The sequence below is a fragment of the Micromys minutus genome (assembly GCF_963924665.1).
Source record: "Micromys minutus genome assembly, chromosome: X".
Lineage (NCBI taxonomy): Eukaryota > Metazoa > Chordata > Mammalia > Rodentia > Muridae > Micromys > Micromys minutus.
This window is the reverse complement of record NC_137970.1, coordinates 86,477,515-86,621,693: the sequence shown is the minus strand read 5'-3', so window position 1 is coordinate 86,621,693 and position 144,179 is coordinate 86,477,515. Positions and strand designations below refer to the sequence as shown.

General features: G+C 43.5%; 1 protein-coding gene and 1 pseudogene across 6 annotated transcripts; both read right to left on the bottom strand.

The window, feature by feature from the left end:
- Positions 1 to 35,445: 35,445 nt before the first annotated feature.
- Positions 35,446 to 120,981, bottom strand: PLS3 (plastin 3). Of its 5 annotated transcripts, none has more exons than XM_080910835.1 (16): positions 120,876 to 120,981; positions 69,744 to 69,824; positions 59,025 to 59,188; positions 50,988 to 51,117; positions 50,455 to 50,587; positions 48,152 to 48,233; positions 47,259 to 47,424; positions 46,822 to 46,964; positions 45,511 to 45,606; positions 43,397 to 43,592; positions 42,360 to 42,438; positions 41,050 to 41,164; positions 40,484 to 40,617; positions 38,918 to 39,041; positions 38,595 to 38,719; positions 35,446 to 36,651 (listed from the first exon to the last, which is right to left on the bottom strand). In XM_080910835.1, the coding sequence occupies exons 2-16, from the start codon at positions 69,814 to 69,816 to the stop codon at positions 36,519 to 36,521; spliced, it is 1,893 nt and encodes a 630-aa protein (XP_080766961.1). In that variant the 5' UTR covers positions 69,817 to 69,824; positions 120,876 to 120,981; the 3' UTR covers positions 35,446 to 36,518. The 5 variants fall into 5 exon arrangements, with proteins under 5 accessions (XP_080766961.1, XP_080766963.1, XP_080766960.1 ...); XM_080910837.1 differs by lacking the exon at positions 120,876 to 120,981 and adding an exon at positions 83,032 to 83,075; XM_080910834.1 differs by lacking the exon at positions 120,876 to 120,981 and adding an exon at positions 82,849 to 82,940.
- Positions 120,982 to 124,588: 3,607 nt separating this feature from the next.
- Positions 124,589 to 125,773, bottom strand: LOC308416027 (heterogeneous nuclear ribonucleoprotein F-like; annotated as a pseudogene). The gene has a single exon. The product of its transcript is annotated as a heterogeneous nuclear ribonucleoprotein F-like (transcript).
- Between the last annotated feature and the right edge of the window lie 18,406 nt (positions 125,774 to 144,179).

Here is a 144,179-nt window from a genome sequence, read left to right as displayed (position 1 = left end):
CTGGGTACCAGATGATGTAAACCACGATCCTTTGGAAACTGTCACTATCCAGGGGAATCCTTCATTCAGGGGCACTGAGAGTCTGCAGAGGTCCACCACCTCCCCTACCCCATGCACTGCCTAGGTCTTAAGTCACAGCTGTTGAAGGAAGACCCCTCTAAGAGCCTCCAAGACACAAGCCCACCAGTGCCTTCCAATTATCCATCCCGACCAAGCTGCCTGGAGGCATCTGCTCTGATGCAACCAAGAGAGCTCTACCCAGGCAGGCCTGCTCTGAGGTCTCAGAGGTGCAAGGCCCGGAACCCCAAAACAGGACCTATCCTGCCACCTTGCATATTGGTAAGCAATTGTCTCATCTTTGGAGACAGAAGGCCATGAGGGAAGGATTCCCCTGCAAGCCACCTGGGACCTTTGTACACCCTTACTCAGCCTAGCTACTCCCTGGGGATATAGCCTTAAGGGTTGCCGCTACATCCAAACCTGTCCTTCCCAGACAACGCTGACCTCAAGGAAATAAGGACTGCTACACTCTGAGCCCTTGCTGTATCTGCTTCTAGGCCCTCGGGGCCTAGGTTCCTAACCAGGGGTCAGACACAGAGCAAAGAGACTAACAGACACAAAAAGTGGCCTGGGGGGGTGGGGGGGTAAGAGATAAGGCAAGGGATGGACAGAGAGGTACAATGGTCTTCCGGTCCTCTAAGATCCTAGACTGCGCATCTGCTAATTCGATAAGCATCTGTGTTCCTCCAGCAAATCCCTGGACAGGGCAGAGACCAGACGGCCAGGTGTCTTTTGACCTTTCACCCTGGCTGATCTCCCAGGATGTTAGGGAATGTGAGCTAGTCAGGAGAAGCCAGGAGGAGTATGCTGCCTGCTTGGGTGTCGGGAATGACAGCCAGGAGGCCATCAAGGCACCAGTCCTGGGTGGTAGCCTGCCAGCCCAACCTGTTTTGAACCCCTTTGGGGATTATGTCACACTCAGGCTGTGTGTACTCAGATTCACCCAGAGCCACATCTCGGTTTAGGCCCCTCGCCCACTTGGTTCGCACATTGAGGTGGCTTGAATCTGATGATGGTGGACCACCACCCCCCATCCACCCCCAGACCACTGTGTGGTTCCTGAGACTTGGGAGTGTTCCTCACAGGTCTGGGTCCCTACTCTTCGGCTAGAGATAACCCTGAACATAGAAAGGGGTTGAGGTGGGATTTAGGTCGGCAGGGCCATATCTGTCCAGGAGAGCTAGCTGCCTGGCCCTGAGATATTGAGACAGCCCAGAAGCTGGGTAGCCTGTCCCCATCCCTGTCTTTCTGTGTTTAAGACTGGGAGGTGGGGGTTGGGAGGGCTGTCTGGAATGGTGAATGCTCCGGAGCCTCAAAGGAAAACACAGGGGCCCGAGAACGGTCTGGTGTACAGGGACAGGGTGGACAAGTTCCCCAAGAGCACCCAGAGGCAGGCCTGGGTACAGATCCCAGTGTAGAGAGATCTCAGTGGTGACCCTGTCCAACCTAAGATGTCTGCCAGCCAGTGTTTCCGCACTCAGGACCTGGGAGGCCGGGCTCCCGAGTCCAGGGAGCCAAAGCCTGTGTCGCCTGCCCTGTCCTCAGGTCAGCTGGATCCTGCAGGCTCACCGGCCTCTCCCGGGGCCAGGAAGCCCTCAGGAGCCCCTAATCCTTCCTGTGCAGCCAAGAAAAGAACTGCTCCGGAGCAGGCGAGCAGGCCTGCCGCCATGTTCCTAGATGCGCAGGGACCTGCGTGCGGAAGCCTCAAAATGATTCCGCTTGATGGCAGTAGTGCACCGCCAATGCCAACTGTTGGTCGGCATGGGCGCTCTCCCTCCGCCCTTCGTGTGGCAAAAAACGCCAACGGGCTACCAGAAGCCGCCAACATGGCTGCCTGGCATGCCTAGGGCTTCCTCTGCAGAGATGGGGCTCTATGCAGGTCACTGGGGATCCCTTAGGGATGTTCTGTGTCTTGTGTGTCTGCGCCGCGGACACGCTTTCACGTAGGCGAGCGCGCACCTCTGCCTGTGGGTGCACAGGGACACACTAGAGCAAGCTGGGTGGGGACTGTCTTAACAGAATATGGAGAATCAAAGGTGCTGAAGGGTGCAGGGACCATGGGAACACACTGCAGACAGGCAGAGAGAGAGAGAGAGAGAGAGAGAGAGAGAGAGAGAGAGAGAGAGAGAGAGAGAGAGAGAGAGAGAGAGAGAGAGAGAGAGAGAGAGAGAAGGACTGGATGGCAGGAGCCCCTTAAGCTCAGGACACCAGCCAGTCCCTGAAGGGGCCCCCATGGGCCTGAGCAGCTGCTTGCAGGGCAGCCTAGGAGAGCCATTTGGAACCCCCAGACCAATCTGGACCACAGGGGCGGAGCCTCAGAAAGAAACAAATGCCTGGACTTTAAGACCAAGGGCTGACACCCCCCCCCCACCCACAAACTTGGTGCCCAGCCAGGCCAGCACAACTGGGACCCGCCCAGTGATCCAGCCTTTGCCTGCCTGAACCTGCCCCCAAGGGTGCCCACTAAAGCTCACAGCCCCTACTCTTCTTGAGGGTGCTGACTCTGCAGTCTCTGGGCACACTCTAGGTTCTAGGTCAAAGCTGACTACCAAGAAGGCCCTCCCAGGATGACCCTGGACTGGTAAGGCATCAGGGAGGTGAGATCAGTCATGGCACAGCTCAGGGCAGAGGGGAATTGGACCACCACGTGGGGATAGGGAAAAACTCCCTCAGTCAGTAGTAGGAACTAGGCCCAACTCTGGCTTCCCACCTGGCAGCAGGAGGATCTGCAGGGGACCCAGGGCAATGGGTGGGCTGCTTGCTGTGTGTGCCTGTGAGGTCCCAGGTTTCCCTGGCCTGAGCCCCAACTCCCATTGGAGAGGACAAGAAGGGTCCCGAAAACCTTCGTCTTCTTACCCGGGAAACACAGGTCGGTATCTCAGGTAGCCCTCAATATGACTTCTGGCGGAAGTTGCCCCACAAAGTCATCTGGTCATCCTTCGATCTCTGATGCCACAGAGGCTTCGGGCCTCACACATGCACAACCTCCACGGCAGGCAGCCTGCTACCCTGAGCTGAAGAGAAGGACACGTCCGAAGAAGGAAGGAATATTCCACCCCAACCTGCCCCCTTGATTACCAGGCCCTGGCCTCTGGGCCCCAATTCTAAGAACCTACTAAGCATCCCCAGGCAGTGAGCAGCCAGGCAAAAATTAGAAGCTAATTCCAGCTCCCTCACAATCTCTCTCCTCTCACTAACCCTCCACGCCTCCCCCACCTCACCCCACACCTTCAGCAACCACCAGGCAGCATTCTGGGGAAACTTTGCCCTCTGTCCCTCTCCCAAAATCCCCAAGTCACCATCACAGGTGGATCCTTCTTTCTGTTTCCCCCCAATCTCCACAAACACACACACACACACACACACACACACACACACACACACACCCAAACACACACACATACACAAACCTATCTACCTACCTACCTTCCTACCTACCTACCTACCTACCTACCTACCTACCTACCTACCTACCTATTTTCCTCCTCTTACTGCCTCTAGCTCACCAATATATACAGCAACTGCCACAGTTTCCAGGGAGGATGGCAATCTCTGGGTACCAGATGATGTAAACCACGATCCTTTGGAAACTGTCACTATCCAGGGGAATCCTTCATTCAGGGGCACTGAGAGTCTGCAGAGGTCCACCACCTCCCCTACCCCATGCACTGCCTAGGTCTTAAGTCACAGCTGTTGAAGGAAGACCCCTCTAAGAGCCTCCAAGACACAAGCCCACCAGTGCCTTCCAATTATCCATCCCGACCAAGCTGCCTGGAGGCATCTGCTCTGATGCAACCAAGAGAGCTCTACCCAGGCAGGCCTGCTCTGAGGTCTCAGAGGTGCAAGGCCCGGAACCCCAAAACAGGACCTATCCTGCCACCTTGCATATTGGTAAGCAATTGTCTCATCTTTGGAGACAGAAGGCCATGAGGGAAGGATTCCCCTGCAAGCCACCTGGGACCTTTGTACACCCTTACTCAGCCTAGCTACTCCCTGGGGATATAGCCTTAAGGGTTGCCGCTACATCCAAACCTGTCCTTCCCAGACAACGCTGACCTCAAGGAAATAAGGACTGCTACACTCTGAGCCCTTGCTGTATCTGCTTCTAGGCCCTCGGGGCCTAGGTTCCTAACCAGGGGTCAGACACAGAGCAAAGAGACTAACAGACACAAAAAGTGGCCTGGGGGGGTGGGGGGGTAAGAGATAAGGCAAGGGATGGACAGAGAGGTACAATGGTCTTCCGGTCCTCTAAGATCCTAGACTGCGCATCTGCTAATTCGATAAGCATCTGTGTTCCTCCAGCAAATCCCTGGACAGGGCAGAGACCAGACGGCCAGGTGTCTTTTGACCTTTCACCCTGGCTGATCTCCCAGGATGTTAGGGAATGTGAGCTAGTCAGGAGAAGCCAGGAGGAGTATGCTGCCTGCTTGGGTGTCGGGAATGACAGCCAGGAGGCCATCAAGGCACCAGTCCTGGGTGGTAGCCTGCCAGCCCAACCTGTTTTGAACCCCTTTGGGGATTATGTCACTCTCAGGCTGTGTGTACTCAGATTCACCCAGAGCCACATCTCGGTTTAGGCCCCTCGCCCACTTGGTTCGCACATTGAGGTGGCTTGAATCTGATGATGGTGGACCACCACCCCCCATGCACCCTCAGACCACTGTGTGGTTCCTGAGACTTGGGAGTGTTCCTCACAGGTCTGGGTCCCTACTCTTCGGCTAGAGATAACCCTGAACATAGAAAGGGGTTGAGGTGGGATTTATAGGTCGGCAGGGCCATATCTGTCCAGGAGAGCTAGCTGCCTGGCTCTGAGATATTGAGACAGCCCAGAAGCTGGGTAGCCTGTCCCCATCCCTGTCCTTCTGTGTTTAAAACTGGGAGGTGGGGGTTGGGAGGGCTGTCTGGAATGGTGAATGCTCCGGAGCCTCAAAGGAAAACACAGGGGCCCGAGAACGGTCTGGTATACAAGGACAGGCTGGACAAGCTCCCCAAGAGCACCCAGAGGCAGGCCTGGGTACAGATCCCAGTGTAGAGAGATCTCAGTGGTGACCCTGTCCAACCTAAGATGTCTGCCAGCCAGTGTTTCCGCACTCAGGACCTGGGAGGCCGGGCTCCCGAGTCCAGGGAGCCAAAGCCTGTGTCGCCTGCCCTGTCCTCAGGTCAGCTGGATCCTGCAGGCTCACCGGCCTCTCCCGGGGCCAGGAAGCCCTCAGGAGCCCCTAATCCTTCCTGTGCAGCCAAGAAAAGAACTGCTCCGGAGCAGGCGAGCAGGCCTGCCGCCATGTTCCTAGATGCGAAGGGACCTGCGTGCGGAAGCCTCAAAATGATTCCGCTTGATGGCAGTAGTGCACCGCCAATGCCAACTGTTGGTCGGCATGGGCGCTCTCCCTCCGCCCTTCGTGTGGCAAAAAACGCCAACGGGCTACCAGAAGCCGCCAACATGGCTGCCTGGCATGCCTAGGGCTTCCTCTGCAGAGATGGGGCTCTATGCAGGTCACTGGGGATCCCTTAGGGATGTTCTGTGTCTTGTGTGTCTGCGCCGCGGACACGCTTTCACGTAGGCGAGCGCGCACCTCTGCCTGTGGGTGCACAGGGACACACTAGAGCAAGCTGGGTGGGGACTGTCTTAACAGAATATGGAGAATCAAAGGTGCTGAAGGGTGCAGGGACCATGGGAACACACTGCAGACAGGCAGAGAGAGAGAGAGAGAGAGAGAGAGAGAGAGAGAGAGAGAGAGAGAGAGAGAGAGAGAGAGAGAGAGAGAGAGAGAGAAGGACTGGATCGCAGGAGCTCCTTAAGCTCAGGACACCAGCCAGTCCCTGAAGGGGCCCCCATGGGCCTGAGCAGCTGCTTGCAGGGCAGCCTAGGAGAGCCATTTGGAACCCCCAGACCAATCTGGACCACAGGGGCGGAGCCTCAGAAAGAAACAAATGCCTGGACTTTAAGACCAAGGGCTGACACCCCCCCCCCACCCACAAACTTGGTGCCCAGCCAGGCCAGCACAACTGGGACCCGCCCAGTGATCCAGCCTTTGCCTGCCTGAACCTGCCCCCAAGGGTGCCCACTAAAGCTCACAGCCCCTACTCTTCTTGAGGGTGCTGACTCTGCAGTCTCTGGGCACACTCTAGGTTCTAGGTCAAAGCTGACTACCAAGAAGGCCCTCCCAGGATGACCCTGGACTGGTAAGGCATCAGGGAGGTGAGATCAGTCATGGCACAGCTCAGGGCAGAGGGGAATTGGACCACCACGTGGGGATAGGGAAAAACTCCCTCAGTCAGTAGTAGGAACTAGGCCCAACTCTGGCTTCCCACCTGGCAGCAGGAGGATCTGCAGGGGACCCAGGGCAATGGGTGGGCTGCTTGCTGTGTGTGCCTGTGAGGTCCCAGGTTTCCCTGGCCTGAGCCCCAACTCCCATTGGAGAGGACAAGAAGGGTCCCGAAAACCTTCGTCTTCTTACCCGGGAAACACAGGTCGGTATCTCAGGTAGCCCTCAATATGACTTCTGGCGGAAGTTGCCCCACAAAGTCATCTGGTCATCCTTCGATCTCTGATGCCACAGAGGCTTCGGGCCTCACACATGCACAACCTCCACGGCAGGCAGCCTGCTACCCTGAGCTGAAGAGAAGGACACGTCCGAAGAAGGAAGGAATATTCCACCCCAACCTGCCCCCTTGATTACCAGGCCCTGGCCTCTGGGCCCCAATTCTAAGAACCTACTAAGCATCCCCAGGCAGTGAGCAGCCAGGCAAAAATTAGAAGCTAATTCCAGCTCCCTCACAATCTCTCTCCTCTCACTAACCCTCCACGCCTCCCCCACCTCACCCCACACCTTCAGCAACCACCAGGCAGCATTCTGGGGAAACTTTGCCCTCTGTCCCTCTCCCAAAATCCCCAAGTCACCATCACAGGTGGATCCTTCTTTCTGTTTCCCCCCAATCTCCACAAACACACACACACACACACACACACACACACACACACACACACACACACCCAAACACACACACATACACAAACCTATCTACCTACCTACCTTCCTACCTACCTACCTACCTACCTACCTACCTACCTACCTACCTACCTATTTTCCTCCTCTTACTGCCTCTAGCTCACCAATATATACAGCAACTGCCACAGTTTCCAGGGAGGATGGCAATCTCTGGGTACCAGATGATGTAAACCACGATCCTTTGGAAACTGTCACTATCCAGGGGAATCCTTCATTCAGGGGCACTGAGAGTCTGCAGAGGTCCACCACCTCCCCTACCCCATGCACTGCCTAGGTCTTAAGTCACAGCTGTTGAAGGAAGACCCCTCTAAGAGCCTCCAAGACACAAGCCCACCAGTGCCTTCCAATTATCCATCCCGACCAAGCTGCCTGGAGGCATCTGCTCTGATGCAACCAAGAGAGCTCTACCCAGGCAGGCCTGCTCTGAGGTCTCAGAGGTGCAAGGCCCGGAACCCCAAAACAGGACCTATCCTGCCACCTTGCATATTGGTAAGCAATTGTCTCATCTTTGGAGACAGAAGGCCATGAGGGAAGGATTCCCCTGCAAGCCACCTGGGACCTTTGTACACCCTTACTCAGCCTAGCTACTCCCTGGGGATATAGCCTTAAGGGTTGCCGCTACATCCAAACCTGTCCTTCCCAGACAACGCTGACCTCAAGGAAATAAGGACTGCTACACTCTGAGCCCTTGCTGTATCTGCTTCTAGGCCCTCGGGGCCTAGGTTCCTAACCAGGGGTCAGACACAGAGCAAAGAGACTAACAGACACAAAAAGTGGCCTGGGGGGGTGGGGGGGTAAGAGATAAGGCAAGGGATGGACAGAGAGGTACAATGGTCTTCCGGTCCTCTAAGATCCTAGACTGCGCATCTGCTAATTCGATAAGCATCTGTGTTCCTCCAGCAAATCCCTGGACAGGGCAGAGACCAGACGGCCAGGTGTCTTTTGACCTTTCACCCTGGCTGATCTCCCAGGATGTTAGGGAATGTGAGCTAGTCAGGAGAAGCCAGGAGGAGTATGCTGCCTGCTTGGGTGTCGGGAATGACAGCCAGGAGGCCATCAAGGCACCAGTCCTGGGTGATAGCCTGCCAGCCCAACCTGTTTTGAACCCCTTTGGGGATTATGTCACATTCAGGCTGTGTGTACTCAGATTCACCCAGAGCCACATCTCGGTTTAGGCCCCTCGCCCACTTGGTTCGCACATTGAGGTGGCTTGAATCTGATGATGGTGGACCACCACCCCCCATCCACCCCCAGACCACTGTGTGGTTCCTGAGACTTGGGAGTGTTCCTCACAGGTCTGGGTCCCTACTCTTCGGCTAGAGATAACCCTGAACATAGAAAGGGGTTGAGGTGGGATTTAGGTCGGCAGGGCCATATCTGTCCAGGAGAGCTAGCTGCCTGGCCCTGAGATATTGAGACAGCCCAGAAGCTGGGTAGCCTGTCCCCATCCCTGTCTTTCTGTGTTTAAGACTGGGAGGTGGGGGTTGGGAGGGCTGTCTGGAATGGTGAATGCTCCGGAGCCTCAAAGGAAAACACAGGGGCCCGAGAACGGTCTGGTGTACAGGGACAGGCTGGACAAGTTCCCCAAGAGCACCCAGAGGCAGGCCTGGGTACAGATCCCAGTGTAGAGAGATCTCAGTGGTGACCCTGTCCAACCTAAGATGTCTGCCAGCCAGTGTTTCCGCACTCAGGACCTGGGAGGCCGGGCTCCCGAGTCCAGGGAGCCAAAGCCTGTGTCGCCTGCCCTGTCCTCAGGTCAGCTGGATCCTGCAGGCTCACCGGCCTCTCCCGGGGCCAGGAAGCCCTCAGGAGCCCCTAATCCTTCCTGTGCAGCCAAGAAAAGAACTGCTCCGGAGCAGGCGAGCAGGCCTGCCGCCATGTTCCTAGATGCGCAGGGACCTGCGTGCGGAAGCCTCAAAATGATTCCGCTTGATGGCAGTAGTGCACCGCCAATGCCAACTGTTGGTCGGCATGGGCGCTCTCCCTCCGCCCTTCGTGTGGCAAAAAACGCCAACGGGCTACCAGAAGCCGCCAACATGGCTGCCTGGCATGCCTAGGGCTTCCTCTGCAGAGATGGGGCTCTATGCAGGTCACTGGGGATCCCTTAGGGATGTTCTGTGTCTTGTGTGTCTGCGCCGCGGACACGCTTTCACGTAGGCGAGCGCGCACCTCTGCCTGTGGGTGCACAGGGACACACTAGAGCAAGCTGGGTGGGGACTGTCTTAACAGAATATGGAGAATCAAAGGTGCTGAAGGGTGCAGGGACCATGGGAACACACTGCAGACAGGCAGAGAGAGAGAGAGAGAGAGAGAGAGAGAGAGAGAGAGAGAGAGAAGGACTGGATCGCAGGAGCTCCTTAAGCTCAGGACACCAGCCAGTCCCTGAAGGGGCCCCCATGGGCCTGAGCAGCTGCTTGCAGGGCAGCCTAGGAGAGCCATTTGGAACCCCCAGACCAATCTGGACCACAGGGGCGGAGCCTCAGAAAGAAAGGAATGCCTGGACTTTAAGACCAAGGGCTGACACCCCCCACCCGGAAACGTGGTGCCCAGCCAGGCCAGCACAATCGGGACCCGCCCAGTGATTCAGCCTTTGCCTGCCTGAACCTGCCCCCAAGGGTGCCCACTAAAGCTCACAGCCCCTACTCTTCTTGAGGGTGCTGACTCTGCAGTCTCTGGGCACACTCTAGGTTCTAGGTCAAAGCTGACTACCAAGAAGGCCCTCCCAGGATGACCCTGGACTGGTAAGGCATCAGGGAGGTGAGATCAGTCATGGCACAGCTCAGGGCAGAGGGGAATTGGACCACCACGTGGGGATAGGGAAAAACTCCTTCAGTCAGTAGTAGGAACTAGGCCCAACTCTGGCTTCCCACCTGGCAGCAGGAGGATCTGCAGGGGACCCAGGGCAATGGGTGGGCTGCTTGCTGTGTGTGCCTGTGAGGTCCCAGGTTTCCCTGGCCTGAGCCCCAACTCCCATTGGAGAGGACAAGAAGGGTCCCGAAAACCTTCGTCTTCTTACCCGGGAAACACAGGTCGGTATCTCAGGTAGCCCTCAATATGACTTCTGGCGGAAGTTGCCCCACAAAGTCATCTGGTCATCCTTCGATCTCTGATGCCACAGAGGCTTCGGGCCTCACACATGCACAACCTCCACGGCAGGCAGCCTGCTACCCTGAGCTGAAGAGAAGGACACGTCCAAAGAAGGAAGGAATATTCCACCCCAACCTGCCCCCTTGATTACCAGGCCCTGGCCTCTGGGCCCCAATTCTAAGAACCTACTAAGCATCCCCAGGCAGTGAGCAGCCAGGCAAAAATTAGAAGCTAATTCCAGCTCCCTCACAATCTCTCTCCTCTCACTAACCCTCCACGCCTCCCCCACCTCACCCCACACCTTCAGCAACCACCAGGCAGCATTCTGGGGAAACTTTGCCCTCTGTCCCTCTCCCAAAATCCCCAAGTCACCATCACAGGTGGATCCTTCTTTCTGTTTCCCCCCAATCTCCACAAACACACACACACACACACACACACACACACACCCAAACACACACACATACACAAACCTATCTACCTACCTACCTTCCTACCTACCTACCTACCTACCTACCTACCTACCTACCTACCTACCTACCTATTTTCCTCCTCTTACTGCCTCTAGCTCACCAATATATACAGCAACTGCCACAGTTTCCAGGGAGGATGGCAATCTCTGGGTACCAGATGATGTAAACCACGATCCTTTGGAAACTGTCACTATCCAGGGGAATCCTTCATTCAGGGGCACTGAGAGTCTGCAGAGGTCCACCACCTCCCCTACCCCATGCACTGCCTAGGTCTTAAGTCACAGCTGTTGAAGGAAGACCCCTCTAAGAGCCTCCAAGACACAAGCCCACCAGTGCCTTCCAATTATCCATCCCGACCAAGCTGCCTGGAGGCATCTGCTCTGATGCAACCAAGAGAGCTCTACCCAGGCAGGCCTGCTCTGAGGTCTCAGAGGTGCAAGGCCCGGAACCCCAAAACAGGACCTATCCTGCCACCTTGCATATTGGTAAGCAATTGTCTCATCTTTGGAGACAGAAGGCCATGAGGGAAGGATTCCCCTGCAAGCCACCTGGGACCTTTGTACACCCTTACTCAGCCTAGCTACTCCCTGGGGATATAGCCTTAAGGGTTGCCGCTACATCCAAACCTGTCCTTCCCAGACAACGCTGACCTCAAGGAAATAAGGACTGCTACACTCTGAGCCCTTGCTGTATCTGCTTCTAGGCCCTCGGGGCCTAGGTTCCTAACCAGGGGTCAGACACAGAGCAAAGAGACTAACAGACACAAAAAGTGGCCTGGGGGGGTGGGGGGGTAAGAGATAAGGCAAGGGATGGACAGAGAGGTACAATGGTCTTCCGGTCCTCTAAGATCCTAGACTGCGCATCTGCTAATTCGATAAGCATCTGTGTTCCTCCAGCAAATCCCTGGACAGGGCAGAGACCAGACGGCCAGGTGTCTTTTGACCTTTCACCCTGGCTGATCTCCCAGGATGTTAGGGAATGTGAGCTAGTCAGGAGAAGCCAGGAGGAGTATGCTGCCTGCTTGGGTGTCGGGAATGACAGCCAGGAGGCCATCAAGGCACCAGTCCTGGGTGGTAGCCTGCCAGCCCAACCTGTTTTGAACCCCTTTGGGGATTATGTCACTCTCAGGCTGTGTGTACTCAGATTCACCCAGAGCCACATCTCGGTTTAGGCCCCTCGCCCACTTGGTTCGCACATTGAGGTGGCTTGAATCTGATGATGGTGGACCACCACCCCCCATGCACCCTCAGACCACTGTGTGGTTCCTGAGACTTGGGAGTGTTCCTCACAGGTCTGGGTCCCTACTCTTCGGCTAGAGATAACCCTGAACATAGAAAGGGGTTGAGGTGGGATTTATAGGTCGGCAGGGCCATATCTGTCCAGGAGAGCTAGCTGCCTGGCTCTGAGATATTGAGACAGCCCAGAAGCTGGGTAGCCTGTCCCCATCCCTGTCCTTCTGTGTTTAAAACTGGGAGGTGGGGGTTGGGAGGGCTGTCTGGAATGGTGAATGCTCCGGAGCCTCAAAGGAAAACACAGGGGCCCGAGAACGGTCTGGTATACAAGGACAGGCTGGACAAGCTCCCCAAGAGCACCCAGAGGCAGGCCTGGGTACAGATCCCAGTGTAGAGAGATCTCAGTGGTGACCCTGTCCAACCTAAGATGTCTGCCAGCCAGTGTTTCCGCACTCAGGACCTGGGAGGCCGGGCTCCCGAGTCCAGGGAGCCAAAGCCTGTGTCGCCTGCCCTGTCCTCAGGTCAGCTGGATCCTGCAGGCTCACCGGCCTCTCCCGGGGCCAGGAAGCCCTCAGGAGCCCCTAATCCTTCCTGTGCAGCCAAGAAAAGAACTGCTCCGGAGCAGGCGAGCAGGCCTGCCGCCATGTTCCTAGATGCGCAGGGACCTGCGTGCGGAAGCCTCAAAATGATTCCGCTTGATGGCAGTAGTGCACCGCCAATGCCAACTGTTGGTCGGCATGGGCGCTCTCCCTCCGCCCTTCGTGTGGCAAAAAACGCCAACGGGCTACCAGAAGCCGCCAACATGGCTGCCTGGCATGCCTAGGGCTTCCTCTGCAGAGATGGGGCTCTATGCAGGTCACTGGGGATCCCTTAGGGATGTTCTGTGTCTTGTGTGTCTGCGCCGCGGACACGCTTTCACGTAGGCGAGCGCGCACCTCTGCCTGTGGGTGCACAGGGACACACTAGAGCAAGCTGGGTGGGGACTGTCTTAACAGAATATGGAGAATCAAAGGTGCTGAAGGGTGCAGGGACCATGGGAACACACTGCAGACAGGCAGAGAGAGAGAGAGAGAGAGAGAGAGAGAGAGAGAGAGAGAGAGAGAGAGAGAGAGAGAGAGAGAGAGAGAGAGAGAGAGAGAAGGACTGAATCGCAGGAGCCCCTTAAGCTCAGGACACCAGCCAGTCCCTGAAGGGGCCCCCATGGGCCTGAGCAGCTGCTTGCAGGGCAGCCTAGGAGAGCCATTTGGAACCCCCAGACCAATCTGGACCACAGGGGCGGAGCCTCAGAAAGAAAGGAATGCCTGGACTTTAAGACCAAGGGCTGACACCCCCCCACCCGGAAACGTGGTGCCCAGCCAGGCCAGCACAACTGGGACCCGCCCAGTGATCCAGCCTTTGCCTGCCTGAACCTGCCCCCAAGGGTGCCCACTAAAGCTCACAGCCCCTACTCTTCTTGAGGGTGCTGACTCTGCAGTCTCTGGGCACACTCTAGGTTCTAGGTCAAAGCTGACTACCAAGAAGGCCCTCCCAGGATGACCCTGGACTGGTAAGGCATCAGGGAGGTGAGATCAGTCATGGCACAGCTCAGGGCAGAGGGGAATTGGACCACCACGTGGGGATAGGGAAAAACTCCCTCAGTCAGTAGTAGGAACTAGGCCCAACTCTGGCTTCCCACCTGGCAGCAGGAGGATCTGCAGGGGACCCAGGGCAATGGGTGGGCTGCTTGCTGTGTGTGCCTGTGAGGTCCCAGGTTTCCCTGGCCTGAGCCCCAACTCCCATTGGAGAGGACAAGAAGGGTCCCGAAAACCTTCGTCTTCTTACCCGGGAAACACAGGTCGGTATCTCAGGTAGCCCTCAATATGACTTCTGGCGGAAGTTGCCCCACAAAGTCATCTGGTCATCCTTCGATCTCTGATGCCACAGAGGCTTCGGGCCTCACACATGCACAACCTCCACGGCAGGCAGCCTGCTACCCTGAGCTGAAGAGAAGGACACGTCCAAAGAAGGAAGGAATATTCCACCCCAACCTGCCCCCTTGATTACCAGGCCCTGGCCTCTGGGCCCCAATTCTAAGAACCTACTAAGCATCCCCAGGCAGTGAGCAGCCAGGCAAAAATTAGAAGCTAATTCCAGCTCCCTCACAATCTCTCTCCTCTCACTAACCCTCCACGCCTCCCCCACCTCACCCCACACCTTCAGCAACCACCAGGCAGCATTCTGGGGAAACTTTGCCCTCTGTCCCTCTCCCAAAATCCCCAAGTCACCATCACAGGTGGATCCTTCTTTCTGTTTCCCCCCAATCTCCACAAACACACACACACACACACACACACACACACACCCAAACACACACACATACACAAACCTATCTACCTACCTACCTTCCTACCTACCTACCTACCTACCTACCTACCTACCTACCTACCTACCTACCTATTTTCCTCCTCTTACTGCCTCTAGCTCACCAATATATACAGCAACTGCCACAGTTTCCAGGGAGGATGGCAATCTCTGGGTACCAGATGATGTAAACCACGATCCTTTGGAAACTGTCACTATCCAGGGGAATCCTTCATTCAGGGGCACTGAGAGTCTGCAGAGGTCCACCACCTCCCCTACCCCATGCACTGCCTAGGTCTTAAGTCACAGCTGTTGAAGGAAGACCCCTCTAAGAGCCTCCAAGACACAAGCCCACCAGTGCCTTCCAATTATCCATCCCGACCAAGCTGCCTGGAGGCATCTGCTCTGATGCAACCAAGAGAGCTCTACCCAGGCAGGCCTGCTCTGAGGTCTCAGAGGTGCAAGGCCCGGAACCCCAAAACAGGACCTATCCTGCCACCTTGCATATTGGTAAGCAATTGTCTCATCTTTGGAGACAGAAGGCCATGAGGGAAGGATTCCCCTGCAAGCCACCTGGGACCTTTGTACACCCTTACTCAGCCTAGCTACTCCCTGGGGATATAGCCTTAAGGGTTGCCGCTACATCCAAACCTGTCCTTCCCAGACAACGCTGACCTCAAGGAAATAAGGACTGCTACACTCTGAGCCCTTGCTGTATCTGCTTCTAGGCCCTCGGGGCCTAGGTTCCTAACCAGGGGTCAGACACAGAGCAAAGAGACTAACAGACACAAAAAGTGGCCTGGGGGGGTGGGGGGGTAAGAGATAAGGCAAGGGATGGACAGAGAGGTACAATGGTCTTCCGGTCCTCTAAGATCCTAGACTGCGCATCTGCTAATTCGATAAGCATCTGTGTTCCTCCAGCAAATCCCTGGACAGGGCAGAGACCAGACGGCCAGGTGTCTTTTGACCTTTCACCCTGGCTGATCTCCCAGGATGTTAGGGAATGTGAGCTAGTCAGGAGAAGCCAGGAGGAGTATGCTGCCTGCTTGGGTGTCGGGAATGACAGCCAGGAGGCCATCAAGGCACCAGTCCTGGGTGGTAGCCTGCCAGCCCAACCTGTTTTGAACCCCTTTGGGGATTATGTCACTCTCAGGCTGTGTGTACTCAGATTCACCCAGAGCCACATCTCGGTTTAGGCCCCTCGCCCACTTGGTTCGCACATTGAGGTGGCTTGAATCTGATGATGGTGGACCACCACCCCCCATGCACCCTCAGACCACTGTGTGGTTCCTGAGACTTGGGAGTGTTCCTCACAGGTCTGGGTCCCTACTCTTCGGCTAGAGATAACCCTGAACATAGAAAGGGGTTGAGGTGGGATTTATAGGTCGGCAGGGCCATATCTGTCCAGGAGAGCTAGCTGCCTGGCTCTGAGATATTGAGACAGCCCAGAAGCTGGGTAGCCTGTCCCCATCCCTGTCCTTCTGTGTTTAAAACTGGGAGGTGGGGGTTGGGAGGGCTGTCTGGAATGGTGAATGCTCCGGAGCCTCAAAGGAAAACACAGGGGCCCGAGAACGGTCTGGTATACAAGGACAGGCTGGACAAGCTCCCCAAGAGCACCCAGAGGCAGGCCTGGGTACAGATCCCAGTGTAGAGAGATCTCAGTGGTGACCCTGTCCAACCTAAGATGTCTGCCAGCCAGTGTTTCCGCACTCAGGACCTGGGAGGCCGGGCTCCCGAGTCCAGGGAGCCAAAGCCTGTGTCGCCTGCCCTGTCCTCAGGTCAGCTGGATCCTGCAGGCTCACCGGCCTCTCCCGGGGCCAGGAAGCCCTCAGGAGCCCCTAATCCTTCCTGTGCAGCCAAGAAAAGAACTGCTCCGGAGCAGGCGAGCAGGCCTGCCGCCATGTTCCTAGATGCGCAGGGACCTGCGTGCGGAAGCCTCAAAATGATTCCGCTTGATGGCAGTAGTGCACCGCCAATGCCAACTGTTGGTCGGCATGGGCGCTCTCCCTCCGCCCTTCGTGTGGCAAAAAACGCCAACGGGCTACCAGAAGCCGCCAACATGGCTGCCTGGCATGCCTAGGGCTTCCTCTGCAGAGATGGGGCTCTATGCAGGTCACTGGGGATCCCTTAGGGATGTTCTGTGTCTTGTGTGTCTGCGCCGCGGACACGCTTTCACGTAGGCGAGCGCGCACCTCTGCCTGTGGGTGCACAGGGACACACTAGAGCAAGCTGGGTGGGGACTGTCTTAACAGAATATGGAGAATCAAAGGTGCTGAAGGGTGCAGGGACCATGGGAACACACTGCAGACAGGCAGAGAGAGAGAGAGAGAGAGAGAGAGAGAGAGAGAGAGAGAGAGAGAGAGAGAGAGAGAGAGAGAGAGAGAGAGAGAAGGACTGGATCGCAGGAGCCCCTTAAGCTCAGGACACCAGCCAGTCCCTGAAGGGGCCCCCATGGGCCTGAGCAGCTGCTTGCAGGGCAGCCTAGGAGAGCCATTTGGAACCCCCAGACCAATCTGGACCACAGGGGCGGAGCCTCAGAAAGAAAGGAATGCCTGGACTTTAAGACCAAGGGCTGACACCCCCCACCCGGAAACGTGGTGCCCAGCCAGGCCAGCACAATCGGGACCCGCCCAGTGATTCAGCCTTTGCCTGCCTGAACCTGCCCCCAAGGGTGCCCACTAAAGCTCACAGCCCCTACTCTTCTTGAGGGTGCTGACTCTGCAGTCTCTGGGCACACTCTAGGTTCTAGGTCAAAGCTGACTACCAAGAAGGCCCTCCCAGGATGACCCTGGACTGGTAAGGCATCAGGGAGGTGAGATCAGTCATGGCACAGCTCAGGGCAGAGGGGAATTGGACCACCACGTGGGGATAGGGAAAAACTCCTTCAGTCAGTAGTAGGAACTAGGCCCAACTCTGGCTTCCCACCTGGCAGCAGGAGGATCTGCAGGGGACCCAGGGCAATGGGTGGGCTGCTTGCTGTGTGTGCCTGTGAGGTCCCAGGTTTCCCTGGCCTGAGCCCCAACTCCCATTGGAGAGGACAAGAAGGGTCCCGAAAACCTTCGTCTTCTTACCCGGGAAACACAGGTCGGTATCTCAGGTAGCCCTCAATATGACTTCTGGCGGAAGTTGCCCCACAAAGTCATCTGGTCATCCTTCGATCTCTGATGCCACAGAGGCTTCGGGCCTCACACATGCACAACCTCCACGGCAGGCAGCCTGCTACCCTGAGCTGAAGAGAAGGACACGTCCAAAGAAGGAAGGAATATTCCACCCCAACCTGCCCCCTTGATTACCAGGCCCTGGCCTCTGGGCCCCAATTCTAAGAACCTACTAAGCATCCCCAGGCAGTGAGCAGCCAGGCAAAAATTAGAAGCTAATTCCAGCTCCCTCACAATCTCTCTCCTCTCACTAACCCTCCACGCCTCCCCCACCTCACCCCACACCTTCAGCAACCACCAGGCAGCATTCTGGGGAAACTTTGCCCTCTGTCCCTCTCCCAAAATCCCCAAGTCACCATCACAGGTGGATCCTTCTTTCTGTTTCCCCCCAATCTCCACAAACACACACACACACACACACACACACACACACACACACACACACACACACCCAAACACACACACATACACAAACCTATCTACCTACCTACCTTCCTACCTACCTACCTACCTACCTACCTACCTACCTACCTATTTTCCTCCTCTTACTGCCTCTAGCTCACCAATATATACAGCAACTGCCACAGTTTCCAGGGAGGATGGCAATCTCTGGGTACCAGATGATGTAAACCACGATCCTTTGGAAACTGTCACTATCCAGGGGAATCCTTCATTCAGGGGCACTGAGAGTCTGCAGAGGTCCACCACCTCCCCTACCCCATGCACTGCCTAGGTCTTAAGTCACAGCTGTTGAAGGAAGACCCCTCTAAGAGCCTCCAAGACACAAGCCCACCAGTGCCTTCCAATTATCCATCCCGACCAAGCTGCCTGGAGGCATCTGCTCTGATGCAACCAAGAGAGCTCTACCCAGGCAGGCCTGCTCTGAGGTCTCAGAGGTGCAAGGCCCGGAACCCCAAAACAGGACCTATCCTGCCACCTTGCATATTGGTAAGCAATTGTCTCATCTTTGGAGACAGAAGGCCATGAGGGAAGGATTCCCCTGCAAGCCACCTGGGACCTTTGTACACCCTTACTCAGCCTAGCTACTCCCTGGGGATATAGCCTTAAGGGTTGCCACTACATCCAAACCTGTCCTTTCCAGACAACGCTGACCTCAAGGAAATAAGGACTGCTACACTCTGAGCCCTTGCTGTATCTGCTTCTAGGCCCTCGGGGCCTAGGTTCCTAACCAGGGGTCAGACACAGAGCAAAGAGACTAACAGACACAAAAAGTGGCCTGGGGGGGTGGGGGGGTAAGAGATAAGGCAAGGGATGGACAGAGAGGTACAATGGTCTTCCGGTCCTCTAAGATCCTAGACTGCGCATCTGCTAATTCGATAAGCATCTGTGTTCCTCCAGCAAATCCCTGGACAGGGCAGAGACCAGACGGCCAGGTGTCTTTTGACCTTTCACCCTGGCTGATCTCCCAGGATGTTAGGGAATGTGAGCTAGTCAGGAGAAGCCAGGAGGAGTATGCTGCCTGCTTGGGTGTCGGGAATGACAGCCAGGAGGCCATCAAGGCACCAGTCCTGGGTGGTAGCCTGCCAGCCCAACCTGTTTTGAACCCCTTTGGGGATTATGTCACTCTCAGGCTGTGTGTACTCAGATTCACCCAGAGCCACATCTCGGTTTAGGCCCCTCGCCCACTTGGTTCGCACATTGAGGTGGCTTGAATCTGATGATGGTGGACCACCACCCCCCATGCACCCTCAGACCACTGTGTGGTTCCTGAGACTTGGGAGTGTTCCTCACAGGTCTGGGTCCCTACTCTTCGGCTAGAGATAACCCTGAACATAGAAAGGGGTTGAGGTGGGATTTATAGGTCGGCAGGGCCATATCTGTCCAGGAGAGCTAGCTGCCTGGCTCTGAGATATTGAGACAGCCCAGAAGCTGGGTAGCCTGTCCCCATCCCTGTCCTTCTGTGTTTAAAACTGGGAGGTGGGGGTTGGGAGGGCTGTCTGGAATGGTGAATGCTCCGGAGCCTCAAAGGAAAACACAGGGGCCCGAGAACGGTCTGGTATACAAGGACAGGCTGGACAAGCTCCCCAAGAGCACCCAGAGGCAGGCCTGGGTACAGATCCCAGTGTAGAGAGATCTCAGTGGTGACCCTGTCCAACCTAAGATGTCTGCCAGCCAGTGTTTCCGCACTCAGGACCTGGGAGGCCGGGCTCCCGAGTCCAGGGAGCCAAAGCCTGTGTCGCCTGCCCTGTCCTCAGGTCAGCTGGATCCTGCAGGCTCACCGGCCTCTCCCGGGGCCAGGAAGCCCTCAGGAGCCCCTAATCCTTCCTGTGCAGCCAAGAAAAGAACTGCTCCGGAGCAGGCGAGCAGGCCTGCCGCCATGTTCCTAGATGCGCAGGGACCTGCGTGCGGAAGCCTCAAAATGATTCCGCTTGATGGCAGTAGTGCACCGCCAATGCCAACTGTTGGTCGGCATGGGCGCTCTCCCTCCGCCCTTCGTGTGGCAAAAAACGCCAACGGGCTACCAGAAGCCGCCAACATGGCTGCCTGGCATGCCTAGGGCTTCCTCTGCAGAGATGGGGCTCTATGCAGGTCACTGGGGATCCCTTAGGGATGTTCTGTGTCTTGTGTGTCTGCGCCGCGGACACGCTTTCACGTAGGCGAGCGCGCACCTCTGCCTGTGGGTGCACAGGGACACACTAGAGCAAGCTGGGTGGGGACTGTCTTAACAGAATATGGAGAATCAAAGGTGCTGAAGGGTGCAGGGACCATGGGAACACACTGCAGACAGGCAGAGAGAGAGAGAGAGAGAGAGAGAGAGAGAGAGAGAGAGAGAGAGAGAGAGAGAGAGAGAGAGAGAGAGAGAGAGAAGGACTGGATCGCAGGAGCCCCTTAAGCTCAGGACACCAGCCAGTCCCTGAAGGGGCCCCCATGGGCCTGAGCAGCTGCTTGCAGGGCAGCCTAGGAGAGCCATTTGGAACCCCCAGACCAATCTGGACCACAGGGGCGGAGCCTCAGAAAGAAAGGAATGCCTGGACTTTAAGACCAAGGGCTGACACCCCCCACCCGGAAACGTGGTGCCCAGCCAGGCCAGCACAATCGGGACCCGCCCAGTGATTCAGCCTTTGCCTGCCTGAACCTGCCCCCAAGGGTGCCCACTAAAGCTCACAGCCCCTACTCTTCTTGAGGGTGCTGACTCTGCAGTCTCTGGGCACACTCTAGGTTCTAGGTCAAAGCTGACTACCAAGAAGGCCCTCCCAGGATGACCCTGGACTGGTAAGGCATCAGGGAGGTGAGATCAGTCATGGCACAGCTCAGGGCAGAGGGGAATTGGACCACCACGTGGGGATAGGGAAAAACTCCTTCAGTCAGTAGTAGGAACTAGGCCCAACTCTGGCTTCCCACCTGGCAGCAGGAGGATCTGCAGGGGACCCAGGGCAATGGGTGGGCTGCTTGCTGTGTGTGCCTGTGAGGTCCCAGGTTTCCCTGGCCTGAGCCCCAACTCCCATTGGAGAGGACAAGAAGGGTCCCGAAAACCTTCGTCTTCTTACCCGGGAAACACAGGTCGGTATCTCAGGTAGCCCTCAATATGACTTCTGGCGGAAGTTGCCCCACAAAGTCATCTGGTCATCCTTCGATCTCTGATGCCACAGAGGCTTCGGGCCTCACACATGCACAACCTCCACGGCAGGCAGCCTGCTACCCTGAGCTGAAGAGAAGGACACGTCCAAAGAAGGAAGGAATATTCCACCCCAACCTGCCCCCTTGATTACCAGGCCCTGGCCTCTGGGCCCCAATTCTAAGAACCTACTAAGCATCCCCAGGCAGTGAGCAGCCAGGCAAAAATTAGAAGCTAATTCCAGCTCCCTCACAATCTCTCTCCTCTCACTAACCCTCCACGCCTCCCCCACCTCACCCCACACCTTCAGCAACCACCAGGCAGCATTCTGGGGAAACTTTGCCCTCTGTCCCTCTCCCAAAATCCCCAAGTCACCATCACAGGTGGATCCTTCTTTCTGTTTCCCCCCAATCTCCACAAACACACACACACACACACACACACACACACACACACACACACCCAAACACACACACATACACAAACCTATCTACCTACCTACCTTCCTACCTACCTACCTACCTACCTACCTACCTACCTACCTATTTTCCTCCTCTTACTGCCTCTAGCTCACCAATATATACAGCAACTGCCACAGTTTCCAGGGAGGATGGCAATCTCTGGGTACCAGATGATGTAAACCACGATCCTTTGGAAACTGTCACTATCCAGGGGAATCCTTCATTCAGGGGCACTGAGAGTCTGCAGAGGTCCACCACCTCCCCTACCCCATGCACTGCCTAGGTCTTAAGTCACAGCTGTTGAAGGAAGACCCCTCTAAGAGCCTCCAAGACACAAGCCCACCAGTGCCTTCCAATTATCCATCCCGACCAAGCTGCCTGGAGGCATCTGCTCTGATGCAACCAAGAGAGCTCTACCCAGGCAGGCCTGCTCTGAGGTCTCAGAGGTGCAAGGCCCGGAACCCCAAAACAGGACCTATCCTGCCACCTTGCATATTGGTAAGCAATTGTCTCATCTTTGGAGACAGAAGGCCATGAGGGAAGGATTCCCCTGCAAGCCACCTGGGACCTTTGTACACCCTTACTCAGCCTAGCTACTCCCTGGGGATATAGCCTTAAGGGTTGCCGCTACATCCAAACCTGTCCTTCCCAGACAACGCTGACCTCAAGGAAATAAGGACTGCTACACTCTGAGCCCTTGCTGTATCTGCTTCTAGGCCCTCGGGGCCTAGGTTCCTAACCAGGGGTCAGACACAGAGCAAAGAGACTAACAGACACAAAAAGTGGCCTGGGGGGGTGGGGGGGTAAGAGATAAGGCAAGGGATGGACAGAGAGGTACAATGGTCTTCCGGTCCTCTAAGATCCTAGACTGCGCATCTGCTAATTCGATAAGCATCTGTGTTCCTCCAGCAAATCCCTGGACAGGGCAGAGACCAGACGGCCAGGTGTCTTTTGACCTTTCACCCTGGCTGATCTCCCAGGATGTTAGGGAATGTGAGCTAGTCAGGAGAAGCCAGGAGGAGTATGCTGCCTGCTTGGGTGTCGGGAATGACAGCCAGGAGGCCATCAAGGCACCAGTCCTGGGTGGTAGCCTGCCAGCCCAACCTGTTTTGAACCCCTTTGGGGATTATGTCACTCTCAGGCTGTGTGTACTCAGATTCACCCAGAGCCACATCTCGGTTTAGGCCCCTCGCCCACTTGGTTCGCACATTGAGGTGGCTTGAATCTGATGATGGTGGACCACCACCCCCCATGCACCCTCAGACCACTGTGTGGTTCCTGAGACTTGGGAGTGTTCCTCACAGGTCTGGGTCCCTACTCTTCGGCTAGAGATAACCCTGAACATAGAAAGGGGTTGAGGTGGGATTTATAGGTCGGCAGGGCCATATCTGTCCAGGAGAGCTAGCTGCCTGGCTCTGAGATATTGAGACAGCCCAGAAGCTGGGTAGCCTGTCCCCATCCCTGTCCTTCTGTGTTTAAAACTGGGAGGTGGGGGTTGGGAGGGCTGTCTGGAATGGTGAATGCTCCGGAGCCTCAAAGGAAAACACAGGGGCCCGAGAACGGTCTGGTATACAAGGACAGGCTGGACAAGCTCCCCAAGAGCACCCAGAGGCAGGCCTGGGTACAGATCCCAGTGTAGAGAGATCTCAGTGGTGACCCTGTCCAACCTAAGATGTCTGCCAGCCAGTGTTTCCGCACTCAGGACCTGGGAGGCCGGGCTCCCGAGTCCAGGGAGCCAAAGCCTGTGTCGCCTGCCCTGTCCTCAGGTCAGCTGGATCCTGCAGGCTCACCGGCCTCTCCCGGGGCCAGGAAGCCCTCAGGAGCCCCTAATCCTTCCTGTGCAGCCAAGAAAAGAACTGCTCCGGAGCAGGCGAGCAGGCCTGCCGCCATGTTCCTAGATGCGCAGGGACCTGCGTGCGGAAGCCTCAAAATGATTCCGCTTGATGGCAGTAGTGCACCGCCAATGCCAACTGTTGGTCGGCATGGGCGCTCTCCCTCCGCCCTTCGTGTGGCAAAAAACGCCAACGGGCTACCAGAAGCCGCCAACATGGCTGCCTGGCATGCCTAGGGCTTCCTCTGCAGAGATGGGGCTCTATGCAGGTCACTGGGGATCCCTTAGGGATGTTCTGTGTCTTGTGTGTCTGCGCCGCGGACACGCTTTCACGTAGGCGAGCGCGCACCTCTGCCTGTGGGTGCACAGGGACACACTAGAGCAAGCTGGGTGGGGACTGTCTTAACAGAATATGGAGAATCAAAGGTGCTGAAGGGTGCAGGGACCATGGGAACACACTGCAGACAGGCAGAGAGAGAGAGAGAGAGAGAGAGAGAGAGAGAGAGAGAGAGAGAGAGAGAGAGAGAGAGAGAGAGAGAGAGAGAGAGAAGGACTGAATCGCAGGAGCCCCTTAAGCTCAGGACACCAGCCAGTCCCTGAAGGGGCCCCCATGGGCCTGAGCAGCTGCTTGCAGGGCAGCCTAGGAGAGCCATTTGGAACCCCCAGACCAATCTGGACCACAGGGGCGGAGCCTCAGAAAGAAAGGAATGCCTGGACTTTAAGACCAAGGGCTGACACCCCCCCACCCGGAAACGTGGTGCCCAGCCAGGCCAGCACAACTGGGACCCGCCCAGTGATCCAGCCTTTGCCTGCCTGAACCTGCCCCCAAGGGTGCCCACTAAAGCTCACAGCCCCTACTCTTCTTGAGGGTGCTGACTCTGCAGTCTCTGGGCACACTCTAGGTTCTAGGTCAAAGCTGACTACCAAGAAGGCCCTCCCAGGATGACCCTGGACTGGTAAGGCATCAGGGAGGTGAGATCAGTCATGGCACAGCTCAGGGCAGAGGGGAATTGGACCACCACGTGGGGATAGGGAAAAACTCCCTCAGTCAGTAGTAGGAACTAGGCCCAACTCTGGCTTCCCACCTGGCAGCAGGAGGATCTGCAGGGGACCCAGGGCAATGGGTGGGCTGCTTGCTGTGTGTGCCTGTGAGGTCCCAGGTTTCCCTGGCCTGAGCCCCAACTCCCATTGGAGAGGACAAGAAGGGTCCCGAAAACCTTCGTCTTCTTACCCGGGAAACACAGGTCGGTATCTCAGGTAGCCCTCAATATGACTTCTGGCGGAAGTTGCCCCACAAAGTCATCTGGTCATCCTTCGATCTCTGATGCCACAGAGGCTTCGGGCCTCACACATGCACAACCTCCACGGCAGGCAGCCTGCTACCCTGAGCTGAAGAGAAGGACACGTCCAAAGAAGGAAGGAATATTCCACCCCAACCTGCCCCCTTGATTACCAGGCCCTGGCCTCTGGGCCCCAATTCTAAGAACCTACTAAGCATCCCCAGGCAGTGAGCAGCCAGGCAAAAATTAGAAGCTAATTCCAGCTCCCTCACAATCTCTCTCCTCTCACTAACCCTCCACGCCTCCCCCACCTCACCCCACACCTTCAGCAACCACCAGGCAGCATTCTGGGGAAACTTTGCCCTCTGTCCCTCTCCCAAAATCCCCAAGTCACCATCACAGGTGGATCCTTCTTTCTGTTTCCCCCCAATCTCCACAAACACACACACACACACACACACACACACACACACACACACACACCCAAACACACACACATACACAAACCTATCTACCTACCTACCTTCCTACCTACCTACCTACCTACCTACCTACCTACCTACCTACCTACCTACCTATTTTCCTCCTCTTACTGCCTCTAGCTCACCAATATATACAGCAACTGCCACAGTTTCCAGGGAGGATGGCAATCTCTGGGTACCAGATGATGTAAACCACGATCCTTTGGAAACTGTCACTATCCAGGGGAATCCTTCATTCAGGGGCACTGAGAGTCTGCAGAGGTCCACCACCTCCCCTACCCCATGCACTGCCTAGGTCTTAAGTCACAGCTGTTGAAGGAAGACCCCTCTAAGAGCCTCCAAGACACAAGCCCACCAGTGCCTTCCAATTATCCATCCCGACCAAGCTGCCTGGAGGCATCTGCTCTGATGCAACCAAGAGAGCTCTACCCAGGCAGGCCTGCTCTGAGGTCTCAGAGGTGCAAGGCCCGGAACCCCAAAACAGGACCTATCCTGCCACCTTGCATATTGGTAAGCAATTGTCTCATCTTTGGAGACAGGAGGCCTAAATGGAAGGATTCCCTTGCAAGCCACCGGGGACCTTTGTACACCCTTACTCAGCCTAGCTACTCCCTGGGGATATAGCCTCAAGAGTTGCCTCTACATCCAAACCTGTCCTTCCCAGACAACACTGACCTCAAGGAAATAAGGACTGCTACACTCTGAGTCCTTGCTGTATCTGCTTCTAGGCCCTCGGGGCCTAGGTTCCTCACCATGGGTCAGAGACAGAGCAAAGAAACTAACAGACAGACAGAGCGGCCGGCAGTGGGGGGGGGTTAAGAGATAAGGCAATGGATAGACAGAGAGATACAATGGTCTTCCGGTCCTCTAAGATCCTAGACTGTGCATCTGTTAATTTGATAAGCATCTGTGTTCCTCCAGCAAATCCCTGGACAGGGCCGAGACCAGACAGCCAGGTGTCTTTTGTCCCTTCACCCTGGCTGATCTCCAGGGATGTTAGGGAATGTGAGCTAGTCAGGAGAAGTCAGGAAGACAATGCTGCCTGCTTGGGTGTCAGGAATCACAGCCACGAGGCTGTCAAGGCACCAGTCCTTGGTGGTAGGTACCCTGCCAACCCATTGTGATTTGAACCCCTTTGGGATTATCGCAGAATCAGGCTGTGTCTACTCAGATACACCCTGAGCCCTTGGTGGATCTGCAATATCCATGAGTTTTTTATTACCTTGGTTTACAAAGTGTGTTCCAGTACAGCCAGATCTACACACTGAGACCATACCTTGGAGTAATATACAAAAATAGAATAAGAAAACAAAATAAGAGGAAGAAATTTCTGAAATTAAGTTTGCACTTGCCAATTCACACTCAAAAATTCACCAGTTTTGGGGCTTTCCTTTGTCAGACAGTAACATTTGTAATAGTAATTGTTCTTACTTATTACTTTTCGGGAGCCCAACAAGCCATCCACAGGGCAGGCCATCCTTTACCAGCTCAAACCAGCACAGCACCTGCACCTCCTTAGCCTAGGGTAGGTGAGCCCTGCTTCAGGTGAATTTCCTGAAACCTCTCAGAATTCTCAGACCCCTGTTCCAGGGAAGTGCTTCTGAGTCCCCCAAGAGGTGCTTCCACCAAGGCTGTCCTGGTACTGGCCAGAGCAGAAACCCACAGGCCAAACCAAGTGGTGTTCCCTTCTCTGACCAGAGGGGTCCCTGAGCTAGCCAAAGCCCAAGGCTCCTAGGTCAGAGTTACAGTCTGCAGAGAAGAGCTCTCACACAAAGACCTCTCTAGCCACCAACTCCTCCAGCATCTTAGAAGGAGTCAGAGGGTGGGGGGGGGGGTAAACTTACTTGGTCCAGGCCGGGTTGTCCAGGGATCGAATATCAGAACTCTGGAGGGTTGGGATGGCCAGCAGCATTCTCTCAGGGCCATTCCCCTGACTCTGCATTCTCAGTTGGGAGCAAAGTAGAAAAGGAAGAGCAATCCTTTCCCACTGAGTGCTGGCTCCGCCCTGCGGATATAAGACAACCCAGTATCTCAAAGGGGCGGGGAGTGATGGTCCTGGGAAAGCCACATGGGGTTTAAAAGAGCTTATGTTGCTGGTCTCTGCTGTTTTGTGCCATTAAGAAACTGAATGAACCTTATAACAAGAAAATAGCCATCCAAGATTCTCAAAAGTATTTAATGGAAAAAAAAACCGCTTAAATAATGTTTAATAAGGATTAGATTCTGTGCCTGCACACTGTTATGGTTCTTTTACCTGCCTGTCTGTGTACCACGTGTATTTATATGCCCACAATGTCCAGAATAGGGCCAGAGTGTATAGTGGAGCCCTCAGAACTGGAGTTATAGAATCAGACAGGTGTGAACTACTATGTAAGTGCTGGGCATTGTAAACAGGTCCTCTGGAAGCACTGTGGGACATCTTAACTGCTGAATCTTTTCTCCTACCAAGTACTAGGGACATATCCTCTAGTTCTGGAAGGCAACCAGACCAATGGCAATATCCTGAATTGTTTGGGGGAATCTCTTTGGAACCCACAAACACCATGAATCCACAAAATTCAGGGAGAGGTTTTATACACTTAGCACCCGATTTTATTTTTCTGATTTCATTGGATATATTTTATTGACATTTCAAATGTTATCCCCTTCCTGGATTCCCTTCCATATCCCCTATTCCATCGCCCCTCCCACTGCTCCAATGAGGGTGTTCACCTACACACCACCTCCTCCTGCCTCCCCGCCCTGACATTCACCTACACTGGGGCATGGAGCCTTGTCAGGACCACAGGCTTCTCTTTCCACTGAAGCCCCACAAGGCCATTCTCTGCTATGTGAGCAGCTGGAGCCATGGGTCCATCCATGTGTACTCTTTGGATAGTGCTTTAGTCCCTAGGAGCTCTGGTTGATTGAGCTTGTTGTGCTCACGGGGCTACAAGTCCCTTCAGTTCCTTCAGTCCTTTCTCTAACTCCTCCATTAAGGACCCAGTTCTCAGTTGTATGGTTGGCTGTGGGAATCTGGATTTGTCAGGCTCTGGCAGAGCCTCTCAGGAGATGGCTATATCAGGCTCCTGTAAGTGTGTACTTCTTTGCATCAGAAATATTGTCTTGGTTTGTTGGCTGATCATGGCCTTGATTTCCAAGTGGGACAGTCTCTGGATGGCCTTTCATTCAGTCTCTGCTCTAAACTTTGTCTCCATATGTTCTTCTGGGAATATTTTTGTTCCCCCTTCTACGAAGGACTGGAGCATCCACATTTTGTCATTATTCTTCTTGAGGTTCATGTCGTCTGAATTGTATCTTGGGTATTCTGAGCTTTTGGGCTAATGTCCACTTATCAGTGAGTGCATACCATGGTAATTATTTTGTGATTGGGTTACCTCACTCAGGTTATTTTGTAGATACACCCATTTGCTAAAGAATTTCATGAGCTCGTGGTTTTTAATAGCTGAGTAGAACTCCATTGTGTAAATGGACCACAATTTCTGTATCCATTCCTCTGTTGATGGACATCTGTGTTCTTTCCAGGTTTTGGCTATATTATAATTAAGGCTGCTGGAGTATTTTTCCTTATTATAAGTGGGAGCATCATTGGGGTATATGCCCAGAAGTGGAATAGCTGTATCTTAAGGTAGTACTATGTCCAATTTTCTGAGGAACCACCAGACTGATTTCCAGAGTGGTTGTACCAGTTTACAACCCTACTAATGGTGGGGGCGTGGGGTGGAAAAGTGTTCCTCTTTCTTGGCATTCTTACCAGTATCAGCTGTCACCTGAGTTTTTGATTTTAGCCATTTTGACTGATGTGAGGTGAAAAATAAGGGTTGTTTTGATTTGCATCTCCCTGACAACTAAAGATGATGAACATTTCTTTAAAGGCTTCTTAACCATTTGATAATCCTCAATTGAGAATTCTTTGATTAGCACTGTCCCCCATTTGTAAATAAGCTAATTTGCTTCTCTGCAATCTAACTTCTTGAGCTTCTTATTCTCCCTCTAGCCAGAAGAGTGCTGTCTGTCTATGTCCTGGGCTCCTGACTTGGATTTTGTGTTGTTTGTAGTGGACTTTAGTTAAGTTTTTCCAGTGGTTTGACTCAGTTGTCCACATAGCCCTCTTTTGTTTATTTGTCATATAAGTAACTGACTAGGTGTTTGAACCATTGATGTCCTTCTAGAGAATAGGATAGGTTTTGGAACGTGGCAGTATGGTGATGTGGGAGGGGGTGTCTTTGTGGGACCATGCTGAGGCAGCCTTTCCTCCCCCTCCCCCACTGGGCCCCAAGGTACCAGCAGAAATGAAATTTATTTGGGGCATTGGAGGGGGATGAGAAGGGAGTGGAGACAGAGTAAGAACTGGCAGAAAGAAACAGGAAAGAGAAAGAAGGGAAGAGGCTCTCTGGGAACATGTGGAGAGAGAGGTGGGAGAACAGAGAGGGAGGGATAGAAGTGGGAGGGAGATAGTCCGTTTCTAGCAAGCTGGACTAGGAAACTGTTGGGCAGAGCCTAGAAAAAATGCTATCAAACTCAATGTGTAGGGAGATTTGGTGACCACATCTGTGACCCTGCTCTCAGAAGGCAGAGGCAGCCAAAGCCTGCCAATTTGATATATTCGGATGTCATCTCAAAACAAAAGATAACAAACAAAAAATCCTCCAGGGACACATGGGGTAATCTGCATAGTTAGAGAATACTGGCTTAGCATGCAGGAGGCCCTGGATTCCATCCCAACATTGCCAATCAAAAGTAAATAAATGATACCAGGATTTCTATGCTAGGTCTGGATGCATGATTTCAAGGAATGACCATGATGTAAAAAACATTAAAACTTCCTCCTTCTGGCTGGAAGTGCAGAAGTATGCAGACTTAATGCTTGTCTTTTGCCTCATGAGAGTTTGAATTAAATATAACCAGCCAGCATAGAAAGAATTCTTAGCATGTGCAAGGCCTTGGTTCTAGTCTAAGCCCACTAGCCCCTTCTAAAGACATTTTTGTTTGTTTGTTTGTGGTTTTCTCCCTGAGAAATGATATCCTATATTTCAAGATGGCCTGGAACTCACCATCAAATCTAGATTGAATTCAAAACTTTCATCTTCCTGCCTCAACTTTAAGCTGCTAGAATTAGAGGCGCACTTTCTGCCTTGAGGTAGGCTGTTCTCTTGGGGGTAAGGTAAGACCAATAGTTCAGGGTATGACCATTTTTTGAGAATAAAACTTGTGCTTCAAAGACCCTAAGAAAGAAGCTACCACACTAGGAAGAGCTGGGGTAGGGGGCTGGGTATAAAGAAAGAATAGGTTAGGGGGTTTTAGAAACAGGCTTGCTGTGATTTCTACTGGTAGGAAAGGAACAAGGCCATGTATGCAGGCTGAAGATTGGGTAATCTGAAAGATTCCCAGGAGTGAGTCCTGATTTATCTAGTAACTAGCCCTGGGGAAGCATAGGGCTGGAAAGTAGTAATGAGAGGGTGGGGGAGGGGTGGGGGAGTTGGATGCTAGTTTTCGGGTGAAAGACAATAGCCCAAGCAGTTGTTTACTATCTCTTGGCTTTAGGTAGGGCTTCCTCTCTGGGATCAGCCAAACCACAAGAGGTCAAATCATCAGAATTACAACAGAGAAATAGCCCTGATTAATATAGGCTTCTGTATTCCTCCATTCCTTAATTCTTAAATTCCTTGTAAAGTGTTTTCCTAATTTGTTTTCCTTCCTGATTTCTGATTTCAAAATGTCTTTTGAAACCAGATGCACCATAGAAAATAAAAGAGTAAAGGAACTTAAATCCCAGAGCCTCAGACAAGCCTAGCTAGCATGAGGTGATCTATTTATCCAGTTGAATCAGGAGTCTTTGCATTTCAGGTCTCAGGACCTCTCATACAATCTCCATTGCATTCCTAAAATCTCCATTGCAGAAGAACCCTAGAGGGAAAGAAAAGGCTAGGGCCACAGTTACACCTCCTTGCAGGTGGGAAGATTAAGGAGACTCACAAATGAAATTTCTCCTGGAGGACTGCTGGGCTGGGATTTCAGCTCTTCCCAGCACCTGTGAAGCCCTTTCCTGATTCCTCTTTGTTTTTCTGCTCTTTCACTGTAGGGTGTAATGGGCATTCAAAAGTCAAAAGTCTATTTTCTTTTGGGGGGTTGGTTTGGGAGAGGTTGTAATTAGCCTTCAATGTTCTCAGCAGTATTCAACACCTCCAGACACCTTAGAGAGACTGACATAAACTAAATGATTTTGCCAAAGTGAATGTTTAAAATGCATCCACTGTGGTATTAGTCTGGCCCTGCCTCAGCAAAACTAAAAAACAAAACTAAACTAAAAAGTTAAGTTTTTCTCTATCAGTGCATCCAACCAGGTGGAAGAATTCCCTCTGAATGTTGCCAAATTCTGTATAACTGTAAGTCTCAAAATGTGGAAAAGGCAAAACCACTGAAGCAGCTGCCGGCATCAGTGGGAGGCAAACACACAGAGCTCAGAGGACTTCACAATACTGACTCTACTCTGTCCTATGAAATAATACTGAGCATTTCATGATGTGTTTGTCTAAACCTGTAGACTGTACTTCTATAGAGTGAGGCCTGTGGGTTGTGTTCAGTGATAAAGCTTTGACCAGCATGCCTGTGGGGGTGGAGTGGCTCTGGCATCCATCTTTGGTCAGAGAGGGCAGGTTTTCCCAATGTATGGGAATGCCAGTGCAATGGGGTGGAGAGGGTGATTAGGAGGGAGTGCACCTTTGTGAAGACAAGTGGAGGGGGAGGAGAGATACAAGCAGGTTGGGGGAAGGGCGTTACATTTCAAATGTAACTTCAGACAGTATCTAATAAAACATTAATGATAAAACAGATTAGCCATCCCACAAGGTTCATCCTTCAATAAGATATTTTTCCATCCTTATGGTTATCTCTAGGCTGATCATTGAATGGGGGAGTTTTATGGTCTAATTTCCTGGAACTAATGGCTTAGGAGGGGCAGGATTTTTTGGTCAGTTCCTGGAATGAATGACTTTTCTTCAGGTCAGGCCTGGTCCTGAAATGAAGTGTATGTTGTCCTCTCTGTAGTGTGTAGCTTTTCTACCCTGCTTTAAGCTCTGGGTAGACTGCACTTCCAGGTCCTGCAGATGAAAGACACACACACACACTGACACACACTTATCTTTATATTGCTTTAGCTCAATGGTTGGGCTCTTGTAGGCCTTCCTCAATAGTGTGTCCTTCATTTCACCCCCAGCTCAGCATCCTAAATATGTCCTCAGCTTAGTTATGTTTCTAATCTCCCAGCTGGGGAATTGGACACTCCACCTAATATCTCACCTAGCTGGTCACCTTTTCTCTATGGAAGATGGAGAAATCTCCCTTCTCCCCTGTGTCTGCTCACCTACTTAGGGCAAACTAGAAATCCCACCTTTCTTTGCAGTTCATTGGCTACTATCATCTTTACTGATAGATAAAGAACCAAAGGGAGAACAGGATCTTTCGGGTTCATATGCAGATTCCCAATGAAAACATCAGAACCACCCCATACACTCTTACTGTGCAATATTGATAAGAGGAGGGTTGTATGTGTGGTGTCAGGAATATATGGAAAATTTTGTCTTACTTATATTTCCTTTGCTGTGATAAATATCACGACTAAAGTCATCCCGGAGAGAAAGGTGTTTACTTCAGTTTATATTTCTGTGGTTATATTTTAGCACTAAAGAAAGTCAGGGTGGGAATTCAAGGCTTGAACCTCCAGGAGCTCAGGCAGCAGGAACTGATGCAGAGGCCATGGAGGAGTGCTGCTTCCTCTCTTCCTCCTCCTGGCTTGCTCAGTGGGACTTCTTACAGCACTCAGGACCACCTGCCCAAGGGTGGTACACCCCACAAAGGCCTGGTTCCAATCCAGTCAATCACCAGTCATGAAAAAGTACCACAGAATTACCCACAGGCCAGTCTGGTTGGGTTATTTTCTAAAATGATGGTCTCTCTTTCCAAATTACTTTAAGTAATGTCACATGGCATAAAATTATCTAATACATTTCTGATTATTATTTCTCCTGGAGACAGATTCCCATTTAGTGAAGCTGGAAGAGAACAATTATCTTAAGGGCTCGGTCTTCTGTTTTTACCTCCCTAGGCTAAGAATAGGTAAGTGTCACCATACCTGCTTATGATTCTTGTTTAGATAATTTTGTTTCCATTTACTTCTTTTTCAAATTAGTGTTTTTAACAAATTTGGTATGTATGTATATAATATATTTGGCGTATATGTATATATTTCATGTTGTACTAATCCTACCTCTACGAAAGTTTCCTCTATTTATTTTCTTAGATAGGGTCTAGTCTTATGTATCTCGAGCTGGCCCCTAATTTGATATGTAGCAGACAACAATATTCCAGTTTTCTGGTTTATTTTTTTCTCTAGTCTAGACAGGGTTCCTCTGTTGTAGCTGTGGCTGTCTTAAACTCACTTTATATATCAGGCCGGCGTTGAACTCAGAGATCTGCCTGTCTCTGCCTCCAGAGTGCTGGGATTAAAGGCATACACAACCACACCCCAGCTTGAACATTTTTACATTCTTTGGTTCGTGTGTGTGTGTGTGTGTGTGTGTGTGTGTGTGTGTGCTCGCGCGCGCACGCACGCTATATGCAAGTGTCTCTGTAGTCAAGGATTATTTCAAGTTTGCAGTCTTTCTCCTTCCTGAGTTTACATGGTTGTGTAACAACAGGGAACTAAGCACTTTATACATTTATTTTAAAAGCAAGATCTTATGTAGCCTCTGGCCTCACAGTTGCTGTATAGCTGAGGATAACTCGACTTCTGAGCACCCTGTCTCCATTTCCAAGTGCTAGATTTGCAGGTCTACACCCTGTACACAATTTATGAGGTCCTAGGAATAGAATCCAGGTTTCCTTGCACAAGGTGTAAACACTATCAGCTATGTTGGTTCTGTACTTGGATATTGAGTATAAAGATGAGTGTGTGTGTATGTGTGTGTGTGTGTGTGAGTGTGAGTGTATATGTGAGTGTGTGAGTGTGTGTGTGTACACATGGGAACCAGAGATCACTTTGGGTGTGGTTCCTCAGATGCTAACCACCTTCTCTCTCATTGGCAAGAAAGTCACAGTCAGTGTTCTAACAGGTGTGTGTAACCATGCCTATCCGAACTATTTAAAAACATTGTCATGTAACTGGGATCTAAAAGGGCTGGACTTTCTTTCCTTCTAAGAGATGATTTAAAAATTCTGCTAAGGTAGTCTTTGTGATGTCATCTTTCTTCTGGTTCAGCACCCCAAGTGTTCTAACAGATGTGTGTGACCATGCCTATCCAAACTTTTTAAAATCATTGTCATGTAACTAGACTCTAAAGGGCTGGACTTTATGTTATTAATCACATAAAACTCTAAAAGGGTTCCCTAACCCAATGCACTTGTCAACAAGGGTTCATTTTGTATCCTATGGGACAAGAGGCCCTGGCTGTACATCCTTTTGTTGAATATAATGAGAGGCACGAGCTTCACATCCAGCAGACCGAGGCTACATGGTGCTTCTGTATCCCCAACGTGCTCACAGAGAAATATCCAGTCCCAATTGACAACTGTTAAGAGGTTAAGCATTTCTCATCACTGGCCAGTTGGACTTTCCCATTTCAGGGTCTGCACATTAGACAGAACTGAAAATAATTTAAAAATGAAGAGAAACAGAAAGAAAAAGAGGAGGCAGTGGATAATATGCTTTTTGGAGGAAACACCCTTTGAACATTATGTTCTACTTACTGAGCTACATACTCTCATTCAAGGAGATCTGGTGAACTAGAGTGAATAATTACACTTAACATTTATTTGTACTTGAGTTGGCGAGTTAGTCTGACACCTCCAATTCAGCCCTCAAAGTTCAAACCTAATACAAATGATTTTATATACTATCAGAGAAAATGGAGGAAATGCAGGTCACCATTGGCTTGTGTCAGAAGCACCAAGGAGACTCAGGGCAGGCACGGGGAAATCGAAGTGGAAAGACTTAAGTTTAAGACCATTCCTGAGCTAGAGAGAGAACTGTCTCACATTCAAAACAATGTGCTGGAGAGATGTTCAGCCATTAAGATTGCTTTCAAAGACTAGAGACATGGCTCAGTGGTTAAGAGCACTGACTGCTCTTCCAGAGGTCCTGGGTTCAATTCCTAGCAACCACATGGTGGCTCACAACCATCTGTCATGACATCTGATGCCCTCCTCTAGTGTGTCTGAAGACAGTGACAGTGTACTCACATACATAAAGTAAATAAATCTTTAAAAAATAAAGAGTGCTTTAATATTTTATGCCCAGTATGTTCATCAAGCAGATTCCAACCTTCTCTTAACTCCAGATCCAGGAGAACTAACGCTCTTTCTGTTGGCCATAGGCATCCCCTTAAATGGTACCACCTACCCCATTCCCCACTACATATCCACACAAAGAAAAACAAATCATTAAAATAAAACTAAAATGATTAGAGAATAATTATAATGCAAATGCCTTTATTTGGACTACTGTGTTGCTACCAGATTACATCACTTTTAAGAGTTAGATTTTAACATAACGATCTTGAACTATAGTGTAGAGTTTGACAGAGCAAGAGTACATTAAGTCCAACGCACATACTTTCCCAGTTTTGTGACCCCATCTCTTTAGCATTCTTTGCTTATCAAATTGACATTTAAATTCTGAGCTCTCCTCAAAGCATCATATTCAACATCATTTTAGACCGAAAATAAAAGTTTTGTGGTAAAGATTTCCAAACAAACTATGTATTGGACAGACTTACTGAAGACGAAATATTTCACTTCAGTTGAGCCAGGGTGTGAGGGGGAACTGCAACCTTAGGATCCACTTTACTCCACCTATAATTTATTCTTTTGTGTGTATTACTTACATGAAGATCCCCTTATAAAAGTAGCAAATCAGCAGACGTGTTGGATGTAATCAAAATATACTTAAATGTACAAAAAATAATCATGTAGAAAGAACACTGTAAAAAGATACTGATTTTAAGAATACAAGAATGGGAAAAGCTTCTAGTACATTCTGCACAGCCAGTTACTTGAGCAGATTTTCAGCACTACAAAGTAAGCAAAGAACACTCATGTTCCTGAAGCATCAGAGTACAGTTCTCCAGGAAGAACTGCTAGAACTTGGAAAGCAAAATGACGAGCTGATAGTATTTCTATCTATACATCTAAGCAAGTCTCAAGAGATGGATATCTCAGGAGGGAAAAGATACATAGATAATGCAAAGCAAGCCAGAATGTCCAGGGCAGCATTCTGGGGGGGAGAGAGCAAAAGGTGGGCTGTGAGCATGTTCAGGGGTGCTGAACAGATCCAGCGCTAGGGGAAAGAGGAGATGCTTGTTTACTACAATGCTTTCTCCAAAGGCTGTCATGAATAATTAGTCTCGATAATCAAAACTAAAAGTCCTTTGAATGACCAAGACTTCTGAAACCATGTGCACTTCACCTGGGAGTAGCTGACTTGCTAATCATGCACCTTCGAGGAAGGTTGGTTCTATTCACATGGGTTATTTTACACCCTCTTCATGCCCCTGCCCATCAAACAGGCAAACACGGTCATGACCATCTTCGGTTTGACTTCCACGAGGTCTTCAGGGAGAGCATATACTCTGGCTCCAATTCTTCTAGCCATAGACACTGCATATCTAGATTTAGAGGAAACAAAAATCCAGATGAGTTTTTTTCCCATCAAGAACATCTATGCACTCTTTTATTTTACGTTAAGTGCTCTGGTGTTGTGTCTTTACGTGTGCCTGTGTGAGGGTGTTGGCTACCCTAAAACTGAAGCTATGGACAGTCGTGAGCTGCCCTGTGGTTGCTGGGATTTGAACTCAGGACCTATGGAAAAACAGGCAATGCTCTTAACCACTGAGCCATCTCCCCAGCTCAAGAACACATTAAGAGATGTACTTCTTCTTCTATAATCTGATGGTGGGGAAGCAAAATTTCTGTATTGAATGTAGATCTCAGAGCTGGACATGGTGACACATGCTCCTAATCCTATAATCACAGCACTCTTGAGTAGAAGGTGAGGCCAAAGAATCCCCGTAAATTTGAAAGGAGTCAGGAGTACACAGTGACACTTTGTCTCAGAAAATGTAAAGTACAAATGAATAAATCTCACTGATTTTTAACTTATACTGAATCAAAGCATATCTTATGTGTATGAGTGTTTGGCCTGCGTGTATGTTTCTGCACGATGTGCTATCCTGATGGCTCAAGATGTCAGAAGAGGACATCAGCTTTCCTGGATGTTGAGGTCCCTCCTTGTCTGTAAGAACTACAAGTGCTCTTAACAGTTGAGGCCCTGTCTCTCCAGCACCAAGTTATACTAAATTTCTATACTTTATTATTTTGGATTTTATATGCTTATTTCTTCTACATATGAAATTAAAAGGAAAGCACTGAGTTCATATAAAAATGAAATTGTTGGCTAGGCATGATGGTGTACGCCTTTTAATTCCAGCACTCGGAAGGGAGAGGCGAGGAGGGCCTCTCTGAGTCTGAGGCCAGTGTGGTCTACAGAGAGATCAAAACAGCCCGGAATAAACAGAGAAACTTTGGCCTGAAAAAAACAAACAAACAAACATTCATCCTATCTCCACAACCAAAATGTGTGCAAGTGTGAGTGTGTGTGCGTTTAATTAGCCAGGTTGAATATACAATCAATTATGAAATTTTCTGTGCAGTGTAATGAGAGAACAAGTTCTTAAAATATGTGTAAACATTTGAACCTTTTAAGGTAAAAATTAGCTTTTTCTGGGGTATGATGATGTTGTGGTTTAAAGACCTTTGCCTTATGGGCTACTCAAATGGCTGCTCTTCCAGAGGACTCTAGTTCAATTCCATGTACTTACATGGTAGCTTACAACAATCTGATACTTCAGTTTCAGAGGGTATGACTCACTTTTATGGCCACTCAGGCCCAAGGAACACACAAAAGTTGTGCACCATCATTCATGCAGACAAAGCACACCCACACACACAATAATAATATAGGGTAAAAATGGTATTTCTTGTGAACATCTTGTGAGTCAGATGCATGCAGATCTCATGAGTTTGAGTCAGAGGCCAGTCTGTCTAGTGAGGGAGTTCCAGAACAGCCTTAGCCACACAGAGGAACCGTGTATCAAAACAAACAAATAAACACACAGGAACAAACCAAACCAAACAAAAGAAAGGATATTTTCCCTCACAGATCTAAGATCACACCATACTGGCATTTTATATGCCTCGAATTTTGTGTGTGAAATGGTCTGGAGAGATGGCTCAGTGGTTCAGGGCACTGACTGCACTTCCAGAGGTTCTGAGTTCAATTCCCAGGTAAGATGCCCTCTTCTAGTGTGTGTCTGAAAACAGCTGCAGTGACCCCATATACATAAAACAAATAAACAATTTTTTTAAAAAAGCATTGCTTTGGTCATGGTGTCTCTTCACAGCAAATGGAAACCTTTAAGAAAGTAAAGTTAAATCCTTAAAATAGGAGAGATGTCCCCAGATGTCACCACTGACATTTGGAAGAGGTTGACATCTAGTGGCTCTGCCTGGCTGGGACAGCAGTGTTCTTCTTATGACCGAGTACCCTTACTTGGCGTTATTGTGCTTGTCATCTTCTGTTAGATTCCCACTCTTCACAAGGTCATAATTAATGCAGCCTGGCTGGATGGCATCGATTAAATCCACGACTGGCAGGCTGGAGCTGATTGACTTGTCCTATTATGAAAGGGGGAACAAGCCTAAGAATTCCGGTCTTCACAAATGATCACGTGCTTCTTTTTGTCAGCCTGACCAAGTAAAGAAACTGTTGTCTCTACCCCAACAACAATGACTCTTACAAACAAACTCCAGGTTGTCCTTAAAAATAACTGATATTATCTAGCAAACATAATGTATAAGAATCAGAATTCTGACCTTAAAACTCTGAATGGAGGTTGACTTTCCAGCGCCACTCAATGTTCCATTGACCCAGTTCACAATGATGTCATCGTTCACCTTCTGACCCTCTCCAAGATCTTCCAGAACATTGAGGGTATATCTAAGGGACATAGCAGAAGAGAGTCACAATGCATTCCGTGAGGAAAAAGGCAGACATTAGAAACATACCTCATTGTACATTTGTATCACAAAGATTTCATGGGCTTCAGTAAATTGTATCAGTGAGTACAAAAAAAAGGGGGGGGGGGGCTGAACAAGCAAGCAATGAGGAGCCAGCCAGTAAACAGCAAACCCAGATCCCCCCACCTCCTGGTACCCTCGGTCTCAGCACCAGCTCCTGCCTCCAGGTTCATGACAGGTCTTTTTCCCCTCATGAATTCACAGTGGCTGTCATTGCCTGAAGAAGACCCACACAAGATCAAGACAGCATTACAGGAAGGATAGAGAAAAGACCCATGATGCCTCACTCCTAGTGTTGGCAGTCAATGCAACTGGGTGACAGTGTCAGTTTTTTATCATGGAATGTGACTTCTAATAGGTTGCCATGTTCCACATGTAAGATCCCACACAAATGGGATCCAGGAGGTTATAACAAAATAGGAAAGAAAAATGGGGGACTCCAGCAGGGTTGGAGGGGCTGGAAGTGGGAAAGTGGGATCGGATATTACAGAGCTCACTGCATGAAATTCTCATAGAATTATTAAAACTAGATCAAGATGAAGAACTCTTCAATTTCTTAAAGAATCATAAAAGTTACAATTATTTATATGTATTTGAACATGTGTAAGTCATGGTACCCCTTTGGAAATCAGGGAACAACTTGCAGAACATGGTTTTGTTCCTTCATCACATTGGTTCTTGGGACAGAACTCATGTCATCAAGCTGGGCACAAGAGCCTTATCACTGAGCTATCCTGCTGACCCTGATTGTCATTTCCAAATGGATACATATCAGTGATCATATTTCTTCTGACAATGATTTTGGTTTGTTCGTTTGAGGCAAGGGCCCACTTTAAAATTCAGGATAGCCTAAAATTCACTATGTAGCCCAGACTGGCCTCATACTAGCCATTTCCCTCCTCAGACTCCTTGGTTCTGAGATTTCAAGTGTGAGTTACCATTGTGGGTTTCTGACATTATTTATACTCCTTTGGGGGCTCTGAGGATAGACAGTCTCCCTGCATGCCAAGTCTATCCTAGATTATTGAGCTAGATCTGCAGACCCTCTGATGGTTTGAGTCAGTGAACTACATCAGGTCACCTGTGAAAGTTACTCAATGACACTCTATCAGCCTTAACTTCACACATCAGACTTCTGTGACAGATGGGAGGCAGGTAAGATTAACTTTCCCTAACTCACAAGGAGGGACCGCCCAGTGAGCACCCAACATGCGCTTATAGCCAATTCATTTCAGCGTCAAGGACAATGAGTTGTGGAGTGTGTTCAGTGAACTAAAATGGTAAACATAAGCAGTGAAAATACACCAGGTTCATATGCGAGCATTTCTGTGAAGCATTCATAGCCAACACTGGGCACAATACCTTCTCATCAGCTGCCACATTAAAGCCAAGGTCAAGGTTGAGTTCCCATCATTCAAGTCTTGTCCTCCAATGCCAACCAAGGAGAATTTAGCTGCATTCTTCCCTAATTCAACTGCATAGTTGCAGTTTTCTAACTGAAAATGGACAAGAGCAAAGTGATGGTTAAATACTGTTATTTGTTCAATCTGCACGATCTCTCCTCATCCCATGTGTTCGTGTGTGTGTAAATGTGTGTGTGCCTGCGCGTGCACCCATGCACACACACACACACAAAGGTGTTGTATAAAAGTTAAGTATCTGCTCAAAGCCAGTATCTAGTTCCTGTCTTCCAGAAGCAACTTAAGGTCTAGGTTTTTCATCTATTTTTAAAATTTCCTTGTCTATGTGTTTTGCCTGTATGTGTGTTTTTTTAAAGGGACCAGATTCCCTGGAACAAGAGTTACAGACAAGTTTGAGCCACCATGTGGGTGATGGGAACTGACCTCAGGTTCTCTGGAGGAGCAGACAGTGCTTTTACCCACTTTTTAAGCAGAAGAAGGAAATCAAGCAGGTTCAAGGTTACTCACCTTTTTCATGTTGGCCCCCAGCTTTGGGTATGGAGGCTTGTTGACTTTACTCCAGTCCACAGGAACTTTAATTCTCTCATATAGCTGTAAGATCACCAGGGCATCCTGCAGGTCACTAACAATTTGGAACATAACTCCATCAGTGATCATAAGCAGGGACACAAATCACACAAATTCTATCAAGTCACAGTTCCTACAACTCATATGTCTGTGCTGAAAATAGAGCCAAGACCACTCAGTTTACTTAACAGTTTGTGAGCACAGCTGGGCAGGGTGGCACACACCTTCCACCCCAGGATTGGGAGGGAGTAGCAGGGGCATCTTTGTGAGTGAGTTCAGACTGTCCTACTCAGCCAGCTCCAGGAGACTAAGGGCTACACAGTGAATTCCTGTCTTGTCTTAAATAAACAAGGGCCAGGCAGAGTGGCACATGCCTTTAATTCCAGTCATTAGAAAGCAGAGCCGAGCAGATCTCTGTGAGACTGAGGCCAGCCTGGTCAACAGAGTAAGTTCCAAGAAAGCCAAGACTACACAGAAAAATCCTGTCTCATAAAACTAAAATGATGATGATGATGTAAGATGTGCAATTATTGTAAGCAAAAAGTGTTTTAAAGGCTGAAAATCAGGATGAAAACCAAGGGCCGGACTTGAGAGTCAAAAAGATGTATAATAAACAGTCACGTAGATAAACAAATAATGATTTTGGTAATGAATAGAGTTTATAGGTAATAATTGGCACATGATAGGAAAATAGTGAAGATAGGAAATATTGTTAGGATACAAACCACTGTATGTCAGCAAATAACAGTCTGGCCAGGAAGCCAAGGGATGGAGGGAAGCAGGAGAACTCAGTTATGAGTATTCCTGGCCTATTTAAGAAGCTTAAAGTAGGGCTGGAGAGGGGGCTCAGTGATTAAGACCACTGGCTGTTCTTCCAGAGGTCCTGAGTTCAAATTCCAGCAACCACAATGTAGTTCACAAGCATCTGTGATGGGATCCTACTGCTTCTTCTGGTGTGTCTGAAGACAGCCACAGTGCACACATATACAAAAACTAAATAAACAAATCTTCAAAAAAGAAACTGAAGTACCTGTTTCCTAAGGTACCCTGAAGATACTTACACATTGTATCACTCACAGCCAATAGTGAGGCCAAGAAAGAGTTTGGGTTTGTGTGTATTTGGAAATGGATGATGGAAATCACTAATGCTTCACAATAGGAATCTTTACTACAAACAAACATGAATCAAATGTTTAGACTTGTGTACTAGTTACACTCTATCTATTCAGAAGAGCACTAGGGCAGCTTACGCGTAGAGATGGTTTACGTGGGGATTAACACCGAGAGAGTTCATCCAGTTACGAAAGGTTCTTTCTTCACGAGTTTCTCCTGTTAAAACATCCACACAGAGTATTCAATGTCCTGTACATACAACACCAGTTCATTTTCTTGAGATTCTTCATTCTGAGCCAATAATCCCAGCATGCTAGGGCATCACCGAGATTATGGGTAAATCAAATGTGATTACAAAAGCTAACAGGTTATATTTTGCATGTATTTTCTGATCCAGCCTGACATGGTGGCTCATGTCTATAATTTCAGTCCTCATTGGGTGGGAGGAAGTGGAAAACTAGGAGTTCGAGACCAGTCTTGGGCTACATAATTAGTTTCAGGCCAGCTTCCTGCTACAGGGTGAAACCCTGTTTCACAACTCCCTCTAAGGATCTGGGGAATGTAGCTCAGTGTACAGAACCCTTGACTAGACTGCATGAGGTTTCAGGTTCATTCCCCAGCCCCCTCAAAACCACAATTGATGCCTGTAATCCCAGCACCTGGAGACAGGAGGATAAAAAACTTAGTGTCATTCTTTACTCTGTAGTAAGAGGTCAACTGGAGACACATCAAATGCTTGTCCAAAAATAGATGAGTAGGTTAATAAAATCTCAAAGAAACAAAACAGGAGACTCTTTGCTCCAAATAAGTAGGGAGTTTTAAAACAGAACAAAACAAACAAACCCTCTAAACACTAAAGCAAAACATTTGTTTACTAAGAGTTCTCGTGACAGGTGAGTTTGAATTTTTTATTTTCTTTGTAGCGGTGGCAGTGACAGACAAGAGCCCTGGCACTGAGCCACATTCCCCAACTGGATTATTTTATTTGCATATTTTCTTCCATCACCACTTCTGTCCAGCTGTTTCCAGTTCTCACTCTGCATTGCATCTACCTTTAGGAGATTCATTCAGAAGCCAAATGGATACAGCCTCTCACTGGGTTGGAATAATATCATGGTGGCCTCTGGGGTTTTAGGTCTGAGTGCACAGTAGAATTGGAGGATCTTGGAGTTACCTTCGAGAAGAGTCCAGTCAATATCCTGGTTTTCAGGTTTAGTTAGTGCTGGATATTTATTAAACAGGTTAGCTACAAAGGCCAAGTTCAATTTGGGGTTTCCGCTGACCACATCAGCCGGGGTAACAAACTGCCTGCAACCTAATTTATCTGCTTGTTGAAGCATGCTTTCAGCTCTCTTCAAATCATCTGTTTCCTGTTGAAGTAAAAGAAGACATATTTTTTTTTACAAGATTTATTTATTTATTTTATGTAAGTATACTGTAACTGTCCTCAGACACACCAGAAGAGGTCATCAGATTTCATTACAGATGGTTGTGAGCCACCATGTGGTTGCTGGGAGTTGAACTCAGGATGTCTGGAAGAGCAGTCAGTGCTCTTAACCACTGAGCCATCTCTCCAGCCCAAGAAGACATATTTTAACGGCCATCCTAATACATAGGCACACACAAACGCATACGCACACACATTGGACCTACAATACAATCTTTGGCTGGGTAATGGATAGTACTTTCAGCAAGCACATGGTACTTATAAAATTGATTTTGAAAGCAAAAACACGAGGCATGGATATATAGTACCTTTGGAATCCACAAGGTGGCACCAGAATACATCTAAGGACTGAATAAAGCATGTTATTGAGATTGCCTCCAAAGGAAAAATGCTGAGGGAAAAAAACCCTTACCCAACTTTTCATCCACATTTCTTTGAAAATTTAACTTAAAATCTGGATAGCTTCAAAAATATTTTATTTCCAGAAAAGCTTCCCCTCATCTCACGTCCAAATGTCTGGAGAGAAGAAGAGGGCATTTGGATTTCCTGGATCTGCAGTTACAGGTTGTGAGTTTGTAAACAGGTCTCCGCTAGAGCAACAAGTACTTTTAAAAGCTGAGCCATCTCTCCAGACCCTCAATTTATTTACTTAAGAAATGTATCTGAAAGAAATCTTGCAAGCTCAGGTTTAGAGTTCAAAGGGATGTTTGGGCTAGGTGATTGGAGCACATGCCTTTAATCAGAGCACACAGGAGGCAGAGGCAGGCAGATCTCAATGAGTTTAAGGCCAGCTTGGTCTACATATTGAGTTTCAGGAGAATCAGGGCTATGCAAAGAAACTTTGTCTCCAAAAACAGAAAGGGGACCTGGAGAGATCACTCAATGGTTAAGAGCAGTGACTGCTCTTCCAGAGGTCCTGAGTTCAATTCCCAGCAACCACATGGGGGCTCACAACCATCTGTAATGGGATCTGATATCCTCTTCCAGTGTGTCTGAAGACAGCTACAGTGTACCCACATACGTTAAAAATATAAATAAATCTTAAAATAAAAAACAAAAATAAAAAGGGGGAAGTGTTTGGAAAAGTCCAAGACAGCTATATGAAGGGGGAAAGAGGGTATGGGGCAGACTGAAAGAGATGAGGATAGTTTGAAGGAAATTAAATGCCAAGCAGACAGACCAAATTCTAGAGCAAGGAGGGGAATCGTGGATGGAATTTTGGGGCCAACTCAAAGCAATAATAGAAAAACCTCAAACAGAAAGAATTTGGTGTTCATCTTGATGGTAACTCAGCATGATTTCATATGAACTTGGAGCACACCTCTGAGCATGACTGTAATTAATATGATTGCACGAGAGACAAGTTACCACAGTTCCCTTAATGAATGGAGTGTCCCTAAAGGGGTAAACAGGGTAAACCCCCTACCTGTGGAAGAAGGCAGGGTAAATGCCTCTTTCCCCACATACTTCGAATGTCTGTCATTCATAAAATCCAGTACCATCAAAATCATGAGACTCAAGACTTATCAAAATAATTTAGGATACTTTCTCTCCTGTGAGTCATATACTCTAATAAAATATTAGAAGTGTCAACACTACTACATGAAGTTACATAGAAATTTTGATAGAGTTTTACATAAAATTATTTGGGGATGGCTGCACACAGCTTTAGACACAATGCATAGAAAGCAGAGGCGGGCAGACCTCTGAGGCTAACACAAGCCTGTTGTATGTACCAGATTATGGCACCAAGGAACAAGAGTTTGTCTCAACACAACTGATGGAGGAAAAAAGAAACAAACAATGGTAAAAGCTAGAACTGGAAGGGTACCAACACTTACATTGAAACCTGACATGTTAATGTCTATCCGTGGTTCCCCTTCCTTCTGTCCTTTAGGTGCAATCTGATTGAGCAGGTGGAAATAGGCTTTGGAATCCTACGAAAGAATTGAACAGACCAGAGTTATCACGTTACCAGACAGTAACTGTACCTTATTGTCCCTTGTCAACAGGGACAGACTTTTGGATCTGCTTTTAAGATAATATATGGCATTCTTCAGTCTTCTTGAAAGATACCTTTTTCCTCCAGGAAAGTCCTTCTGTCTGGACATATACCTCTCTTTGAACTTGATTCTGTTATGACTTTACAATGTATGGATCCCCTCACCCCAATAAAGCTGTTATTAAGTGTTTTTGTACCTTCACCGAATTACTGAAGTCAAGGAGCTTGACAGATAAGCAAGCATGAAATAGAAGAGCAGAAATCCAGGAGGCATAGAGAAAGAGAAAATGAACACATTATAGCATTACAAAGCATGGTGGAAGTCAACCTATAGAAACATCTACTATGGTAAGTATTTAATTACAAGTTGAGATACAGACAAGCTTAAGTGAGAAACAGGAAGAGTTGGCAAGATAACATTTGAAACTTTAGGATCAGAATACACTTAATAAAACAAGCTCATCTCTCCCTTCTCCCACAGTGATAGGGAATGAGGTTAAGGCTTAACAAAATTCTAGAATGCTGTTCTTTTCAAAAATATTCAAAGCTGGGTTCATAGTAAGATATTTCCACTGACTGGGTACTTCGGCATATGCCTGTGTATAGTTTTTAGGCAGAGGCAGGAAGATTGCAGCTTTGAATCCAGCCTGGCTGACACAGTGAGCTGTAGGCCAACCTGGGCTACAAAGTGAAATCATATCTGAAAAAGCCAAAATGATGTCAGTTAAGAGTGTGCTTGTCTTGAATGGAGGAAACCCTGGATTTATTCCTGAACACCCCACAAAATCTGAATATGGAAACTCACATCATGTTTAACTATAAAGCAGGACTGTAGCCATCAGGAAACATAGGAGACCAATCTTCAGTAAACAAAACCAAAAGCAAACAACAACATCAATGGGAAAAAGAATCATCCATCTATGGTGGTATCTCTCTGTATACCAGTGTTCAAGAGGGAGAGGAAGAATCACAGTAAGGTTGAGGCTAGCCTTGTCTACAGCAGTGATGTACAATACAGCCTGGGCTACATAGCTAGACCTTATCTCAAAACATGAGAGACAACAGGACCTGGTGACAGCCTCCAATTTTTGTCTCTTTTAAAATGGGATAAAAATCTCTGAAGCCATCCCATCTCCCCGAATGCAGTTACCTTGATGTCAGCACTGAAGTTGTTGATCTTTTGCCAGCCCGAGTTTTCCAGATGGAAGTTGGCCCATCTCAGCAGAAGTTCTTCTGGGGACAGTTTCATTAGCTCCTCCAGAGTCTCACCATCCCGAAGCAAAGCCGCCAGTGCTTGGAGACAGAGATCCCTCAGTCAGTATGTCGTGTGATAGTGAACATACTTTTGTGCTGCCCCCAGTCCCATCACCTCCCTGCTTCACCCCCCCCCCCCCCCCGCACGAAATCCTAAGGTGTAGAGAGACTAAGGAAGTCACCCCATGTCAACTTCTCTTTTTTTGTATGTCTTTATAGTAAAATCAAATGGCTTCTGCTTAACTCTGTCAAGTTCAAGCACAACAATTTTCATGAAGAGAAAGTAAAAATCAACAATTTCCATCTTTCAATAGAACAACTGGGTTCCATTACCTTCATTCCTGCTTAATTCAATGTCAGCAAACAAGCCGATCTTAATAATCTGCCAGAGCAGCCCCAGAACCAGATGAGGTTTCCCGGCCCGCAGATCCTCGGCCCCGATGTTCACAACATGACACCCAATGGCAGAAGCAGAGTTCAGGGCCAAGTTCAAGTTTTCCTGCAAGACAGCCAAATTATGCACTTCTTGACCTTTTTGTTTTCCACACCCAGTCCACTTCAGCCTTCACTGAAAACACCACTAAGTTGGGAAATGAATTCGAGGTATTAATTTCATCCACCCACATCTACAGAAAACAAATTGCAGAGTTCAGCAATAGGAAGCAAAGCGACAATCATTCTCAGCCTGACTCAGAATTCTACGGGAGGTGAGCTTTTTCTTTTTATCTGCTTGCTTTGGAATTATGCCGACTCTAAAGTAAAAAAGTTAAGTCAAAGGAAGCATATCCCTGTACATGGTGTTATTTTTCCAAAGTTGCCTGAATCGGAGTCCGGCAGCATATGGCATCCATCCAGACTCTGGAAATTACCAATATGTACATCTCAAGGTCCCTGCCACCTGATGGGACATTGCTGTGCTGATGTTCTCCTCATTCTGTGGAAGAGGAAAATGCTCCCCCCTTTAAGCACACCAGCTAAGGAAGAGCGTAAATCTCTTTGTTCATCTGGGCGATGGCTTAACTCAATGGGCAATGAGAGGAACACAGGGCGTTCAGTTCCACTGGCAGCAACACCGCAGTGCCCTGCAAGCCTTTCTGAGTTCCATCTCATTGTATCAAACACCAAAGATCACTTCGCACTCAGAGGGTCAAAGGCCAGCCAACAGAACGCACAGCCTCCGGCCTCTGTTTCAAATCCCAGTTCCTGGAGGAGAGACCTCGGCACACCTGAATAATGAAGGGTGTGAGCTTCTTCTTATTGATGGCTCTCTCATCAATTGTATCAGGAACCGAAAGGTTGATCATTTTGCTGAAACGAATAAACAAAACGTTGGTTAACTTTCTGAGTTGCTCATTATGTAGAGTGCTCGCCTAACATGCATGAGGTCTTGGGTACAATCCCCAGCCCCACTTAACTAGGACATGGAGAAGAAGAAGTGTGTATTCCCAGCACTAGAGCATGGAGGCCAAAGAATCGGGGGTTTGAGGCCATCCTGGGCTACATACCAAGTTGAGGCTAGCTCGACACATACTCCATCCTGTCTCTAACAATAGCACTTTGAAAACTCTTCATAAAGGTTAAAGTTTATTATAAACTATCTCTTGTGCAATTTACAAAATGCACTTGATCTGGGGGCTGAAGAGAGGGCCAGGGGGTAAGAGCATTTACTGTTTTTGTAGAGAACCCAAATTTGGTTCCCAGCACCCATATTGAACAGCTCACAAAAGCCTGTTAACTCCAGTTTCAGGATTCTATGCACTATTTTTAGTCTTCACAATTGCACCTGCACAATGTGGTGTATATAAACCCACAAAGATGTACACATAATAAAAAATACAAAATGCCATATATGACATTTATCACGTTGACCACAAAAACTATATATCCAGATTAGAGAAAATACAATGAACTACTGGGGCACCCAGGTCTTAAAACAAATTTTTATCCATATTCCATATACATATAGGTATGTGTACACACAAACACATACATACACACAATGACACATACATACAACCTGACTCTTTCAGCTTTACATTTCTGTGTGTGATGCTAAGGTTGTGAGGGTCTTTTGTTTGTCTGTCTTTTTGTTTTGCTTTGAGACAGGGTTTCTATGTGTAGCCCTGGTTGCCCTGAAACTTGCTCTGTGGACAAGGGCTTTGAACTAATAGAGATCTGCCTGTCTCTGCCACCCAATTGCTGGAATTAAAGGTGTGTGCCACTGCCTGGTAGGTTTTTTTTTTTTTGGTTTTTTTCCTCTTTCTTTTGGTTTTCTATTCTTTGTCCTCCCTTCCTTCCTTTCCCCCCCCCCCTTCATTTTTATTTTGGGACAATCTCGCTAGCTTCCCTTGCTATCCTTAAACTCACAAATATTTGTCTGACCCCATTTTGTGGGTGCCAGCACCATGCACAGTGTAGTGCTGAGTCTGGAAAGCAAGGCCGAGAACAGGCTAGGCATGCCTTGTCCGTTAAGGCGTGGCACTAGCCCAGAGGCAATTTTGTTCAGCATTAGGGGGCATCTGCTCTGTCTGCACCTGTCATCCGAGGAAGCCATTGATATTCCACTTGACTATGAAAGCTTTCTGATGCTCCTGTAACTAGCCTCTAACCCTTGCTCCTGTTAAGTCTGATGACACTCACTCTCGTCAATGAAAAAAAAAAAAAAGAAATGAAAACAGAAGTGGCGAGATGGGAAGAAGATAGTGATCAGCCGGAATTCAACAGGGACCGAACTGGAAAAAGCATATAGGAATATGATCAAAATCCATCACACACACACACGCACACACACACACACACACACACACACGTAAAGGTCTTAATGTAATCCATTATCATGTATAATTAGTATATGCTAATAAAAGCAGGAACAAAAATAAAACTAAAGTTTAGAATCTTGGATTTTTTTTCCCCTAGGGATGCCCAGATTGTATGATGCTATGAAGACACAGTAGAAAGTGAAATGTAAAAGGGTCTGACTAGCGGCAGCCCATCCACACAGCTACGGAATGGGAAGGCTTGCATAGGAACCCAGAACTTATAATGAAACATAGCTTAGAACAGTATGGCAAAACCATCTCTAAGAACAGGAGCAGCAATGGACTCTGTTGATAATCTCACATCACGTCTGCCAAGATACTGCTGGCTCTGATGCAGCTAAAGCTACCAAGGCGGTTTTCAGAATCACATCCGTGGACAGTTAGAACCATGCTCCCCTCTTCCTCTCCCTTTGCAAGTCAAGGCACTTCAGATCAAGGAGATACTGACACACAGACGTTTGAAACATTGTAATGTTCTGCTTTCTCAGTGAACAGGAGGAAGTGGGGCTACCCCACAAAAGAGGTCCCCACTCTGTGAATGACTTTTGTTTTTACATAGATTTAGATATGAAACGAAAAAGACAAAACCTGGGCAACTGTCCTCCCCGCTTGACATCAAAAAGCCAAATAACCAAATATATAACCAAATACATTTATCCTGTGGAGAGTATCTTTGGAAATCTGGATACAAAACAAAAGTAGCTTCTTACCAGAGCACAATTCCATCACCAACTGCCTTGAATAGGTCATCGGTATTTGGATTCATGGGTATGACGTGTCGGCAATCGGGGTCATTTTCCAAAGCTTTGTTTATCCAATTAACAAAAGCATATTTTTCTTCCTCTAAAATTATATTGAACAAGCAAGAAATCAGTTCCTACTTTCTGATACTCATTTGGCCTCACATCCTCTTTGAATGCTCACAGATGTGGAAGCAATGCAGAGGCCATTGGGGATCAATTAATAAGTTAGTAGAAACAAAAGAACAGGTTCACTGATCTTTAGGGAAGTTACAAAATATATAAAAAATTGTATTTATATTACTGCACATCTCCACTATAATGAAGACTACCGTTACATGGCTTTCTGACAAATGTGACCCAAGACCCACTTTGTCACCAAGACTACTTAGCATATCTAGTGAGACACACGTGTTTTAGGGTGTCAGTGTGTATCTGCCCAGTGCACTGTACTAACCTAAGCACACACATGTCTTAACCTAAGCACAGGCACTCATGATTACCTGAGTAGGAATGCTGGGTTCCTTCACTGGACAACTCTGAAGTTCCTCCCAGAGCACAAATGCCTTCTTTCCTGTTGATGGCTTTGCGGAAGGTTTTAGCAATGTCGCTGCTCTTCACCTCTTGGAAAATCTATCAATTAAAAACAAGGCTGTTGATTCTGCATTTTCAATCAGGCACAAGTATGAGCACGTCGAACTCCCTTTGACGTGGTCGGCACCTACAGTGTTCGCAGTGCGTGTTAAGGAGGAAAACTGGCTCAGGGATTGCATTGCTACAACATTGTTACTAAAGATGAAGCATCAATTTCACACACTTGGCCAAACACATTCGGTGCTGCATGCATTGAATGCACTTTTAATTAAACAAAAAGTGCAGTTCAAAGGCATAGGTAAAACTGTTAATTTCCCAGGGTGAAGCATAGCTATGTTCCTTTCTTAGAGAGAAGAGGCTGGTGGACAACCCCCCCCCCCTTCATCACAATTCTTAGCATACAGACAAAAATGTATGACTGGACCAAAATACTATTTTGTGGTATGATGTGGTAGCTAAGAGTTCACTCAATCAAAGCAACAGAGTAACAAAGGAAAAGAGTGTTATCGTGGTGACACAGATGACTCAAGGAGACCAGGTATGAGGTATGAAATATTAATGCCCCACACCCCATCGCTCTAAAGTGCGGGCTCAACAAACGAGTCCAAAAAGTAAGAAGGAATGTAGAAAACAAACCAAGACATGGTGGGCACATTTGTAATCATCGAACCCAGGAAACAGAGGCATCTGCACAAGTTTGGGGCCAGCTATAGAAGGGGTTCCTGGTTTCTAGGGCTCCCTACACAATTGATATCTCAAGAAGGAGGGGATGGGGAGTAATGGTGTAGACACTGACTAAAAAGGAAGAGCCGGCATGAAACAGAAGGGTTACCAAGTTTGTGGCCTCCTTGGGCTGCACACTGAGATCTTTTCTAAAACCAAAAATTAAAAATGTGAATTTTGACTTGGTAGTAGGGTGCACACCTTTCATCCCAGCGCTCTGGAGGCAGAGACAGACTGATCTCTGAATTCTAGGCCAGCCTGGTCCACAGTGTGAGTTCTAAGACAGCCAGGGCTGTTACACAAACAACAGAAAAAGTGAAGTTGGAGCTGAGAGCATGCAAGTACCAAGGTTTTGAGCTCAGTTATGATGAGATGGAAGAGGAAGCCCAAGCATGAAAGGCTTTTTAATGGTTGTCCTATTTGGGCATCGAGTTCAGCTTCTCTTCCCATCACAGAACCTGGATAATATATTAACTTTCTTAAACATAAAAATTCCCTTTGTAGAAAAGATTTATTTTTATTTCCTATGTATTGGTATTTTGTCTGCATAGGTGCCAGATCTAGAACTTGAGCTACATATGGTTATGAGCTGTCATGTGGGCGCTAGGAATTGAACGTGGATCCTCTGGAAGAACAGACATCGCTGTTAACCACTGAACCATCTCTCCAGCACCAAAAGTTAAACAGGGTAAAAGAAGGTAAGCTTTCTATTCTGGTTTAATAATGTGAACGAACGAGAATCCTTAAAATCTGTCTCTATCCTAATGTTCTCAATTTGTATTCTTCCAAATTCTCCTGACTTCACTGTGCAGGCTTTAGGTTTTCACTGTCCACTAGGAACAAGTTTGGTCACTTGTTAAACATTCTTTAAAACACACAGAATGTGCTATTGTTATGAGAGGGGCACACAAGTGGAGGTTAGAGAACAGAATTGAGGAGTTGGTTCTCTGCCACCTTTCCATGTGCTCTGGAGATCAAATTCAGTTCAGCAGGCTTGGTAAGAAATGCTTTACCCACTGAGCCTCCCTTCAGGGTCATGAATCTTTTGCTAAATGCCTTCAGATCTTCCCTTTAAGCATAAACCAAAGAATTGCTGAACAGAACATAACCCACGTCAAAGGCTTTTAGTGCTGCTGACTATAGACACTGTCATTGTCCTCCCTGGAGGTCACCTTCAGCTGAAGTTCACCAAGTAGAGCAGTGCAGTCTGGGACAGTCTAGCCCATGCAGTACCAAGCAAGCTTCTGCAAAACACTTTTGTCATGAAGCCACTAAGACAAAGGGAAGTTTTTTGTTGTTGGTTTGTTAAATCTAAAAGCCTCTGCCTTCTCAATTGCTGGGATTTCATAGGTGCCCCAAGCACAGCTAAAAATGGACTTTGTGTAAAGGATATTGTTATTTTTTATCACAGTCAGATCATCCCATTGTTATCCTCAAATCCCAACTTTATAAATATACCTTAGCTTTTTAAAAATCAAATTTCCTCTAGTTTGTTTTTTTCTCTTTTTTTGCAGGTGTGTGGTTGTGATTGTGTGTGTGTGTGTGTGTGTGTGTGTGTGTGTGTTGTTTATGAGACCAGGTTCCTCTGTACCTCTTGCTGTTCTCTAGGCCAGGCTGGCCTTGAACCCAGATCTCCTGTCTCTGCCTCATAAGAGCTGGGCCTAAATATGTGTGCCACCTTGCACAGCTGTTTCCTCTAGTTTTAATGCTGTGTCGACAAAAGTTGAAATTTTTTGCTAGACCCAAAATGAGCTCCTGTCTCAAAAACAAAACAAAATAGTCAGGCTTGGTGGCCCACACTCCTAATCCCTGCACTTAGATTAATGCAGGAGGATTGCCTTTCAAAGCCTGCTTGGTTTACAAACTGAGACCCTTGCTCAAACAAAACCAAAATGAAGAATAAAAATAGAGTATGGGCTCAGTGGAAAGCTAGTCTATCTAATTATGAACTACACTCCAGTTCCTTAAAAAAATGGTGGAATTAGACAGGTGTGCATTTCCTCATACCGAACACATCAGTCACCACTGCCACACCCAAGCTGATACAGCTTCAGAGGAAGACAGAAAGAGCTGGTTTTCTTGTTCTGTGTGCATCTGTGAGATACACACACATACACACACATACACACACACACACACACACACACACACACACACACACACACACACACTGTAGATTAATGCAATGAGACTATCTTTGCAGTAAAATAGTCTACCTCTTTCATAATATTGGGAAACAGCACTTTGTCAATGATGTGGAAAGTCTAATTCAATGTGTTCAATGTCTTTCTCTGTGGTGCTGATGACTGAGACTGAGTCCATACTTATCACTGAGCTCTATTCCCAACTCTGCCTTCCAAATATTTCTAAACACATTTCAGCCAAACTCAAATTGTTCCATAACATTTGTCCTGCTCCCTAGTTTAAAACTTTGTTTTCTTTTCTTTTTAAAAACAAGATTCATTTATAATGTATAGTTTTCTCCCTGCATGTATGCCTGCACACCAGAAGAGGGCAGCAGATCCCCGTAGGAAATTTTTCTTTAAAAGAATTAAGAGCATTGAAAATTCACTGTCAGAGTGAACTAACCTGGACCCTCAAATGCTCTCTGAGTCTCAATCACCAACCCTAGAGCAAGCACAGGCTTGACCTCGGCACCCTGCACACATGTAGCAGATGAGGTGTTAGGTCTTCATGGGGTTCCCTCAACAACTGAAACAGAGGCTCTATATTAGCTGGTGACATGCCTGTCTATCTTTGGATCGTGCACCCCTAAAAGGAAAGCCTTGTCTGGTCTCAGTGGGAGAGGATGCCCCCAGGCCTGCCATGACTTGCTATGTGGGGGAGGGAATTTAGAGTTGGCAGGTGGGTCTGTGGTGGGGAGAGTGTTTTGGGGTGGCATTTGATAGAGGAAGCTTTGGAGAAGTTGAAATGGGGAATGGCTTGCTTGAGGGGTACAGGGAGGAGAGGAAGGATTGGTATTGGATTGTAAAGTGAATAAATACATTTAATAATATTTACAAAAGAAAATTCATATCAGATTGGTTCACTGCATGAAAGTGTGATTTTTTTCTCTTTTTTCTTTTCTTTTTTAAAAGATTTATTTATGACAAGGTCACTATCCTCAGATACACCAGAACAGGGCATCGGATCCCATTACAGATGGTTGTGAACCACCATGAGGTTGCTGGGAATTGAACTCAGGACCTCTGGAAGAGCAGTTAGTGCCCTTGATGAGCCATCTCTCCAGCCCTGCAGTTTTCTTTCTACTCAGGGAAGGCATTACTGGATTGGATGACAAAACCATTGGAGTATAGTCTTTGGCTTAATATGCGTCTCGGAAATCAAAGCCACCCAGTGAATTTTTTCGAGGCTCACTTGTGATCCTAATGAGCTCTCTGTTATGCTGTTTTCCCTCCTGGAGGACAAAGTTGTTTTATCATCCTGGTGTACACTTCTCAGAAGCCAATAGTCACTCTCATCCTAATCATCTTTTTTTAGTTTGTTTGATAGCATCTTTGATTCTTCTTTTCATAAGCCTCAGTGACTTTCTTTCATAATCTTCAGCAGACGCTTAAGATCTTTTGGCCCCTGTGTGAGTCCTTCATAAGCCAAACAGCTCACCCAGCGCAATGCAGAGGCATATGACTTAAGAAGGAAAGATTTCAGCAAGAATTTGCAGAAAATATTGACTGCTTCCAGTATGGGGCTTGTTTCCAACATAGCTGGTTTGAATTTTTCCTTCTTATGGAAATGGTTGCTGGCTTAAACTTGGAATAGAGCATGACTACATTTTTTTTTTTTTTAAATAGAAAATCAGAGAGAGTAGTAAGGGACTGGGAGCCTCACAGTTGCCACAGAGGCTGAAAGAAAGGAAATCCATCCATTGAGTCACTGAGGTAAGTTGGTTAGACCCTGGCTTAAAGAAACCAATAAATAAAAACAGAAATAATTACTTAAACCACTAAGAGCTCTGGATCATTTACTCTGTGTATAGCGTTGTTCTAAGTACTTTGCTCTTTTTACACGATTAATCCTGTCGGTCGATTTTATGATTTTATTACAACTATGTAAAAGCAAGTTTGTCATTGTGAAAACCAAGAAATTAATGTAATGATCTCTGTTTAAAAATATATTGCCCCGTTAGCCTTTTACAATCAAAGAAAGATGTCCTCTTTAATTTTTAAAAAGAAATACCTCCTTCTTCTGCATTTTTTACTTATTTGTGTATATGGCTACTGTCTTCCTGTATGTCTGCACGTAAGAGGACATCAGGTTCTCTTAGACGGTTCTGGGCCACCATATGGGTGCTGGGAATTGAACTTAGGACCTGTAGAAGACTAACTAGTGTTCTCAACCACTGTGCCCACTCTTCCACCCCTCCTTATGCTTTTCTTCTAGAAAATCCCTGCTTTTGCCCAAAGTATTATTATGCCTCTACTTTCAAAGTATATACTAAGTCAATGTGACCTTGTGACTTAAAAGCTACCAAATGATGAGTGGAAACTCAATGTTTTACCAAGATCATTTTCCTTGCTGACAAGTTTGTAATTTTGTCCTCAACAGTACCAGTAAGATTCTAATGACTTAGGTTGCATCTTTCTAGTAGGTAAAGAAACTCTCAGCTGTAAGTCACATGAAAAGCAACTAATCACAGTTCATGACCTGCTTTAAATTCATAGTGACACATGCAAAGTACATACAGAGACATGCAAGTGCTGATATCACAAATCATTCGTAACTTACTATCAAACACAGAATTCAAAGCAAATGCTTTGGCCATAACTGGAGACAGAAATGATGGGAGGAAATCAGTTTATCACAAGAAAAAAATGGCAAGAACCGTCTAAGCATGATAACAGCACGCGTCTGTAGTTTTCAGTAATAACCCGTCCCCCAACATCTAACAGGTCTACTTGGTTTTAAGAAATCTTTTATAGATTTGTTATTTGGTGTTTTGCCTGCATGACTGCCTCCATGAAAGTGTCTATCCTGTATTACAGACAGCTGTGAGCTGCCATGTGGGTGGTGGTACTTGAACTTGGGTCCTCTGAAAGAGCAATCTGTGCTCCCAACCACTGTGCCATCTCTCCAGAGCTACGTAGTCTATTTGTTTCCTGACCATATGGTGTGTTCTCTGCGTCAGTTCTGCTCAGAGGGAACATATCTGAATTTCAGTTGTCATACTGAGGCACGGCAACTGATGGGAGCATATGCTGTAACAGCAGATATGTTGGTGCCAAGATGAAGTAAGGAAAAGGAGGACAGACTTGCTGGGATCTTGGTGACAAACATGAAACACTAGTTACTAGTTTACAGTGTATTGAAAACAATGCCTATCAAGATGTACTCAAATTCAGGCTGTAATCCCAGCAGTGGGGATGCTGAGGTAGGGAGAAGTCATACACTGGAGGCCAGTCTGACCTACACAGCCAAAAGTAGTCTTAAAAACCAAGGCAATAAATAAATGCATCGACAAAATCTTACGGTAGGCTAAGTAAAGTACTACATGCCTTTTACCCTCAGCTCTTATGAGGCTGAGGCAAGATGACTGTGACTTTAAAGTCAGACTCTCTCAAAAAACAAACCAGGCCTGGAGAGATGGCTCAGCAGTTAAGAGCTCTGACTGTGCTTCCAGAGGTCCTGAGTTCAATTCCCAGCAACCACATGGTGGCTCACAACCATCTGTAATGGGATCTAGTGTGTCTGAAGACAGCTATAGTGTACTCATATACATAAAAATAAATAAGTCTAAAAAATAAAAAAAAAACCCAAACTAAACAAAGCCTATGACAAACAAAAACAAAGCCCAAACGTGCTTGTTTCTTATCCCAGGCAGGATCTCTCTGCAGCATTGGGTGGCCTGGAACTTTATATGTAGACCAATCTGGCCTTGAACTCAATCACAGAGTTCAACAAATGGCTCCACCTTGGTGAAAGGTATGTGCCATCATGTCTGCCTTTGGGGTGCTCTTTTCAATTATTTTTTCCCCTGTGAGACAAGGCTTCACTGTATAGCTTTTGCTGTCCTAGAATTAGCTCTGTAGACCAGATTGGCATTGAACTCTCAGAGATCTGCCTGCCTATGTCTTCGAAATCCTGGGATTAAAGGCATATACCACCAGTGCCCTGGTTTATAGGCCATGCTCCACTTATGTTCAGTGCTTGGGGAAGCCAGAAGTGGGTGCCATTCCCTGGGCAACTGGAATCAGAAACAGTTATAAGCCTCCATTTGAACTGAACCTAGGTACTCTGGAAGAGCAGCTAGTACTCTTAAATGTTAAGCCCTCCTTGCAATCCCTTAAGGGTGTTCTTAAGTGAGAGAAGAAGCAACAGCTACTTAAAATGTCAACAGCTACTTAAAATTTCTTCACAAATCTAGACTGAAAATCTATAATTCACTAAAATCTTGGCTGTAATTCTGGTAGCAAAAATAGTTATATATCGTGATAAAGAACCATGTCTTACAGGAACCGAACTAAATACATGCTTACAAGGGAGAAGTGATATGAAATCAACCCTGAACCCTGAGGAATATTTGGTGACACTAGACAAGAAAACAAAACTATAAATGCCTCTCCATCTACGTTTTAATTATCGATATGATTGCCCTGGGGAAAATGGTACATTTGAATATCACTAGTACTGGGCTTAGAAAACATTAAAAAGTTCAGTGCAGGAAAATTTTAAGACTGAGTCATATATCAGTAAAATTCTTCAGCACAATCTTTTATATGGAAAAGAGAAAGGATGCCTCAAACTGTTACTGAGCATCTTGACAGATGCTCTCTAATGATGCCCCAAAGAAGCATGTTTCTGCCCCCCCCCCCCCCCCCGTAAACATTGTGCTATCGCTTTGTTTTTCTCAATGCACCTTTTTTGAAATGTTGTTACATATTCTAATAGCTAATCTCTGCTCTCAGAAGGCAAAAGCAGACTGAATTTTAAATAAACAATAACAATACTGTAGTAATAACCCTTTCCAACATATAAATAAACTTTATCAATTTCACTTCAACATGAAAAGAAAGCAAAAAGTAAATATTCTAATAGCTGGAGAATTTGAATTTAGCAGTCACAATGGCAAAAATGGCACAAGGTCCCAGAGTATTAACATGATATATTTAATTAAGCATTCAATACAACAGCATTTATATTTTAAGATTCCCAGTATACAGTGAAACAACAATGACTTTAATAATCAGATTTTTCCACATACTTACATAAACAAATTCATTGAAGCTTATTTTCCCATCTTTATTTCTGTCACCATCCAGCATGAGTTTTTGAATAATTTCTCTCACTTTATATCCGGGCAGTGGCATATTAGCTTCCTTGAATAGCTCATGAAGTTCATAGTCGCAAATGAATCCATTGCTGTTGAGATCTTTGTGAAAAGGAAAGGAAAAAACCAGCCAAAGAAATAAACAAAAAGATAAAACAGAAAAAAAGATTAGAAATAAAATTGTAAGGATATCACCACTTTATTGGCCTGCCTAATTACAATCTTTTTTTTTTTAATCCTTTGGAATCTAAGGTTGTGTGGAAGATGAATGTATATTTTAACTGAAAGGGCAATGTTCTCTTTATATCATGTATCTGTATTTTTTTAATGTCTACAAGCTTTACTTAAAAATAGCATCCCTGATAAGAAACTACAGTTTCTAGTTAATACAGCTATTATTAAATCATAGAAACACGAGGAGTCTTAAAAACAATACTTTATACACCAACAAACTTTGCCATGGTGTAACCTAATTTCTACTATCTCTTCAGGATGTAGGATTTTATCCGTATTCTTTTCTTTTTGCAAAACTAGGTTTTATGGTTCACCAAGGAGTTTTTATCTCAATGTACATCTGACCAGGAGCGGAAGCTTTGAAGGCCAATTTTTTGAGTTAATGTAAACAAACTTTAAGACAAAAAGAGTTCAAGAGAATAATGGAGTACAGAGTAAAGCATCTATAGATGATCTTTTTATGTATAGGCTACTGCAGTTTAGATATATTAAAATGTAAAGGAAGAAATAAACTACAAATAAGCAAATGACCCAAGATGACCTTGATGAAAATGTTGGGATCAGGAAATTTACTTAAAAGTTCTGCTAAGGCAGATAGGTGGTACACACCTTGAGTCCCAACACCGTCGATGCTTGATCTAAAACATGGTCTCTAAGACAGCCAAGGCTAAACAGAGAGACTCTGTCTCAAAATGAACAAGATTAACAAAAAGTCTTACCAAGTACTCTTCTTAAAAGCAAAATGCCAAAGAATGTCTTATTCTTATGGATTGCACATTCTAATCTCAACACAAACAAAGTCAATGTGACTGTAAGACACAATGCCATATAACAATGTAAATAAAACTCAGATGAAAATGAAGCAGAGAAGAGGGTTAGATCAGCTGCTATTCCATTGCCTACAGGCAGGAAGTTCAAAAAATCTGGACAATTTTTCATGTGTCTGAGAATGAAGATTACTCATGGGTTGGACAAGGTTGGTCTAGACTTTGTAGGGACTTGTGCTGATGTCTCTGTCTCAGACTTATATGTGTTGGGATTACAGTCATGCAACCAGACAACCAGCTCTGGCTGAGGATGTTTCTGATTGCCATATCTGAATGGGGAGAAGATGCTCCTAGCATCCAGTGGTTCTAGATCAAGGACCCCACGAAATCTCCTTCAACACATATGAAACCCTTGCTCTACTAGGTAACATAGACTGCTGCAGCTCAACATGTGAGCTGCACTGAGGTTGAGTAACCGGGTTATAATGACATTGTGGGGCCACTGTTCAGACAGAAGAGTCAAGGAAGGCCATGTGCAGAGAGCTTCCACTTGAATATGGACTTGTGTGAGGCAAAGGCAGACACCTGGAGTGAGTAATTTCAAGTAGGGGAAAGGTGCCATCATGTGTGATGTCCATGTGTGTGTCCTGAGCTGTGGAACCACAGAGTTCTAACATCCTTCAGCACAGTGGGCAGAGAGGAAAGTGGACATTCAGTGGCTCATACATATTCTTCCGACTGCACTACAGACTTTGGATATTTTTATGACGTGAACTAAGTGTGACTCTTAGTTAATTTGGGGGTAACCTCAAAAATATGAACGATCTATCCCATGTCTGCACTTTTGTTTGGAGGTTTGAGCTTGAGACGGGCTCACTCTCATAGTTCTGTTTGGCCTTGTGACTTGGGAAGAATTTAGCCAGGGCTATATGCAGAGGCAGAGGCATGTGGATCCCTGTGCTTGAGGCCAGCCTGGCCTACAGAGAGAGTCCCAGGACAGCCAGGGCTACTCAGAGAAACCAAGTCATAAACAAAAAGGGGTAGGGAGGTTGTGTATCACTGTATCATTTTTCTTTCATAAATTCTACTTGGCTCCCTTGTATTTTCTCAATAGATGCTAATCCTATTTACATTGTGGCATTCTGGAGCTACTATTAGCAAATCACAAGGGGCCTTTCTTGGGACTGGACTGGAGGGAACAATTTCAATGTCATTAAGAAGGCAGTGAGAGCCAGAAAATGGCAGCAGCTAACAATTAATTTTACAAAACCTCCCAGCTGGTAAAGCCCCTACAAGGCACAAAACAGTGTGTAATTATTTTCAAAGCATTTCATGCTGATTTTATTTCTAACCTCCCGTTCTAAAAAGCAGAAATGAAACATAGCAGTTCATTTCTGAAGCAGTGACAGCGATGTGGGGTGCTGGAAACCAGAGCGAGTCCACGCATGCTGGATTCACCAGGATCCATCCTACATGCAACATTGTTCACTGGAAGCTAAGACCATGTTTGATGGCGAACTCTTCCTATTCTGAATTGATTATGAACATAACATTTTAATAACATGAGCATCTAAGAAACAGACCCGGATCAAAAGCAGGTTTAACTGGAAACTGAAACTGCAATCAGCAGGCACGGTGGTAGCTCTGTATTTTCTCACTAAAGCTGCCAACATTCTGGGACCCACTTCTGGCTCATTCACTGCTTCTAACTATGCTCTGACATGAGGCAGAAGAGGCTTTTCATTTGGAAGACTCGTCTCTTCTGCTGTCACATTCTCTAACGACTGATTACAATATTAAATTGTTTACACACAGCTTATGTTATCCACAACAGTCATGATGCTTTTACCAGCATTGTAGTTTTGAAAATATGAGTACTGTGGGCAGACTGACATGCCACAGGGAAGAAAGCAAGGCCACCTAGCTGCCAAAAACCAAGTACTTGCACAAAGTAATAAGCTAACATTTAACAAATATACTAAGTTTATTTTAAAAACAAACAGTGAAAAATATTATACTTGAAGAAAATCACTAGGAGGCACTCAACATTGTACTAGACAGAATCATCTTTCATTCTGGCTGCTGAACTCATCAGAAAGGAACCAACTGTTGGTTAACAAGGAATTTACTCTCCATCTGTGTGTCTCTGTTTCAGATGACACATGTAGAGTCACATCTGCATTTTGTTTTAAAGGAAATCTTATTCTCTTTTTACCAAGTATTGGTTTAAAATGCCAGCTACCTCCTTCAACACCCTCCCGAAATGACCTCAAAGTAAATAAACTTATGTTCCTGCCATGTTCCTGCAGAAGTTTGAATCACACCGAGAATGCATATCCTTAAAAGGAAATGTTTTCCCTCCCCTTGCATCCTGTTATTTAAGCTATTTTAAGTCCTTGTCTGGAGAAGGCTGAGCCAGAATTCAAGTGGTTTTCATTTTGGCTGCTGTTTTACACTGCCCTTGCCTAGGTGGTATGCACTGGAGCCCATCCCTTCAAAAGCATCTTCTAAGGTGTTAGTTTGTGTTATAAATCTGACAGTAAGAAAAAACGAGGATTTCCTTTAATCCTCAGGGACTGTGTGTGTGTGTGTGTGTGTGTGTTGCTTTAACTCTTGAGTCTGTTTAAATATAGAGTTTTTCTCGAAAAGAGGTTGTAACTGTGTGCCTTCATATACAATTCATATATGGCATCTACATCAACCCATTGTGGAAAACGCTCTTTACAATTTAAAGAAGAAAATGAATGCAGTGGAGACATAGCCTTTAAAAAGTTCAGTTTAGCTTAACCAGTATATTCTAAAACATTTTTATATTTAAAAATGATAGAGAAGTTTATAATAATAGATTTACAGAAACACATATGATGTTGAATACCTATAAAAGTTCACAAAATCATTGATTTAAAGACTTGACCAGGGGCTGGAGAGATGGTTCAGTAAGAGTATTTGTTGTTCTAGCAGAGAACTCAGTCTTACTTCCCAGCACCTCTCTGGTAGCTTGCAACCGTTCAGAACTTATGTTCCAAGGAATTTGACACCTCTTTCTGGCCTCTGAAGGTACCAGACACACATGTAGCATGCAGACACACATGCAGGGAAAATATACAAAATAAAATTAATAAGTCTAAAAATTATTTTGCAACAACAGGTTAAAAGAATTTTACAGGACCATATTTTATCTATTTCCCCCTAAGATCTAAGTAATAAAGTCAAGCTATCATTAGGCCTTAAAGTATGAAAACTTAGCTGGACAGTGCTTGTGGGCACCTTTAATCCTACCACTCAGGAGGCAGAGGCAGGACAATCTCTGAGTTTTGGGCCAGCCTGATCTATACAGCCAGTTCTGGTCATGGTTACCCAAAGATGCCTTGGGGGGAAAAAGCCAAAGAAAGGCTACTACTAAATATCTCGAGATGTGTATCTAATCCTGTGGCTTAGTTTCTACTTCTTGAGGTAGTCTAGTTCAACAAACACAAGGCTGATATTTAATGAGTCCCAATTAAGGGTAGACTAGAACTTGCTAATTATTACTCTATGTTGGAAATTCAGGAATGGACCCCCAGAGGTAGAATTCACCTGGATTTGAACACTGTGCAAGTGTAGAGGGTCAGGACTGTATTCAGAAATGTTTATAATCTTTTCCTGTGTGTTTCTAGCAGTTTCTTACCTGCTGCTTCTCTCTAAAGATATTAATAGAACATGTTTTGGACATGTTCTCACATGTGTGCAGTCCTGCTCAGAGTCTCACACAGGCACCTCTACAACTGTCCACAGTGTCAGTGCATGGTCTTCAAGCTATCCCCAAACTTCAGCATCTTATATTCCATAGATAATGAAACAATGCCCCAGTAAAAAAGCATTAGTTAATCTATTTTTTCCTTACAATATAGTATTTACTTATTTAGTATTGAGACAGAGTCTAAGTGCTGGTCTTGTACTTGTTAAGTAGCTAAGGCTAGCCTTCAATTACTCTTCTTGTCTCTGCTTCTAAATTTTTGAATCACCATGCACAACTTACTGATAAAACTAGCTTCATAGTTTTTATATTTTTGTTTTAAGGAATAATTAAACAAATGTGCAGTGGTGTAGTATTTTTCAACACTGAAAGTAAACTGGACTAAACTGCCATTTTTTTTTTTTTGTGGCATTGTGATGTGGTTTCTATATACTAGAGAATATCAAGTAATTGGAAACAGTTCCATTCTTTGAACTGAGAGAAATCTGGTACAGCTAAAATCACCACAACCAAAATGTTTTGGCTTCATTTGGTGGGAACCTCAAAGGAATGCACCCATATTATTCCTGGCCATTTAAGCAACCCCAGTATTCTTGTGTTTCAAAAATCCTGACTTTTCATGTTTACAAAACTTTACTAGAGCATGCTTTGGGGACAAAAAAAAGAGTCATTTTATTACCATTTTATAGACATATCCTGATTGTAATTATGTGTGTGTCTGTTGTGGGGTATGTACACACATGATTGCAGCTGTTCACAGAGTTTAGAAGAGGGTGACTGCTCTGGACTTGGAGCTGTGGAAGGTGTGAGTCCCCTATGTGGTTTCTGAGAATTGAACCCAGATTTATTGCCAAGAGGAGCCATAAACACCGAGTCACCTTTCCAGCTCTCCAAAGTGCTATTTTTAAGAAAGTGGTTGCAGGACCAAAGTCAAACAGTATTTTAAGTCACCCAAAATTCATTATTTGAGGGAAGTAACAATACAAAATTAAAGAGTCAGAATATAAAGACATCCTGTATCCGGTAAACATTCTCTTTGTAAATGAATAAATAAAATGAAAACAAAATGCACGCACACACACACATACACATTGTGTGCTTTTGAGACCAGTTTTTTTTTCTGTGTATACCCCTGGCTGTTCTGAGACTCCTTAGGCAGACCAGGCTAGATTTAAAACAGATATTCACCTACTTCTGCCTTCCCAGTGCTAGGCTTAAAGTCATATACTGCCACCACCCAAGGGCGGGACTCTATCTATCTATCTATCTATCTATCTATCTATCTATCTATCTATCCATCCATCTATTTTTTTTTGAAACAGGGTCTAGACCACGCTGGCCTTGAACCCTTGGGAAGTGCCCAGGTAGTGGGATTAGAGGTGTGTGCCATCACTTCAGGCATGAAAACTATATTATAGAGTCAGGGTTTCCCTATCTAGTCATGGCTAGTCCTGTACTGTTGAGATCTTCTTCCTTTAGCCACTCTAGTGCAAGGATTATAGACTGCAAGGATTCCTGGCAGGCGCCTGCATACCAAGCTTTATTCTCTTAAGAAAAAAAAAAAAAAAAAAAAAAAACCTCATGCAGGATTTCAGCATTTAAATTAAAACAGAAACATGTTCTCTCTCTCTCTCTCTCTCTCTCTCTCTCTCTCTCTCTCTCTCTCTCTCTCTCTCTCTCTCTCTCTCTGTGTGTGTGTGTGTGTGTGTGTGTATTGGGGGAAGGGTAGCACTATGGTTTCCATTAACCCAGAGGGAACTCCTGAGACAATTGTTGGTATAATTAAAATAATTTCATATGATTAGAGCTGAACAGTAAGCAGGTGCAAGAAGCTGGTGAAAGAACTTTAAATCCTAATGCTCAATGTATGGCTGGTAAAGAGAGTTTCAAAGCACTATTAATTGACTGAACAAAACCTGTGATTAGCCATGATTACAGAGATTTTCTCTGCTCACTGTGATTTTGCTGAATTTCTAAGCAGATAATCAAGGCTATTACTGTTAATAGATGAGAAAAACGATTTCCATATTTTGTCACAATGGAAGTGAGACAAAGTAGTCGTTCTCTGCTCTTCCTTACCACACCGAGTAGAAAAGAATCCTCAATGCCAGGAAAATAAGTTCTAGAGCTTTGTTAAATAAATAAGGGATCTTTAAATTAAAAAAAAAAAAATAAAGAGTTCCACAGCACCTTTGAGAACTGCCCTCAGGCTCTGGACCCCAAAGGTTTGTAGGAAAATCCAGAGTCAGCTGAGCTTTTCAACCAATTTCTGTACAAAAGAGTCTGCACAAGTATTTCCTACACACAGCACCCCACCCCACAGACACATAGACACTCACCCACACCAACACCCCACCCCCTGCTTTAATGTGCTTCAGTATAATGGCCAAAATGTTAATAAGAAACTCTTCATAGCAAAGACCCTTTGAGTGTTCGGTTGGCAATGGTAAAATCCCAGTACATCAAAAGACGGTGTTTCCTTGATAGTCACGTAACTAAATATTTATCAAGAACCTAACATGTGGGCAACACTGCACTAGGTATTTAGAGGGGAAATATGAAAGATTATTAATCTGAACAGGAAGAAATCCTGGCCTCCCAATTTTTGAGGGACAGTTTGTGCATGTGCAGGGTTGCATATGGAAACCTGCGCCTGGTAAGGGCTCCAGTAAATCCCGCCTCCTGCCTGTACAACGCAGACTCAACAGTAAAGCGCCGTATGTTTTTGTTGCTGTCCTGAATTTTTTTTTCAGTAAAACCCCTAATCCAATGGCTCTCAACCTGTGGGTGGTGACCTCTTGGGTGGGGCTGTGCATTTGAGATGTCCTGCATATCACCTATTTATACAACTCAGAACAGTAGCAAAATTACATTCATGAAGATGCAATGAAATCCTCGTATGGTTGGGGTGTCACTAGGACACGAGGGACTGTAGCAGTGCATTAGGAAGGTTAAGAAGCACTGCTCTAATAGATCCTTAACTTGCTGAGTACAGTTTAACCCTTTTCTCACCATGGCAATAATTGTCCTATTCTCTGTCATTATGTCTTAGCAAAGCAGTTATGTCGCTCATTCATAGAAAGTACCCTATGTCTCCTCAAACAATCCACATCTTGTTTAATATTAACTGAAAAGAAACAGTGAACACAAATATTTCTAAGAGGCAGTACATGAGGTCAAGGTCTTCTTTTAGGAGGCTAGGCATAGCAGTGCAACATTAGCAAGCCCTGGTCCTTACTCTAACACACAGGGAAACTAAGCTGTTCCTAACACTGAAAGATGAATGTAAACAAAAGACAAGGATGAAAGAAAATATGTTTCTAAAACAATTATGGTAAGAACAGTTCTAAAGGGATATTGAGAAAAGAGAAAAAAAAAATTAACACCACCTTTTATGACCAAAGACTCATTTTGCGTTTTTCATTAATTGAATACCTAGCTTTGTACTTCCTTTCTCCCCATGAGTCATATGTGCAGCATGTTAATATGCTGCTTTTCAAAATATACACATATAAAATGATGATTCAGAACAATTTAACCTTTTCTATCTAGACTTATGATAGGATATGAATAGCCAATGTAGCGGGGGGGGGGGGGTTATTATTCTCTTCTGGGTATGCTGTTTTTATTAATATAAATGCTGTTATAGAAATTAGGAACATTCATGAGGATGTAGCTCAGTTGGTAGAGGGTTTGCCTAGCAAGCACAAAGACCCAGTGGTTTGAATGGGAATGCCTGCCCCGCCCCCCAGACTCATGTGTTTGAATACTTGGCCCATAGAGAGGGGCACTATTAGGGTGAGTGGCTTTTTTTGGAATAGGTGTGGTCTTGTTGGAGGGCAGGCTTCCAGGTCTCTGATGCTCAAGTACGCCCAGTATGCCCAGCATGATTCACAGGGTCCTTCTGGTGCCCGTAGATCAATCTGTAGAACTCCATCACAATGGCTATCTGCACGCCATATGCTAGGACAACAATGAACTAATCCTCTGAACTATCAGCCACCACCCATTCAATGTTTGTTTGTTTGTTTTATTAAGAGTTGCTAAGGTCATGATGTCTTTTTGTAGCAATAAAACCCTAAGACACGTGGTAACGTCTTTAATCTACAGAGATAGAGGAAGACGAAGAAGAGATCGCTGTCCCCCCAAATTTTTATATTAATAGGACTTTTTGCATCAGTTTCAGATTAATTCCAATTTGAATAACAAACTATTATACTCTAACTTTACTCCCTTTAGTTCAGGTTTACCTTAAGTCAGGGGTTTTCAACCTTTTAAATGGAGAGACGCTTTCAGTGGAGTTCCTCATGTCGGGTAACTTCCAAGTATAAAATTATTTTTGTTGCTACATCATTACTGTAACTTTGCTACTGTTATGAATTGTAATGTAGTTATTTTGGGGACAGGGGTTCTGCAGTGTTTATAACCGCAGGTTGAGAGCCCAAGATCATGGACCTGCTCTGTCTTGGGAGTACAGGTATCGGTAGTTAGTTCTCCATCCATTTCTCTTCTTTATTGACTTATCTTTGCATAGAAGGAAAACACTATATATTGCTTCTGTAGCTACTCCATTGGAAGGCATGTGATATGACGTTAAAGGGTTCAAAACTAGGCAAAACTGGGCCTGGTGGTACAGGCTTGCAACCCCAGCTACTGGGGAAGCCAAGGAAGAAGGATAGATAGAAATTCAAGACCTGGGTGGGCTATGGAGTCAGTTCTAGGTCAGTCTGGGCAGTGTATGAGACCTTGTCTTAAAATAAAAAGTAAAAGGGAAAGATGGTAATGTTACTTATTAGTAGACAGTTGGTCTAGTATGTATGTATACAAACAAATACAATCCATATATGTTGGCACGTGTCTAGAATTCCGATTCCTGGGTTAGGTGAGAGGCCTACAAGTTTGTATCAGCCAGAGCTGCTCAGTGAGACTGTCTCAAGATACAGCTACACTGTAGAGAACTTGCTTGTAATTTATAAGATTTTTGGGTTCAATACTCTGTTCTAGGGGAAAATGATGATATCCCAAAATGTCTTTTTTCTTTGATGCTTGCTAGAAGAATGAAAAGTATGCATAGTGAGTTCAAGACTAGCCTGGACATAGAATCAGACTCTTTTCTCAATAAACAAACACCGCAGGAACTCTAACTAATGCTTCAGCATTCACCCCAAACACTAACCTCAGAAAAACATATGTAAAATATTCTAATAACACAACACGTGTCATCAAATTTTCAAGTGCCACAGCACCCCAGATTTAATGACTAGGACTCTGGGCTAAAAATAATTGACCACATTAAATACTAGATACTATTAAAATATTTTCCAAATTAAAAAATTTATACACACATACATATACACATACACATGTATATATATATACACATACACACATACATATAAACATATACATACACACACACACACACACACACACACACACACACACACACACACATATGAAGACAAGTTCATGATTTTGAGAGGGAGTATCAGGGACATGAAAGTAGTTAGAGGAAAAAGAGAGGAGACTATAAATGATACAAATCAGTGCTCATAGAAATAGTAATAAAATTTATGATGTTTATGTCTTCATGTATGTGTGTGTCTGTGTGTGTGTGTGTGTGTGTGTGTGTGTGTGTAGACCAGAGGACAACTAGCAGGTATTAATTTCCTCCTTTCACCAAGGGATCCCCAGGACTGAATTTAGGTAACCACCATTAACTGTTGAGCAATGGCTACCTGAATTAATACACTTTTCACTATAATTTCTAAAACTTTATCCCTCTAGTTCTAGTTTGATTTTTGGAGTCAGTGTCACTATATTGCCCAGGCAAAGTCTGATTTATGGCAATTTTTACCGATATCACTTTAAGGCCAAATAAATATGCCTTTCCTCTGGTTGTGGTATAAAATGCACTCACCAACTTTTGCAAAGGCCTCTTTGAGTTCATCAAGCTCATCTTTGGAAATCTGAGTGGTCGCCATCTCTTCCATGTAAAGATCTAAAGGGAAGCAAAAGATTCATGCATGAAGAACATGTAACATTATCATATGTTAAATTACAAACAGAATAAGTAGGCTTGCAAACTTCTAAAATACTAGATAACCTTCTATCTATGCCCAAAATAACAAAGACCAACCAATGATGAGCCATAAGTGAGTCTATCTTTTTAAAAACAAAGTTTAGTTTCTTTAAAAAAGTTACATTTATTCTCTCTCTCTCTCTCTCTCTCTCTCTCTCTCTCTCTCTCTCTCTCTCTCTCTCTCTCCCTCCCTCCCTCCCCCCCTCTGTGTGTGTGTGTGTGTGTGTGTTGCACATCTGTCACAGCATACTTTTACAAGAGGACAACTATTGACATAGGCTCTCTCTTCGGTATGTAGATATGTAGATCCCAGGAGTTGAACTCAGAACTCAGAAGGACTCACTTGGTGGCAACCCCCCCAATGATAAGATCTTAATACACTAAATGAGGATAAGAAACCACCAAATTATAACACAAAAGCATTGCATGACAGAATGTGTGTGTGTCACACTCACATGTGCCATAGTGAAGGTCTAAATCACTTGGCTAATAATTCCTGTAAAATAGGTTACTGATTTCAAACATCAATCATATGGATACTTATTAAAGACTCTTCTTAAAAGGGAGATAAAGGGAGAACAGTCAAAACAAATAAATTAAAATGCTTTAAAGAGAAAGAAGTATTGCCAGTTAGACATACATCTTGTCATTGTAAGTTTTCACACTTTTTTTTTTTGAGGGTCTCATGTAGCCCAGGCTGGTTTCGAACTTGTTATGACCATAACCTTCTCTCATGCTCATTCATTGACCTCCTTTTTTAAATGCTGGGATTATAGCCATTCACTGCCTAATTTACTCAGTGTTCGGGACAGGACCAACAGTTCCACAAATGCTAAGTAAGCATTGCATTAACTGAGTTCTAGCCCAAGCCCAGAGGTTGTTATTTTAAATAATAAGAACTAAAGAAAAACAGGCCATGAGGAAGGCGGGGATGGGATGAGGGTTTGTGGAGGGAACACCAGAAAAGTGGAAACATTTAAATTGTAAATAGATAAAAATATCCAATTAAAAAAAATAAAGAGGCCATGAATTGAGGGAGTGGCCTACATGGGAGAGATTGTAAAAGGAAAGGAGAAAATTATATCATTATATTTTAATTTCCAAAACTAAAACACATTTTGAAAAAATGTGGAGTCAGGAGTGGTGGGGCATGCCTTTAATCCCAGCACTTGGAAGGTAGAGGCAGGCTGATCTTTATGAGTTCAAGGCCATTGTTTCTTGTAGCAAGTTCCAGCAGATAAGGCTATTTGGTGACACCCTATTTCAAACAAACAGACAAATAGGCAAAGAAACCATCTTGAGTCAAAATGAAGTAGCTATTTTGTTTAAAAACACAGGGGACAACATTTGAAATGTAAATACATAAACTATCCAATAAAAAGATAAAAAATTAAAAATAATAAAATTAAGATCTAGATGTAGCTGTAGTTTTATTTACTTGAATTGTTGTCTCTGCAGCTTACTTGCTTGCCTTAGTCTGCCAACCTAGGCCTGCTCCTAGAAGCACCTAGCCTATGTACAATGTACAATCTTATGTAGGCCCAGAATGTCTCTAGCCTCTGAGCCATTGCTGAATAAACTTACCCTTTCTATCCCTATTTGAACTCTCGTTGGCTAATTCAATTTAGATGCTCTGGGTCAAAACTCCCCTCCACACTAACTGATTCGATGTGGCTTCTCTTCCCTTCTCCCGAATTGCTCTGCTTGGCCTCATACTCACTTTGACAATATATTCTAATCTTCTGGCTCCTCCTGTCACTGTAACACTCTCGCAAGAAAACTGCCTCCCTCCTTCTCCCTGCACTGCCCCTTAAGTAATTTCCCCTTCCTCTCTCTTCTCCTGAGAGGTGGAGTATGTCCTATTCTGTCAAATCTTATTAGTCACTTTGTCTGCCACTTATAAGCATGGGGGCTTCTTTCTCCATACCAACTTTATCTTTATTGTTTTGAATTAAAGCACGTGCCTCCCAAGTGCTAGAATTAAAGGGGGTGAGCTAAGGCCGAGTCACACCACAACTAGAAACAGGTTATTTCAGTAAATACCACAATCTCTGGCTTCATAATATGGTCCTGCATCCCACATTAAGCTGTAACCCTGTGGTAAAAATCTTAAATTTGTTTTATGTATCCTAATGATGTTTAACAGTGCCAATCACAAAAAATACTAAATAAGATTAATTATCCTTTTATTTACAGTCATTGTAAGTGATCACTTTGGTTTGTTTTAAAATTGGGGTCTTATTCTGCAGCCCTGGCTGGACAGGCACTCCCTATGTAGATCCAGCTGACCTTAAACTATTGGCAATCTCCTACTTTCATGATTCATCATGGTCCGATGAAAGGCTTATGCCAACATGCTCAGCCAATCATGTTTTTAATGAAAAGTTAGTAGTCATTCCCATGAATTATATATAGTGAGCCGTGGCACAAAAGCCTCAGGAGTGGGAAAATCTAAGACATTTGATCTGACCGCTATCTCTAAAGGCCATTCCTACTTTGGGTAGTTTGGATCCATGATAACTTAAGGTAGGTCAGTACAAAAAATAAAGAAAAAAAACTCTATACAACTTATTCCATTCACATACTACTTATCATTCATTTTTTTAAATCAGTAAGAAAATGAAAAGAGTTAAACCCAGACACAACCCGCCCCTGCTTGTCATCCCTATGGCAGCTGACAAGAATGCGCATCCTTCCGGTCCACTTCCTCCCTTTCAAATCCCTCTGCAACAGGCCTGTCATATCCCCCTTTATCCTCACACATACTTCAAGAATGTTTTATTATTCTTTGTGTGTGTGTGTGTGTGTGTGTGTGTGTGTCTTGAATGCAGTGCCTGTAGAGGCCAGAAGAGCACATCAGTCCACTGCATCTCTAGGTACAGGCAGTTGTGACCTGGCCCCCCCAGCTCCATGGGTCCTGGGGTTTACCTATAGAATTAGGAAGTGCTTAGATCTCACTGAAACTAGTTCAATTTCTGTTCTTTTTTTTTTTTTTTTCTTTATTTTCATACATGTTCTCCCAAATAACCCTAGACTGGCTCTCATGTGAAAAATAAAAATTGCTATCGCTCCTGAAAGCTTGTCATGCCCGGTGGTTGCTCTTGTCCCAAGGACATAATGTATTCTTCTTGGGCATTCAGTGAGAGACCATCAATCAGTACCGTGGTCCTGCTACTTCCTAACTGTAAGTCCGTAAGTTCATTTCATCTCTCAACTTCTCATCTGCAAATAGCACTAATAAATACCTGTTTCCCAGGATCCTCGTAAAGACCAAAGATGACGTATGTGAATGCAAATTATAAACTACAAAGCATTATAGAGCAACTTCGAATCCTTGGTGAAAGAAAGGGAATAAATGACTCCATAAGTAATTGGGAAAGACTATGAATATCAGGCATCGGTTTTCTGAGAGTCTTTTAAATGGGGGTCTTTTACATGAAGAGCTGTCTCATCTCCCCTATAATTACTGACTCCAGAGTATAACAAGCCTCCCTCATATATAAAAATTACAAGCCTTCAGTCAACGTAGTTTAAGAAGGATGAGCATTAAAAAAAAAAAAAAAAAAAAAAAAAAAAAAAAAAAAAACCTGTCAGTCACATTTTACGTATGACTCAATTTGGCTCTTTCCCAAGGCCAACCTCTAGACAGAACTAGGTGTGGTGTAGGCAAGTGATGATTTTAAAAATTAAAAGTAATTTTAGTATGAATACCTCGAACCCATCAACAGCTTGTTAATACTGTCACATTCCTCTCCATGTGAACATTTTCTCATGAGCAATAATGCCGAATCAGAGATAAAGAAATAAGAGTAAGATTCATATTTAAAGCCAATTTAATAATGAATGATAGGAAAAGGGCTCTTTGAAATTTCTTTTTTAACCTTCCCCGCTGCAGCCTGTCTTACCACAAAAGTAAATTTTGTTTATATGATACGAGAGTACTAATACTCAGTGAGCAGACGTGTGTGTGTGTGGTGTGTGTGTGTGTGTGTGTGTGGTGTGTGGTGTGTGTTTCCCCCATTTCCTTTAGTAGCCAAGGAATGATGCTCCCAGGGTTTCCAGTCTGCAAAACTTCTTCTGCCTTTGTTCTCATTCCTCTGCCTATCCATTGGGTACAGAGGAAGCAGTGGGAGTTAGGGGCTCTCTTTCCTAAACATCTGAGACACAGGAAAACAGATTTTGAACTCAGGGTATAAGACAAGAGGAAACAGAACCTTACTTGCTTGTTTGTTTTTGTCATAAAAGGGTATGGTGTGCAACAGGGTACTGATTCAGGGCGTCGCCCATAGAAGAACCTTATGCTTATGAAGTCATCCCTAATTCCAGCCTTTGACTAACAATACAGCAGTTATGAAACCACTCCACTGGCTCATGTAACTATACAGAGACCTTGGACACAAATCCTTGCTGAGAGTGGTTTACCTAAAACCACCTGAAACTATCACTCAAAATTTGAAGGCTGTTCAAGGTGGGGGGAAGGGGGAGATCCCATTTCCTCCGGTACTCGCCTTTGGAATGCAGCTTAAGAAACAGACTTACCAGTGTGTGTCATTCAGTACCAGGGCAGGGCAGGAGGAAGGGTGGTACATTAAGGACCTCCTTTGTGGGTAATCAGTTTGGAATAGAATTCTATATTTTCCCCCCTCTTGGAACTGGCCAGAACAAATAAAGGATAAAACTGGGTCACATCCGGGCTTGTAGCTCAGCATTAGAGAGCCTATCTGTTCAAGTGCCCCGAGCTTCATTCCCAGCACAGCAGAAAACAAAGAAGTTGATCAACCACCCAAGTAGCCTTCAGGATATTCACCATACTCATTGACAGCCACTAATAAACTCTGTAAAATTGGAATTGGGAAAATGTTGATCAAAGACTGTCCAGTATATGACTTAGAATTCCCCAAGGAGAAAGCAATAAAGAGGGGATGTGAACAAGGAGAAATGTATTCTTTTGTTAGAAAAGAGGAGGAAACGGCAAAGATGTAGCCACCATTGTGGGCAAGCAAGTCTAGAGCAGGCAGCAAAAAGGGAGAATAGTATCTGCCACCTTCTTCCATTCAAAGCATGCAATGCCTTGGAACACCCACACTTCACATTCCTACCTGTACCAACAGAAACTGCCACCCTGCCTCCTCCTCAAGTTAGGTAAGTCAACAGTGCCAGTCTCTAGGTTGGACTAAAGCTCACCATCTCTTCCTGTGATTACTCAAGCTTCGGTGCCATATTTCCTAATGACTTTGGCAAATTTCAACCTGAGTGTCTAACACATTCACTCATGACTCATCTACACTCACCAAGCCTTCACCGAAGGCTTAATACATATTAGGTAGTTCGTCCAGTGCCACAAACACAAACAATCGGGATTCCAAAGCCTCTTTTGTCTATTAGAGTTTATTGTTCAGTAGGGGGAAACAGCCTAACCATATTAGAGCTATCACGGTCATTCGTGCTAAGTGGTAAGTGTCAGCGACCATTTCTGTGGATGTGGTAAGACCTTTGTCTTAAAGACTAGAGATCTGTTCTAGGCTCAGGAATCAGAAAGAGAAGGCGCTATCTGGAGCTGCAGAAATACAGGAAGGCTTGGGCTTTTAGCCCAGGGTTACTGACAGGCACAATTACAGAAGATCAGAGTCTGGCTGAGACCTGAAAAAAGGAGGTGAGGGTCAACAAGAGTCGTTCAGTTTGACCTCACTGCCTTCTCCTCCCCGCCTTTTCTCAGTACCGTGACTCAAACTCAGGGCCTGGAGCCTGCTAGGTAGATTGTTCAGTGAGTCCCATCCCTGGCCTCATTCCTTTCCCTCACCAACTCTCATTGCTTATATACCAGGCTTCATATCAGACTTCTCCATTTTTCATAGTCTCCAGGGAAATACATTTGGAACTGGTTGCCCATAAACTTTGTTTCCATTGGGTGAGTCCGTCATTAAACTTCTTGGATTCTCCCTTATAAACCTTGAGATTTTCTTTCATCATGTTTCTTTATAGTCTCACATTTGATCAGAAACTAGAAGTTTCAGTTGTCTTTCCCTCGGATCTTGCTATATAACCCAGGCTAGTTTTGAATTTGCCATCTTCCTATCTCTGTCACCAGGGTGCTTTAATCACCAGCATGTATCATCATGCTCAATTAGCATTTATTTATTTATAGAAAATATAGTTATTCCAAGAATAGCATTTAATACTCTTATCAAATCTTAGATGAAAACATCCATCTCGTTGATCAGCATCACACCTCATTAGCATCCACCCGTGCCACAGTGCCTGAAGTGTAGGTAGTAACAACATACTTTAAGTATCAGCACGTACTTTTAAGTTTCTATTTTAGACACTCATAATTGCAGAAGACATATTCACTGTGTGGTAAGTACTTGCTTCATATGTAAAATGAAAGCTACTTCTTAGAAATAGTCTTGGAAATATTACTATTGAAAATAAAAATTATGTGTGTGTGTGAGAGAGAGAGGGGGGAGGGAGAGAGAGAGAGAGAGAGAGGGAGGGAGGGAGGGAGGGAGGGAGGGAGAGAGGGAGAGGGAGAGGGAGGGAGGGAGGGAGGGAGAGAGAGAGAGAGAGAGAGAGAGAGAGAGAGAGAGAGAGAGAGAGAGAGAGAGAGAGAGAAGAGAGACAGGGGGAGAAACAGGGAGAAAGAGAGAGACACAGAGAGATTTTCACTTAACAGAGCAACTGGCTTTAGAGAAGTCACTTCAAACTCGCTTAGCTAGAAAGAGATGAACCAAGTCTCAAACCCCAGACCTGTTTGAAACAGTCTATATTCCCAACCACTCTGATGAAAGCTCAACAACTTACTGAATGACTTTACTTTCCCCAAGACTCAGTAGGGTAGAAATAGAATGTATTCACTACTGTATACCTTGGACACAGTACATTTGGATTTCTTTCAAATTAAAAATGGACCATAACTAGCATCCACAACCAGTTGATTGTGCCTGATCCCCAAATTCAGCAAGCTATAATTGCTTGTACTTACATTGTGCCCCACCTGCTTGATATTTCAGGAGTCCCATCATTTACTCCAACCTCCTCCACCAACTTTTGATTTCTGTATTTGTGAAACAAAGTGTGCAGCCCTCTCCAGTCTGGAAGTGGTAATCCTCCCCCCTAAACTTTCCTCTTGCTGAGATTACAGATGTTTGTTACTGGGCCCCAGCGTTGAAAAAGCATCTTGACTCAGAGCTGTCCTTCTGACCCATACCGTGTTAACTTCCACAGCACCACACTGGATTGACTGTCCTCTTTCTCTGAAAACTTCTTCTCTCTACATCAGCCTCTCTTTCTGCTTTCCCTTTCTGCTTCGCCTATTACATTACTGTCAACCTCCAAGGTTCTAGCAAAGTCTCTTCTATTTTTGATTTAATTTAATTTAATTTATTCACTTTACATCCTGCTCACTGACTCCATCCCTGTCCCCCCTCCCATAACCATTCCCCCATCCACCTCCCCTTCTTCTCCAAGTAGGTGGGGCTCCCAGGGTATCCCCCATCTTGGCACTTTAAGTTTCTGTGAGGCTAGATGCTTCCTCTCCCAGTGAGAGAGAAGACTTCCTGAGAAGTCTGATGCCCAGTGTTCTGTCTCCTTCTGATCTTTCTCTTGAACTCAGCACAGGCTTTAGAATTCTGCTAAAGCTTAGCAATAACCTTATGTCAATATAAACATAACCAAACACTCAGTCATCAATCATATGGTAGCTTTTTTGTATGAAATTTTTTCTCTTTCTGAAGTATTTTCCTTGAAGCAAATATGGAATCTTGGTAAAGCTGTTGTTTTAATACCTTAAGAATTAAAAAAAAAAAGAATTTATATATCATTTCTATGCTCTTTCTGTTTTTTGTTGTTTTTTTTTTTGTGTTTTTTGATTGTTTGTTTTGAGACAGGTTATTTTCTGTTAAACTCTGGTTGTCCTGCAACTAACTCTAGATCAGTCTGGCCTTGAACTCAGAGATCTGTCTGCCTCTGCCTCCTGAGGACTCCTCCATGTCTGGCCCTACATAACACTGTCATTCAACGCTTTGAAAGTCAAAAGACAGCAGTCAAATCCCAAATGTCCTCATACTTCTTTGAGGCTCCTAGTTCTGAAATGCAGGAAGGCATGGTGACTTTAAAAGAATATTTTTGACACTTCCCTAACCACATCACATCAGCATTTGTGATACTTGTGTATGTGGAGATGAGAAGCTGACTCAGTGGGTAGAGAGTTGCACCTAAGCCCAAGGACAGGAGTTCAAATAACCAAAACCTACATAAAATTGGGCACAACATCTAAAATACCAGTGTCCCGAAAGTCTGAGGGTGGACACAGAAGAATCCCCAGAAGCGCTGAGGCCAGCCAGTCTGGTGTATTTAGTGGCAACAATAAAGTCACCCTGCCCTCCAGGAGGTGGATGGTGACAGCAGAGGTTGTCCTGTGACCCAGTGTGCCTGAGCACATATGCATATAGACACTGAAAGAGTCTTTTCATCTTCTGGGTCTTTTTTTCCTCTTGTTTTCTATTAATTTATACTAGGTTTCATTATGACAATTTCACACTTTTTATCATGTTTGATTATTGTTTTCAGACAGGGTCTCATGTAGCCTCCAATCTACCATGTAACCAAGTATAAATTTAAACTTCTGGCTCACCTGTCTCTAGATCCTGAATGCTGGGACGACAGGTGTGCGGCCGGATACTTGGTTTATGTGGCACTGAGAATCAAGTCTTGGTTCATTCTGTTTGAAAATATTCATTTATTTGTGTGCATGCACACGCATGGAAGGCAGGGGACCTGGGTTCCCCTTGCAGGTGGTGTTACAGGTGCATGCTGCAAATAGAACTTATGCTCTGCAAGAGCAGTATGTGCTCTTAACTACAGAATTACCTTACCAGTCCCACTTCTTGATTTAGTCTGGTTAAATGGCATAGGCTTGGCCTGGTTCAGCAGCATTATGTCCCTCTGCCTACTTGGAAAGCTGAAGCTAAGAGATTCTAAACTCAACACCAACCAGGACAACTAGAGGCTGGGGATATAGTCCGGCGGTAGAGTGTAGCAGTCTGGAAACCCTAGATTCAATCAGGAATACCAAACGACACATGAAGGACAATCTAAAAACCACGTCAGACAATGCATTCAAAGATACAAAGATAAGGTAATTTGAAAAGTCTTATTACTTGGTACTGGGAATATGACTCAGCAATTAAAATAGCTGGTTGCTTTTGTACAGGATTTCAATTTGGTCCGCAGCACCCTTTAGTAGATCAAATCTATAACTCCAGTGCAAGGGGATCTGAAATCCTCTTCTGGCTTTCAATGGCACTAGATGCATGTGCACACACATAAAGTAGCAAGCAAAACATGCGCACACACACGTAATAAAAAGAAATACATTATTTTTTAAATGATTTACTTTTACTTTTATTTTGAGCCCTTTTCATCTGCATGTATGTTTCTGTGCCCACAGAGAGCAAAAGAGGGCAGTGGTTCCACTGGTGCTGGAGTTATGGATGGTGAGTAGCCATGTGGATGCTGGGAACTGAACCGAGGTTCTCAGAAGAGCAGAAGCACTCTTAACCACAGAGCCATCTCCGTCTCTCCAGTTTCAAAGAAATAAACAAGGGCAAATGTATATACTTCCTGTGCTTCCAATTCCTAGCAAGTTGCTCTATTCTGGACAACTGTTGCTGAAGGCTTCCTCTACCCTTTGCTCTGTCCCACGATCTTGCTTCCTTTAAGCATAATTTTTAAGTTGGATGTATTCAAACCCTTTAAGGGGACTTAAGCACCCATCTCCATGGAAATGGAAAGGCGTGGCTCTCCTTTGCATGTTTTGCCTGATGATCCCTACGGATACACAAATGGCCTTTAAAGATTGCTGAGAATAAAGGAGCAGAGACTTTTTTTTTTTTTTTTTTTTTTTTTTTTGGAAAACTTATATATAGATTTAACCCATGCTATCTCTGGCCACTTTCCTTTCTCTTCTTTAATACTGGCAACTAATTATACCATCCAAAATTTTTGTGGTTTTTTTTTTTGTTTTGTTTTGTTTTTGTTTTGTGATAAGGAACCATGTACACTAGGCTGGCCTCAAACTCCTGATTCTCTTGCCCCTGCTTCTCAAATTCTATGGTTACAGATATAGACTGGTACGCCCAAGCCTCAGGTTTTCTGTTTGACTGACTTTAAAGGAGATGCAGCACAGGATCCTAGTAGTTAACCAGTAACCCCCCCTCCCCAACTTCCACAGTGTGGTAACCACCTTCTGCCCTTTCTGTCTCTTCCACTCATGCCTGGTTCTTTGAAAACAAATTATCCTATGATTTTGTGTCTAAGCTCACATCAAGTACATACCAAAACGGTGTAAGGAAGTGGGAGTGACCAGCCCTAACTATTAGGAAGTGAGTCTATCTAGTTATCTCTCGAGGGTCTCCCAAAATGCGCATTCGTGATCTGAGCGCAGTGATACCGATAATTGCAGAACCTGGGAGTGTGAGGCAGGAGGATTACGAGTCCCTGGGCTACACAAAAGTTCAAAGACAGGATAGAATACATAAGGAAACCTTGTCTAAAAAAGTAAACAAAAGGCACCCTAAACCAGCAATGCTAAACTAGGGGGATTCTGAGTATAGTGAGCGGTAGAGTGCTTCTCTAGCATGAATATGAGGGCTTCGGTCCTCACGGTCCTCAGCACCAGTAAATAAATGAACGATCGACTACATACATAAAGTTGCAAGCATTATTAAAGAAAACTTTGGAAACAAGCCCCGAGGGCCCAACAAAGTCACATTCTTCACGTGCAATTGGCCTGTGATCACAGTTTATTTACTGTTTCACTTCAACCGAGATACTACAGAACTCAAGAGGTTTGCGGCCTATGATGCAAATGTAACTGAAAGTCAAACAGAACGAGGTTTAGAAACAGTTCTCGCTGCCTTTTGGCACACACGCGGCACATTTCACCTTTATAATACGACATACACATGGATCGTGTTTTGACAGGCTTGCTGTTCACAGGTAGAACTGAATGTTTACAAACGGACATAGCCAGTTATACAACTGGCTAATTATATGTCACATTTTGTGCTATTAGCATTTTCAATTTATAAAAAAACATGAGAAAATAATATAATCACCACTGACAAAACCAGCACATACTCCATTTCTCCTGGTTTGCCCACAGACACTACCACTGTCTCTTTATTCCTCTCTAGCTGGAATTGTTTCCAATCTAGCACCAGACATCCCATGATTTCACTACTACATATCAAGTAAGAAACAAATTCATCTTCTGAAAATATTTGCAGTCTATTCTAGACTAGTATTAACCTAGATTCTAATTGATCTTTTTCAGTACCAGTATTTATGAGTCACTCAAATCCCAAAGGCTGCCCAACTCTGTGTCACTTCCTGAAGGGATATCAAATACTTCCATTTTAAGTAAAAGTTTCCTTTCCCCCTTGGCCCTTAATAAACACAGATAAGATCTAAAAGCAGTGGCTATTTAAAAATAAGTCACTAACTCCTCCAATAATAGCAGTGGTCGACTTAACATACACTTAAGACATTCTTTAAATTCTTGATGCCCAAAAGTTTTGTAGATTTTTAAGACAAGTCATAATAATGATTTAAATATGTCCAACTCAAAAGTAAGACCCAACCAAGAGGGAGGAAAGGGACAGGGGAAATAATGTTACATTATAATCCCCTAAATTAAAAATAATTAACAAAAAGACTCAACTCATATTACCTCTTTCTTACCCTGATTTGTTTACCAAGCTAATGGGCACTGCTTTTGTGGACTGAAATAAGGCACACCTCTTTTGAAAGCTTTCATTCCTTTGGTGTTTTCCCAGCACTTAAAGCATGCATTTCCTACCCACAGTCTGTAAAAACAATGCTGCTGCTCACTGCCTTCATACCCGAGGGGTGTTCCAGCTTCCTGCGCCGTACAAAGTAACATATTTAAAGAGTCAATGGCGATCTTCAGAAACGTGTGTGAAGTGGGTATGTGCGAGCAGGAATTGGAGCAGCTCACGTTTCACCTCAAAATAAAAACACTGCTAAATATTATCACAAGTCACTAAATACACAATTTCAGCTCCCTATTTCAGCTCAGTAGGGTATCTATTTGTTAAGTAAAGTGCCTGTTTCAGGATCGTATACTTTACCAGTTTAAATATTCTCTCTGTACTGAAAACAGTAGACCTAACATTTCATACCGCATCGATGAAGCTTCCTTAGCCCAGAGTTAAGACCATTGTAGAACTATACCTCCTTTTGTCAGGAACTTGGAACTTAAAAGTCTCGGAGTTGCTCTGCTGTGTACAACTGAAAACCCTGCTGACAAAGACAACACTGCTTTGGGAGAGGAACACCATCTAAATCATGTGTCCTGATCGGTAAATGCTGGCATATCTGTGTGACATAGAAGCCACTTTGTAAGAGCAGAGATATTCATCTGATTCTGACATCTTCTAGTATGACAAACTTTGTATATTTTTCTAGTATGACAATTTTTTAAATTACAGAATTTTAAAAAATCCTTTAACAAGAACCAAAGGCATTTGAAACCCTGCCTCCTCTCCCTTCCATTCAAAATGCCACAGATCATTTCTATCAATTAAGCTTTGAGGTATCCAAACTGACAAGTTAAGATTATGTAAGTAGGACTTCAAACCCATTTTTTTTAAAAAAGAGAGAACAAAACCCCTAGAACATTCCCAACACTGAAGAAGAGAAAATCACCAGAATATAGAACATAGAAGAGGTTAAATTCTTATTTTTCAAAACTGTCTTACAACAAATCTGACTTAATCAAGATTTTAAAAGTGATTGCAAAGGTTCACCTAAACAGAAAATAAGAACATCATGTTTTTAAACAGTCAAGCTCAGATTAAATATTCAGTAACCTAAAAGTTAGCACCGACAAAACCAATATTGAAATGTTACCCTTAGTTACCCTTCCGACCGGAGCGAACCTGCTTCTTTTCTTGAAGCACTAAGAGGACTGACTGTCTCCCACGCCCAGAACTTGAAATCTGGAAACCCAACATTCTTCTTACAATTGCATCTTTAAAGAGCAAGTCACAACACTTCCTGCTAGCAAATGAACACCCTGACAAAGGAATGATACAATGCTTACGAATCTCCTTCCTGGCTGCCTTGCAGTCCTTTGCCAGAGGTTGAACAAATCCGAACTGAAGCACAACCTTGGGAGCAAACTTTCTGCGTTTCTGCTTTCGTTTTGGCTCCACTTTTAAAACCAGACAGGGAACCAAGGGAACTTCAAGTTGCTTCAGGTCAAATAGCTACAACCCATATACCTATTTAGAGTTTGAGCAGTAGCCAAGTAACCTGCTTATTTTAGAACACAAAGAACAGCTTCTCCCCAGTGTCCCAGCCACTCATCCACAGTCAAGTACATTACTTGGAAAGGCAAATTAACTATCTCAGGACGCTTATGTTTTCTATTATTCATTCCAGTCCACATACAACATTTATACTCCAGATTCTAACTGGAGCAGCACCCTTATTCACTCTGCTTTCCAACATCAGCGCAGAATGCCAGACGGTTCTGCAGAAAAAGCACAGCCACCTTAGAAAGTATTCCAGAGACAGACTGGGTGTCCGTCCCCCGCAGCCCCACAGTTTAATAGGTTTATGTATTCTTGAGCCAGTTGTTTTAATCTCTTCAGCCTGGCTTTCCCAGCCAGGATGATGACAACCATTAAGTATTTTGAGCTGAAGCCGAAGTTAGTTCAGTATGCAAAAGCCTTAAGGTTCCATCTCTCACACTGTAAATGAGAGAAATAACATGAACTACCTTACTGGGTATGATGGCACACGCTTTTAATCCTAGCAATGGAGTTAAAGACACATGAGGATCTCTGTGAGTTCGAGGTCAGCCTGGTCTACAGAATGAGTTCCAGGACAGCCAGGGCTAAATAGTGAAACCCTGTCTCAACACTATTAATAATAATAGTAATAATAACAATAACTTTATACAAAATAGTAATTAGTAGTAGCAGAATAAATAAAAATATGAATTACTCCATATTATAGTAACTAGTTTCTTTATACAGTGTAGAATATTGTTAATGATTTTTATGTACCATAAATGTAGATCATTAGTTGTGGACAGATGTTCTTATTAATACCCGTCTTACCTGAGTGTGTCCCAGATTGATGGTGTGTACCACCACACCTGGATCTGGGTCTTGCTTTGTCCCAGATGACCTTGAACTCAGAGATCACCTTGTCTTAGTGTCCTGGAATTCATAGCCACTATGTCTCAAGATCCAGGTCAGAAACTTGGATCTCCCGGTCTCAAGATCTGGATCACAGATGAGCCTGCCAATTCTGGATTGTGGTTCATTCCAGATATAGTCAAGTTGACAACCAGGAATGGCCACTACAATCCACCCCTTGTCAAGTTGACACAAATGTCCATATGAAACAATAATAAGGCCATGAATACACCTAACATGATAACTATTCCTCCTACAATCTCAAACCCATTTGTACATTTATAATGAGGCAATGTACCTCTCAAACTTTTTTTTACTATGTCAACTTAAATACCAATTGATATTAAAGAAATTGGAAGACAAATGTGTCCTTAACCAAAAAAAAAAAAAAAAACAGAAGCATTCATATTACTTTATAATCCTCGTTTCTGCAGCTGGTTATGTGGTCTTAGCTGGTATTTATAGTTAATTTCCTCTACTACCCATTCTGTATTTCCTCTATCCTCTGCAAGCACCTTAGCAGGTCTTCGCTCTTTTTTCTTTTTGTGGAGGAGTGTCCCATACCTTCATTCCTGAAGGGTCTGTCATTATAAAATTCACCTCTCCTGTGCTGGCCATTATGGGATATGTCATTATAAGCATTGTTTTGTCTACACTGTCCATTATAATAACTATGAACACCTTTGTCTTTGGGGAATCAATGCTGCCACCTGGCCCTTGTTACCTCGGGGCCCAACTAAACCCATTGCATTTTATTCATCTAATTGAGAAGCAGCATCTCCAACACTAAGATCTGGCACAAGGAAAAGGGCAAGAACAAAACTCTTCAAATGTGCTGGTAATGCTCTCACCAGTTTATATCTTACCGGATTCCTGAAGGGCGTATCTTCTGGGCCTTCCCATCGTGAAGGATTAGATACACTACGTATCCATTCTAGCATTGCAATTTCCCTGAGCCTTAAAATCCTTCTTCAGCACTAAGCCAAGGTGCTTAGGGATATCAGGCATCTCCAACTCCTTTTCAGTAGACCATCTTTTGATAAATGCTTCACCCAACCATTCAAACAAACTTCTGACATCTTTTTTTTTTTAACTGTTTGAACTCCCATATTAAACCTAGAATCTCCACTCAGAGGGCCCATGTGAATGAACTCAACCTGATCTAGTTTTATATTCCTTCCACTATTACCCCACACCTTAAAACCCATTCCCACACACATTCCCAGACTTCTGCTTGAATTAATTAGCAAACTCATTAAGCTCCTTAGTAGTGTAGCACATTTCCTCATGGAGTATACTTTCTATCTCCCCTCTTGGGGCCTGCTTTGCCTTGAGTCCAGTTATGGTCTAAAAGAAACTATTGGTGGGCCTTGAGAAACATCAATATTGCCTTGTCTGGAATTTCCTTCAAAGAAAGTCACTGCTGGTTAATCAGAATCTGAGAGATTAATGTCTTCATGTGAAAAAGGCACTATTTCAAGGAGTGGGGCTGAGGGTAATACTTTCTCAGGTGGGGTAAACCCTTGAGAATCTGAATATTCAGAATTCTCAGCTTCAACAGGGTTCTCCCACACATCCCTATCCCAAATTACAGGATCCCATTCTTTGATTACTAATGCTCTTACTTTAACTGCTGACACTCTCTGAGGCTGAGACTTGAATTTTTGCTGTAATTCAGCCAACTGATAATGAGGGCTTCAGTTTGATTTTCTGTAACTCGAGCTCTATGGCTGCTGGAGAGAAGAGTCTCTTCAAGGGCACACTTAGCAACCTTTAGATTGTTTACTTGCATCTGGAGCCATTTAATTTTATCATACAGTTCATTCTTTTCCTTCATCAATTTCTCCAGAGCAACAAGCCAGAAATATCATTTTCCAATTTTCCCCCCATCTTGTATAAAGTTTTGTATACCAAGCCACCTAATTCATCAAGATAATCAAAGGCACTAGCTTATGTTTGAAATATAGTTTCAACCTCAGGCCTTCAAATATTCTCCGAGCTTCCAGGAGAGGGAGTATCTGGAGAGGCTTCAGTAGTTGAAGGTGCTGGTGAATTATTAAACCAACTCCAGATTCTTAAAAGTTTCATCCTTATACTTCTGCTCCTCTAGAGCCCCTCCTGGTACCAACTTCTGTATTAGTCAGTGTTCTCTAGAGACACAAAACTTATGGGTAGTCCCTTTATAGTAAGGGAATTTGCTGGTGATTTAACAGTCTGTAGCCCAACTCCCCAACAGTTGTGGGCACCAGCTGTGAATAGAAGTCCAAGGATCTAGCAGATACTCAGTCCCACAAGGCAAGCAGGTGAAGAGAGATAGCCTTCCTTCTTCCAACATCCTTATGTAGGTCTCCAGCAGAAGGTTTGTCATAGATTAAAGGTGTTTACCAACAAGCCTGGATTTGTTTTGTAACAGATGACCTTGAACTCAGAGATCCACTTGCCTTATTGTACTGGGATTCATAGCCACTATGCCTCAAGATCTCCATGCCAAGATCCAGGTCAGAAACTTGGATCTCCCAGCCTCAAGCTCAGGATCACAGGTGAGCCTTCCAATTCTGGATTGTAGTTCATTCCAGATATAGTCAAGGTGACAACCAGGAATAGCCACTATACCAACCTACATCAAACAAACAACCCCCTACAAACCAAAAAATCAACCAACCAACCAACCAACCAACAAACCCAGCTCTACTGGTTAGGCTCAGACTATTTCTATAGATTCAGTGCAAATGAATAACCTGAGAGGAATGGAATGGCTGCATAAATGCCTTAGAATCAGTCTTTAAGTCTTTGTGACCCCTATGGAATCACTTAGCCTCTCTGGGGCCCACATCCCTATCTGTAAAAATGTTGCTAATTCCACATATGTTTTCGAGGGAAGTTGGAAGTATAGGATTGAGTCAGTGTCCAGTATGGCGTTCAGTAAGTGGTCGGTCGTGTTGTAACCTGCCTGGTTAACATCTGTGTACAAACATCTGTGTACCAGTTCATGAAATAAAATGAGAAAACATAATCCAGATTTTTATGAAGAAGATAAAATAATGAGATGAGTCTTATATAACCCATCTCAGCACCCAGATATGCCTCACAGAACATTCACTTCTGAAGTAGAACCACCACTGGGTACTCTTCATTAAGAAACAGTATTCTGTCCTCTTCCTTCCCCTTTGTCTACCAATACTGGATTATACTTCATTGCCTTGATGGGCATGCTTCGGTGCATTGCAGCAATCATCAAAATCCATATGAAATACGAAAAACACCCCCAAAGCAACACAATGGAGAAAAGACAGGATGTACCAGGAGAAGCCAGGGGACATGTTTTTCTTTTTAATCCAACTCAATTCCTGACTCAGTATATGAATTCATCTTTTTCAAATTCTTTTTTTTAAACGACTTTATTTTGCAAAACAAAGATAAATGTAAAGATTTTAAACATTTTTTGCTTAAAATTATACATTTTTGTCAGTACTGTTTTTTCAGACATTAAAATAAATTTTACATAAAACCATGTGAATATGTTTTTTAGTCAGTACTTGATTTTTTTCAAGGGCTTGACAGTATGCATTGAAAACCTACTAGTTGAAATAAGCGTAAAGTACATGCAAAACAAAACGCAACATGGAAATAGTCAAAGTCTTCTTGTTTTGTGAATATATGCATATTTTTTGTTTTCTTTATTTCTTGGACTTCATACAGTCTGTGAGTTGTTTCTGGGGGAGTGCAAGCCTCTGGGGTTAGCATCCCACTATCAGTGACTGCATATTATGACTGTTCTTTTGTGACTGGGTTATCTCACTCAGGATGATCTTCTCTAGATGCAGCCATTTTCTTAAGAATTTGGTTAAGTCATTGTTTCTGGTGGCTGAGTAGTATTCCATTGTGTATATGTACCACAATTTTTGTATCCATTCGTCTTCTGAAGGACATCTGGGTTCCTTCCAGCTTCTGGCTATTATAAATAGAGCCGCTATGAACATTGTGGTGCATATATCTTTGTTGTGTATTAAAGTGTCTCTGGGGTATATGCCCAGAAGTGGAATAGCTGGGTCTTCAGGTAGTACTATATCCAATTTTCTGAGGTATCGCCAGACAGATTTCCAGAGTGGTTGTATTAGCTTGCAACCCCACCTTTCAAATTCTTTATTTGCAAAACAAGGCTAGCACCATCTCCTCTGGGTCTGTCTGGATAGATAATATTTCTGGAGGACGTATGAAGTCCCTGGTACTACCTGGAAGGCAGAAACCAGGCAGGTGTTATCCTGTATTTTGCAGGCAAAGAACAGTGGACCGCAGCAAACCACCTCAGGAAAGGAGACAGCAGTGCTGGGCCAGAAAGGCTGAAGTTTCCCACCAGGAGCTGTCCCAAGTGCTATATAACCACTGTTTTTAAGATGCACAACAGCATCACTGGGTAAATTAATGTTTAAAACTAACAATATGTAGCTTGAGAAGACACTTTTCTTTCTTGTTTACAGATAGTTCTAACAGGCTACTTAGAAAGTCCATCCCCCTGGCAGGCGGTTGTGGCACATGCTTTTAATCCCAGCACCCAGGAGGCAGAGACAGATGGATGTCTGAGATGATGGCCAGCCTGGTCTACATATCAAGTTCCGGGACAACTACACAGTGAAACCCTGTCTTGGCAAAACAAGCAACCAAACAAAATGTATCCCTGACTTCTTTGGTCATAGGTAAATGGTACATTTTTTTTTCATGTTTTCAAACTCAAATGCTACTAACCTGTCTCCTAGCAAGCATTCAAGAGGTCCTCCTTTTTATTCTGCAGCACTAGAAAGACAAAACCCCAAAATGGAAAATCCACACAAAAGACTCTCGATACCACATGTTTCCTACAAGAGACTTCTTCGCTGTCAATAGCACACTCAAGATTTTTAGTTTTTCTTTTTATGTTGTGGTCCATGGTTCATATCTTAAACGTTTTCACTCAGCCTCTGGAAAGGGTGGTATAGGAAGGGCTGACCGGTGCCACTGTGTCTGTGCATGTGCCCATGCCTGTGCCTGTGTGGCCAGAGCCTGTTTTTACTATGGGTAATGAAAACTGCCTTGGGAATAGAAGATGGTGTCTAAGGGTGAATAATGAGCTTTCCTTTTTTTTTTTTTTTTATTTTTTAACAAGCAGCCAACAGAACGAAAAGGAGCCACATATTCCAGTCTCAATACATCAGGATGAATGCAAAGCCAATGGAAAACATGTGCAAATTGCCTTTTAGATCTTACAATCAAAACAATAAGGTTCACCCACACCCCCTGAGGGTGGAAAGAAAAAAAAACCAGAGGCACACCCATTAACGTCATAGGAGAGTTTCACACACGCAGCAGTGTGATATGTAGCTAGAAACCAAATCTAGAGCGTATTTTGAAGAACTCTTCCTACTTTCTGTCAACCAGCATCCTCCCTGCCACACCCACTGCTCCGTCCCTCTTCAACCCTCCTTAAAGACACACCTCAATAGAATGATCTCATTTCCTTTCAAGAAACAAGATGTTACCCCTTTTTAAAATTTAAAAATACAGCACACGTCACGAGTGAAACATTCATGAGCAGAGATCTAATACACAAAACAGGTGCTAATATAATACACAGTAGTGTAGTAATGGGGCTGTAGTTTTTGGACCAAATTGGAACATTTCAATGATGCACCCTAGAAGCAGCAGCAGCAGCTCTGCAAACTTCCTGTTGCGCTCACAGGTCAGTTTGACAATCAAATGGATCTGTTTTCAGGGATACTTTTGTTTTTCCTCCCTCCCTCTGCAGATAGAATCTGGAGCCGTGAGCCTGCCACACAAGTGATTTACATGGAGCCATACAAGGTTCTGGAAGTATTTGTTTCTATTTGGAGAAAAAAAATCACCAAGGCAGAAATATGCATTAAGTTCAGCATCCTGAGATCCCAAACACTAACAGTCCATCTTCATAAACACAAGATGCCCCTGATGCACTTTATCTTCTACAGACTTGACCAGAGCACTGGAATTTGGAATGTAAACACTTTACATTGCTTTCATATCTGGTCAGCTGTTTGGCATATGAGATGATGTTAAAAGATACAGAAAGCCAACTTGGTGGTCCTGGTCTCTAATCAGTACTTGGGGGAGGCTGAGGCAGAGAGATGGCAAATTCAAGGCCTGCATAGGCTATGGACTGAGTGCAAGGGTAGCTTGGGTGACTTATTGAAGGCCTTGTCTCGAAATAAACACCTCTCTTCTTAGTAAGAGAGAAGTTGTCTAGTACTTAAATAGGTCCTAGGTTCAATCCCCAGTATTACAAAAGGTCTGTACATAAGAGAACCTAACAAACAAAAGCCAAACCAAAACAAAAAGACAAAGATAAAACAATCTATGTTCCTAGTGAAGTTAGGCATGTGGGCATCGAGGGGTAATGGGGCATGAGAATCACAGGGGTACACCAGCCTGGGGAATATCACCATGTCTCAAAATAAAGTGTTTGAGGGGGCTGGTGAGATGGTTCAGTAGTTAAGAGTATGTCCTGCTCTTCCTGGGGACTGCATTGGTTCCCAACAGTCATGCAGAGATCAAACTCTTAACTCCAGGGGATCCAATGCCTTCTTGGGGCACTCACCTGGGCACATACACAAAATACACATCCAAACACACACACATGCCCACAACACAAATTTTTGCTATTAAAGATAATTTGATTTGTGCAACTACAACAGTCATTTGAAAAATACTTTCCCTTTTCACTCATATCTCCATTCGATAACAGGTAGTAGCATAAACTATGGGAAGACTTCAAGCATTGTGATGATTACATAGCTTTCCTGCTTCCTGCTCCATGTTTACTTAATCTAATTCATTTTTCTATCTAGTGCACAGGAAATTGTGATCTGGTCAATTATATTTAAACATTTTAAGTATTAGGTTGTACATACTATACCACTGCACTCAGTTCATATCTAGGGTCACCCAATAAATAGCTAATACACTGACTTTTCCCCACCTAATATAAAAACCAGGTTACTGCATGCATGCTTTCAGATTTCTACTTAGTTGTACAGACACAAATATTTTAAAAAAGCAACTATGGAATCCTGAAAGTGGGGGCATATTCTATCCCAGAGAAGAGAGTAACCAGTTGTTAATCCCCGAGCTCAGCCCTGAAATCATATACATACAAGCAACATTAGACAGAGCAATCATGTATATTTATGTATTGGGAAATATATACACAACAACAATTGGAAAAAACAATGGCCATGAATTTGACACTAAGACATTTGGAAGGCTTGAAGGGAGTAAAAGAGATGTGGGAAATGATAACTATACTTTAATTTCAAAAGTAAAAGTAAAAATAAAATGGTTGTGGGTGTAGCTCAGTAGTAGAGTACTTGTCTCCCAAGTCTGAGGCTCTAGGTCCAAGCCAAATGAAGGGAGCAAATGCCAAGAGAAAGAAAACAAAAACAAAAACAAAAACAAAAGAACAACAACAACAAAACTCCAAAGTTAAATGCCTTAACAATATGACCTTGCATTTTAGATTGATAGTATAATTTATTTAATGGGAGAACGTGAAACAAACCACATCATTCAAAGACCAGGAAGATCATATATCAATTACTTTTAATATGAAGGTAATTAGGGAGGGGCTGCCGGGTGAGTTGCTATAAGCTGGTAAGGCCAGTACTTGGGAGGAACTTAGGGCTTTATGAATGTTGGGCAAATGCTTTCCCACTGACCTACAGCTACAGGCTCTGGAATGCTTTTTCATATTTAAGGAGCAAAGTGGTCCAGAATAATATCTTAATTTCAGAAGACAAACAGTTGGGGATGTGCAGTGGTGGGGCTGTCGTAGGGAGAGTGGGGATGAATATGATCATAATTCATTCTCAAAGAATTACTAAAGATGGAGGCTGGAGAGATGGCTCAACAGTTAAGAGCTCTGACTTCACTTCCAGAGGTCCTGAGTTCAATTCCCAGCAACCACATAGTGGCTCACAACCATCTGTAATGGAATCTGGTGTGTCTGAAGACAGCTGCTGTGTACAGGTATACATACAATAAATAAATCTTAAGAAAACAATTGCTATTGTAAATACGTTAAGATTTTAAAAGCATAACATAGCCTATCACATAGTAATACGTATAGCATGTTTTAAAAAAAAGAATTATTTCAACAAGCACACTGAAAATCGTGCTGGTCGCCACTTTTTCAATTAAATCCCTTTGGTCTCAGTTGCATTTTGAGTGGTACTTTTTTTAAACCAATACTTAGTTTCATTAAATTATGCATTGATCACTGGAAAACTGATCATTTCTTCCAAGTTAGGCCCATCTTCTAAATGCTGACATTTGTATAATACGTAAAAATCTATTAACTATTAAAACCATCAGTCTCATCAGAAAGCCATATGTATTGAGCCAGGTAGGGTAGTTCATAGCTCTCTGTAATCCTAGCAATTGGAAGGCTAAATCAGGAAGACAGTGTCAAGTGTTAGACCAGTATGGCTATATAGTGAATGCCAAGTTAGCCTGGACTGCAGTGAGTGACTCTGTCTAAATACATTAACAGCATCCTGGAGGTGGAGGCAGGAGAGTCAGAAGTTCAAATTCAGTCTAGCTTTCCCTATATCATGAAGTCAAGACTAGTCTGTCTCCAGACAATCAAACAAACAAAAAACCAATTTATTAACCCCGATTTCCAAAATATGGGTACCATACCTCTACTATGCTAAGGTGCTATCCATGTTATTACAAAGCACAATTTAAGCTAACCAAATTGCAAATTATTAAAATGGAATTTTATATAGGGAGATAAAAGAAAAAATGGTAGGAGAGAGAAAATATTGAGAGGAAACAGGGACGGAGGGAGAGAGAGGGAGGGAGGGAGGAAAAGAGAAAGAGAGAGAGAGAGAGAGAGAGAGAGAGAGAGAGAGAGAGAATGTATGTGTCAGAGTCTGACTCTCCTTGGTTTCCCTCTATAAAAGGAAATGAACACGAGATATGAGCAAACATGGCCATGAGCACACGGATTTTCCAGTCATCTCATTTGACTTCAGGACAGGAACCGTCATGGCTTCCTCTTTGACTCAGCCCGGGTACTCCTCACACAGGCAAAAATAACTCTGCGATATATTCATTTTCCATGGTGACTGTTCAGTGCAGTTGAGAATTCCATAAAACTTCACAGGACACTTTTCTAAATGAATTTACAAATTACATTGAGCCTCCTCTGCCCTTTCCCTCTCCCACAAAATTGGAATTAAGCCCCACCCAAAGACTGAATCCATGAGTTAAGCCTAAAGCACTCCTAGATCAGTCTTCGGTACAGGTGTGTAGCTCTGGCTCAGGAAACACAGAAGTAACAACCAAAAAGAAAATAGTTACTTTAGTCATCAGCTTTTGGATTCTTGCTATGTATGCCAAACAAATCACCAGTCAATTCAAATCAGATGAAATATTCAACAGTACAAGACTCTTTTGGTGGAGGTTTTGAAAAGCTGAAAAATAATATTAAATAACTGGAAATAGTTCTAGAGCCACAACCATGATCAGAGAATAAAAGGGCAATGTTTTTTTTTGTTGTTGTTGTTTTGTTTTGTTTTGTTGCCTACTTCTTTTAGTAATAATCTATTTTGGCATCTAAGACAGTGCCTGGCACACAAGTAGGGCTGAACAACCAAACTTGCCCTGCAAGAAAGAACAATCTCATCTAGCTCCCAAGACATCACTGCTCGGAGTTTCCAAACTCACAAGTGCTTTTTGACCTCACAGGGAGTCATGAAAGAGATCTTCAAAAGAAAGAGCTGTTATAGGACTTCCTGCCTGCATGCACTAGTCCGAGATTAAGTTTGTCAGTTTTTAGCAAGACATATAAAATACCCCTTGAACGACTAATTCACATGAAAAGGGAACATGAAGCCAGAGCTTCTAGGATGCCGGTTGCCATGGCTTCAGGTTGTTAAATGCATCCATGAAGTTTCATATATATTTGCATAGGAAATATTGTCTGTCTTTTGCTACCATAGCAGAGACAATCTCACAGAGAAAACTTGTGGTTTCATTGTCTAATAAAACATTCAGAACATTGCTGACACTCAGTTTAAGAACTGCATAGAAACAGCTCAATGCTCGATTGTAATTCTTGTAAACATATACACACTGTCAAAACACAAAGTGAATAAATTCCATGTCATTATGACTTGGCAGCGCACAGACTGCATTGTATCTCTTCCGAATATATTTTCTGATGCTTTCTTTAAATTAACTAGCCGAAAGACCCAAATTGTGAGTGTGTGCGCACTCAAGTGTGTGTGTGTGTGTGTGTGTGTGTGTGTGTGTGTACACGCCCGCGCGCACGCAGGAGCATCTTTTAGGTATGTAAGCACTCCTCAGTTTTCTTATACTCTTCAGGAATTTTTTGCCAGGCCCAATTCAACAGTCCTTCTATATTGTTTCTAATCACTCTTTACTGGTTGATTTCTATTGTGTGTTGCCATTAAGGTTTTAAATTGTTTTATTTAATTTTTTTAATCTCCAGAGAGTTTAGTACAATAACAATGGTTGCTATTTTCTACATATAATGGTCACTGTTAAATCTGACTCTACACAGAACTGTGAATACAATGTAGATTTATCTGAAAGATTGACCCAGAAAAAAAAATTTCACAGTCTCTAAAAGTGGTTATATGTTCTTAACGTCCATATATACATACGAAAAAGGACTTACGAATTTTATTTTATTTTTTTGATTTCTGCTGAGAAGCTTCATTGTGTATCTTTGAGGATGGAGCAGAATTCATCAACACAATAATAGGCTGATTCAGCTTACTAAAGAGATGGATTGTAATCAACCAGATTTGCTAGGCTGATATTTCCCTTGGTAATTTGTTAACTTTGTATAGCTAAACACATCTCACTACAATGGATTCTGCTCCAAGTCAAAGGGCCCTATCATCTTCCATTGCTGAACATTCCATTTTTAGGCTTAACCATCGTCTTCGTGCTCCCAGCTCATTACATCAGAAACTGGGTAAGCTCCTCAGAGTTCTTCCACTGTGGTTGATTATTTTATGTTGACTGTTTTAGAATTCATGAATTTCCAGGGTGAATTTTTAAAAGACAAAATTAAAGGACAGTGGTACCACTCAGTGGTAAGTGTGCTTGACTAACATGTGCCCTGGAGTTAAACACACACACACACACACACACACACACACACACACACACAATCCAGATCAATTATATGTGAAAAAAGAAACTGGAATATCTACCTGTTTTGATGCATATCATATCATTGATTCTTTAAAAAACTAAACCAAGCAAGCTTTGTAGCTGTGTTTACATTCGAGGCAAGGACTCAACCACTGAACTACACCACCTGCACTCCTTTTTCTCCTTTGTTTTCTTATTTTGATTTTTTTTTTTTTTTTGAGACAGAGGCTGGCTTTATCTTGTGATCCTCCTGCCTTCCTCGCTCTCCCCAGACTAGAGTGAAGTGCTGTGCTTCCCTTTCTTTCTCAGATTCTACTTCCTTCTGTTAAGGACAGGTTTCGCTGATGCTATAGCCATTAACTAAGCAGTCACACACATCATTGATACTAGGGACTAAAGGCAACAAGCACTGTGACAAGCATCCCTAGGATCCGTGTGCCATGTGAGTTAAAGAAGCTTTCAGTATAGAGCAGTGGTTCTGCTACGTACTTAGAGCAGGTGTGTTTCAACTGTGATTTTCCTGATTCTGCTAACTCTAACCCTACAATCCCACCTTCCAACGTTACAGGCCAAGTGGTAAGTTTTACTAAATGAAATAAAAGGCAATTGAGAAATAAAACAGGATGGAAAAATGAGCCATGTGGCTTTGCTCTGTGCCGCCCATCTGGATCATGATATATAAAGAACGCATAAAAGCCTTTTTCCCACAAAGCAGGGCAGCAATGAAATCATGGTGTTGTTTTAGCTTTCCTCACTCCAAAGCAACAAGGTGACATTTCCTTTTCAGTTCTGCAGCCACCATCAGTCTGCCAGTCCCCATTGTTATTTGTTTGTTTGCTTTTGTCTCAGCCCGACAGTAAATTTCCCCATGTTCTGTTAAGTCACACAGCTTACCAGATGCCTTTTTTTAAATAGTTCAGTTGTTATTTTTTAGAATCTATAATGAAAGCACAAGAATGCCTAAGTATCTTCATTGAAAAACTTTTGACTTACTGTTCACAAATAGCAAACTCACCCCAACCCCAATGATCCCAGGTTTTGGCTAGAATATCCTATTTTGCTATTCTGAGACATGAATTTATTGGGGCCAACAATGGACTAAGCCATCATTCCCTTAAGGCACAACAAGAAGTTTGAAAAATGGGCTGGAGAGATGGCTGAGTGGTTAAGAACACTGACTGCTCTTCCATAGGTCTTGAGTTCAAATCCCAGCAACCACATGGTGGCTCACAACCATCTGTAATGGGATCAGATGCCCTCTTCTGATGTGTCTGACAGCTACAGTGTAAATAAATACATAAATCCTTAAAAAAAGTTTGAAAAACTTATAAAAGAAGTTACAGTGAGTGGTTTTTATAAATTACAGAAAAAGGCTGTCATTATACCTCGTGTTTAGAAACTGAGTATTCAGAGGCTCAGGCATGAGGACTATCATCAGTGTTAGAGACCAGCCTGGGTTACACAGTAAGCTCCAGGCCTTCCTAGGTCACCGAGTATGATACTATCTCACTGATATCCAAAACAATATAAAAAGTACAATTTGAAAATATTCTGAGTGAAACTTAAAAACTTTTCTTAAATTTAAACAAAGACCAACAACAACTTAGAAATTGCAACAAATTCTAAATCTAAGCATATACCAGCCATGCGTAGTAGCTAACACCTATAATGCCAGTATTTGAGAGGCTGTGAGGCCAGTCTGTCCTTCAGTGTAAGACCTTGTCTCAACCATTTCCTTCCTCTGACCCACCCCAGAGTATATGTAATTTTTGGGCTGGGATTGTAGCTCTTGGGTCCCATGCTGAGGATTGTAAAACAACAACAATTTAAAGAAAGCTTCATTTCTTTGGAAAACTTTAATTTTGGCAACTCAAAAGCCATTTAAGTTATTTTTAAGAGGCATTTTCATTCGAGGATTTAAAAAATGATAAAAAAAGATATGAATGCGTTTGCCTTAAAGAAATGATCCGTAAACAATAGTTGGGTGTCGTGTGCATGTAATTCCAGCACGTGTAAAGCAGAGGGAAGAGGATCTCATGAGTGAGGCCCACCAGGGTGCATGCCACCAGCATACACATTGTGGAACAAACAAGATAAATGACTGAGGTGACAGGTACCTATATGTCTGCACTTGTATAACACATTCATATGTCAAATCACGTGGTACATTAGAAAAATGCAGTTTCACCTTTCTGTGTATTAGTTCAAGGTGGTAACCTGAATTTATTTTGAGACAGAGTCTCAGTAGATAGCTTTGAACCATCTATGAACTCGAGCTGACCCAAAACTCAGAGATCTACCTGCCTGAGGAAAGTTATACCAGGAAGCTACATTCATCAAGAGATAGTGTGTTGATGGCAAAGCATCAATGGTAAAAGAACAGGGAACGCAGAAACAGTAGTGCGTGCAACACATTGTGTATAGCTGTCTTTGTGTATGAGTGTGTGCGCATGCGCACGTGTAGGTACACATGTGTTCACTGTGGATGAAACCCAGCTTCTTTTGCATACTAAGCATATGGTCTACCATTTAACTGTATTCTTATCCAGTGAACAAAGGATTTTTGTTTTAGAAGAATGTTAAAAACTTAGCTGCACAGGCAAATAATGAGTGGAGAAAAGACTACGATTAGAGGGGATGGAGGACACCAATAGAACATAGCCAACTGAAACACCGAAGCAGGGCTCACTTCAGCTTACAGAGAGAGCAAGCGCAGGGCCTTCATGGGTCTGCATGTGCTCTGCACATATCTTATGGCTGTAAGCTGCGTGGTTTTGTGGGATTTCTAACAGCGGAAGTAGATGTGTCTCTGTGTCTTTTGTCTGCTCTTGGGATTCTGTCCCTTCTATTGGGTTGCCTTGTCTGGCCTCGATGAGGGCTTTTGTCTTTTCTTATTTTATCTTCATTTTTTTTCCATATGGACTATTGACTCTTGGAGGCATGCTTTTCTCTGAAGGGAAAGAAGGGAGAGTGGGTTTTGGGGGGAGAGGAGGTGGGGAAGAATGGGAGATGTCGGGGGTGAGAAATTGGGGCCGGAACATGTTGTGTGAAAGAAAAATCCACCTTAAAAGAAATTTTCAAACGAAAGCCAACTGCAGTGGCACAGATCTATAATCAGGAAGTGGAGACAAAAGGGTCACAAATTCAAGATTAGCCTCAGCTATATAGTGAATTAGAAGCCAGAATGAGTACCACAAATTCTGTCCAAAACAAATAAAACCAGGACTACTTAAACTTTACACAAAAACAAATTCAGAAAGGCTTTGTATGGTGAATCATAGCTGTTATCTTCACACCCAGGAGTCTAAGAAATAGGTATGTCAATGAGTTCTAGGCCAGATTGGGACATACCTAAGAACTTCCAGAGCATGCCAGCCAGTAGAATAAGACCTTTCTCAAGGGAAAAAAGCCTCAAAGGATGGTGATAAGGCTTAGCAGATAAAAACACTGGCTTCACATTTACAGGACCCAGGTTTGATTTCTGGCACCCACATGGCAGCTTACAATCATCTGTAATTCCACTTCTAGGAAATCCAGCACCTTTTCTGGCCTCTGACAACATAAGGCTTTCATTTGGGGTACCGACATGCATTCAGGCAAAATAACCATACATATACAATTTTTTTTAAAAATTAAAAAATGGATCATAGATCTAAATGTAAAGCTTTGAAACATTTGGATAAATAAAACCCAGCATCAGACTTGTTGAAAAGTTTTTGGATATGATTTCAAAAAGTAAAATATTAATAATTGGGAATCATTAAAATTCTTTTGCGTTAAGGAGTTAGAGGCATGTGAATCTAGAATTCAAGGTCAACCTGGGCAACATAAGGAGTTCAGTCTCAAGGTTTTTTCATTGTGTGAAAAACCTTATTTATCCCAAACAAAATATTGCATATCATATGCTTAACAAAGGACTGGTATACATAAAATAAAAATTCAACATTGTAGAACAAATAGTCCCATATAAAAAGGCAAAAGACATATGCAGACATTGCATCAAAAAGGATATATAAATGGAAAATAATGTTCAAAATGCAAAAGATGTTTAAAATCATTGGCCATTAGGATTGAGTGAAGGTCTACTAACTAGTGATAGCATCAAGTTTCAGCAAGGATGTGCAAAAGCTGGATAATTCACATCGGCTGGAGAGATGGCTCAGTGGTTAAGAGCACTGACTGCTCTGCCAGAGACCCTGAGTTCAATTCCCGGCAACCACATGGTGGCTCACAACCATCTGTAATGGGATATGATGACCTCTTCTGGTGTGTCTGAGGGCAGCAACAGTGTGTATACTCACATACATAAAATAAATAAATCTTCAAAACAAGTAGAAAACAGTCTAGTCCCTCTACCCATGTAGGCAGTTTCATATAAAGCTAACATACAACTTCCATACAACTCCCCAGTAACTGCTTAGATATTAACCTACATATTAGGCTTTTTGCTAACTTGTCAAAATATCTGATATACGCAACTTAAGAAATAAATATTTGGTTCAGGATTTCAGGGGTCTCCCAGTGTTGCCTCCATTGATATGTAGTCTCTGATAAGGCAAAACATTATGACAGCACCCATGGCACTTGGTAGAGACAGAGAAGCACAGAGTACAGATACAGTCCCCAACAACACATCCTCAGTGACCTATGTCTTCCCGTTGGGCTCCACCTCTTAAACTTTCCAAAGGAGGACCACCTAGTATTCAACACATGATCCAGCGCAAGACGTTTCATATTCAAACCATGATTCTCAGGAAATCAACCTTATACTTGGTCAGGCAATTGAAAACAAACGTTTATAGTGCCTTTGTTTGTGATGACAACAACAAGAAAAGAAAACTGGAAGTAAGAGGGGAGTAGAACTCAGTGGTAGGGCATGTGCTTAGCATGCTTGGAGTCAAAAGTTGAAGCTCCAGCATGATGACGCCAGTTTAAACTCCTAGAGCCATATGGTGGAGGGAGAGTACCAACTCTTGCAAATCATTCTCTGAACTCCACTTGGGCGCTATAGCACATGCATGTCACCTTCCAATAAACAAAGGTAATAGATGCATCTTACGGGCATGGGTGATTATGCAAAACAAGCCATGTACCAGAAACTCAGGGTGTGGGGATGTTGAAACTTTAATTTTAAAGTAATAGCAAGATACACCTGGAAATGATCCAGATGTGCTCTATTGGGACCATAGTTAGACAGTGATACATACATTCTTACCACAGACTGCAATTTAGTAATGCAAAGGAACAAAGAATGGATATGCACAACATTCTGGAAGACTCATCAGAAAAATGCACTGAATGAATAAAGCCACTTCCCAGCCAGGCTGGGGAGACCATGCCTGAGCAAGAGCTGAGGTTGAATGATCACAGGTTCAAGCAAGGTTAGCTTGAATTATAGTGAGAGACTGTATCAAAATAAAATAAGAATAGGGAAGTAGAGGAGCAGAAGGAAGATAGGGGAAGAGACAGACAGGAACACACACACACACACACACACACACACAGATACACATACCGAGGGAGTGAGGGAAGAAGAGGGAGGAAGTGGGAGGGGGAAGAGAGGGAGAGAGAGAGAGAGATCCCAAATGTCCCATTATACAGATTGTGGAAATGATAGTAAGTGTAAAGATAGAGGACATATTGGTGATTTTCAGGTTTTAGGTATGAGAGTGGAGGGAAGAAGGAAGTTTGTCTTGTTATGAATGGACATCTGGAAGTGATGGAAAGTTTTTCATCATGACTGTACCAATGTCAGCATACTGGGATTGATATTATACCGTTTCAGCAAGTGGCTACCATCAGAATTAACTGGGTAAGGCGAACCCGGCCTTAGATCTCTTTGTGCCATTTTTTACATTTGTGTGTGAGTCTACATTTACCTCAAAATAAAGTGATAAATAAAAATAAAATTCAGGAATAAATACACAAAAAGTCAGGTGTGGTGGTACACACCTTTAATACCAGCATTCAGAAGTCAGAGTCAGGCAGATTTCTAAGACTTTGAGATGATCTTAGTGTATTTAGTGAGTTCTAGACAAGACAATGTTACATAGTGAGAGATTCTATTTCAAAACACCAAAACAATAAATACATGAATAAAATGTATGCATTAATCCAACTAAGTTCTCGTTTTAAACATTGTTCCCACAGTCTTCTTAGAACACTAGCATAAATATTGCTAACATATTCTTAGCACAAATAGTCAATAAAACCCAAACCAAACCCACCTCCAAAACTATAATGAATTCCTGATTTTATTAAAGTGTAAATTTTTTGATCAATACCAAAATGCAAAGAAGCTGACATTAAGACTTATTCCAAGCCTGAAACCCCATCTTTATGTTAGGGTTAGTAAGATAATTAGAAACAATTTCAATTTGTTCAAATGAAGTTAAGTTCAGTATAAATCAGGCACAATATAACCCTAAAACATTGCTTCCCGAGTGTTCACATAGCTCATTCCTGCCCTGAAATTTCTCTCAGAGAAAAGTTCTGTGATTTTACAATCGGAAATGTAAATTCTCTACTTCTTCCTCACTGTAACACGAATTCTGGCTTAACCTCCCTTCAACAGCATCTAACGTATCATAAGTTAGGGTTTGGATATGAAAAGTCTCACAAGGGGCCGGTGAGATGGCACAGCTGCAAAAGTGATTGTCCTGCAAGCATAAAAACCAGACCTTGGATCCTCAGCACACATGTAAAGGCATGGTGGTGCTTTACTGTAGCCTGTAACCCCAGGGTTGTGCTGGAAGGGGTCGAGAAAGGAAGATCCCCAAATTTTGTGACTAGCCAGCCAGTAGAATTAATGAGCTTCAGGTTTAGGGAGAGACTCTGTCTCAAAAACAAACCAAGTGAGAGAAACCAAGGAAGACAACATGCATGCTTCTCCACATGCGCGGGCACGCACGCACGCGCGTGCGCACACACACACACACACACAAACACACACACACACACCATACATATGACAACCCATTCCACAAAAGGCTCAAGTAGTTTTGAAGACTTTGTCTCCCAACAGTGGAGCTAATGACTGAGAACTGATCAGCCCATAAGGCCTTAGATTTAATCACCGCATACAACCACTGATGAATTAATAATCTGGTGGCATTACTGGGAAGGAACAGCCCAATGGGGCCATGTCCTTGAGAGCACTACATAATTTTTGGTCTCCCTCCTTTTCCCCTCCCTGATTGTCATGTAGTGAGCAAACCCATTCACAAGGATCTACTGCCATGATATTCTGCCCTATCTCAAGCCCAGTGCAATGAAGCCAGTTTACCTTGGACTTAAACCATGGGCCAAAATAATTTAATTTGTTTCTCTAAAGAAATTTAAGTAGTTTCTCTAATGTATTTGTCATAAGAACAATACTTTACCCATTTTCTTTCCTTTCTTTTTTAAGATTTATTTATTTACTATATATAAGTACACAGTATTCAGAGACACCAGAAGAGGGCATCAGATCCCATTACAGACAGTTGTGAGCCACCATGTGGTTGCTGGGAATTAAAGTCAGGAGCTCTGGAAAGAGCAGTCAGTGCTCTTAACCACAGAGCCATCTCTCCAGAACCCGTTTTATTTTCTATGCCACCTCTATAATATCATGTTAAGTTTCATAAATGTGGTGCCCTTTGAAATTTCATTTATAACTATGACCCCTAATGACAAAACGTTACCAGACTTATGTAAAATATGCAGTGATTATTTGAGTAAGTGAATGATTTGTTGAATGAAACTTCTTAGTGTGTGTGATTTCATATCCCCGTAATCCCAGCACTTGGGAAGCTGAAGCAGATGATCAAGAATTCATAGTGAGGGTCTGGGAATTTGTCTCAGTTGGTAAGAGTATTTTCTCAGAATACATATGAAGCCTTGGACTCAATCTCCATTACCTTAAACACTGGGTATGCTGGTACATGACTGTAATGTCAGCATATAGAACATACAGGCACATAACGTCAAAATCACACATGGCCACATAGGTCAACTTGAGATACCTGAGAGTCTATCTCAAAAGAATTAGGAGGAGGAAGAAGAGGAGGAAGAGGAGGAGGAGGAGAAGCAGAAGAAGAGCATAATTTTTTTGAGACAGGGTTTCTCTCTGTAGGCCTGGCTGTACTGGAACTAGCTCTGTAGCCCAGGCTAGCCTTGAAATCAAGAAATCTGCCTGCTTCTGTCTCCTGGGTGCTGGAATTAAAGGCGTATGACACCACTGCCTGGAAATAAATTGCAATTTAGTAAAAATCACGAGTAATAAAAATCTGGGGATATACTTGCAATATGTATTAAATTAGAGTTTTCCAACCCTTTGCAATGCATTAACCATGTAGGATTATGAATACGTGCTTATTAGCACGCTGAGAACTATGGCCTAAAGATAGAACAGAGAAAGAGTTCCCTGCTCTGTGTCTATTATTAATGTATTTCTATTAACTATGGATGAATTGTCTGACCCAAGCTGCTTTCATGCTAAGTGGAGGAATTTCAGTGAGTTCATGGCAGTCTAAAAACATGGCATAGCACTGGCCACTTTGTTACTCTCTACAAGCAAATGGCAGGTAGTATAAACTGACTCAGGATGGAGAGGCAGTGCTCTCAGGCAGTGCGGACCACGGATGTGGCACTGAAGTGGGCAGAGAACAGTAATGGTATCTGCTGCTCAAATCCAGCTCTCCCATGGTAAACCCTGCTCCTCCACCAATGACCTTAACTATGTGCTCACTCCAAGCTCAAATGGTGGTATATTGTTTGATTAATCTTAGTGGCGCAGGCACATTGTAGACAATTAACAAAGACGTGTTACAAGAATTAAGTAATTATATTTGGCACTCAAAATGAGTCTCCAGGAAATGGTACTGACTTCCAGCCTTCCTTGCACAGTGAAACCCCTCCTTTCCTCAGGGTCTGCATAGTTCTCTGTGTCCAGAGACTTAGCAGCTGGGATCCAGGAAGTTTCTTTTTCTTTCTCCAACATATTTTTCGTAAGTATCTGGGAATTTCATACAATGCACCCCAGTCACACTCATGCCCCCTTCCTCCCAGGTACCCTCTCTCACTGTCGAGCCGTTCCCCAGCCCCACCCCCACTCCCAAATACAGTCCAATTTGTGTTGCCCATTTCCATCCTGAAGCATGGTCAGACTCCAAGTGGCCACTCCCTAAAAGATAACTTCATTCTTCCCCACCACAGCTCCTACCAGAAACCATCAACTCGGAGGAGTCAGCATCTTTATCACACTTTAAAAAAGCTTCTCAGGAAATTTTCTTACACTTGAATCCAGAATACAAGAGTGAAACAGTATTTTAGGGACTGGCAGTTCTTAATTCCTTTAAGGGTTCTTGAGATATGATCTCCTCCTAATAGCCCACTTTGTCCTCAAACTTGTCAGTCCTCCTGCCTTAGCTTCAAAGTGCTGGGATTACAGGTGTGGCCCATCCCACTTTATCACCTACTTTCCCGTGATGCCATGTGGGTGAACCTGAGAGGTTCGAACTTGAAAGTGCTGATAGATATCCTGCTTTCCTAGTCAGTCCTAAAAAACCAGCAGCGCCCTCTTACCAAGGCGCTTCCTAACCACAAAGCACAAATGCCTTTTGAAAATGTCACACGTTAAGAAGGTTTTGTATTACATATTATGGCCCTTTGTAGTGTTTGAAGTTTGTTCTATGTGAACACGTTTGAAAAAGAAATGAACTCAGTAATTGTTTAGGTTAAACCATAACCATTGTTTTCGAGTATTTACTATTTACTTCTGCATTCTTTCACATTGCTTATCTTCGCTATCCAGCGGTCAAGAATGTACTAGAACAAATATGTGGCTGGGTGTGGTAGTGCTACTGGGAAGGTGAAGCAGAAAGGGCTTTCGTTTGAGGCCAGTCTTACCTGCATATAGGGGCCATCTCGCAGACCAAACAACACTGCCCCATATTTAACGGAACATTCTGAAAGGCTTTAATACACTTTGTTTTAAAGGACTCAGAGCACAGGTATGGAATGTGCACTATTCCAGGGACAGGAGAGTAAATGTCCAAGGCCTGGATAACCTCACCCAAACAGAACTTAAATCTTATATGCACTTAATATTACTCAGGGAAAGACATACTGGGAGTGACTCCTGGATAAACCAGTGTGTACAAGCCCCAAGAAAACAACAGGCAAAGTTAGTTTAAGGTGGGATTCTCATTAACAGCTTAATCTTAGCAGGACAACCTTTCACCCATTATCTTGCCTGTGGTTAAACTTTTAATACTGGTGGGTTCCACCGTTTCTAACAGCCATCATGTAGAAGACGATTCAAATGACCACCAATGAGGGGATGGTGGATAGATCTACAGAACCTGAACACTGATAGGGCATAAAAAAAGCAATGAAAGGCTCATGCCAGAATGTGGGTGGCCCTCAAAAGTACTATGCCAAGTAGAAGTCAGATGTGAAAACAACCGTATGTCATCACATTTAATTCACATAAAAGTTCCAAACAGGGAAATTTATGGAGATGCAAAGTAGATCAGTAGTCACTTAGGGTTAGCAGGGTGGGGGGATTATGGGCAGGTAGTCCAGTATTTCTGTCTGAGCTAATAAATATGTAGAGAATGGGTTGTAGGTGGATGGAATAATGGTTCAGCACTTAAGAGCACTCATTTTTACAGAGGATGTAGGGTTATTTCCCAGCACTAATATGGCAGTTCACAGTTGTACCTAATTCTGGTTCCATGGGATCTGACCTCTTTGGGGACCTGGCATGCATATGTTACACAGACATCCCTGAGAACAAAGTACTCATATGCACAAAAGAAAATAAATAAATCTTAAAAGGAGAACATGGACTGTAATTATATACATAATAGGAGATAGACTAAAATGCGCTGAAGTGTATACTGGTGAAAGACATTACGGGAATATACAGGCAGTTTTCCAATAAAGCCACTACAATGTGAGAATATTAGCATAGTTAAAGTTCAGCAGTTCTTAGCATGAAAATGCCATCTGGGGTATGGAGAGATGGCTCAGAAGTTAAGAGCACCTTTTCTTGCAGAGGACTTGGTTTGGTGTCCCTATGTACGTATAGATAAAAACACTCATACATTAAATAAAATCAATCTAAAAAAAAAAAAGGACATGCTATTTACAGCTGGAGGCGAAGGAACATGCTTATCCACTCTCATTATGCAGGTGAACTGTAAAGTAGAACCTAGGCCGGGCAGTATTTTAGCAAATGCCAGGCTAGCATGGGGTTACAGAGTGAGACTTTATCTCCGAAAACAAGGAAGCAAACAAAGCACATACACAACACTCACTCATAATCAATCATTTGAGATAGCCAAAGCCAGGGTGGGCGATAAAATTCCTGAAATTCCAACACTCAGAAGCCTGAAGCAGGACGATTTTGAGGTTGAGACCAGTCTGAATGCACTGTACTTGGTAAAATGCTTTCGTGGCACGTACGAAGCTATGGTTTCGTTTGGCAGCATAGCCTTCACCAGGTGTGGGAGCCCAAGCCTGTAATTGCAGCCCGTGAGAGGTGGAAGCAAAAGGACCAGAAGTTACGCTGCTCGGCTATACTGAGCTTGAGGCTGGCCTGTGACTCGAGTCCTGTGAACGGGGAAAAAGGTTTTGTCTACGTTGGCCATCTTGAAGTATTTTCCTCTAGCAATTTTAGTGTTTCATGTTTTAAAATGAGGGTTTTTATTTTATTTTATTTTTACTGATTCTGACTTTATTCTGGGGTAGGGCGAAAGGTGTGGATCTAATGTTCTGTAGGGGGGTATCCACTTTTGATAGCACACGTTTGCTGAATAGGATTTATTTATTTTTAGTATATACATTTCACCACCTCTGTCCAATATTATGTGATCCTAGCTGTCTGTGTTCGTCCATAGGTCCCCATTCTATATCTCTGGTCTACATGTCTGTTTTTCTCTGGACCATGTTTGGGGTTTTTTTTTTTTTTTTTTTTTTTTTTTTTTTTTTTTTTTTTTTTTTTTTTTTTTTTTTGTCAGTACAGCTCTGTGGTATAATTTGAGGTCAAGTAATTTTGATATCTTCCAGCAGGGCTCTTTCTGCTTAGCATTTGGAAACACATGATGTCTTCCATTTTCATATGAATTTTAAGACCCCCCCCCCAGTTTGGTGAACAATGTTCACAATGATGGCTTTTCCAGCCACCAAGATTAATAAAATTGTGTCATTTCCAGGAAAAATGATGGAACTAGAGATCATATCAAACAAAATAAGCCACATTTAAAAGGATATTCTGAGTTTTCTTTCATATGCAAACACCCGCACATGCCACACACATAGGATGCGAGTCTCAAAGGACTATTTGGAAAGAGTAAATAAACCTGTGGGAGGCTGAGGGTAATGAAGCAAATATGGTCAAAGTACATTATGCATTTGTATGAAAATTTCATGATGATTCTTCCATCTTGTACAATGAACTTATGCTAATAAAAGTTCTAGTAAGTAAATTGCTAAAAAGCACATGAAAGTAAGAACACCATCTGACTGTCTTCACATGAAGTCCATGTGTCCTAAATCAATGGTCTGCTCATTTGGGTTTCTTCAGTTCCATTATCCTCCACACCACCTTTCCATTTTTCTTTCCTTCCTTCTTTCCTTCACACCATTCTTTCTTCCTCCTTCCTTGGTCCCCCTTTCTGCTGGGGATCAAATCTAAGACCTTACTTCTGCCCAGTACAAACCACTGAGCCCTATCTCCAACCCTCAGCTTCATGCTGATGAGCAAGACAAGTCAAGGTCATTTCTTTTTCCCCAACTCTCTATATATCTATATCTCTATATACCTACATCTATAGGTTCCACTGGGGTTCAAGCAGCACCAAGTAGAAAACATTCAGACAGACCTGTGACTGTATCTGACTTGTACAGGTCTTGTCCTCATTCCCTAAGCAATGCAGGCTAAGCTTTCATATTCTATGAGATATTGAGTAACCTAGGGATGATTTAATCATCTATGTGGGAGAGTGCTGTGAATGTAGATCGGTGGTAAACTTAGAATGTGGGAGGCTTTTGGTTCAGTATTCATCTCCAATCACAAAAAGCATAAAGAATGTGCATAGGCTAAATGCAAAGACCACCTTATTTCCTTTAAGGGGCTTCTGCATCCCGAGAGAGTTCCTGAAACCCTCTTAGTTTAGTTAGAGATTTACTGCTGTGACCGGACACCATGACCAAGGCAAGTCTTATAACATTTAACTGGGGCTGGCTTCCAGGTTCAAAGGTTCAGTCCATTATCATCAAGGTGGGAACATGGCAGCATCTAGGCAGGCATGGTGCAGGAGGAGCTGAGAGTTCTACATCTTCATCTGAAGGCTGCTAGCAGAATACTGACTTCCAGGCAGCTAGGTCTAGGGTATTGAAGCCCATGCCCACAGGGACACACTAATTCCAACAGGACCACGCCTCTTCCCCCCCCATCTCCCCTTCCCCCCACACTTCAGGACTATGCCTCTTAATACTGCCACTCCCTGGGCCAAATATATACAAACCACCATACCACTCCTTGTGAATATAGAGGGAATGCTGTGAGTCAGGCTACTATGAAGGAACAAGAACAGAGATTTTCCTCGAGAGTTTATTTGTTCGATCTTGCTTGTGGCAGGAATTTCTCACTGCCTTTCAAGAAAGCCATATGCATTACTTTGATTCCCTGCTTCAAGAGAAAGAGACTGTCAGACCTGAAATGCCAGGTTTGCCTACCCAATTTAAAGTCTGAGAAAACCATGAAGTACAAGTTAGAAAATGAAAGTCATCAGCTATATGAGTTACTTGCACTTTACACATGGTTAACATAAAGCCTAAGCAAACAGGAGCTATAGCAGGCCCGAGAACTGCTTGTGTAAGTCAGCTTTTCTAAGGGCTTCTGTACATGGGGACACTTGGATATTTCCACAGTTGCAGAGCCAACTACTACTGTCGCTGTACACAGCATCTCCAATTTAGTGAAGCTGGAAAGAATTTTATTTTTGTAAAAACAAAATTGGGTGTGGCACATTTTCTAGCCAAAGGGCTATTTTATTCCAAGACACTGCTGTCTGCTGACCTTCATTTATAGGCTGAGCAATGCTCTATTTAGGTAAAATTAACTCATGGTGGGCTCTTTTTTTAGGACGTAATAATTATTGCAAAGAAATAACAATGTTTAAATGTGATTTGTTCTTAGTTTAGATTTGATTATACTGGGATGTAAGTGAATGCCGTTGCCCATACAGAGTTTAAATTTAGAAATTATTTTATGTTAAAAAGGAGTTGGAATTTAAATTCATTTCTCTATGATTTATATATAGCGGAGGAGGAGATGGCTCAACAGGTAAAAGTGATAGCCATGAAAGGACTGACCCAAATTCAATCCTGGACCCAAGGAAAGAAGCTGCATTTGGTAGTAGGCATCAGTAATCCCGTCACTCCTCCAGGGAGGAAACGGGAAATGGAGCGCAGAATCAATCGCCCTAGCATCATCCAGATAGGCTGGAAGAAGCAATGAGGCAGCAAGACACTGTCTCAATAAGGTGGAGGCAAGAACCAGTTTCCACAAGTTGTCCTGATGTTACATGTAGGTGTACTTAGGCATGTACGCGCGCGCGCGCACACACACACACACACACACACACACACACACACACACACACACACACACACACACGAATAACTATAATACATATCTTTAGATTCCATAAAAACCAATATTACTTTTCTGTCCTTTTCTTCTCCTAAATTACAGGAGTTATCTACTATCCTCTTTTTAAGGCCAGCACATAAGTCTTCATTAAATACTTTTATTAAATGGTGGGGCTGGAGAGATGTTTCAGCAGTTAACAGCAGTGGCTGCTCTTGCAAATGACTGGGTTTGATTCCCAGCACCCATGTGGCAGTTTACGACTAGTAGTAACTTCCGCTCCAAAGAAACAAGAGCCGCCTTTTGACCTCTGTGGGGTTCTAGGCATCTATACAGGACACTTGCACAAGTTTCTATCTTTCCATGAGTGGCCTATAGGCTGCTATGAAGGAGTATGAAAGCTAGTTTCAAACTTAACCTTGAACTTTGGACCCTCCTCATTCTGTCTCCTGAGTGCTGAGATTCTTAGGCTTGAGTCGCTGTTATCCTGAGGACCAAACCTAGGACCTACTCTATGCTAGGTAAGCACAGTACCAGCTAAACTATACACACCCCACCCCAATACTTCTACACTTCAAGGTATTAGATATAGCAGACTTCCTTCATCTTTACACACAGCTCTATGTTGGGAAGGATTCACTTCATTTGCCTTTAGCATCTATACTACAGGCTAACTTGCGTTTCATCTGAGAGCTAACAGATAGAGTACTTACAAGTTTAGACTTAAAAAAGCAAATCCGTGAGCTGACTTGTACTTTTGACCTTGTAACCAACCGCCTGAAAGAACTTTTAAGACTTCATTGCACTAAATTGGTTGTATTTTACAATTACGATAGGATACATATTAAAATGTAATTATTTAGCCATGTCTGGTAACTTGTGCTCGTAACCCCGGCTACTCAAGAGACGGAAGCATTATGATCAAAACGTAAAGGCCAGCCCAAGTAACTTAGCAAACTCTTGTCTCAAAGTGGAAATGAATAAACAAGAAATAAGGACTGGAATTATAGCTCAGTCATAGAGAGTTTGCTCAGCATACACAGATCACCAGAAACATACATATTCAGGGAAAGGATTATCCCGTATAGTCACTAACAAAAAAGATTCAGCTATAGCTCCACAAGTCTCTTAAAAAGTTTCTGTTTATTTTGTTGGTTCTGTTTCTTACTTTTTGTTTTATTTATTTATTTATTTATTTATTTATTTATTTATTTATTCATTCATTCATTCATTCATTCATTCATTCATTCTTCCATTCATTCATTTATTCATTCATTTATTCTGAGACAGGGTATCTCCACATACACCTGGCTGTCCTGGAACTTACTATGTAGACCAGGCTAGCCTTGAACTCACAGAGATCTGCCTACCTCTGTCTTCCAAGTGCTGGGATTAAAGGCATACACCACCATGCTCAGTTTGTTTAAAATATTTTGGAATGTTTCAATACCTTTTATTTGCTGGGTTTTGAACTTAAAAACTTCTTCCAGAGGGAAAAACTATAGTAACAAATTTAAGTTTAATGTTGCAAGTTTATCAGTTTCTAAAAGCTGTATGTCAAGTTGAAATAGATACTGACTTAGAATCCATACAAAGGCTTTGTGAACTATGCAGCTATGGTGAACTAAACCCAGAATCTACAGTGGAAGGAACCAGGGAACCAAGTCCTGAGAGGTATCCTCTGCCCCACTCCCATGAACAAACAAAAACACACACTAATAAATATTTTTTAAAGGAAAGATACTGATGTAACTTATAACCCCTGCCTTCTTCAACATTTCAGTTTTCACCAATTTATTTTGTCTATGCTATTTTTCTCCAAAGTAAATTTCTTACCACTGATATTTCTATTACCGTGAAAACCATGCAAATCTTGAAGCCTCCTCTCCCATATACCAAACCAGGCATCAACATTACATTTACCCTTCACCCTTGTTGAAGCTGTATTTGTTGTACATAACTGATTAGGAGTCACCTTTCCAATTTTCCTTTCAAGGGAAGTTCTTTTTAGACTCTTGGATAGCAAATCCTCATTAAAGGATGAATTCAATGACAAACAGGTTTCTAAGCTAAGCAAAGCAGAGTCCCTTTAACCTACAATCTGTGCTAAAAAATCATCCAACATTACAGAGAAAAATCAACAGAAAACAGCATTTTCATAACAGCATTAAACAAAACAAGCAAGGGCTAGTGCCGTGGCTCGGTGGTTAAGAATGCTTGCTGCTGTACCTGAGTTCAGTTCTGGGGACACCTACACAATAGAAGCAGAACATGATTCTGACCTCTGACCTACTCTCTCTCTCTCTCTCTCTCTCCCTCCCTCCCTCCCTCCCTCCCCCCCCCCCACACACAGTGCACACACCAATGAAAATTTAAAAAAAAACATAGTTTCTATTTTAAAATTTACTTTAAACTTTTAATTAGGTGTGCATGTGTGTTTGTGTGAGGTTATGTGCATATGAGTGTAATTACCCACAAAAGCCAGAACAACGTGCTGCATCTTGGAACGGGGAGTTACAGGTGGTTGTGAGCCATGCTATGTGGGTGATGGGAGGGAAGGCAAGTCCTTGGTAAGAGCAGCAAGCAGCACTCCTTAACTGATGAGCCATCTCTTCAGCCTCCCCCCCTTCCTCCTTCTCTCCCTCACCCTCTCTCTTTTCTAAGGGGGGTGGTCAAGTCAAGGTTTCTCTGTGTGGCCCTGGCAAGGAAAATGTAGATGAACTCAGCTATAAACAGAAACAGCGGCTGAGAATGTATTGCATCTTAATACAACGTGAGGACTTTCTATGTTCACATAAAATCATAATGGGTTTATGTATTTAATTTCCAATGCATGCATCTTACCTCAAGATAGGCAAACGTCTATTTGCAATGCACAAGTTACAGGATGACACAAAATGCCTCACCTAGTGAATATTTTAAATCACAGACGGTCAAAGGAAGAGGACACAACTCAAAAATGAAAAATGATTGTTCATAGTAAGAATCGCCCATTCTTACAAACTAGCCATGATTCGCAGTTATTCTCAAGCCTGGACTGGCAAGAAGGCTCAGCAGGTAAAGGCATTTACCACTGTGCCTGATGATGGAATTCAATTCCTGAGACCCACATGAGAGAAGACCTCCTTCTGCGAGTTGTCCTCTGACCTCGTGTGTGCACCATGACACATGCGCATTCAGCAAAAACTACATATTAAATCAGAACTACCACAGGACTCAGCTACCATTCCTAGCACTTACCATAAGGACTCTGCATGCTACCACAGAGATATTGCATATCTATTTTTATTGCTGCTCTCTATTCATAACAGCAAGGAAATAGAATCAGCCTAGATATCCATCAACAGATCAATGGATAAAAAATATGTGATACAAACACGGTGGGTAATTTTATTCAGCCATGAAGAAAAATGAAATTTGCAGGAAAATGGATGAATCTGAAAGGTTATTATTTTAAATGAGGTAGCTGACACTCAGACAAAACTCAATTCTCTCATGTGTGCATCCTAGCATAGAATGTTTATATGTATGTAAACAGGCAAAAGTGAGTGTGCGCACAGGCTATGAAACTAGAAATGAGACCATTACTGTGGAGGAAGGTGCTGAGGAAGAGGAGGCAATCTGGACACATGTGCTGAAAGCAGGCAGGAGGGTGGGGCAGGGCACAAGGGGGAAAGGGGAGAAGGGAGGTATATGAAAGTAAACCATAACAAACTGTTCCAAAGTAACATAGTGAAACCTAAATGTGTGTCTGCCAATGAACAATTTGAAAGAAAAAAAAAAAAAAAAAGGAGACAATAACAGACTCCATATTGACAACCAAAAAGAAACTTATTATTTAGTAACAAGGAAAAAAAATCAATTGATGACATCAACACTCTATTCTGCATAACATTTGAAGTAAGAACTGTAACTGCCTCTGTGTGTGTGTGTGTGTGTGTGTGTGTGTGTGTGTGTGTGTGTGAGAGAGAGAGAGAGAGAGAGAGAGAGAGAGAGAGAGAGAGTGATATGCTGGGAGTTGAACCCAGAGCCTCATGCAAGCAAAGCAAATGTTCTGCCATTGAACTGTAACCCAGTCTTCTGAAAAGGACTGTTACGGCCTTAGCAGAGTTATGAACTACAGCTACAGTATGCTGGATTTATACAGCACCTGTCTGCTGAAGAGCCAAGCTGTACATACTTCACTTATCCTTTCAGCGTGCTTGTGAGATGCAGGGATTAAAAACAGATGCCTTCAAAAATCAAGCAAACTCCAGCTATGGGTACATCAGTGATTTACTGAAAAGGGCCTATCTGTCCAGACAGCAGAGAAATGAAAGAGCAGAGATTCCACACCCAATATCGTTTAGAATCAGCAACACTACATTTATCCTCAATCACAATTCTAAGCTTTATAAAAATGCAAGTTTTTCTAGTATAAAATTGGTCTGTAGTCAGGCCTGGTGGGTGCAAACCTATAATCTATGATCCTTGAGAGGTTGAGGCAGGAGGATTACAAATTCAAAGGCTGGCTTGCTTTATCAAGTGAGTTTAAGACTAGTCTGGGTGTCAAAAGCAAGACTGACTCAAAATAAGAAGCAACACGTGGGCCTGGCATGTTGATCAGTAGTGGAATGTTTTCGAGGGAGGGCCTGATACTCATCTCCAGCCCTGCAGCTGTAACACGAAGGTAAGTGATCATACAATGGAGAACAGGGTTGGACGGATGGCTCCAGTGGGTAAGAGACCTGGCTGGGCTTCTGGGGGACCTGGCTTTGATTTCCAGCACCCAATCTGCAGCTCACAACTGTCTTTAGCTCCAGATTTCAGGGATTGGACATCCCCGTCTGTCTTCCATGGGCACTAGGTACCACAAGTGATACAGACATGCAGACAAACCCTCCATACACATTTTTAAAATAAAAGAAACTTAAGAGAGAATGGCTGGATTACAGCTATATTCAAAAAGTCACCCCAGACAACTAAACTTTTACTCCACTTTTCAAAACTGAGAAAATGCTTAGTGTCTAGTACATATCTGGACTAAATATTTATCAACATAACAATTTTATTTGAGTTTTTCAACATGAAATTCTGGCTCAATGACAGTTCCACTGAGGCTATATAATTGCCCCATATTCTATTGTTTTTTTTTGTTTTTTTTTTTTTTTTTTTTTGAGACAAGATCCCACAATACTAAGGTTAATCTAGAACTCATTCTAGACTGACATCCGATATGCTGGAATTACAGGCCCTTGATACCACACCCCTCTTCCCCCTCAACATTTTCTATTAAATACATCATTTCCTCATCCCTAGACCAATCCTGACTCGAATTTTACTTTCCAGTGTTAAGGATATGGCAACGTTCAATACTACCGAATTTAGCTGTCAATGTTTTGAAACAGCGTCCCCTCTATAACTAAAATAAACTGAGCCATGTATTATGAGATTGGTGGTTAAGAATGGCATTTAAGGTCTGGGGAGATGGCTCAGCAGTGAAATGCTTGCTATGCAGGCATGAGGACCTGTGTTCAGATTTCTCAGCATTATTTGCACAAAAGACAGGCGAGGTAGCATGTGCATGAGCTGACAGTCAGCACTGAGGAGCTGGAGACAGGAGGATCCCTTTTCTCACGGGCCAGTCAGTCTAGCCAAATGGACAAGCTCCAGTTTCAGTTAGAGCCTCTGTCTTAAAACAATGAGGCAAGTCATGGAGGAAGACACTTTCTGTCCATTTTCATAAGATACACACAGACACACCTGGGGTGGGGCTTGTCATGGAAGCTTTAGATAGTTGCTACAACTTTTAACAAAGGATTCCAAACTGAAAACAGTCACAACAGTGCATCCAGAAAGCTTTGGAATCCTCTACGTCATTAAGCTGACATTATATGGCACACCACTCCCTAGATTAAATACACCGATGTGGAATGTGTCCCAGCTACTAATCTTAGGCTTACTCTTTACACATCAGTCTGTCCCTTTCAGATCATTTTCCACCAAAACCAAACACTGTCATATTGACAAGTGTAAAATAATGCGAAAAACCACATATTCAAGCTGCCGCATATTGATAGATGTTCATTTTCAAATCTGATTACCTACCAGTTACTTTTAGAATCAGTTACAAGTGTCTTGGTATATATAGTTTTGACGCAGCGTATGTGAGACTCACAAACACAAAGCTCTGCCATTGTAATATATGCTGAGAATATATCCGAAAATGTGAAAAGCCAAGTAGGAATGACACCTTAAACAGAACATGGACTTAAAAGTGGGCTTTCTTCCTTTGCCCAAGGGTACCACTTGAGTGTTCAAGCACCATGGCCAAGCTGCCCTCCCCCTGCTTTTTGCATCAGCAATAATACTTCTTGTCTAAGAGGAAAATTTTGCTAGGTTTCTGATAGTAAACCGAATAGTAACATTCTGCCATAATCGTTGTGGTCAAGTTTAATACAGGAATAAACTTTTTTTAAATTTTTTTTTTTTGTAGAAGAGACTTATTTTCAAATGCCACAAATCTAGTCACATTTTAGCAATTGGACTCTAAAGATTATCAAAGAAACTTGACATTTTAGACTTCAATGTCACTTAAAGTGTTAGAAGAGAGGCAAAACCTAATTTAGTTTACACCCCTAGCAGCGAGGTCTAAGGGTAGAAATTAAGAATTAAAGAGTTACAGGCCGGGCAGGATAACAAATGCCTTTAATCTCAGCACTTGGGAGGCAGAGGAAGGTGGATCTCTTTGAGTTTGAGGCCATCCTGGTCTACAAAGTGAGTCTAGTACCACAAGGGCTTTTTACACAGAAAAACCCTGTCTCCAAAAAAAAAAAAAAAAAAAAAAAAAAAAAATCCACAATCCTCCAATTTCAATATAAAAAAAATCTGAGTTAATTAGACAATACTGCTAAATTACAGGACAGCAGGGAGAGTCGTTTTAAGTGTATGGGCATTCCAAGAAGTGCTGTGGACCAGAAAGTAGTGGTAATTTTGTTTAGTGGGCAGGACATCTTGCCATGTCATGTGTGGAGGCAGAGGACAACATTCAGGAGTCAGTTCTCAACTTCTATTATGTGGCGCAGGGATCAAATTCAGGTCCTCCGGCTTGGTGAATGTGTCTTTACTCACTGAAGGTCTTCCAGGCGCTGATTTTGTCTTTATATGACTTACACAGCCTGCAGCCCTGCTCATCAGGAGTATTCCACCTCTTAGGAATGATTTCACACTGGGATGTTTTGTCTGAATTGTGTTTGTTTGTTTGTTTGTTTCTTTGATCTTCATTTTGTTGTGAGAAAGAGAGAACAAAAGTTGGATGAATAGCATCTGGGACGGCTGCAGGGCAAGTAAAATATGATCAAAGTATACTGTATGAAAAATTAAATAATGATTAAAAAACATGAGTTTATCTAAAAAAAAAAAAATCAGCAATTTAAAACTTTTTTCTTGAGGATGTCCTAACTAAAATCCCTGGTTCCTTTCATCTGCCACTTAAATGCTGGGATGACAGAGGTAATTTACCATGACTGGCTTTAAAACATCTTTAATTTGAAATAATTTGGCTTGACAGAATAATAATAATCATGTAGACTTTGATAATGTTCATCCAGCTAGTATCATTTCATATATCTCTCTAAACATCTTTTATTTATTTTATTTATATTGTTATACAGCCGTAGCTCTCTACAGACACACCAGAAGAGAGCAGCAGATCCCATTACAGACGGCTGTGAGCCACCATGTGGTTGCTGGGAATTGAACTCAGAACCTTTGAAACAGCAGTCAGTGCTCTTAACCTCTGAGCCATCTCTCAAGCTCTAAACATCTTTTAAAGCTAGGAAACTAACAGTGGTTATTAGTGTACACTCAGGTACATAGTGCTGAGCTGCATAAACACTTTGACTGTTTTTTGAAAACTTAAATCTTTATTAGAAATTCACTCTAAAATTATATTGTCACCTTACTTCCACTAGGGGGGCTCATCTCCAGGAGTGCAGGTACAGTTTCAATCCATTGCTAGCTAGTCTGTGCAACAGGCTAGCCTGCACTTCAGGACTGTGTTCAGAATCCTATACAGCTGAAAAAGGAGTACAGAAGGTATATTCAGAGGTTACTGAAATAAAAAGTCTTGGAGGAAAGGTGCAAAGCAAAAATCTTGTAAATATTCCCAGTTGCTTAAAAAAAAAGTGTGTGTGTGTGTGTGTGTGTGTGTGTGTGTGTGTGTGTGTGTGAGAGAGAGAGAGAGAGAGAGAGAGAGAGAGAGAGAATATATGCACACAGAAAGTGTGTTAAGAAGTGCTGTATGAAGGTTAGAGGACAAATTGCAGGAGCTAGCTCTCTGCTATCCAACAGGTCCACAGGGTTGGACTTCGGTATTCAGGACTGATAGCAAGTGTTTTTATCATCTGAACCATCTCCGAAGTGTCCTCAACCCCTAGCCCTAATTTCTCTCTTGTAGGGTCTGTAGTACTTGATTTTAAGAACGAATATGTGTAAACTAAGCCTATTTTTTGCAAGTAAGGCTTTTAAGTTCTTGACTTTGGTGACTCCTCTACATGTTTCCCTTTCCTTTTCTCCCATTTCTTTGTTTTCTTAACTCATATATGTATTGCTTAGACAGAGTATCATGTAGTCCTTCTTGGCTTTGGTCTGCTGATGCCCCTGCCTCAGCCTCCCAAGTGCTGCGATTACAATCACTTGCCACCACCACACTTGGCTGTTTTTCACTGTTTCCATACTTAACAATATATAATCTAAATAGTGAGTCTTCCATTTTTACCCCCAGAAGCAATTCCAATATAGGATAATATGCAAAAGTCCTTTCATAATCTTTTTAATCAAACCACTACATAGCACAAAACCCAGCCAATTTTGAAAAATTTGTATCAAGTAGGTTTGAGTGTGGTTTTCTGAGACAATTAATTCCAAACAACAAAGAACTGATAGTTAATTTTAGACAGGAGATTGTTCACCACCTTTAAGTAGATGCTCAATATTGAGAATAGTATAGGCCAGATTAAAGGGCTGGGATGGTCTATTTTTTAACACTGTGGGATATGGCTTCAAAGCTAACCATTTAGGGATGAAATAGGACATGAGTTAAGCGTTAGCTTTCTTAGAAGATGATTTTAAAACGATGTTTATACTTTAGAAGAGGCATATGGAATTTCTGGGAAACAGAGATATATGTCACAACATAAGTACATTTGAAGCCTTTGTTTTAAAAGCAGCTCATATAATTTTTTAATATTCTGTTTAATTTTTTATTTTGCTTAAAACCACAGCAACAGATCACTTTCTGCTCCCTCAGGCAGATCCAAGAAAATCCTTTTGTAGAAGCTGACACACACTGCCCCCCAACCCCCCACTTTTGTCTTGGTAGTTTGGGGAATATGGGCCTCAGCCACTGCATTCCAGTTTTAAAGTCAAAAGAGGTCACGTGATCACTACCCTAGGGGCATCAGAGACTTTAAGACACGTGATGCCAATTGGCATGTGTGGGACCTCGGCCATTAAGTTGCAACTCACAGTAAACTGCAACTCAGGCTTCAATTTTAGCCTCCCAAACCCATTGTGATGTTGAAATGCTGACTGCTCAGTAGGTTTTTTCACTTCACCTACATCTACCTACCATAGGCACCCAAACCCCTCACCAGGTCTACATTATCCCTAAGAGGAAGGGCACGGAAATACCCCTCAGGTCTGGCCCTGTATGACTAGGCACCCCAGTTTAAATCCAAGCAAGACCTGCACCACTGGTATAATTAGTTATACAGCTCAAGAGAAAAGCGAGTCTTCAGGATGTAAACTGTCAGCAAAGCTGGAGTAAGCAAGGGCCTGGAGCCAGGCGGAGGTTCGGAACTGCCCGCACTTGACCCAGTGAAGCAGCAGCAGCAACTTTGGGACAGGCGACCACAGGGGTAGTTGCTGTCCCCAGGCCTTTCATTGGGTCGCTAAAGTAAGCTGGCGGAGAAAAGTAAACACAGGCAAGTGCAGCTGAGTCTGGGAATGGGGCTTCAGCCACCATCTCTGCTCAGCCTCCCAGGGATCCCAGAGCGGTCCCGGGTGCTGCAGCGCTTCTCCTAGCTCTGAGTTGCACAACCATCAGGACACAAGCTGACCGCCAGGGCGCTGCTAGGGGAGAGAACCGAAAGGTACCTTTGGGCTAGCCTGGAGAGCTTCTGCTACCGAAAGGAAAAACAAAACAAAACAAGAAAAAAACAAAAAAAACTGCTTACTCATAGGGAGTCACAGCGCGGTCTCGAAGCTCCGTGTAAGGGCTGGGGAGGGGAGCGGGCGGAAGGTGGGCGGCCGAGGCCAGGTCCCTTCTCGGGGGCCACCGCACCCGCTCCGAGTCCCGCCCCTTTGGGAGCCCCGGGGTCTTCAGGAAGCAGGAGTCACCTAGAGCGGGCAATTTGGAACTAGCGGGAGGCGACCTAGGCTGCTGGCTCTGGGATTTCCCAGAGGCAGACAAGGAGGGAGGGAGGGAGGGATGGATTGAGGAATGGCAGTAGCTGGAAAAGGGAGGCAGAGGGAAGTTAGGCGTAGGGTTTCCACTTCAGGGGTGGTCGCCGCCTTAGGGAATCTGAGTGAGGGTTGGCTTTTAAGCCCTTCCGCCTGTGGTGGGCAACAAGTTAGGAAAAACTAGAGCAGTCACAGTGAAGAGCAGAAAAAGTGATGGAAGAGGGTGGTCATAAGGAACCCTTTGGAACTCCCACCCATCCTGGCGGTGAAGATCGCCCAGGAGCTGAGTCTCAGACTCCAGATAAAATTTTCTTCGATCTCCCCCTTTGCCCAACCCCCGTCCCCTAGTATAAGACACGTTCCTGCTGAGGTTCCGGGAGATGCTTCCACCAGGATCCACTCTTACCCACGCCCAGGAAACCGGCTCCCCTCGCGCCCTCAGAGCTGCAAAGCACTTACGTAAAAGTCGCAGAGTCGCTGATCTGGCCCTACAGCTTCCGACCAAGCTCCCAGACAACTTCTGCTCCTAGGAATCTCTGCAGCTGTGCTTCTAAAGCCAGCGCTCCCTCCCCTCCTGCCAGCCCCCTCCGCCCTGCGGCCTCAGCCATTGGCTCTGGTGGTGTTCGCCAACGGCCTGGGAACCAGGAAGGGGATTGGACCAGGAGCCTGTCACATCAACTGGGTGGGGAGCTGAGAGACCAGGCACGGGAAGGGGTGGGCACCGAGGAGGGATGGGGGACTGGAACTAAGTGTTTGCAAGCCCCCTTTTCTATTCCCTACCTGGTGGAAGAACTTAGAAATAAGTCTACAGTGCTTGGCTTGGAATACATGTTTCAAAAATCATTACTCAAGTAACTGTAACGTTGGGAATTTCGGAGCATGTTTGAACGTCGCCTATTTAAGTCAGGTATAGGGGAGGTGCGGGTGCGGGTTTTTTTTTTTTTTTTTTTTTTTTCCTCTTTCTTAGGAAGGTTTAGTACTTCATTTTGATCTCCTCAGACCTGAGGAAAGGACTCTAAGGGAGAAACCTCCCAGCTACTGTCCCTTTGTTTTTGCTTCGTTTGTTTGGCGAGAGGATCACACTGTGTAGCCTCAAATTAGCCTCAAATTGGCATTCTCTCAGCTCAACCATCTAGTACTGGAATAACCACCGAGCGCCAACACACCCATTTCATCATAGTCAGAGAAAGGCCCGTGTGGATCTGGCACCAGCCAAATGAATTGTTGGCTTAAATCACTTGTCTGGTAGCTTTGTCCTTGAGAGGAGTAAGAAGTGGGTGGGAGAAGGAAGAGGTGGTAGAAATTTCTTGGTCACATTGGAGCAGTCACCAGGCAGGTCTCCTCAGTGTCCTTTCCCCTGAGACAATCTGGGGACATGAGGGTTCCTTTCACCTTCTCCATTGCCCACAGTTCTGCCCCTTTGCCACCAGCTACATACGGTTCCCCTCTATCTGCTTTTCAGCCCATTGGCTCATCCTAGCTCCTAAATCAGCCTGGAGGGCCAAACCCCTGACTAGATTGTTTTATAAGAGAACTGTAGAAAAACCCTGAGTACTTCCTGCTTGGCAGCATTCCATCCCTAAACATGTTGTCCAGTTAGAGTCTGCTTGGGAAGCTTGGTAAAAATCAAAAGTCAGTTCCATGGTACATAAGCCAGGGAAGAATTTGAGAGCAAGAGAAGCTTCAAAGTTGAACGCAAGGGCCAGCAAAACAGCTTAGCGAGGAAAGGCAAATGCCCAAACCGTGCACCTGAGCTCCATCCCTGGACCCAAATGGTGGAAAGAGAGAGCTGCCCTCTGACTTCCAGTCATGTGTCTTAGAATATGTGCAACACACACACACACAAATCAACAAATAAATTAAAATGCAATGTATATTTAACTGATAAAAGTTGTATGATCTATGAAATATGCATAAGGATTTTATTATAAAAAGTATAAAGTTAAAATTAATTTAAAGAATATATGTTTTGTCCCAAAATATCTAAAACGTATTAAGTGTTTTTATAGAGAAGCTCCAGACATGGCATTTTTATATCTGTCACCCAGTATTCTGGAAGCTGAGGCAGGGGGGTTGCCGAAAAGCTACCCTGTGCTACATAGTGAAACGAAAGCCAAGGGAATGTGAATGAGGAAGCAAAAGGCTTGTAGTGAATTCTAGGCCTTTTTAAATGAGGGAGGGGCCCACAAGTGCCTAGAGGCGAGGCTAGACCAGCAGGGTAAGACCTGGCACTGGGGAAAGGCCTTGTTAAATATTAGTCAATGATTAGCCAACTAGGAGAACTTACAAAAGGCACAGAAAGGTGAAGAAGAAATTGAGTAAGCACTCATGCTTTTCAGAGACGCTACATCTCTGTTATTTGTGATGTTGTCCTGTGTCTATCTGGGTTAAGCACTTAATGAATTGCCATGCACGATTCTAGAAGGTTCCACTCACAATTTCTGGACACGCTTCAGTCTCCGTGAGCCCCTTTGAGCCCTGCAGAAGCACACGTGAAATTAATTAATGAAATGTAAAGCAAAACAAGGCCGAATGGGACAATTGTGCACTGTAGAATGGCTGCCCTTATCTCTAATCCCAGCATGCAGGAGGCAGATGCCAGTTTGGGCTACAGAGGGGAAAACCGTTCTCCAAGTGTAAAACAAACAAAAATCTTACATGCACTGAAGACACTATCATTGGTAAAGTGTTTGCCTAGCACGGGGGAAGCCCTGAGTTGGATCTGTGCTTAAAATGGCAACACTTAAGAGACAGAGGCAGGAGGCTGGAGGTGGTCCTTGGCTACACAGCAAGGACTGCCTGGGATAGATGAGACCCTGAAAGACAAAGGGAAATAACATAAAACACCATTTTGTTCATGTTTATTTTTTATATGTTTATGTGTGAATATGTATGTATTCATATGAATGCATGTGTGTGCTAGTAAGTCTGGAGGTCAGAGGATCACCCGGGTAGTTTTCTTTGAGAGATGGAACCAGAATGGATTGGGGAGGGATGTGTGAGGGAGGTGTCTTGAAGGAGTGGGCAGCGACCAGGATGTAAAGTGTATAAATAAATTAATGGGAAAAAAAGAGTTAAATATAATTATATATTTAAAAAAAGAGATGGTGCCACACCCCTTGTGTTCCTCTTCTGAGTACATGTGTGCGGTGTGTGTGTAAGTATGAGGGTTCACTTGTGATGCTCGGGTTCAAGTGCAAGCATGTGGGTGTAGAGGCCTCAGGGGTCTTCCTCCATTACCTTCACTTTATGTATTGAGGCAGGTTTCTGGCTGACTGAAAAGTCTCTAATACCCCTGGGCAGCTTTTCCTAGGGATCCCATCTCTGCCTCCTGAGTACTAGGGTTATAGGTGGCCACCAGGACTTTCAGGTATTTGCTGATTTCACTAGCAAGAGCTTTATCCAATGTACCATCTTCCCAGCTATGCTTGCTCTCCCTCCCCCCTCTCTCCCACCTCCCTCCCTTCCTCCCTCTCTCTTTCCCCCTCCCCCTTACCCTACTTCTGCCTCTCTCTTTTGAGAAAAGACTTCTTTTTTTGTGAAAAATCTTGATTTTTTTTTAAAAAAGATTTTGTTAACAAAAAATTTTAACAAGTTTCACTTAGCAAAATACACCCAAAAGGAAATCACAGTACAAAGAAAGCTCTAAGTCAAAGCCTTGCCAATTGCTACAGTATTAGTATTATCATTAGTATTAATATTATGTCTCAATTCTCAAAACTAACTTCTAAAAACCTTAAACTTAACTCAGAGATTTTAAATGAAAATATGAGCTAGAATGGACATGAGAAATGCTTCTCCCTGCATCAGGGATCTAGCACCTTAAGTTCTCCAGAAAAGTACATGTCCCCAGTGTGTTCCCTGTGGTGAGTTTAGGAATACATTTTCCATGCTTAAACTACTTAACTCACATAACATTGCTCTTAAGCATACTACCAAAAATGTTCATTGAGAAAAGCAGAAGAAAATAGTTTCAGTTTACTCAAGATTACATGCTAGAAGAAAGGTTTGCATGGGAAACACTGAAGAGGTAATTGTTTTAATCCAGATTTCACAAACTCATGGTGCAAAGTGGGTCCCCCAGCTTCCTCTGGGGTTATAAACTGTTCTTGACTGCTTATTGGCTGCCTGTAAAATTTTCTGATTGAAATAACTCAGATGTTCCTACAATACTAATCATATCCACCCATGCTGTTCTGACCGCTGTAGCCGGCCCCGTAACAGCCACTTGCTGACCGGCTCTCCAGGCCACTGTAGGTCACCTGGGCAGCTGACATACCCATGCCCTGCATCACCTGGCTGCTCTAAGCCCCATTGCCAGCCCCTGTTGTTGAATTCAGGAAGAGCTCTATGTATCTGTGCTGCATGTTGTTGGCCCTGTCCTTGGACATAGCTGCTGCTGCTTCTTCATGAGTAGCAAACTCAGCATCAGTTTCTCCCGTCACTCTTCCATCGGGACCAATCTCAATATGAACTCTCACAGGGTTGAGTGGAGAGAAGAAGCTGTAAATGTCGTTCTCCGTTGCTTTGTAGGGCAGCCCTCTCATGTAGACGCAGTGACCGGTGGTGCTCTGCCCTGGGAACTCGCTGTCTCCATATCTGTGGTCATACATTCCCGAGAGACAGTTGCTGAGGTCTCTCCCAAACGGGTCAGTGGTGAAGCCATAGCCATCACTGAGGCCACTATATTCTTCATAGCTCCCATAGCCCGCACTATAGGCACCAGACCTCATCCTATCCAGGCCCGCCTGTTTTACAATGCCAATGTACCTCCGGGCTGTGCCATAAGGCCCAGGTCTCTGCACAGACATAAACTTCAGAGGTGGATCTGAGTATGACCTAACTCTTCCCGACTGCTCTTGAACACTTCAATATACCTGTGCCCTATTCTCTCCTTGTGCTTCCCTAAAGCTTCCGGGTCCACAGGTAGTGTGATCCCGTTTGGCACAATTTCCAACCCTGAGAAGAACTGAACGATTTCTTCCTTTGTGCATGCAAATGGGAGTCCCCGAAGCCTCACAAAGCCATCACTGGCACTGTGGGCGCTGTTTGGACCACTGAGCTTCAATACCCAATCCATCTCGGTTCTGTGTGACTTGAACACCTCAGTATACCGGTGTCCCATGCTTTCTCTGTCTTTTTTTCAGAGACAAGTTTACATCATCTTCTGACTCATGTTCAACAAAAGCCTCAGCACTCTGCCTGCCTTCTCTAGTATAAATGAAATGGACACCTGTGACCGCATCATGACTTGAGCAGTCGGAGAGGAAGTTTTGTATATTCCCAGTTGAGCAGGACCAGAATAGGCCACGGAGTTTGACCACATAACCTTCACCTCTCTTAGGGCCCAGCATCATGGACACTCGACAGGGCTGATGTCACACTAGCTTGGTCAATTTTTTTTTTTTTTTTTTTTTTTTTTTTTTTTTTTTGTAGCTTAAAGAACCACAGATGCCTTCTATAGGAAACACTTAAGGGAAGATAAGTTTTCCACAGGAAGGTAGAAGAGACTTCTATTTTCAATAAGGAACACGGCTTATGAGCCTCAAGCCCACCCACGCCTTAAAAGGGCTCGTAGAAAAGTCCAGGTGCATCTTCTTTTTGTTCTCATCCTCTGTGAGATGAGACCAACGCAGACCAGGGCTCCAGACTCCCTGGCTGCCACGAGGAAGAAGCCGAGAAAAAGGCTTCTAACTCCGGTCCTCACCAGTAAACAAGCAAAGTGTTTCTAGTAATAAATAGTTTCCATTACCACTAAAGATCTCCCAAGTTCAGCCAATTGGGCTGGGGGTGTAGCTCAGTGGAAGAATGCTTGCCCACATGGGATAGTGCACTGGGTTTAATCCCCAGCGCCAAAGCCACCTTCCTCCCTTCCGGGAAGGAAAAATCCCTAGGTCAAACAGCAGTCTTTAATGGCAGCTTAGCAGTGCATACTTTTAAAGCCCTGCTACCTCATTATCTCAGTAGCTTTCCAAGAGATAATGCGTGCCTTTCGCACAGAAGCACACTTTTGGATTGCAGTTGAGATTCCTGTTTGACTAGCCCAACCATATAACCCCGGTAGAGCTCCTTTGTAATGAGCAGCGTGAAGATAGCTAAAGATATGGCCAAGCTCCCTTTCATTTCAAAGTCATTTTCCAAGTTTAGCATTTGGATCTAAGGAGCCGCACTCAGGCACGGAGACGTATTTAGACTGCTTTCCTTTATGCCAGTTTGCTGTAAATTTAACGCAGAAAGGATGGTTCACTGAGGTAACCTAATACTTGATGGTTTTCTTATCTATGTAAATCAGCTCGCCCAGAAGATCTTTGGTGTGCCCCCTCCCCCACTTACAGGTTATATATAGACTCTAATTCATCCTAACAGCACCTTATGAAGCACTCTGGTGTGGAGAACTTCACCGAATGTTTATTGAAGTAATGGTTATTTTATGGGTGTTCTTGTAAAACAATAGTAAGGGAAAGGCTAGATTATAGGTCTCTTAGGACCTTGCGAATCAATAACCTAAATGTTTTTAGCTCTGTCCTCCTTACTCCAATTTTTCTATTCATCTCAGCTTTATGATAAATAACTTAATACCACAAAATTTTGAAAGCATTTCCTCCTCTACTCCTCGAAGCTCAGAAAAGGATACAATTTCTTTTTAGGTGTTCTCTCTGTCCAGTAGACCTTTCTACTTGTGTAATTTCATTTTGCCAACGTTTTCAGTCCCGACCACAGGTTAGGAGTCCGAGGTTTTCTCAGATACTCTTCGAAAGTTCTTGTCTGTTTGTTTATTTTGTCCTGTTCTGATGTGTTTGTGAGTTTTTATTTTGTCTTACTATATTTTATTTTGTTATTAAAAATTAATTAATTATCCAGGCGCAGTAGCACTTGTCTTTGGGCCCATAGAAACCCCATCTTGACAACTCAAAATAAAATAAAATATAAAAATAATTAAATAATTATAAATCTGTCTGGCAAGATCATGGCCCAAGATCATGGTAAGGGTGATTGCTAGCAAGTTTGACAACCTGACCTAGATCCCTGAGACCCACACGGTAGAAAGAGAGATGTCCACGGACTTCCATGAACATACTGTAGCACGGCTGAGCTCAGCACATACACAACAATCTTCTTTCTTTTTACTATTTTTTGAGGGTGGTGTTTGTGTGTGTGTGTGTGTGTGTGTGTGTGTGTGTGTGTGTGTGTGTGTGTATGTGTGTTTCTCTGTGTAGCTCTGACTGTCCTGGAACTTACTTTGTAGACCTAGCTGGCCTTGAACTCACAGAGATCCACCTTCAGCTGTGCTGAGATTTTAGGTATATGCCATTACACCCCTGCTGCAATAAATCAATAAATATTTAAAAACTTAAAACTCATAATAAAATGAGAAAATGCTACTGTTCTTTTTATATGCTATCACAATGTGATTTGATTACACAACCTTTATATAACAAATTATTTTTAAAAGATTTATTTATATATTTTATGTATATGGGTACACTGTAGCTGTTTTCAGACACACCGGAAGAGGACATTGGATCCCATTACAGATGGTTGTGAGACACCATGTGGTTGCTGGGAATTGAACTTAGGACCCTTGGAAGAGCAGTCAGTGCCCTTAACCGCTGAGCCATCTCACCAGCCACCCTCTGCTTTAAAACAAAATCTTAAAAGAATCTTGATCAGCTCAATATCAAACTGATTTACTTCACTGGTTTTAAAGTTATATGGTGTGTGTGTGTGTGTGTGTGTGTGTGTGTGTGTATGTGTGTGTGTGTGTGTGTGTGTGTAAGTATGTGTTTACATGTGTGAGTATGTGTATGTTTGTGTGAGTGGTTGAGTACATGTATAAGTATGTGTGAGTATTGGTGTGTGTGTGTGTGTGTGTGTGTGTGATCCATGTTTACTAGGCATTGAACTGGACTCTGAGTGTAGCTGTCCAGTTCTCACCCCAGCCCCAGCCTCAATTTTGTCAATTTATTGTACCTATGTCACAATTTATTTCCAAGCCATTACTTATTATTTTTTAAAATTATGTTTCACATGATAATTGTATTCTGTGTATGATGCATTAGATCCTTGGACTGACCCTTGATTCTACATTTCTATTTAACATGTTGTGACATAATTTTTTATTAAAACAAAGTGCGATTTTAAAGATGTCTCGTGTAATTAAAATATTAATCAAGGAGGAAATCTTGGTAGCCCTGAGAAGTTTGTTAAATTTTTGAACCAGGAAGTAGAAATTTCCATAAGCTTTCTCGTTGTTTATTGAGGATTGTTTTTTGTTTCCAACTCAAAATAAACACATTTATGAATTCACAGATGCTAACTTTTTGAATAGGCATTTATGAAACATTTTTTCTAGCTGTAAAGGTTACTCTGAGTCTGAATTTCTGCTAAAGCAGGCCAGTTGTTTCATAAAGATTTTGTCGAAAAGAGATTAGCGAGACATATCTACAGCTATTTTAGAATTTCATTGAAAATAAGAATCAAAAGCAAGAGTCATCGAAATGTATTTGATAGGATTTGAGTATTGTAAACCAACATTAGCTCTGTATTCTATAGCTTCACGGGAAGTCACTGCATTGGGTACTTTCAAAATTCAAGTGTCAGGTACCCATGGGGTGCTTTCCCTTAGAGGAGAAGGGGAGGTGGGAAAGAGAGAGGGGGATGTGAGGGTGGGACTGGGAGGAGTGGAGGGGGGCTGCAATTGAGATGTAAAGTTAATTAATAAATTAAGAGAAAAAAAGATCAAATGTCCTTGTGCCCTTTGGTTTCCTTGTTTGTTAACATCTTCACTTAAGTGCTAGGCATGGTGACACCACCTGTGAGTTTAGTAATTTGGGGTCTGAGGTAGAAGTGATGGGAATTTGAGGCCAGCTTAGGCAAAGCATTCCTTTCCATAAACTAACTGAAGAATTAATGAATGACTGAGTGAATGAATGCATCTATTACTATTTTTTGAAAGTGTCTGTTAGCTACTGGCCTCGAATTATCCTAAGTAGCATTAGAAAAACATATTTGCAGAACATAAGGAATTAGTTACCTACCAATGACAAGATTAAAACAAGTAAAATAATAATAAAAAAATTCAAGATAAAAATATATATTAAAGGCATGTTGTAAGGATTATAAAAACAGTGCAGAAAACTAATAGGGCTGAAGCCCTCAAGAGACTGGGGCCTTTGTGAGGTGAGGCTCTAGGAGGTTTTCAAAGTGGGTAAAGCATTAAAGGCCAAAAAAAGGAGAAAAAAAGGCCCTCTTATGAAAACAAAAGGGGTTTTGAGGTGTGTTTTGGGGGATTGGGCTTTCTTTCAGGGCTCCTGGGTCTCTATCTGCAAAACAAAAGCTAGGGATTTGCTCAAAATAAAGGAACCCTGATAACATCAATGGGTAAAAAGTTTGATCTATTTAATCTGTTGAAAAGATAAATTGCCATGGGTAGCAAGCCTCCTTCTGTGTGCCAGATTCGGTCAACTGTGGGCAAAAAAAAAAAAAAAAAAAAAAAGTTTTATTTTATCGTTTACTGATCACACAGAGACTTTCTTCCTTGTCAATATTGTTTTCTAAATAATACAGCTACCACTTCTCTAGAATTTACATAGTATTAACTATCCTAAGTTATGTACCAATGACTTAAAGAACAGTGTTGGATTCACATAGGCTAGGTGCAAATGCATTTTATATAAGGAACGTTAGCATCCACTGGAAGCCAGGAATCAATCTCCTACAGATTTCCAGTGTTGGCTGGGGATGTCTTTACTGTAGAAATGTAAATGACTATTGTCTTATGGTCATTTAACATCAAGTTACATAATATTTTGCTTTTATATAGAGAAATGTTTTGATGTTCTTGATATAGCATTATTAATTATCTCATGATATGTATCTAAAACTTATCACATACTACATTTTGCTTTTATCTTTATTTCTTTAGGATTTAAACTCTTAAAAAAAATAAACAGGGTCTCACTATGTAGCCCTGGCTGGCCTAGAACTCACAGAGATCCTCCTGTCTTTGAGTGCTGGGATTAAAAACATGTGCCACCATGCTTTAAATTGTTTTATTTTATAACAACAGTGGTCCAGGTTCTGGCTGCATTAAGCAGCCAAATTGCATCAGAAGAATGAACATTGTCTTCTATATATTAACTCACCACTATGGCCACCAAAACAACCCATCCAAAAATCTACTAGGAATGTATGTGTGATTAATTATTTTTGTAAGTTTACTCAGGAGAGCTAGTGTGCATGCTAGTTCATCCATACAATGCCTACCTATGGAATTTAGTTTACTACTTCCAGGAGTTGGCTCTCTCCTTGCAACGTGATTTCCAGGCATGGAATTCAGGTCATCATTAGGCTAGGCAGCTGACGCATCTTACTGGTCTTATTTGTTTGATTTTTGAAACCTGGCCTTGCACTGAAGCCCAGGTTATCCTGGAACTCAAGATGATACTGCTTATTCAACCTCCTAGGTGCTAGGATCACAACATTTTGACTTTAGAATAAGCATGAACAGGACTGTAACTTGCAAGGAGGTTGAGGTAGGTGAATATGCTAGCCCTTATTCATCATCTTTTATGTGTAGTTTATAAAGTATTCTTTTTTGGCGAAATATTCATCACAAAATCTTCATTGGAATGTTACTTTCTAATATTAGACGTTTTCATTAAACAAAGATCAGCTAGAAATACATTGATTATTCTTCAGAATAAATTGTAATGTACATTTTAAAACCTATAAAGATGTTTCTCAGGGTCCATATCACTAAGCAGGCTCTTAAAGAAACAGGCATGGTTCATCAGTTATATTTGACGGTTCAATTCTTGAGCATGTTTAGATCACATTTTGGTAAATTTAGGAGTTCCCATCTTGTTTTAGGGTGTATGTTTTGTGTGTGTGTGTGTGTGTGTGTGTGTGTGTGAGAGAGAGAGAGAGAGAGAGAGAGAGAGAGAGAGAGAGAGAGAGAGAGAGAGAAATAAAAATATACAATCATTTAAACATGTTACCACTATTTACTCTTCCTCCAAAAAAGCTCATGTTTAAATATTTGGGTCTCTATCTACTAAATATGCAAAATGGCACTTTAAAAAATAAGCAGAGACATTGCCAACATTGGATGAGTAGACAACCTTGCAACATTAAGCTAATGCAAAGAAGCAAGTCACTAAGCCCATATATTATATGATTCTACTTACATGAGATGTACAAAAAAGGGGAGGGGAAACTAATTGTTGCTAAAGGGAAGAAAAGTTGGAGAAAAATAGGGAATTATAGCTCATGGGGAAGGGGTTCCTTTTAGAGTTAATGAAAAATCCTAAAGTAGATTGTGTTGGTTGCATATGTTTATCAATTGGTTAAACATTTATTTAATTATAGCATTAAGAAGTGAACTGTATGGTGTGTGAATTGTGTCTCAACAAACCTGTAAGAAGAATGAGAGGAGAGAAAAGAGAGACAGGAAGGGAAGGAGGGTGGGCAATTAGGCTGCTTAGGCTCAAGGAAAACCATAATGCAGCTACAAAACAAATGCAGAAAACCAGCACAGGACCTGTGATCATAAGAGACTAAACTCAGAAATCAAAAGGGCTTTTGAAGTTACATAATCCATTTCTTCGTCAGTGTGATTCCTTCTTTGGCAGTTATTGAAAGAAGGACAAGTCAATTCAGTTTACCAAGAGTAAGATGTAATATAAATGTTACAACATTATTTTAAATTAAGCTGGAAGCAGAGTTCTGATAGCAAACGATGACAGGTTTCTTCTTTGATATTTTTAGAACAGTCTTAATTACCATATGACAACTAGTTCAAGGATTTAAAATATAAAGTGTTTATAAAGTTAATTGGATATTTGGTCTAAATACCCAAGAGAAAATGTCTTTGGGAAATGTGAAAGAAGGCTTTTCTGTAAGAACTTTCCCTGGCATCAGGCAACCTCTCCTGGTAGCAGTTGCGTGCTTTTGCCAACTGCTGGACAAAAGAATGAAAGACAGGTGCAAAAATCAGTCCTCTTTTGCAACCCAGAACCCATTGTTCAGTACGAGTTTTGATACATATAAAAAGCAATATGATACTTGAACAAAAGGAAAGCAACATCTCTTTGGTTAATTGACACCAAGAATGTGCTGGCTGGGTTGTTTACCACTGTCATGGCCTCACCTAGCACAAGGGTGCAAAAGTCCCCCTTGACACACTGAGCAGTATTATTGGTAGATAACTCCCAGTTAGTGGTTGAGCTCCCACGTGGTTTTAACTAAGTCCAACAAAGTGGTATAAACATTTGTGTGGCTGTGCGCACATGAGTCCATGTTTATGTGCATCTGTGTGTGTAGGTCAGTGTGCCATCTTAGTTTTGGTGATAGACACTCTCTCATGGGTTTAGACTGGACTGGATAGACAGTGAGTTGTCCGTCTCTCTCTCACCAAGATTACAGTAGGTGCCACTGTGCACAGATTTTTCTTTTCATTTAAATGTGTGGAAGCTGTTTTTAAATTTATTTTATTTGCTTTATTTCCCACTCACTGCCCCCCTTTTAGTACCCCCTCTCACAATCCTTTCCCCCTCCACTTCCCTTCTCAGTGGGTGGGCCCCCTGGTTATCTCCCAAACCCAGCACTTCAAATCTCTTTCAGGCTAGGCTAGGTCATTCCTTTCCCACCGAGGCCAGACAAGGCAGTCCAGATAGAAGAACAGAACCCACAAACAGACAACAGCTTTTGGGATAGCCTCTGCTCCAGTTGTGCGGGATCCACAAGAAGACCAAACTGAACATCTGCTACATATGTGTGGGGAGGCCTAGGTCCAGCTGGTGTATGTTCTTTGTTTAGTGGTTCAATCTGAGAGCCCCAAGGGTCCAGGTTAGTTGACTCTGTTTGTCTTCCTGTGGAGATCCTGTCCACACCAGCCAACATTCCTTCCTCCTAGGCTTTCCTAAGAGTCCCTAAGTTCATCCACTGTTTGGCTGTGCGTGTGTGTATCTGTCGGAGTCAGCTGCTGGGTGGAGCCTCTCAGAGGACGATGTGTTCCCATCTGCAAGCATTACAGAGTATTATTGATAGTGTCAGAGATGTTCAATTTGTGAGGGGGGGACTAGAAGGGGGGCAGTGAGTGGGAAATAAAGCAAATAAAATGAATTTAAAAACAGCTTCCACACATTTAAATGAAAAGAAAAATCTGTGCACAGTGGTACCTACTGTAATCTTGGTGAGAGAGAGATGGACAACTCACTGTCTATCCAGTCCAGTCTAAACCCATGAGAAACTGTATCTATCACCAAAACTAAGATGAGCATGTCAGTAAACTGCACCCTTCTATGGCTTCTGCATCAGCCGGCTCCAGGTTCCTGCTCTGGCATCCCTCAATGATGAACACTGATATGGAAGGCTAAGCCAAATAACCCTTTTCCTCCCCAATGTATGTTTTGGCCATGATCAGAACTCTAACTAAGGCAAATATTAAACATAATTTTATTCCTTAAACCTCTCTCATGTTTCTGCACCTCATCCTTCCTCTCAAATTTATGGCCTCTTTTTCTTTAATTGTTGTTGTTGGTAGTGATGGTGGTGGTGGTGTGTAGGGGTGTTAGAGGTTTTGTTGTTGTTGTTTGTTTGTCTGTTTTGTGACAGGTTTCACTGTGTAGCCCCGCTAGGCTGTTGTTTGCTATGTGCACCAGGTTTCCCTTGAACCCGTAAGGGTCCTTCTGCCTCTGCCCCCTGACATCCCACCTGTGTACCCAAATATGAAAATTCAATCTGCTTACTTCAAATAATGTTATCCTATGCATGTTTAAAGGCTGACCATTTGGTAGTAGCTAACCATCATGATGGTGGGTGGGGAGCTTGGCATTTATGAAGAGGCAAGAGGGGAAGATGACACATAAGACATGAAAGCAGAAAGGAAGATGGGAGGGAGGGAGAGAGGAACTGAACCAGCTTTTTAATGTGAGTGGTTAGGAATCTGAAACCAGGTCCTTATGCTCATGTGACAAACATTACTGACTGAGCTGTTGCTTACTCCCCTATAAATTTTTTCAAATGTGATAAAAGATGGCTAAATGATTAAGAACATAGCATTGCTCTTGTAGAAGAGTTGAGTTCAATGCTCAGCACCCACACTGGGTGATTCACAATCTCCCGTAATTCCATCTCCAAGTCTAGGGGTTATGACAGCCTCTATAGGCTGGAACACTCTTGTGCACACCCACACACATATTTAAAAATAATAAAATTAACTGAAAAAATTAAAAAAAATCAAATACATGTTGGAATCCTCAAGAAAGACTACCATATGAAATAAGATTAAATGACGACAAACTATTTTAAGTCAGGAGACACCAATGTTTGTCTAAAAAGGACTGGAATTTTTGTGTGTGTTCCTGGATGCTGGTGGTGATGGTGGTACTGGTGGTAGGGATTGCTCCAGGTTCTGGGGAAAGGTAGCCAAATGATCTACCCTCGGGCTATGCCCCAGTCCATGCATACCATGTATTCCTTGCATATAGGTCATATAATCTCTGTTTTGAGGATTCAAATCTGCTGTAACACAGAAGCCTCCTTATGAAGTAGCTAATTGTGTGTGTGTGTGTGTGTGTGTGTGTGTGTGTGTGTGTGTGAGAGAGAGAGAGAGAGAGAGAGAGAGAGAGAGAGAGAGAGCCCCCAGATTTTGATAATAAGCAGCAACAGATAACAAAGCCTCTAGGGTTGGCAGTATAGTAAGGCTATCTCCACTACGCTGCTTATTTCAGTGTTGTCTGAGCATCCCCACAGAGTGCTCTACATTCCTTGTCTTTTTTTAAAAATTTATTTATTTTATGTATATGAGCACACTGTTGCTGTCTTCAGACACCCCAGAAGAGGACATCAAATCCCATTACAGATGGTAATGAGCCACCATGTGATTGCTGGGAATTGAACTCAGGACCTCTGGAAGAACAGTCAGTGCTCTTAACTGCTGAGTCATCTCTCCAGCCTCTCCTTGTTCTTTTCTTGATGCTGGAGATATAACTAAGGGCTGAGCATACCACACATAGGCCCTGTATCACCAAGTGATATATCCAGATTAGAGTTGCTTTCGTTTTCTAGTTCTTTTTGTGAAGTTTGTTTTTCTGTTGTGATTTAGAGACATGGTCTCCATGTATAGCCTAGGCTGGCCTCTTGCTGACTAGATAGCTCAGGCTTGCCTGTGTGTACAGAGACCCTCCTTACTCAGCTTTCTGGGTATGGAATTGCAGCCAGTGCTCCTGGCTCCAGAATCATATGTTTTTAGATGTTCTTTTTAAAATGACTACAGAAAGTATTTAGTTTGATTATGACATTTTGAGACAAAATTTGAGTCTATTTTCCACTCTACACAGTCTTTCTGATTCCCTTCCTCCTTTATAATCCCCCTATACCTTCCTTTCTGCTTCCTTGTCTTATGTGTCACATTCCTCTCCTCCCCTTCCCAAACACCCTTCTTTCCCCCTCAGTGGCCTCCTTTCTGCCTTCACAGCAGAAAGAATTGACTCCTGCAAGATTTCCTTTGACTTGTGGATGCATGCACCATACTACCCAAGCACTTGTAGCCCACAAGACGGAAGTACTATCTTAAATAAAGCACAAATTATGAGCCTGCTACTCTTCTCAGTTCCAGTCTCGGGTCTGAATGTTAGTAACCACCGCACAGCCGTATTGAACACTAATTACCAAGGTGATGGTATTAAAATATGGGGATTTGAGAGGTAAATAACCAAATAATTAATGTAATGTGTATTTATTTTTAATTAATAAGAACAGGTAGACAAAAAAAGCAATAAACTGTATGGAGGCTGAGGCAGGAGGGATTGATACAAGGTCATTCTGATCTAAATAGAAAGTTCCAGGTCAACAAGGCTTACATAAGGAGATCCCATCTCAAAGGAAAAATAAAAATCAAGCCAAAACAACAAAATGAAATGAACAGGATCTTTTGTTCAAGATTAATCTGTATAGTGAAACAAGTCTTGGTGTGTGCAGAGGGTTTGACTATGTCTTGTATCTGACTATACAGCCCATGATTGCAGCCAGAGGACTTTATTGAAAGCATTGGTGGACCCCGATCCCATGAAATAAAGCATAAGTAAGAAGTGCTTATGACCACACCTTCTATGTACATGGAAAATTAGCTTGTACACAAGCAGTAATGTTCTTAGCAAGGCATATTTATTTCATGCTCTGACCCAAATGTCAGTAACTTCTCCACTGTCCTTGCAAATGCTGAAAGTTAATAAAAAAAAGATGATAGTATTGTAAACTTGTGTACTCGCGAGGGCATTTGGTCAAAAAGGAGAAAGCCCTTATGAATGGTATTGCTGTCTTTATAAAAGACCCCAGGTGGCTGTCCTGTCTCTGCCATGAGGACACTCAACTACATCATGTATAATGGCTAGTCTTCACATGACTATAGTCTGCCTTCTGGTGCTTCATCTTTCTGAGATGTCCTACTTTCTAGAACTGTGACCAGTAAATTGCTATTATTCAGAAATCATAGGTATTACTCTAAGACAATGGTTTCCAGCCTTCCTAAGGTTGTAATCCTTTAACAGTTTCTCATGTTGTGGTGATCCCACAAACATAAAATTATTTTTATTGCTACTTCATAACTATAATTCTGCTCCTGAAATGAATCATAATGTAAATATCTGATATGCCTGATATCTGATATGTGGCCCCAAAAGGTTTGTGACCCACAAGCTGAGAACCACTGCCTGCGATGATTTATTAGAGCAACATAAACAGGCTAAAACCCCACGTGTGTAGCTAGTCTTTTGTCAGTTCTGTAGAATAGCATGTATTTCTTTTGTGCTTATTTTATCCATGCTGTTTCCTCTTCATCAAATGAAACTTTTAGTTTTCAGAATAAGTAAAAAAAAAAAAAAATTAGTAAGTGGCAAAGTAGAACTGTATTCTCCCTGGTCAAGGATGCTGGTATGGTTGCTTCAGTACTATTAAGACTTCATGGCAGTGCAGATCTGCATTCCTCGAACTTGGGAGTTGAGTCAGGAACATCACTGGGAGTTTAAAGATAGCAAGGGCTACAAAGTGAGCCAGTACAACCACCACCACCACAAAACCTAGAAGAAACAACTGGAGAGTTGTAACGTTCAGGTTGTGCTTCATAGAACGGTGAACTATGTAAGAATTCCAGTGAAAAGGTTTCTCATCAGTTACTTGTTACAAATACAGAAATATAGATCCTCATCTGTCCACTACTCGGAATATAGGCAAACACATCTTATGTAAGTTTCCAGAAAATAGAAGGTTAATGTCCAATTTTCCCTACGTTACATTACAGAACACATCAATCATTACAAAGACGTGGCTTTAAGCAAATTAAATATATCCAAGAACCAACTTCTTAGAGCAAAGTACCCCAAACTGTCCTTTCCTTTCATTTTATTCAATAGAGAGGCTCTTGCAACATCAGTTTCAGTTTGTGATGGAAACAATATTGTTTCAATGAAAGAATCACTAAGGACCATCTCCAAGGACTGCAGGCATCCAATGACTTCTTTTAATCCTTTTGATCCTATGAAGCCTGTCTGTAAGGTTACTTTAAGTAATGTCATTTTGATAGCATAAGCCCAGTACCGAGGAGGTAGAGACAGGAGGATTTTGTTAAATTCAAGGCTTTTCCCAATGATTCAATTTAAGAACCTGTCTCAATGTCTCTCCTTCCAAAATGTGGTATATTGGGAGAATTATAGATTCTTCCCATTTATTGGACTTTTGAGAATGGCCTTCAAAATATCCTAGATAATTTTACATCCCTATGCTATTGACATAGTTTATGCCAGGTACATACATGCATGCCCTCACACATGAACATTTATACAAACAAAATAAATGAATAGTTAGAAAAAATAAGAGAGAGCTACAGAGAGCCATGGACAGATAGAGATTCCCAGATCAAATAAGGAAAAGGAAAGTTGCTGAGCTATAAAAGGACAAAATCATTCTAAGAACATCCAGGCAACACTTTATAAGACATAGTGGAGGAAAGAACTTTCTGGCTAGGATTCACCTAGTTGAATCTAGGTGAACAGTTGATTGCCACAGAAGCCCACAGAGTGGGAGAAAACCTTTGGCAGTTATGTGTTCGGTAGACAACTGTAAAGAGCATACAAAGAATTAAAGGGCAGAGGAAGAGACCAGAGAGATGGCTCATCAGTTTAGAGCACTTGCTGCTCTTCCAGAGAACCCAAGTTTGGATCTCCATACTTAGGTCAGGCAACTCCCAACCATTTGTAACTCTAGACTCAGGACACAGGAGGCCTCTTTCCTCAGAGGGCACCTGTATTCAAGTACACAGACTCTTGGTTGACACACACAATAGCTTTGTAGAATCAAAAATAATAAAATTAAATCTTAAAATATCCCAAAGAATCAAGACTCAAAATGATCCAATTAAAAAAGGTAGGAGGTGCTATAACTTGAGATGCCATGTTTGGTTGATATCGCTTTTCTGAAGGGAATCAGAGGATTGTGGATGGTGGGAGGGACTGGGAGCAGAGAATTGAGAAGAAGAAGTAAAAAGAATGATGAAGGAAAAAATGGGCTATGGATATGAACAGCATTTCTGTTTTTTTTTTTTTTTTTTTTTTTTTTGTTTGTTTTTTTTTTTTGAGACAGAATTACTCTATGTAGCCCTGGCTGTCCTGGAACTCTGTAGAGCATGCTGGGTATGAACTTCTTCAGTGCTAGGATAGAGGCGTGTGTTCCCACTTCCAAGCTGTGAACAGAGTTCTTAAAAGAATACATAAAAATTGCTGAGAAATATCTTGAAAAGCATTCAGCATCCTTGGTAATTAGGGTTACTCAAATTAAAAGTACTTTGAAATTTTGTCTTAACGCCAGTAACAATGACAAAGAACAACAAAACTTCCATAACAAATGTTGGCTATGTGGAAAATGGGGAACCCTTATTTACTGATGGTGGGTTTTGTAAACTGGTCCAGGTCCTCTGGAAATCAGTTTGTACAATTCTGAAAAAAAGCTAAAAGTAAATTCGTGATATTATTTAGGTATATCACTCCTCAGCATATGCCCAAAGAAGCTGAGAGCTTTCAACGGAGATACTCATTCGCAATAACCTGGAAATGAAAACAAGCCAACTGTCCTTCAACTGCTGAGTGTAATGGAATTGTTATGCATGTACGCCATTCAGCTAAACAGATAAATGAAATCATGAAACTTGCAGGTAAATGGAACTGAACAATTTTGTACTGAGAAAGTTAACCCATGTTACCTCAGAGCCAGACATACAAATGCTGCGTGCTCTCACTCACGTGTGGATCCTACCTCTAACGGGAATCACATAATTAGAAAAGCAGAGACCATGGGGTGTGGGCGGGGCTCTACGTGGGGTTTGGGTGGTTAGCAGGACACAGGTGGTATGAAGGACTAATGAAGCCTAACTGGGAGGAAGGACTTTAGGGCGGAGGGAGGGAAGAGTAGCAGAGGCAGAAAGGAGCAGAAGAATGAGATTAAAACTAAACATGTTTGGAAAAGCCGTAGTGAAATTTAATATTTCATAAGCTTAAACAAATATACATATGTAACATATATTTACTCCAGACTACTGAGAAATTATATACACATATAACTATAGCTTAAATTGAATGGAATTAAGCCACATGAGATGATAGTGCTCTACCTCAGGAGGCATACACTATTTAAAATACTCCCAGTGCCAGGCATGGAAAACCTCCCTCTGGGTTGTTGGTCAGACCTCTCCAAGGGACTACATACATGTGTCTGTGTACTATGTGTATGCCTTGTGGCTGCAAATTTCAGAAAATGGCTCCAGATCCCTTAGAACTGGAGTTCTATAGGGTTGTGTACTGCCATGTGGATATTTGGAATTGAACCTCTGGAGGAGCAGTATGCTCTTACCCATTGAACCATCTCTCTAGCCCTTGTGTATGACATTCTTTAGGTAAAAGAAGATAAAATTCAAAAAGGCAGAAAAATCAGGAAAAGTATTGTCCTGGTTAAGTTTCCACTGTAATAAAACACCACGAGCAAAAGCAACTTGGGAAGGAAAGGATTTATTTCAGCTTACATGTCCTATTCATAGTCTCTCACGGAGGGGACTCAAGGCAGGAACCCGCACACAAGAACTGGAGGTACAGACCACCAAAGAATGCTGCTTACTGGCTTGTTCCCCATGGCTGGCTCAGCCTGCTCTCTTATATCTCTCAGGACAATCTGCCCAGTTGGCTGGACCCTCCCACATCAATCATTAATCAAGAAAATGTCCTCATAGACTTGCCTACAATCCAATCTGATGGGAGCACTTTCTCAACTGCAGTTCCCTCTTTCCCAATGACCCTGGTTTCTGCCAAGTTGAAGGGGGGGGGAACCCTAACCAACTGCCAAAGGAAATACAAAAAGTATGCTTTTAAGGACCTAACCCAAGATCAGTGGAAGCAAGGTAGCTCCAAGCAAAGCTGAAGAGCCCCTCAGGGGGAAGAGGGATAGTTGATGATTTGTTAGGGTTGAGGAAGCTTCCCTGCAGATACATCACACTATGCAAAGAATTTTTTGGCACTATTTTTTGAGTCTGCGCTCCACTAATGACCCTGCAGTGTACTGTATGAGTTTCCTAGGGAGGCTGGGGTAAATTATTCACTCTGTTTAAAGAAATTCAGAGTCTGCAAAGAGGTAGCTAGTCAGGTAATTGTTCCACACAGTGGGAAGGCTTTATTCGCTTTCCTACTTTATTTCCTGTCTCTTGTTCACCTTATCTTTGAATATAGAAAACCCTCTCTTGTTTGTTAAGTGGAAGCCAGGCCTTTTCTCTCCATCCATTCTGGTCTGGGTGGTACTTTCCCCGTAATCCCAGTCCAGTGGAGGCTAGCCAGGCAATACAGGGACACAATGTTTCAAAAACTAAACCAAACAAGCAGCCTGGGAGACTGATAATGTACCTCCGGGTGCCTCCAAATTCTATTCAACCACACTATGCATTTTTTTAGGTGGTTCAGGGGTAGGGTGGGGTGGGGGAACAACCAAGGTGCCGGCTTGCTAGACAAGCACTTTACCAAGTAAAGTACATCACCCTCCCCTCTCTTTTTAAACCCTTGAGTGAAGCAGGTGCTGCTCATTAAGTTGATTGAAACTCGGGGTTACTGAAAACTTCGACAATCCTTCAGGAGAGAAGCTAGGTAAGGGATTGCTAAGGAAGAACTTTGTTATTTGGGAATACAGGAGCAACACTAATCTGGATCCCAGGGCCCCTAGCATTCTAGACACCCACTCCACACTGAACTCTGCCCTGGTATTCAGGAGTTCTTTAAAGTCCTTGTAGGATGGATGTCCAGCTTCGCCTAACTTCCAGGGACATGATCATGTATCGGAGTTGATTAAGGTGTGTAAAGCTAGAATAGCTCAATTGTTATCTAGATTTCTTCTCTTAAAATTGGCTTGCATGTTTAAAATAGTAATAGTAAGATTTAAAAGAGTACCAGAAATGGCTTAGAATTTTAAAGTTTTTTTTTTCCATGCCTTACTTTTCACTTTGAGTTACCTAAGTATTTTTCAAAAACAAATCAGTACCTTCCTTAATATTATATTAATGTATTTTTGGAGGCAGGGTTTCCCATTTTGGAGGCTGCCTTCAAGTTGTTCTGTAGCCCAAGATGACACTGAATTGCTGATCTTTCTGCTTCTACCTTTGGAGGCATGAGTACGGCAGGTGTGTATTAACACAAACAGTTTTATGTGCTGCTAGATTTTGAACTCAGTGCACTACCAGCTGACCTCCATTTTTAGCCCTGAGCCTTATGCTTGTCAATTATAGAGACCCTCTGTACCTTTGGAAGTGCTCAGCATCTTGAAAATTGGGCTCACTGAATGCTTATTCCCAAATGTACTGTAATTTCCCCAAATGTCTTACAGGATTTTATTCAGAATTAAAAATGCAGGTTTTTTTGAAGAGAAAATTGATACATAATTTATAACATTCATGAAAGCACCATGTCTTATATAAATTCAAAATATGCAGACTTTTTATCAGTAGGCTTTCCAATTGAAAAATTATACTAAATGATACTGTCCTATTTATAATTTCTGTTTTCAGTTATTTCTACTAAGTAACTCTTAAAGTAATCTCAGTGGTTGGATTCTCCATGGCAACGAAATGTTTGCTTAGCTGTCAACAAACCAAAAATCAACATTTTAAAATCTCCACGCAAGCACATTTTCCTCCGTGATCTTTAAGACACATCATTTTGCGTACAGTCCTGAGGCTGAATATAAAATCCATGAAAAGACTATGAGGCTGTCCTACTTAACAACTGGATATTTTCTGAGAAAAAAAAAAGCTTCCTTTTTCTTTGTAACACCAGCACCCTCCCTGATCATTCAGTGAGACTCCATTCTGTAAGTAATGAGTTTCATGTTTTATGCAGATTCCGGGAACTTGTCTAAGACTTGGAGAAAATGACACACCCGAACAGAATACAGATATGATGCATGGCGGAGCCTGTTGCCTGTACTTGGCACTCATGTCCTACTTGCTTCAGAAGGCTGTTCTTTTATTGTTGCTTGGGTTTTGGTATTTGATCCATGTTTTAAATTAATTCCAAGTAAAACAAAATTGGTTGAATTGAAAAATCAATGTGAATTCCTGCTTGACTTATTTTTTTTTTTTTGTATCATCAATTATTAAAGGTTATAAGTTTGTTTAAACCTTAAGAGGTTGTTGTTGTGCTTCTGGATCTTCTTGGAAAGGCTCATACACGAAAACAATTATTTCTTTTTCTTTTTTTCTGAAACTAAACACAATTGGTCAGATCCAAAAACTAGCCCAGTCCATAGATTTTTCTGATGCCGCTTTTTCATTCATCCCCAGCCCCCATATTCACTTACATATTCCAGCTAAACCACATAGTCATCTCCAAATATAACTGTATACCTACCTCATCACTTTGGCAGGTGAGAAGGGTGTGTTCATGGGAGTCAGAATATTTTTGCGGTGCTAAGTCTAAAACCCAGGGTCTAGTATGAGCCACTTCCCAGATTGAGAGTCAGAGCATAACATTTGTCTTGGTCACTTAGTCCATTTACTATCTCTGTGACTTTGGGAAAGTCACCTTATAACTACAGAACTGAATAAGACTGAGTTGACTTGTCTACTAGAATTTTATGACGCTGAAGGATTTGAAGATAGGTATGGTGATGTATGGGTGGTACAGGCTTGTGATCCCAGCATTTAGGGGATTTAGGATTAACATGAGTTCCAAGTGGCTGGGTCTACATACTGGTTTTTCAGGCCAGCCATGGCTGCTTAGTGAGATTCTGTCTTACAAAACAAACAAACAAACAAAACAAAACGTAGTATTTTGATCAAGCTTTATTTTTTTATAGCAAACATTAACTCATCTATTGTCACTAAACTAGGAAATCTTTTTATTTTGTTTTGAGACAGAGTATCCTGTATCCTTGAAGTCCTTATGTAGTCAAGAATGACTCTGGTCCTGCTCGAGTGCTGACACTACAGGCATGTGTCATCACCTGGTTTATGGGTTTCTGGGGGTTTAAGAGATTTGTGAGTTCTAGGCAAGCCCTCTCTCAACCGAGTTATATCTCCAGCCCTAAACCATGAAATCTTTAAGACCTTCCTTCTGTGTATTTGCAGCAGGGGTAATAAAAGTCAGTTGTATTTAAGTGGACCAATAACTGTCTTTAGGGCTCATGTCCCTGTTCTTTAAGTAACCCTCCTATCTCCACTTTGAAGGCTCTTCACAATAT

Bases quoted from the DNA above. Each gene is read 5' to 3' on its own strand.
- PLS3 (XM_080910835.1), bottom strand. From the start codon at position 69,816: ATGGAAGAGATGGCGACCACTCAGATTTCCAAAGATGAGCTTGATGAA. The intron at 45,607-46,821 runs GTAACTGCATTC...ATTCTTTCGTAG, and splicing joins ACTTCAGTGCTGACATCAAG to GATTCCAAAGCCTATTTCCA. The intron at 41,165-42,359 runs GTAAGCTGCCCT...CCAAATTGTTAG, and splicing joins CACGTAAACCATCTCTACGC to TGACCTGCAGGATGCCCTGG.